Source organism: Canis lupus, chromosome 25, assembly GCF_011100685.1.
Source record: "Canis lupus familiaris isolate Mischka breed German Shepherd chromosome 25, alternate assembly UU_Cfam_GSD_1.0, whole genome shotgun sequence".
Classification (NCBI taxonomy): domain Eukaryota; kingdom Metazoa; phylum Chordata; class Mammalia; order Carnivora; family Canidae; genus Canis; species Canis lupus.
In genome coordinates, this window is record NC_049246.1 from 46,313,958 (window position 1) to 46,455,033 (window position 141,076).

The 141,076-nt window shown below is 52.9% G+C and overlaps 2 protein-coding genes across 4 annotated transcripts; one reads left to right on the top strand and one right to left on the bottom strand.

Moving 5' to 3' along the window:
- Positions 1 to 16,381: 16,381 nt before the first annotated feature.
- SH3BP4 (SH3 domain binding protein 4) lies at positions 16,382 to 100,159 on the top strand. Of its 3 annotated transcripts, XM_038574266.1 has the most exons (7): positions 16,382 to 16,529; positions 52,979 to 53,054; positions 73,556 to 73,658; positions 85,476 to 85,721; positions 90,045 to 92,401; positions 96,762 to 96,950; positions 97,990 to 100,159. In XM_038574266.1, the coding sequence occupies exons 4-7, from the start codon at positions 85,604 to 85,606 to the stop codon at positions 98,212 to 98,214; spliced, it is 2,889 nt and encodes a 962-aa protein (XP_038430194.1). In that variant the 5' UTR covers positions 16,382 to 16,529; positions 52,979 to 53,054; positions 73,556 to 73,658; positions 85,476 to 85,603; the 3' UTR covers positions 98,215 to 100,159. The 3 variants fall into 3 exon arrangements, with proteins under 3 accessions (XP_038430194.1, XP_038430192.1, XP_038430193.1); XM_038574264.1 differs by lacking the exon at positions 73,556 to 73,658; XM_038574265.1 differs by lacking the exons at positions 16,382 to 16,529; positions 73,556 to 73,658 and adding an exon at positions 27,827 to 28,003.
- On the bottom strand, positions 58,966 to 77,727 carry LOC119877515. The gene is made up of 8 exons (XM_038573033.1): positions 77,376 to 77,727; positions 76,421 to 76,661; positions 74,572 to 74,791; positions 66,328 to 66,474; positions 65,164 to 65,265; positions 64,668 to 64,788; positions 59,056 to 59,268; positions 58,966 to 58,981 (listed from the first exon to the last, which is right to left on the bottom strand). Exons 1-8 carry the CDS (start codon positions 77,534 to 77,536, stop codon positions 58,966 to 58,968), a joined length of 1,221 nt encoding a protein of 406 aa, XP_038428961.1. The 5' UTR covers positions 77,537 to 77,727.
- Positions 100,160 to 141,076: the final 40,917 nt, after the last annotated feature.

The window sequence follows — 141,076 nt, forward strand, 5'->3', positions numbered from 1 at the left end:
GTATCTCTTTTCTGAAACAACCTCATCCCTCATCCACAATCAATACGCATGTCCCTACGACCAAACAAGTCTTAATAAATACAGAAGGGTTAAAATCATACGGTTTGCTTTATTTTTTAATGTGCAAAATATTTGAATAGGCTCTTCACAGAGGAAGATATGTGCACGAACAAAATAATCAGGAAACATCCATTAATCATTATTCCATGGGAAAATGGAAATTAAAACCATCATGAAGTACCAATTACACTCACTGAAATACTTAAAAATTAAAAAGACCAACAGCTGAGTGAAGTAAGTCAGTCGGTGAAGGACAAACATATGTTCTCATTCATTTGGGGAATATAAATAATAGTGAAAGGGAATATAAGGGAAGGGAGAAGAAATGTGTGGGAAATATCAGAAAGGGAGACAGAACGTAAAGACTGCTAACTCTGGGAAACAAACTAGGGGTGGTGGAAGGGGAGAAGGGCGGGGGGTGGGAGTGAATGGGTGACGGGCACTGGGGGTTATTCTGTATGTTAGTAAATTGAACACCAATAAAAAATAAATTAAAAATAAATAAATAAAAAAATAAAAAGACCAACAATACCACATGCTGGAGAGATGGTGGGGCACTGGCATAGGGTCAGCTCTGCACCCTCTTTGGAAAACCAACCAGCAGTTTCTTGAGAAGTGAGACATACACCACACTACACCCTGCAGTTCCACAGCTGGGATTTGTCCAAAATCAAGAAAAGCATTCTTTGACAAAATGTGTGCAAGAGTGTTCATAGCCCCTTTCTTCACAGTTGCCAAACTGTGAACTACAAAACTCAAGTACCCATTAACAGGAGAACCGAAAAAGAGAACACTGTGGTGTATTTATACACTGACTCCTACTTAGAGACAATGTACTGATTCACAGAATATGGACAAGTCTGACAAGCACGTGAACCCAGATAAGCATTGTATGGCTTATTTGCATAAAGCTGGAGAACCGGCAAATAATCCACAGTTTCTAGGAATTGGCTCCATTAGTGCCTCCATTAGGCAGAGCATTGACCAAAAGGTGGCAAGAGGAAAGCTTCCAGCTTGATTGAAAAGTTATATATTTTGACTGGAATGTTCATTTTGCAACTGTCAAGCTCATGAAACCCAACACTTAGGATCTGAGCACTACATTCCACGTAAATTTTTCCAGAAGATACTAAGCTATATTTTTAGGGATGCACAAGTCAAAACAGAGAAGAGTTCATCACAGAATGAGGGTAGCCCATGTGCTAGAGGGGAGGTAAAGAGCTGTGCTGGGCAAGACACATATTTGGGGGGCAGCTGGGTGGCTCAGTCGGTAAAGCATCTGCCTTTAGGTCCGGTTGTGATCTCAGGGTCCTGGGATCGAGCCCTGTATTGGGCTCCCTGTTCAGCGGGGAGTCAGTTTTTCCCTCTATCCCTCCCCTTTGCTCTGCTGTTCCTCCCTCTCTCAAATGAGTAAATAAAATCTTAAAAAACAAACCACAAAAGACACATTTGGGGGCCTTGGAATCCTGGAGCATCCTCCATTCCCCACCTTGGACAGGATTTTTGGTTTCATCATCATTTTAAAACATATATTCACATTTTATGCTGTTTTCTATATGTAGGTTACGTTTGATAATTTTAGACAATTTTTAAAAACTATAGTGGCTAACGCTCCAGTTCTTAGAGGTCCTGCATCTACTTCCACAACTCACACACTTCAGCAACACTGCCATCCCCTCTTACTGCTTACTCACTTCCTTGTACATTTTAACAGGAAGCCGATTAGCCACTAGCTTTTTGTTTCTTGTACTTTACCCTGCAACACCCTCAGGGTTTTAGATTTTCATCAAGTAGTTTATCACAGTATTTTCTTAAAGAGTTCCCTAAGAAAATCTAGGCGTTAGGTTAATACAATTGACACATTCCCTCACATATGAACACCAGTAGACAGGTAGATGGTGGGGGGGGGGAGTAGATGGAGACAAATATAGACATTCCTTAAGGATACTGCATTTTCAGGATTCCAGGATAATACAATCCTAATTATTTCACTCTGTTAACTCCCAGTTTCTATGGCGATGTACTACCCCCAGCCATAACTGCCTTTTCCTGAGATCCCTTATAATTGGACTATGACATTTGGTATCAAATCCGTGATACACTGCTGACTGAATAGTACGTCATCTTGACAATGGCTTTTATGGCGAAGTGCAAATGGCTATGCATTCAGATTGTACATCACACACACTTGTAGGGTGTTAAATACTCAGAAAATGGACGTGCTTGTTAGCACTCTCCGGAGCTCAGAGCTGTCCTCGGGAGAACAGAGATGGGTATAAGCAGCCTCCATCTCCAAGTCCAGTTTAGAGGCAGATTCCTGGAAGTACCAGGGGACCATAATTAAAACTTGCTTCCCGGCATAACCCAAAATCATAGTTTGTTACTAGTACATCAAGATTCGAAAACACGATGTTACGTTCAGCCTATTTTAGGACACAAAGTATGAGGAATCATGAGCATATCTACATGTTCCTGATTTCTTTCCATCTCTCTAGAAATTGCATTCATCTATATGTTTTTGATCCCTGAGGAATTAAACAAGAAAACAAGAAAAAGCACAAAGCATAGGTCTCCGCATCTGAAAGCAACCTCGGGACTTGTCAAAGCTAGTCCCCTGGGACTGAGCTGGGCACACGGAGGACTGGGTTCCGGAGGGTCAGGCCAGATTTGGGAGGCCGTTCTAGCACAACACAATCTGCCATTCTCTGCAGAAATACCTTTGAGGTCCAGGTGGGAAGAGAGCCCCAGCACGGTTGACTTAAGAAAGCAGCCCTTGTTTCATTCAGCATTCACGGGCCAGGTCGGCCCCGTCTGCCTGGCCTTCCGTATCAAGGCCTAGAGGCACAGGCAAGCGAAGAGCCCATCATCCCAATGGTGCATCTTACAGTGAAACCCCATGGCTCCCTGTTGTTTAGAGACAAACCAAGAAAGACAGAGAACAGAGCTGCTTGGGGTGAGCCAATAAGGAGCCATTGAGTAGAGGAGGGCGGTGTGGAGGGCCCAGTCCCCCCACTGCCCTGTGAACCATGAACACAACATCATCCCAGTGGGCCAGGCTTCAAACAACAAAAGCAACAACACATCTCCACCATCCTGGCCCTGTCCTATGGTCCATTCTCTGAGCACGAGGGCATGCTCTCGGCACCCCAGCTCCGGGCATGAGTCCTGTCTGTATAAAGAGTAGTGATGGTACTGACCTTTGCCTGAAATGTTTTCAGCACCCCAGGTGTGACTCCACACTCTCGATTATGACATTTGTGAGGGGCTGAAGTGTATCCCGTCAAAATGCAGACATTGAATCCTGAGTACCACAGAACAGGAGGATGAACCCCCACCCACCCCACCCCCCGCTGAGAGCTCTATGAATATAGGATCTTAAAATCTGTTCTATCGCTCTGAGAGCAGCACATTGAATCAAAATTTACCAGAACTCTACTCCGGGTAGGCACAGTTTTTGGCCCACGAGAGGGGTACACTTCGTAAAAGACGTAGTCCTTATAATTGAAAAGATGAAGAACAATGATGCAAAAAATTGAATAATTAAATTTCTGAGTAACAGCTAAAGGTAGCAGCCGGGTAGACAGTATCCAAGTTTGCAGTTCAAGAACAATCTCCAGGTGACTTGAAAGAGAAAATTGCTATGGGAAGAATATCAAGTTTTAGAACAACTCCCCCAGACCTCGAAGAAACCTATTTTTCAGAGAATGAATAATTAGGACCAAAAGGTTAGGTGATCAGTTTCACAAAATTTTGGTGACACCAAGCCATTATTGGGAATTTGGTAAATTATGACATTTCTGTACCTGGACACAGCGTTGGTTTCTATGTTTTTAACCAACGCTCAACTCAGAGAATAGAGATGACCCAATTTGTGGATTTCTATTATAAATAGTAGGTTCCGGTTTTTCTTCTATGGCCACGTTGGGACTGTTCCCTGTGACTAGCTAGGGCTGGCTCAGCCCAAGAGGAATGAGCACTCAGCGTTAATGCCCACCTAAGAAAATACAACTGGGTGAGACAATTGGTTAGAGACACACGGAGACACACCCCAACGCTAAGAGTAAAGGCCATTAAGTTTCGTGCCCCTTTTGCATTATCCTTTCATTACCTCCCCCATCAGCACAAATGTCTTAGATTTATAAAGTACACCAAAACTACTATGCAAGCATGAGTCTTACAATAAACTATCTCCTTAGCTCTGCTGAGAGGTTTCCATATCCCAATCCGACATCAAGTGCTTTTCCCAGAACTGCCTCTTTCACTTCAGGGAGAAAGGAATGAGCTGGAAGCATTGTTGGAAAACAAGTGACATAATGCAAGCCTTCTCGAGCTTGACTCCCCGGGTTACACTTGACCAGATGATGCTCACAGGCGTGACACAGCCCGGGGGCTTTGCAGGGGCAAAGGAGCAAGCCACTGCTTGCTGGTTGTCACTTCAATTCTTCTCTTTTTTCCAATCAAGCAGAACAGACGCCAGTGAGCGAGGATGCCGTCCTGGAGGAAGCAGCTCGAATTTATTTTGAAGTAAATCATTAACCAACTTCGGTCCTTTACGTATTGGTAGTCACAAATTACTTGGGGTACATCAAAGGTGTACGAACTCCCAGTGGGTTGCAACACCCCCAGTGGAAAGAGCCAACGTAGAGCATGGAATAAAACAACCCCCATCATGTGAAGTAACACACTCCAAAGAGAAGACAGGAGTGGCATCTGTTTTGCGAACAACCGCATCCTCAAAACTTCAGTGCAAAGCCTCGGAGAGTTGGAGGTAGGCATGCTTTAAGAGGACCCATTCTCTGTTATGAATAAAGTGCTGACGGCACCAGTTACGGAGGGTTGCAGTTTTCACACCAAAAATCAGAATACACCTGCTACACGCAGCCAGCAAACAAAGTATTAAAATTACAAACGGTCCTATAAGGTCTTAGAGAGGTCATGAAGCCAGACAAAGGAAGGGACAGGTTGTTTGGCCCATATGGGGACGAGAGGCAGCGAGGCCCTGAGGAACTGCCCTCGCCGTGTGAGCATGTGGAGTGTGCGCTGTGTGTCCTGGTGTCCAGCGCGGCCACTTTGGGTTGTGCGCACAGGCCGCAGCTGTGATCCAAGAATAGGAATCTCCGTCTGTGATTTCCAGGTGCTTCTCTGTGGGACTCCGAGGAGGGCCCCTCCTGCAGATGTTTGCACGCATCTATTCTTGGGTCAGCATTTCTCAACATAAGAACCACCGCACAACCCATGACAGAACCGGATCTCCTCATAAAATAGCCGGGATGCCGATGTGCCAAACAAACTTTCATCACCCTCGTGAAAACCGTTCCAGGCCTGTGAAGTGATGCGGCCCTCATTTTCTCCTGGCAATTTTCTAAACTGAACTATGCAAGAGAGTTCCTGAAAAGTAAATATTTAGGAGGCACGTTCGGTGATAAAAATACTCCATTAATAAATATTTAGGGGAGTGGAAGTGTTTCTGTAAATGGTACCAAGACGAGGAATTTTTACAGCAAGAGGAAACAGGTCTTCGGTTAGTAATGAGTGGTGATGAGCCTATTTTCATTCTTTTTTTTGGGGGGGGGAGGGAATCCAAAGTTATTCGACAAGGTTGAAGAAACTCCAAAATTTAGGAAACTGAAATGTATGCAAAGGTAAACCTCTGGGAGGCAAAACAAAGGGAGACGGACAAACTGAAAGGCAGTGGGAGGGTTTTGAGGAGTGGAGGTGTTCCAGTATGATCTCTGGAGAAGATGGCCAAATGGCACACACACACACACACACACACACACACACACACACAGTTGTTTCATCATTTCATACTAGTTTTCAAAATATATTTAAAGGAGCAAATTTTTGGAAGCTGCCTTGCATTATCTGGTGCTGTTAAACGACACAAGAAGGTTCCTGATGATTATGCCACCACCCGCATGTTCTTTCATTCAACCAGGAGTGATGAATGTGAGACAGCGTGGGAGGAGGTGTGATACAGACCACGCGAGTGCAGGCTTTGCCCTCCTGGGCGTGGAGACAGAGGGAACACACCCGGGCCTGGAGTTACAATCTGAGCCTCGCGGGGGAAGTAGCAGGGTATCTCCCTTCTCCGGGACAGAGGGACCCTGGCAGACCACCCCTCCTGGTGTGCCCGGGACAGTCCAGTCCCAGCCTCGAACCAGAAGTCCCCGGGGCTGACCTCCAGTCCCCTGGAGATGCGTTTCACCTCCAACGATGATGCTAACACACCCCGCCTCCCTTTCCAGCTGTCTCCTAGCTGGAGGTGCACATTTATTTGCCTCCACTTGTCCCTTGTTCACGTTTTAGGCCTGCCCTTTGGGAGGAGTATATCACTGGATTTTAGGGGTTTTTAAATCCAATTTCTTTTCCTTTTACTTAGAAAATGAACCCATTAGTACTCGTCGTCATCATTTCTTTCTATTGGGTGTTGTTTCTGCATCTTGTTTTATGTTCTCTGATCGTTTGTTTTCTGATCGTTTGCCTTCTATTCTATTTTGCTTGGGTAGGGGTGTTCCTCCCTTTTTTCTGTTGCTGTACAGAAGACTTGTTCGTGATTTATAGGGCAAATAGCCTTTTAATTCCGTGAATTGTTCCATCCTGGAGCTTAAAAATGCATTCTTAACCTTAAGGGAAACTGGCCCTCGAATTCAGCAAGAAAGCAGGCGTTGTAATGTCCTCAGGGGGAGACAGTGGGTTTGTTTTAAAAATGGCCTCGCTTTATCTCAATATGTTTAACTCTGCTCACTGCCTGCTCTTCCCAGCCACGATTTCCTCAGCTTTGAGGGCTCCTCGAGGGCGATTTGTATTTGAATGCCCTATTTTTTTCATTATTGGCTTTGGTCCATGTCCAGTCTGGACTCTTGTCTCGGAAATGCCATGGTCCATAATCCCAAGAGCCGTCCCCCACAGGGTTGTTTTTCTCTTCCTTCCAGTCAGCTCGGCTGCGACCACAAACACCACAGACATGACTTCTCACAGTTCCGGGGAGCTGGGAGTCCTCAATGGCCTGGCTGGGTCCCCTCTAGTGAGAGCCTTCATCTGGGTTTGCAGCCTGCCCCTGTCCTCTGTGTCTTCATGTGGTGGGGAGCAGAGAGGCAAGGGAGCTCCCCCAGGGCTTCCCACTTAGCCACTAATCCCACCAGGAGAGCTCCACCCTCATGACCTAACTACCGCCCAAAGGCCCCACCTCCAAACACTGTCACGCGGCAGTGAGGGGTTATGATTTCAACATACAAATTTTGGGAAGACACAAACATATACTTACGTCCTCCTCTATCAGACAATGGGCTGTGGTCCTATTTGCTTCTATCAGCACTCTCCCTGGCAGAAAACAGATATTTACTGAAGCCAATTTTCTCAGGATACCACTTAATGGGAACCAGGAGCAGTGGAAGTGATGAGGCAAGAGGAGAATCTCTTCCAGACTTGACCTCAGACAGATGAATGGCTAAAGACTGAAGAAAGAGAGAGAGGTAGAGCCACTGTGGTATCTCCCATCACCCCACCTTTATGGCCACACCGTGCATCCAGCTCTGAAATGGTACTCTCCAGACTGCCATCCAGGCTGCGCCCTCTCATTTATCTGAATGCACCCCAAACCAGCATACAGCAAGTTGGAAAAAAAAAAAAAAAAGAAGTGGTCACCCTCTAGCTATCATCCTCTTTGTCTTCACACATTCATCGCCAAGTTCTTGAGAAAGTCTTGAATGCTGGTCATCCATTGTCACCTCCCACACCCTGCCCAGGCCCCTGCAGTGTGCCCACTGCCCCACTGCCCCTCCGCCAAGGCTATTGCTAAAGTGATCCATTTTCCTACTGCCAATCCAGTGGACGCTTTCCTGAGTTTATCTTTTTAGCCATGTTGACCCCTTTACCTATGCATTTACTTTCTCAAGCAGCTGCAGAAACAGTTAGACAAAGAGACAAAGAGTTAGTCCTGGAGACAGATGGGAGAGCTGTCTCCATCACCTTAGAATCTGGAACATGCTTCCCAGGGTACAAGGGCTAGGATGGTCTTTCACCGCACAGTATAGTGTTATACATTTTTAGTACGCTTCAGTTCTGGATCCATATTTTGAGAACAGTGCTTTTGCTCCTGTCAAAAAGAACCCCTCACATTTTACAATCCAGAAACAGAAGGCTCCTCTCCCTCAGGCGAGAAGAGTTCAGATTCTGATGCTCAGACAGGAAAACAAGGTGGCCCCATTGATCCTCTTGCCAAGTGGATCCTCTCTGAACATGCTCAGTTAGCTGGAGGCGGAGCAGGGTTATCTCTGCAGGCTAACTGCCACCTGTCCTATGACCTTCTCGAACCCTAACGGGGTCTCGGGGTCTCGGGGCCTCATCCCGGGAGACCAGCTGGAGCCCCTCAGGCTGATAGAATGACTAATCAGTTTAAAGGGAGAACACTGGAGAGAGGTCACCCCAAGGCCAAACCCAGAGCGGCCACCTCCTGACATTGTCCCCTCCTCCTGTGTAATGGCTGCAGTGGATGCTTGACACTCTGCTGACCAGAGCAGAAGGCCTGCCTGACAGCTTCTGGATTCATCTCTAGGACTGAGCTGTCAGCTTGCAGATAAGCAGTGAGGTCTGTTAGCAGCCAGGGAAGAATGAATCATGAGGGAAAGACCCAGACTGTCTTAGAGTCACACCAAACATGACCTCCCCTTGATGCCAAGTGGACTAGAGAAACAAGTCTCCGGGCACTGAACAGAGGCTGGAAATTCAGATTCTGGATTGTGGCCCACCTACAGCCGGGTTCTACCTCTGTTCTAGCTGTGGTCTTATCTGAGTCATTCAAATTCTCTGAGCCTTCTTTCTGTATTAACCACGTCTTTTATTTTCTGCATTCTGATGCTTTGACATTTCTATCCTCAAGATAGTGAACAACTTGCCTGCAAGCACATTTTCCAATCAACCCAGAGCTCATACTCATCAACATCCTTTACCAGGCTATCCAGTGGCCCTGATCACCTCACAGCCAGGGACCAGACGGCTGGGGACAGCCCTTCACCCCAGAGCCTGCTGCAGTTATTCAAAATAGCTGATCCCAAGCCTGCTTGTCCTGTCTTGCCCCTTCCTTCCTGCTGTTTGCCCACATCTCCCCACTTCCTCTGCCTCCCAACCCTGGTGCTTCCCCACATGGCCCTGTGTGCCATGCCTCTTGTCTCTAGGGAACCGTATGATAAACTGCTTCCTTCGTGACAGTCCCTTCCATGTCCGTGTGTCTTACTATGCCTGATAGAAACAAATCCTGGGCATTTTTAAAAACAGTTCCCATAACTTTGAAGTGGGGATGCTGAGGATTATGCCCACTTCAGAGAGTGTCTACAGAGATTGCGTATAGTTATGCACCTAAGGTACTTGGCACAAGGTCCCTGCCAGGACCCAATAAATGGTGATGATGATTATCATCATTATCACCTGGAAATTTCTATATCTCAGGGGGAGGGGGGAAAGGGGAACAGGAGGCGGAGGAGGGAAGGGGAGAAGGGAAAGAGGAAGAGGGAGAGGAGGAAGGGAGAAGGAGAAGAGGGAAGAGGGAAGAAAGGAAGGGGGAAAAGGGAAAGGAGGAAGGAGGGAAGGGGAGGAGGGAGGGGGAAGAGGGAGGAGGAGGGGAGGGTATGGGGGAGGAGGGAAGGGGAGGAGGGAGAGAGAGAGAGAGAGAGAGAGAGACAAAGGGAGAAGAATCTCCTTCCTAACATCTTATACATAGAAAAACCCGCTCCACCAGTAGACATAACAGCAAAACAGAAGAAAAGCTTGGAGGCCTTGCTAAGGAATCTCTGTCCACATCACCGCTCTGTCATTAGGAAGAGATTCAAATGCCACCTATGGCCATCTGTCTTCTATATAAATTTAAAAATTTATGTTGGTAGTTAGATTTTATATATATTCGCCCTCTCTTACAAGTCATTGCAATAAATGATTTGTAAATAATGATTTCTTCCTGTAAGGCTGTAGATACCTAGGAGTCTAAGGGTCCCCCAGACTCTCCTTCCCACAGCATGGACTCACCTGCAAACCTCCTAGGAGTCTCTCCTAACTGGCTCTGAACAGGAGGGTTAAGCCTTGTGCTTCGTGGTGAGGGCACTGCAAAAAGGAATTGGCAGTCCCTACCCAGCATTTTGATGGCTTTCGCAGGTTCTGGAAATTCTAACCCCAATTTAAACCCAGATTTAAGTACAATTTAAACCTATGTTGCCATGACTAGCAGTAACTGATTTTTTTTTTTTTTTTTTTTGTAAAGAAATAAAGCTACTCACCACAGGCCATGTAGAAAAGCCATGTGCACACTGGAGAATAGGTCCAGGTAAATATCAGACCTCAGGGCAGATTTTTTTTGCTGTTCATGCTCTTTCCTTCCCACAAAATTGGCCATGGGTTGCAAAACTGTCATCGCTCCCGTCTATTCCCAAACTGACTGAGCACTTTTATTAAATTCTCACAGTTTGACATTGAAATTCTCCCCGTGGGGAGGCCTGGCCTTGAGCACTTGGGGTTCCAGGCCCCGCAGGACTCCCCACAGGGTTGGAGCTGACCCGCAGGTAGGGCCCACAGACACATCCTGCCCATGCCACACGCGGCAAGGTGCACCCTCCCTGCCCACAGCCCCCGAGGCCTCCAAGCTTGGCACCGGAGACCCGCCTGGGATGCCGCCCCTCCTCCTGTTTCTATGCCTGAAACAATAACACTCAGCCTTTGCCATCTAGCCATGAGGATGCCCACCCCACCTGCACCTAGGCTAGGTCAGGTGGCAGTCCTGGCACTTACTTGACTACTAAACACTCTATAGCCCGATTGCTTCTTCCCCAGCTGGGTGCTTAGAAGGATCGAGAATGGACTCATTTTTTTTTATCCCCAGCGTCTAGCATACCACCTGATAGACAGGAAGCATTCCAGACATAATTGTTAAATGAGTAACTGAATAAAGGACTGAGAAAATGAATATTCATTTAGAAGTATTTCTAGAAGTTTCCTGAAAGTCACAAAATTCCCTATTTTGTCTGCATCCCTCCTGGATGCTATGTGAGAGAATCGTGTGCTCCCGTGATGCTCTAGTTATGCCCCCCGCCTATATGGATTAATTAAGGACAACCAGCAAGATGGAATGCTTGGTGTCTCAGCCTCTCAGGGTTGCAAGGATGGAGGCTTCCCAGAACTGCAAACGGGTCACCCAACATTTTCTGACAACAGACACTCTCTCTTGTAAAGCTAATGCCTTATAGAATTCTTGGCAAAGCAACTTTGTCCGAGCTGCTCCGGGATCTGCAGAGGATGGAGCAGCATCTGAACACCCCACATTCCTACATAGGCAATGGGCTTTGCAGGCCCAGCCCCCAGGATCTGTCCATCCTCAGTGGTCCCTGTTCTTTACTTCACTTCCTCACCCCATGGAGGGGGTACATTTCAGTTTCCTGAAATTTTTCTGACCTCGGAGTCTTCACATATGCTGTTCCTGCTGCCTGGCTGCCGTACATAAGGCAGGCATCTCCTTGCTCAGACCCTGGTGCTTGCCCTTTGAGCATGTACCACCAGCAGGCTGGCCCCCCTCCTGCCTCAAATCACCGCCGCACTCTGGGCCCCAAGACAGTGGAGGCGATTCCATCTCTCCCGGTCTCATAGTGTCAGGGCCTGGCACACAGTAGCGGTCAATAAATACCTCTCAAATGCACAAATCTCATTCCTTAGGCTTATGTATCATGCAAGGCCCACCTCCTCCCTCAACTTACATCCACAGAAGGCATTTATCCAGGCTACGGTTTTTATATTCTGAGTCACAGACGACAAATAATGAAATTTCATCCAGGCACATTGATGATTCAGTGTGTTTGATGGAGCCCACTGAAAAGCTACCCTATGCTCTATGCTCTCCTTTTCTCCCGTAGCTGTGTCTTGTACCTTTTTATTCTATCTTGCTCTCATCATGGGCATTTGGGTCATTACTAATGTCGCACTTCACCAAAAGAACGGTATTCTTTTTATCTCCTCGTTGAGAATGCTCTGGTCCACAGACAGATACTCTCATGATGGGTCTACATGTGATTTCAGAGTCGTTGCACCCTCCTGGGAAGGGTGTTTTACAGGTGGTCACAATGCCATCACACGAGCAGGCTTTGGCAGAGTTCAGGACAGCAAGGAGCTTTCTCGTTTGAGCTGCTATCTCTGGGCCCGCTGTGTCTATTTTGAAAAGTCCGTGGCATGACTCTTTGGTGGTGGCAGCTGGGATGCATCCAGCTTAACCTATTGCTTGTCGAAATAACAGAGGTGCGGGGCACCTGGGCGGCTCATGGGTTGAACGTCTGCTTTGGCTCAGGTCCTGATCCTGTGAGTATCAGGCTCCCTGCATGGAGCCTGCTTCTCCCTCTGCCTGTGTCTCTGCCTCTTTCTCTGCGTCTCTTACGAATAAATAATAAAACCATTAAAAAAAAAAAAAAGAAAAGAAAAGCAGAGGTGCATGCTTCAGTCCAAACCCATCCCACTCCCTTCCTCTAACCTACCTGCCTATTTTACCTTCCTACGTATGAGAGACCTAACATGGCATTTTTCCTGCACACGGAGTGCACGCCCTTATAAAGGAGCCCACACTCAGAGAGAAACCTGGCAGGTGACCCTCCTTTTGTAAAGTTTGAAGTTCACATTCTGGGACGGTCCCTTCAACCCTTTCCCCTTGGAGCAACGTGGTTGCCCCCTCCATAACTACAGTGGCTTGAAAAAAAGGTATTTCTGCGTACAGCTGATGCAAAACTAGGATAATTCTTTCATGTTCTATGTGAATCACAGAACAAGTTGTAAGTCTGTATAGGCAATAATGACAATGGCGTATGTATCTAGATGATTTTTGCAGCACACCGAGCAATCTGCACGCATTGTCTCACTTAGTTCTTGCTAGCAGGCATTGCCGTCACTGTCAGAGAGGACACACCCAGCCATGGGGTAGACATGGCGTTGGACCACAGGCAGCCTTCGTTCAGCGCCCATTACAGCCAGTCTGTCTCTCTCAATGCGTGTGAGCATGTGTCCCCACGTATGGGAGTGTATGTATACAGACATACATGTGAGATAGACACTTGTTCAAACACATAAGAGATGCGTAAGATAGATACACGTACACACAGATAAGATAGATTCATGTAAAAACAGGCTGACACACCTGTAAATGCTTAGGAAAAGTGTCTGAATGGACACATGATAACACGCCATTTGCCGTGGAGTCTCGGGAGAGGGTATAAAATTGGGGATTGATGCCCCTGGTTCCACCACACACCTCTCTAATTATTTGTAACCTTTGAAACAAACATGCATTAGTTCTGTACCTAAAAAAAACAAGTTATTGATTTTGCTGTGCGTGTTCCCACTAGAAATGCTTACCGAGTAATTGAATGTTATGAATATCTTACGGTTTTTTTCTTCTCTTTTTGTGTTTGGAAAGGCAAGTAATAAAAACTGGTGGAATGAGAAAGCATACATTCAACAGGAAGCAGCGCCTTGAGACCTCCTTGCCCTCCAGAACATGCAAGACGAACGATCCGCACACAACCTCCACCGAAACGTGTAATGTTGACACCCAGCAACAAGGCTCGAGGGCAATCCAAGCTATTGCAGTGACAGCATGGGTAGCATGTTCACGCCTTTGCTGCCACTGCCTTCAGACATTCGGACCTCTGGGAATTCCTCTCCTAGGATGTGGAGTGGTCTAAAGATGCTGATAGCACCATGAAAGCAAGTACCTTGGCACAGGTATGGACACCATCAGGCAGGCTCTCTGTAGGCCCCCAGGCAAAATGCCCAGGTATTTGGTTGTTTTTTTTTTTTTTTTTTCACACACTGTCTCTTGCATGTCTGCAGCACTTTGTTCTTTGTGATTTTATTGTCTTTTTCTTAACCGCTCAATGAACTCAGCTTCTCCCAGACTGAACTCTGGCTTTCGTATTTTATTATTTTTGTGTGTTGCTCTTGCTCCCCGTACTAGCAACAGAGCTTTTCATGCTTTGGACCATTTGTGGCTTCTCTGGGCATTGTCTTTTCACACCTTTTGCTTATTTTCCAATTTTCTACTGCTCTGTCTTTTCCAATGCATTACAGACATTTTTTTACACAGTAAGGATGTCATTTGAAATAGCGGTAATAACAGTAGCTACAATTTATTGAATGCTAATCTGCACTAATCTGCTGAATGCTTCACACACAGCATTGAATTTTCATACTCACTTAGGAAACTGAGTCACAGAGGTAAACTAACTCACCAGAGTTTGAAGCCTAGCAGGCTGGCTCCTGGGTCAGTGCTCCTCACATGTCCCTCTACCATTGAGAGCCCCCATCATGCCCCCTAGACGTCCTCTTCCTCTCTGAGGCTTCTCTACGTGTCCTTTCAGGGTGACTGCCTCCTTTCAAAGCCTGCAGCATACCTTCTAGGGCTAAATGTATTCCATTTGCAGGAATTCAATTGCCTACACCTAAATCAGAACACGGATTCCACCCTTCTTGAACCATGTCTATCTTCCTTTGTCTCCTGAAAATAGAACACGGACTGCAAATCAGAAAAACCAAATTCCTTAGATAAAGGGAGCTCTCCAAGACAGAGGGAGCAGCAAAGGCTTGGGATTCCGAACACTCATGGGAATTTAGATTCACATGCCCCGTGAGATCATAATACAACCCATAAGGCCTAAAGTCACCTATAAAATGAGAAGAATGATGATATCTGCCTTGCTAGGTAATGGTGAGAAACGACTCCAGGGATGTCCAGCTCTGGACCTGGATCAATGAATGAGAGCTCTTGTCCCAGGAAAGACCCCCGTGGCTTGCTCCAGGTTCCTGGACTGTAGGGGGCCTTCAGTCCTTCAGGGGGAACCCCCACCCCCACCCGCTGGCAGTCAGGCAGCTGGCAGTCCCCCCAGGTGGTTAGAGCCCAACCTCCAGAGTGGCCTCAGGTCAAATTCTGGTTCTACTACTTTCTTGCTGTCAAATCAGCCCTCAGTCCATTCATGTGTGAAATGCACTAAAAGAGTAGCCGAGTTCGGGATTTTTTGAGGATTAAGTGTATCATTCCGTGGAAAGTGCTTGCCTCCCAGTAAATGGTTGTTCAATTTACTGAGCATTTATTGAGCATCTACTGAGGGCTGACGAGGTGCCTGGCATGGGGACACAAGCCAGACTGCGCGTAAATGGTTATGATGCTATGCAGGCCGCTTGCACCCCGCTCAGCAGGAAGTTCTCCTTCTTTGCCATGTTGCATGTGACCGCCTTTCTTCTCGCCTTACTGTCCAACTTTGCGCCGGCCCCCGCGGCCCCGCACCTGCCCTCCTTCCACCGTCCTTGACAAGAGTGTTAGAAGCAGGAGTGCCACACCGCCCTCCGCGACCTGGCCGGCGCTCCCGGGGCCGCACCTCACCCCGGGGTTCCCGTTCGGAGTTCCCAGAGAAGAGGTGCGAGGAGCACAGGAGCGCGACCCAAAGGTAACGATGAAGCTGCCGCATCTCGATCTGCGTGGTTCCGGGGACCACGACCCCGGGGGCGCCTGGCGGCCGGGACCCCATCCCCCTGGCTGGCGTCGGGAGGAGGAAAAGGAGGAGGCACCGAGGCGGGGTCCCAGCCCCGGGCTCCTGCAGACGCGGCGCCACCCCCTGCCTGCGCGCTCGCTCCCGGGCCCGGCCTCGCCCCTGCGCGCTCGCCCCGCCCCGGCCTCTGGGTGGTCCCAGCTCGGCCACGCCCCCTGCGCGCTCGCCCCGCCCCTGAAGCCCCGCCCCCTGCGCGCTCGCCCCGCCCCCTGTAAGCCACACCCCGCTCCAGCCTCTGGGTGGTCCCGGCTCGGCCACGCCCCCTGCCTGCTCGCCCCGCCCCCAGCCTCCGGGCAACAACGGTCCGGCCCCGCCCCCTAATTGTCCACATTCCCACCCCCGGCCCCGCCCCCCCGTCGGCGGCCTCAGCGAAGCCCCGCCCCCCGCGGCGCTAGCCCCGCCCCCTACTTATTTCCACGCCGTCTCAGCCTATCAGGCGCCTTGGCTCCTCCCCGCCCCCTCCGGCCGCGGCATCTGCCTCCGCCCCCGCCTCTGGGCCGGCCCGGCTCGGCCACGCCCCCTTCCGCGCTTGCCCCGCCCCCGAGGCTCCGCTCGGTGCCCCCTCCCGGTCCCGGCCTCCCCCGCCCCCGGTCTCCAGAGCGGCCTCGGCCCAGGCTCCGCCCGGCCCCCGAGCTCCACCCCGGCGCGGAGACCCACCCCGGTCCTCCGCCCGGGCCCCGCCCCCGCCCCCGCCCCCGCGCGCCCCGCCCCGGCGCGGGGACCACCCTCCGCCCGCGGAGGCGCGGGCTGAGCGCTCGGGGCACTCTCGGCGGTCCCGGCCGCTCGCCGCCGCCGCACGGAGGTTCGCGCGGAGATTCCCGCGGAGCCGCGCGCGCCCCCGGCCGGGCGGAGCTCCCAGACCGCGAGCAGAGCCGCAGGAGCCCGCGGGGACGCGATGCGAGCCAGGTAGGCAGGCGGCGGTCCCTCGTGCGCGCCGAGCGTTCCCCGCCGCCCGACTTCGCGGCCCCGGGTGCCCGAGCACGGCCGCCGCCCCGGGGGGCGGGGGGAGCGCCCAGGTCACGCCCGGGGCGGGCCGGGGATCCCGGAGCCCCCTCCCCCGGGTGCAGGCCCTGCGGGTGCACGCGACCCCGGGGCGCCCCCTCGCGCGGTTCCGGGGGGCACCGAGGGGCGCGCGGTCCCGGCTTAAACTTGTTGGTGACAATGCATATTTCAACTTCGGAGGTCCCGGGCTTTCGGGTGGAAATGCAGCCCCCGGGGGCCGTCCGGGCCGTCCGGAGAGCGAGCAGCGGCGGGGTGCCCGCGCGGGCCGCCGGCGGGCGGAGAGGCTCGCTGTCCTCCGGGGGAGGGTTCCCGGGAAGCCCGCTCGGCGCTGCGGATTGGTGGCGGCTCCTGGCCCGGGGCCGCTCCTGCAGCGCTGGCCCTTCCCGGGCGCCGGGCGGCGCGGGAGCCGCGGGCCCTCCGGGGCGCTCAGGCCGGCGGAGCCTCCCCATCCGCGAGCAGTGGGAAGGGACGCTGGGCTGGATCCTATGCATGCTCCTTCTTGGCAAGTTAGTGCAGCAGATTTGCACCGCGCCCTTTATCAGCCATAAGTTCCAATAACTTTTGATCACAAAAGCAGTGTATGCTTTGGGTAGAAAGCGTGGTAACAGAGCGCGAGAGAGAAGCAGCAAAGCAGAAACCGTGCATGACCCCCCCCCCCCTTACCAACCGACCTTTAATATTTACATTCTTGGGGTCACAGTCTCGCAGATTGAATGAGTAGGTCACAACTGCAGCCTCTCTTGCGGAAGAAATCAAAGCAATCCCTTTGTGCGACTCTCCCCTCCCCGCCCTTCCAAGCGTGGTGGTCTCTGGACACCGGAGTTTTTGGCTTTATTGGCCTGGCTCCCTTGTCAGCGGGCCACCGGTCGGTCCCCTTTCTGTGGGGCTGAGATGCCCAGAGAAGGGAGCAGTCCGCCCAGAACATGGGGTGAGACTGCACTGGCCTGGTGCCTCTCCACCTTCCCCTGTGGTTTTCGTTCCTTGCCTCGTAAAAATGAAGGTAATGATTCTCAATCTGCTTCTCGGGCCGCCATAAACATTAATGGGTGGTTTGTGAAGCGTTTTGACATTCTCGGATGGACAGCGACTGTACTTTAAGGGGCTTGGGGAGCATTTTGCTGTTCCACGTTGTTGTCGTCATCATATTAAACAGTCTACCTCCTACCTGGCCGTCCTGACCAGGAAACAGACTCCAGGAATGTCCAGCGAAGCCTGAGGAACGTTCCTGGTTCCCTGCTCTGTGCGTTCCGTCCAGTAAACAGGGCGGCGGGAGGGGTGGGGGGAGGCCTGGAGGGACAGACCACAGCCCCCCATGGGCCTCCCCCTCTGCTCTCTGCCTGCAGGCGGTCGTGGAGAGGGGAAGGGGACTCTGACGTGAGGGCAGGTCCCACTGTTGCCCAGGCCCGATGCTGGTCCATCTGCGGAATGCCAAGGCCATGCCGATCCTCGAGGGAACAGTTAGTTCTGGGAGGACTCAGAAAGTGAACAAACCTGGCTTCCGAGGGATTTGTCTTAGGGCTCACTTGTTTACTAAATGAACAATGAGCAGCTCAGATCTGCGGTGCCTGAGAAGCTTCTGTGCGCTTTATTTTTTTTCCTGTTGTTCTAGAACTCGGGCACCACACTCTGCGGCCTTTAAAAACAATTACTAGGGACTCACACTATTTATTGACCTCAGGTATGCACGGCGGCCGTGGGGAGAGGCGCACACGGTGCCTTTTGTTCCCCTGGTGAAGAAACCCTGGTGGAAGAGTCTCCCGGTAGCAGGTCTGCAGGGCTCCAGTTTGTCATTTGATAGTTTCATTTTTTTTTATCGTTGCTCTCACCAGCACTTTGATCTGCCCAAGGTCTAGTGGCTGATCACAGCTCAGAACACAGGGGGATTTCCAGAAGGACCCAGAAAGGGGGCTGGACAAGTTGCTGCTAAGTGTCCTTAACTGGGCTCTCTGCCAGTTAGCATTATGCTCTTAATTTTCTCGGTGGAGGGAGGAAGAGGGAGTCTTCCTGGATTTTCTCCTTTGCTGTTGTTTGCTAACTTGACTTCTGGTTACCCGGCAGCCTGGAAGTACTTTCCTGCGGTTGCATGAATAGACTTTTCTCTTTATTCTAATGGTTTCTCTTCTGATGATAAGGAATGCAAATGTGAATGGGGTTTATACCCTTGGGTCCTGGGAGGCCACGCCCGCATTTAAATCTTCCAATCCCAGCCCGTTGCTTGTGGGAGGAGGCCACCTGGCTTCCCTCAGCTCCTTGGCCCAAAACAAGGTTAAGAGCCGCGAAGTTCGACCCCTGCTGACCTCATCCCTGGCTCCAGGCAGACCTCTATGCTCCCTGGTGGAGGTATCAGCCTTGTTTTGTCAGAGTAGAAGCTGCTATTTTAGCTAGTGGGCCTTGGGCCAGCCATGTGGGTTTTCCTTCGCTTTGTTATTTTCAAATTCAGCACCTGAATTGGACCGTGTTGAGATTTCTCTTCTGAGAATTGGAGGCAGGCCTCTGGGATATTTTCGAAGGCTCTGGAGATGGGCACTAGGACTTCTTTGTCCTGAGGCCTTTGCCTGACGCCCTGGAACTGGGAAGGGTCACCAAACAGCTTACGCAGACTTCACCCAGAGTGCGCGGGCCAGCTTTGCTCCTGGCCAGGAGGGGAGCCCAGGGCCATCCATCCACTGTTTACACTCAGCCCCGTGCTCCGGGCCGCCTGCCTTCCCAGCTGTTGGCACAATGGAGGCCCCACATTCCGCTGTTCCCCCTCTGGAGGAGTGACAGAAAAATAATTCACAAGTCCCCAAACACCCAGGGAACAATCCTGTTCCTTATTCAGGATCTCTCAGGAAGCCTGAGCCTGCTTTTCAGTGGGCCCTGGGGGCATCCGTGTGTTACATAACAGCACCTGATGCCATCTGGCCAAGCGTCTTAAGGGAAAGGATGTCAGTATTCAGCCCTCCGAAGGCCGGAGAATGCAGAAGGTATTTTAGAAATAAAGGGGTGGGCGGTGTGTCTCAAGGTCTCAAGGAGGGAGGGCTGACTCCATGGAGTGCACCAGCCCCCGCCCTGTCCGCCAGGTGACCTGTGCCTGCCCAGACCGAACCATCAGTAAGCCAGTAGGACTTCAGGAAGTAGAGTGGTGTACCGAGTTCACCTAATTTGAGTTGAGATTTTGGGGTGTCTTTGGGGTAGAAAGGGGTATCATTTGCTGAGGGCTTCCAAAGCAGCAGGCCTGGCGTGCACGCTTGAAGATCCTCACAAACACCACGAGGGGGGCCTTTATCCAGGGAAGCTATGGGAAGGTGAGTAGTCCCCCAGCACAGCGGCCCAGGCAGCGCTAGAGCGGGGAATCGAACCTGCACCTGCCTGAGCCCAGAGCTCCTGCTCGCATCGCCCAGTGTGCTCTAGCTGGAGGCGCTGCTGCTTTTGGGTGGCATGAAGACGGGTGCACGAGAGGAGCAGCTGCCTGCCTCCCTTCCGTGGTTTCAGAACTGGTACTCCGAAGGCCACGAAGTCTTGAAAGCCCGGGTAAGGTCTGCACCTTCACTCCCCGGGGGGTCTGTGTCCTCGCCCTGTCTGCCGGGTGAAGGTTGGTACCTTGGGAAGCCTTGAGGTTTTGCAGTTGGGCTCAGTCCTGCAGGAGCTGCTGGGAAGTCTGTCCGGGCAGCTGAGGTCACCAGAATAAGAGAAAGATTACGGGAAGCCTCTCAAGTAAGCGTAAGATAAGGATTCCAACCTTCCACTTCACAGTCAAATAAATGACACACTCATGAGATTATTCTTATCTGCTCATTAAAAGCTCAGTCTCGGGAGAAACTTCCCGTTGGTTCCTGTTAGCCTCACTCTTCTGAGCAAATTGAAAAGAATACTTCCTGTGGAAGGACTTTTGTGGTTCCAGATTCTTGTGATTCATCATCTCCTCTCTCCCTCTCCCTCCTTCCCCGGTCTGTGGGACTGAGGGAAACCCTGCCCCATCCGTGGGAACACGGAAGCCTGGTCTGGCCCCAGGCCTGGAGGGAATACAGGGTCCTTCCCTGGCTTCTCAGCGTAGGGGCCCCCTGCACCTGTGATCTGCTGGTAAACCCGCTCGGAGGGAACGAACACGGACCTTAACCGTGGCACCTGCTGGTTTCGGAGGTCCCGCGTAAACCTCCCCACTGAGGCCTACTTGAAGCTCCCAGGGCTGGTGCGGGCAGCAGCACTGAGTGTTGAACCACCGATGAGCGGGGAGAGCTGCCTGCAGGTCACCTTTCGTGGCCCTGAGGCCACCAGCCGGCCTCCTTACGGAATAGGCCAGTCGGTCGCCCGGCGTCTGTGGGTACCGTGTCTGCCCGGCAGCTGGGTGGGGAGAGGGTCGGGTGTCATTGGGTGCCCTGATTTGGCCACCTTCGGCACATACTACATGTTGAAATCACCTGGGGAGATTTTTTTTTTTTAAATCCACCTTTGCCAGCGTGATCCTCAGTGGAGTGCAAATCTCTGAGGCTGGGGCCCAGACATGGACACTTTCTAAAAACTCCCCTTGAGAATCCGCGTTCTAAGATGTATCCGGGGTTGCTCGACGCGGAGGTGAGGAATCTGTAGGCAGGAAACGGGAGATGTGGTTTGGGACTAGACACGGTCAGCCCTATGAGTTTCAACTTTCCCCTGAGGAGCCAGGGAAGGTTTTTAGGGCTAGGTTGTTGGGAAGGCAGGCAGACGCCCAGATCTTGCCAGTTGCCAGTTGGAGACCTTGCTCCATTGGCCTTTCTGTCCAGGCGTGGTGTGCAGCACACTTGTACTGCCTCAGTTGCCCTTGCTGGTCTAGAACAGAGAAGGGTCTTGGTGGAAGAAGGGGTTCAGGATGAAGCCTGGAGCTCTGTCCTTGGAGAGATTGCTCCTTGCGTGGGTTTGATGAGCTGATCTCCGAGGTTGAAGCACAGAGCCAGGGTCTAGAGGAGCTCCCCGGGACCACCCAAGTGAAGGAAGGAGAAACATGCTGGTTAAGGGCTTTGTAAGTCTGAGCTCGCTTGCACACATAATCTGATTATTTTCTGTTACAATTAGCAGGAAAATTATTTTAAAATGTGAGAGCTCCTTGGGAGGCAGCAAGCATGTGGCCAGGGGGGCAGGGAGTGTCCTTCAATGTCTGAGCCAGCCTCCTTAGCAGGTCTGACACTAGGAAGACGGATGCCAGGCCCCTGGGGTGCAGAATTTAAGGAGGCGTCCCTGGGGTCGTTCATAGGCAGGATCCGGGTGTCCCTGGGGTTGTTCACACGCAGGATCCCCCTTGCTGATCAGAGGAGGATCGAGAACCCTTTCAGTGGGCCGATTTGGGCCTCCTTTCCTTAGGGTTGAGCCCATGGGTGTGGAAGAGCTGTCTGGAGACCTGGGCGTGAACCGGGGGCCCTGGGAGCACGCTTCTGGCTCACCTCATGAAGTTGGAGCGGGAAGGCCAGGCCAAAGAGGAGGAGTGAAGAAGCAGCCGGAGGAGGGAAAATTTGGGGTGCTTCTCCTGAAGCAGGCAGGAGAAGGTAGGGGTGTAGAGGAAGGGGGTTGGGAGCCCCACGCAGACAGGACAGTTGTGGGGTTGATCAAAGAAGCAACGGCGGGAAGACACGGGTGGCCCACTGGGCATGGCTTGTCAGAACCGTGTGATTGGGGTGGTTGGAAGCTTCTAGAAAAAAAGAGACCATGGAGATGGACCACTGAGAAAAACGTTAGTGGTGAAAGAAATAGGGTTGTCATTTGATGGTGTTGAGACAGGAGGGACCCGGGGCGGGGTCGGAGGGCCCGGGATGCGGGGGGCCAGCCCACAGCGGGGCAGGGCAGTGAGTGCGTGAGTGGCCCCAGTTCCTGTGAGGGAAGGGGACGGATGTGGGTGGTCGTCATGGGGAAGAACAGGTTAAAAGACTTGCCCAAATGCCTTTTCAGGCTCTGTGGCTGGGGGGACAACTTGGTCCCTAAGACCCAGTTCAGGCCCCTTCTTCCGAAACCTTTCCTGCGCCCCCTGAGGCCGGGAGCTGACCGCTGCTTCCTGCATGTCCGCTGTCCCCCGAGGCCGGGCGCTGCTGGGCGCTGCTGGGCGCTGCTGGGCGCCGGTTACTTTCTACTGATGGCCACATCCTCCGTGCCAGACAGCACGTCCCATGGATGAGCGAATGGACAGGTGGCGACCGGGGCTGCCCAAGGTGAGCGTGTCGTGTGACCATTCGGAGACAGCATGAACAGTCTCTTCTTAGACGTCTTAACAGTTCAAGACGCACAATATGTGACAAGTAATTTCTGGCTTTTAAGAATTCTGGCCTGTGAATAGTAATCAGCTTACTCACAAATGCTGTCAAGTGGCACTCCCCGTCACTCTGACATTTAACGTTTCATTCAGCTAGGCTCACCCCACCTGTTTACCCTTTTTACGCCGCTGCGCGCTTTGAAAGGATTTGAATTTTTAACGGGTTCTGGATACAAAAGTAGTAAGCGGAACGTTTTTAAAAGATGCACCAACTTTCAGATATTTTTTGTTGCCCCCAGAATCGTAGCCTTGAGGAGTATCAGATATTTGCGTGTGTCCTTTGTGTGTGAATGGAACTTACTGGCACCGTGTTGAAATTTCGCTGGAAATAACTATTGGAAAAAAAAAAAAAAACTATTGGAGCTGATATAACACATATAAATAATTCACATAGAGGGCCGGGCCCAGGGCCTAAGACCAGAATCACTCAGGCAACGGTGGTGAGGCTGGTGGTAGTTGTAAACAGGGTTGTCTCCTCTGGGCTGGTCTCACTCTTTCTCCCCCGTCCCAGATACCCCTGGTGGAAATTGGGATTTTTTTTTTTCCCCTTTACAATTTCGGAAATCAGTGTTCAGGACGTGTACAGGAGGAAAGCCCTATTCCTGAGTCCTGGTTTTGTGCTGGTAGGCAGCTGGGGGAATGTTTTACCTCCGTGGTGCTGGACGAGGAGCCCAGAATTTCCCACGTTGCTCACATCTCAGGCCTTTGTCAGAGGACGCCAACTCTGGGTGATGTCACAGGAGACGGGACACCGGCCCTACGTCAAAAATGAGCTCCTTGGAGCTTTTGTAGTGCACGTATTTAGCTTATTAGAACCCCCTGTGATTTGAGGGAGAGTGTCTGTTGGTCACAGAGACAGATGTGCGAGGAATGGTCTCTGTTCTGGGGTGCTGGTGACCCCAACAGCAGCATGTGGCACAGCCAGTCCTGGGGAAGGAGGGGAGGGGCCGCCAGGAGTCCGTTTTCTCTGGGAGGGAGCCTAGTCAGTTCCTTCACTTGGCATTGTTATTTATTTATCTTATTTCATTTTATTTTTAAATATTTTATTATTTATTTATTCACGAGAGACACAGAGACGGGCAGAGACACAGGCAGAGGGAGAAGCAGGCTCCCTGCAGAGAGTCCGATGTGGGACTCGATCCCGGGACCCCGGGATCACGCCCTGAGCCAAAGGCAGATGCTCAACCATTGAGGCACCCAGGCACCCCTCAGTGTTTTATTTATAAATAGTTTAAGAGCTTGAGAAATTGAGTTTCAGGTCATTTGGACACTGAGATGCTAATCTGTCAGGTGCTATTTGGGGACGTGTGCACGCAGACCCTTGAGATGCTCATACCCAGCTTTTCACATGGAGATTTTTCTGTGGTTTGATGCATCTATTGGGCTTTCCCGCGGTGTCAGGCATGTGCGGGAGCCTTCTGTAAATGGCCCTTTCAATCAGTCAATGATGAAATTGTCCGATTTGCACCACCAGAGGCCCTATGTGCTTCGAGGAGAATCCTTAATAAGAATTAAGTGGCTAACCCTGGATCTTGGCCTTCTAGCATCGTTCTTGGTACCCAGGCCACACTGCTGGGGAACAGAAATAGGTGAAATCTAAGTTTCCAGAGATGGAGATCCTAGAAGTTCCTTTCTGCAGTGATGTCCTCAGTGGCCCCGGGGGACATCTGGGGCTTCTCAATCCCACACACCTGTCTGTGTTTGAATCTTGGGCTTCTGGTTACCTTCAGTTTTGACATGGGACCACTTTTTGGACTCCTTTGAGACCCGGCTTTGTGGTGGTGCTTCCTGCTGGGGAGCAGGGAGATGTCAACGTGGAGATGTGGATTTTACTGCATCATCCTCCTGTGTTGGGCTTTTGGTCCCCCCACCAATCCTGGGAAGTTGTGACTGTGGCCTCTTGAATCTTGTGTGCACCGCAGATTTTTCTTAAATACTGAGTAAACAGGTTTTCTGAGATGTTTCACCATCTGAATTAAACAGGAGTGCAGGGCTTTGATATTTTTAGCTGTTCAGTCTGACCTTTGAAACGTGTACAGGTGCACACTAGTGACATAAAGTATTGGTAAATGTCTAAATAAGGATTAGCTCCCCCATTCCTTAAATTTCTGGAAGCAGGAGGAAATGCAAGGGTTAGTGTCAACCGATTGTGACCCAGCCTCACACCTGAGCCGGAGTGTGGTTCTGGCCGGAAGTGTGCACGGACCAGGGGACCAGCAGCCAGTCGCCAGGGGCCACTGAACCTGGGCGTTCCAAGGCCTGACCGTGAGCTGGGGATGAGAAGCATGTCGTGTTCAATACAAGTACTTTCTGGATTAAAGGTGCCAGTGTTGTCACACCTAAGTCTAGAAACTTCCAAGCAAAACCAGGATCATAGAGTGGGGACTTGTTATGTGCACCACGCATAGCAGTTCTTTAAATACATATATTTCAAACGGATGCCATGCTTTTTTTTTTTTTTTTTTTTTTTTCGGATGCCATGCTTTTTAAACACTGCTTTTTATCTAAAATTGTTGTTGACATATTTTCACGTCAGTAAACACAGATTTGGATCCTCAAATGACTGTCAGATGGTTCGGGGATGCACCCTATTTAACAAGTCCTTATTCTCAGACAGCTGAAATTATAAATAGCACTGCAGTGGACATCTTGAAGTTTTTCCTTTGAATGGATTTTTTTTTTTTTTAAATCGCCATGGTGCTTAGAATCTGCGAAGAACTTCTAATCAGATTAATAGTTGAATGAATGTGTAATCGCTACTCAGAAAAGTGTCTCCAGACACAGTGACCTTGGGAAGAGTTTTTGCATCTGTTGAGTACAACTGGGCGAACTTGGAGACCAGTCTTGGGCTTGCCCATACCCTGTTTGTGGGACTTGATTCCTGACCGTCCAAATCTTCATGTTCAGCAGCACGAGCTTTTGGGGTAGGGTTGGAAGAGCGCAGCTCAGTTTTAGGATGTACACTTAGACACTGGCTTCAGAAACATTCACATCGGGGTTGGGGGTGGGGGGGATGTGTGTGCCTTAGAACACGGGAGGTGCTTCTGTCGGGAGGTCCTCAGGGCCCCCTCCCTCCTAGAAGCGAATGGCTGATGACTTCCCTGCGGTCAGCGTCTCGAGCTGTCATTGTAAAGCACCCCCGGGGTCGCGTCATTCTGGGTGTCAGCGGTGCTCTGTGGGGCGACCTCTCTCATCCGCTCCGGCGAGGTGGACTGCAGTTGTTGGATCCAGCTCAGGGCAGCGCCCCCGACTTGGTTTACACCTGCCAGGTTCATTAAGAGGAGAAAGTGGACCAGGGAGGCCATCATTTTGATTTCTGACTGCGGTCTGGTGTCACAGGACTTCATCCTGGCAGGAGAGGAGAGCTAACTGGTGGGTGGAATATATTTTGGCCCGTCTCCTGAGCGTGGCTTTGCAAAGGGGCCTGGCGGCCTCCTCTGGTCTTGGCACTCAGCGCCGCGCCCATGAGTCACCGCTCACCTGTTGTAACATGAGGCAGCACTTTGGGGGCTGCCGGGAAGGCCGGAGGAGGGCTCGTTCACTCCGGTTGTTGGTTTCGGGTGCCAGGTCCACGTCACGGAGTTCGGGGGGCACAGGGAGCCCCTAGATTGGGCCTGAGAGCTGAGCCTTTTGTAACTCTCTGGGATGCTGTTCCCTGGCCCTCTTCTCCTGGTGATGAGCTGCTGTTGGACTCATTCACTTACACTGAGCCCGCTGTATTCCAGGTGGGGTAGGGGGGGGTGGGGTGGGGGTGGAGAAACCACTGGGCAAGGCCTCTGTCTAGGCCAGCGGCCACCAGTACACAGGAGGAGAGGTCAGGCTGGGGGGGTCGGCTCCTACAGGAGCCCCACTGAGTGACAGATGAAAGAATTGGGCAGGCTCCCGCAGGGGGCGGGGGGCAGCAGGTGGTTGGGTGAGTGCCAGGTACCAAAGGAGGTGACTGCTCTCTGGGAGCACCTGGCCGGGGATGCGAGGGGCAGGTGGCCGGATGGAACAGTCCTTCTGGGCTTCATTCAGCTTTGAACTTTCAGACACTGGAAAAACTCAATTAGACGTGTAGGCATAGGGGCGCCTGGGTGGCTCAGTGGTTGAGCATCTGCCTTTGGCTTAGGTTGTGATCCCGGGGTCCTGGGATCGAGTCCCATATCGGGCACAGGAGCCTGCTTCTCTCTGCCTGTGTCTCTGCCTCTCTCTCAATCTGTGTCTTTCATGAATAAATAAATAACATCTTTAAAAAAAAAAAAAAGTGTAGGCATGACTTGAAAGGGGCCAGGGAGGTGCCCTGACACCCGCCCCTCATCCTGGACACCTCCTCACACCCTTCATCTCCCTCACCGCCACCCCCCCACACACACAGGCTCCCGTGACCCTGTGACCCACAGGGCTGCCTCTCCCTCCAGACTTAGTAGGAGAGTCTCGTAAAACCATCTGATTGAATGACCACTCTGCACCGTGTCAGAGTTACCTTTGTTTAACAGAATGACACCAGAAACCAAGCCAACTGTCAGATTATTAAGAGAGCCACAGCAGTCCTTTCCAGAAAGGAAAAGGTATTACAAAGGGGAGGTTTTCCAGTGAAAGCAACATTAGAGGGACCCCGGATAGATGGGAGCACCTCTTGGGCGTGGGTTTCCCCGACCTGTGCACCCAGGCCACGGCAGGATGGTCCCTGGCTCTCCTGGTCAGGTCCTGAAGCCCACCCTTCCCGTCCCGACAGCCCCTTTCTCGGGCTGCAGGAGCCGTGGGGACCGGGCGGCTTTGCGGGCCATCCACGGGATTTCTGCGTTTAACCCACATTGACCCGGCTAATCCCGGTTCCACCTGGGGAGGAACTGCAGGGCAGCCCTCGGCCCCGGGAGGACATCCAGCTGCCCTCCGCGTGCTCGGACTAAAACCATGACTTTTTTTCAAGGTTAAAAGAACATATCTAAGAGCTGGAACATGATGTCATAAACGCCGCTTTTTTTGTCATTAGCGGAATTGTCAAGAAATTGGCCGCGTGCTAAATTGGGAGCCTGATTATTTTTCTGGGAAGAAGCCGGCTTATTTTGATGAGCAGGAGCACGGAGAGAAAGGCAGCGATCCCCGAGGGCAGAGCGGCGTTGGCGGCCGGGAGTAACAGGTGAACGAGGCGTGCGGGGCAAAAAGTGCCGATTTCTGGCTTCGCAGAGGACTGTAAATTAGGCACTATGGGAAGACGCTGGGCGAGTGTGACTTTGAATGTGTCAGGTTGTTTGCGGTTGTCCTTTGCCTTCAGAGTTTACTGCCGGGAATTGCAAATAGGCAGCTCTGGGGAGCCCTGCAGACAGGCCCGGGAGGGGGTGCCCAGAAATCAGAGCTGTTTGGATGTGAAAATCGGAGGGCGGGGATGGGAGGTGTCGCCACCCGTCCGCCCCCAGCCCCCTCCATCGTCTTCGGCCAAACCAAGTCATCTGTACATTTAAAATGGGGAGAGAAGGGGAGAACCAGAGGCTAGTGCTGTAAGCATCTGCAGGCAGCCACTGCGCTGGGGCCTCTTGCCTGGTTGAGCCTCGTGGAAACCCAGAGGGCCAGTGGCATCGTTCCCATCTTACCCATGAGGACACCGAAGCCACGAGGCTCATGAATGTGTCCCCAGACCCAGGGAGTCCAGAGTTCTATGGGGTGCTGATGCCTGGGTGCTAACCGATGGGTTTCCCCGAACACTCCAGCGCAAACGCGGGCCTTCCACTTGGCAGCTGTGGATACGTAGCCCTTCGGAGCGGAAGGGCTGAGATCATTGAAAATGACTCCACCCCGGACGTGTCAGCAAAGGGCATTTGCTCGTGAGCACGTCTCGGGTCAGCACCGCCACGGGCTTGACTCAGTTTGACCACCTGCCACATGCCGGGCGCTTCTCTCCCAGGCAGTGCCTGTGTTGGACACCGGCATCTCATTTGCCCTCTTAGGGCCAACTGGGCCGCGTCCCAACTGGGCCGCGTCTGCATCTTTGACTCCTGTGTCTTGCTTTGAACCGTAAGGATGCTCAGAGACGTCAGAAACGAAGTTATTTTCATCGACGGCAAATAGTCCTGGTGTGGAACTAATGTGAACATCGATTGCCTGGCAGAGAAAGGAGGAGCACTCTCTTTAATTAAATTAGCGTTATACCGGAGAACAGAAGGATTAAAAAACTGTGGAATGGGGGCGCCTGGGTGGGTCAGCGGTTGAGCGTCTGCCTTTGGCTCAGGGCGTGATCCTGGAGTCCTGGGATCGAGTCCTACATCAGGGTCCCTGCAGGGAGCCTGCTTCTCCCTCTGCCTGTGTCTCCGCCTCTCTCTCTGTGTCGCTCATGAATAAATAAATAAAATCTTAAAAAAATCCCCAAAACTATGGAATGCCCCTTTGCTAATAAATCGTGTTTATGTAGTCCCTCTCTTCTTCAGATTTTTCCTGGGCGTTCTTGTTTAACACAGACGTGTTATGCTTATAATAGTAGTAATTAGTTAATAGTAGTAGTTAAGACATCCCTAACATCTGCTCTGTGCCGTCCCATGGCTTCAGCCCTTGCCTTGTAAACTCTTTGCCCTTACAACCCCGTGCGGGGAGGGACTCTCACCATCTTCCTGGAACAGGGGACAGCTAAGTCACCAGGTAGGTGGGTAGGGGACTTGTCTGAGCTGTGTGTGCAGAAGCCAGGTTGGAGTCCAGGCTATCAAGGGCTACACTGCTGTGCCCCATGCTGGGCGCCCAGTCTTCCCCGGGGTAGGGAAACCCCCCAGGTGCTAACCAGAAAAGCAGACCAGGGAGCCGTGTGGGGGGTATGCTATGGGCAGGCAGGCAAGGTGGGGTCTCTGGTGAGATGGGAATGGGCAGATGACAGCCACGTGGGTCGTCCGGATGATTCCAGTCCACCAGCAGGAGCCAAGGCTTGAGGATGGGGGTGAGGAGGAGACCCTAATGCCAGGAGGGTGGGCCCCTTGTTTCCATTGAAGCTGTCATTTGTCGTGATGTACACCACATCGGGCACCGTATGGCCCTCTTGTTTGAGATAATCTGGAATCATGGATCCTGACGACTCTGAGTGGTAGATGTTCAGAGATACGTCTTTATACCCAAGAAGTTTGCCCTCAAATATTTCCCATTTTGTGGTGCCTTCCTGATTAGCCTCTATGAATTGAACTAAGAATTAATATAATATGAGAACCCCCCTCCCCAAATCCCCCCCCCCCCCAGATCAGTGAAGGTGCCTCCGCTTTTCCTGCCACCCATGGAGAAGCCCCACTGGGCCTTCCCTCCATGGGGTGGGGGCAACCACACCCAGGGCCACCTAGTCCTTCGTAACGGGGCCACAGCTGATGGAATGAATGGTGGGCAGGATCACCCCCCACCCCGCCCCCAGGTCTGTGGTCTCCCAGAAGGTCTGGATCTCAGGTTCGCATTATGGTGAAGGTGATGACTGATGGAAAGTTCCAGAATATTTGAACCCAGAGGGAATAAACAGAAATGGCAGCATCAGTAGAACGGAGATGGGGATGCGTGGTTACAGTTGTGTTTTCATGGGGGGGCGCCCCCAGAAATCATCACGTGGTGACTGCCTAGAGCCAGCAGTTAGGAAGGACCCTGAGCTCTTCTCGCTCTTTCCGAGGAGGAGTCTTTAGCTCTTACTTTAATATCCTCTTTAACCCAGGAGTTTTTCAAGAATTTAGTTTTTCTCCTTTTCCATTTTTCCCTCTTTCTTCCTCCTCGTTTCCTAGTTAACTTCTGGTATGACCGCCTTAGGGCTCAGATAAGGCTTCAGGAATGCTTCCAGCGGTTTCGAGTGGTTTCGAGTATTCCTTGGATACTTGCACGGCAATTGCATTTTCTCCAGGACTGGAAGTTTGATGTAGGTCGATTAAATTAAGCTCATCGACAATGTTGTGTTTTATGTTGGGTGCCATATGGTCCATCCGTGGGACTATCGGATTTCGGGAGCTGGGCTCACGTTCCCCCAGATGACTGTGGGGAGCATCCTTCTCTCCGGCTTACCGCTAACCGTTTCTTCCGCATGATCATCAGATCTGTTTGTCACTTTACAGTTTTTATCCTCTTTTGTGTGTGTTCAGCATTTCCGGCCCCCCTTTTTCTGATACTCCGCTGTCCCCCTTCCTGGGTCGTCTTAGTTTTTTAGATGGATGTCATGCCGTGGGTGAGCAATTCTTTTCACTGGGTTGAACGCCTCCTTTCTGGAATGTTCGCCTTTGGGATAATGGCGTTCCCGTTGGTTTTGTCACCACCTGATCTGAAGAGTCTGCTTCTCAGCCCTCTTGGTGAGCTCCTTCTTGATTTGGGAGCCAGTAAAGGAGAACATTGCCACTGGAGTCACCTGATGAGTGTTAAGGGTGTGCATGGGGTTGGTTCTCATGGACACACTTGGCCAGGCTCCTGCCCCCCATCCCTCGCCTTCTGGGGCCCACGGCCTGGTTTTCGCTGAGAAGTTTGACTTGTGTGTTTCTGTGTCTGCTGTACCCAATTTTTGTTGCATGGGGATATCTAATTAGTTGAGTTTTGCAGTCTTGTGTGCCTATGGTTTTGATTGTGTATGTTTAATGCTTTCATCGGGGGATGATCCGCCCCAGGGCTCAACCCCCCCCCCCCCCCCACTTCTCTGCACTGGGGATGTTATGTGATGCATGTGCTGGTGGGTTTCTGTGGGACTCCACAGTCATGTCACGTCCCACGTGTGCGGACGTCAGCTGTGAGCAGTGTGGCTCTGTGACCCTGGCCGCCTCCTCCTTCTTCCCATCCATTCACTCATTGATTCCTTCACGTGCATCGGTGGCTTCAGCCTGCTGGACACGGTTCTCCTGCGGCCTTTGATCTTTCCCAAGAACCAAAACCACGATGTGGCCTGCAGACTTCTGAGGCTGTCCTGGCTTCGCAGAGTGAGCCTGGACTTCTCTGTGTGGCGTGCGTACAGGGCCTGGCAGGCTGGCCTCTGAGCAGTTGTCTTCAGCTTGCTCTGCCCTGCATCCTCCAGGCCAGTCCCTAGGAGTCCACAGTGGTCCCCTAAGGGGTGTGTGTTTGTACACAACCCTGATCCTTGCTTTTGCTGCCTTCTACCCTGTGGGATCTCCTTCTGAGGCCTTAAGGCTAAATGTTTCCCCTCCCCCACCCCTGTCTGTCTGTCTCTCTGTCTCACACACACACACAGTAACCCTCGGCGTCCTGGTGTCTCAGTTCCAGCTGCTCTGGGCAGACTTCCTGGGCCACTGGCGTTAGCCCTGAGGCCTGATGCAGGCAGGATCCTTACTTTTCTTGTGACCATAAGGGAGGTCTTGGTGGATCTCTAAACCTCAGCAGGTTTAGAATACCACCTGTGAGGGTTAAAACTATTGCACAGGTCCCTCCCCTAGAGGGTCATTTGGACTGGAGCTGGGGTTTCTGCATCTCTAATTTTTTTTAAAACAATTTTATTTAATCATTTGAGAGAGAGAGAGAGAGAGAGCACGAGCAGGGGAGGCTGCCGAGGGAGAGGACCCTGAGATCATGACCTGAGCCAAAGTCAGACACCCACCCATCTGAGCCACCTGGGTGCCCCTGCATCTCTAAATTCAAAAGCAACTTGAAGTGGCTCTCTGCCCAGCTGAGATGGAAAATCACCAGGTTAGAATGACCTTCCCCCCCACCCCCACCCCCTGCAATACATGTCTTGGTTATCATTCCCAAGATGATGTTTTTTCTAAGCATTTGGTGTGCCTGAATCCGTATTAGAAGAGTAACACGTGCTTTTGTGCTTTTGTAACAGTTTCAAGTATTACAGACACATAGAGGGTGAAAAGTGAGTCTCTCTTCTCCCGCTGGAGGCTGGAGTGGGCCCATCTCTCAGGGGCTAGAGCACTTTCCTCGGTCAAGTGACCTTGACTGACCTTGACTTCTGGGGCTGATTCCATTGGCCTGCCGTGGATTCTGCTGACCTGTACCTCTCATTTTCTGTGTTCCCAAGTGGCATTTAGGCACAGTTGTCTTTTTTGTATATTAGCTTTGGGGGACTGGGGACACTTTTTGCCACATAAAACAATTGGAGTAGAGATTTTTTTTTTTTTTTTAACAGCTTCAGACCTGTCTTGGGTACCAGGCCCAAATCGAAAGGAGTTTGGTGTGTGTTGCTGTAGGATGTTGACAAACATTTGTTCAGAAACAACCCGAGCAAAGTAGGCTACTGAGACACCTCCCTCTTTCTCTTTTTAAAGACTTTATTTATTTATTTGAGAGAGAGAGAGAGACAGAGCGCAGAGTGGAGGGAGGGGCAGAGGGAGAGGGAGAAACAGACTACATGGTGAGTGCAGAGCCTGATGCAGGGCTTCATCCCAAGATCCTGAGATCATGACCTGAGCCGAAGACAGACGCTTAACCAACTGAGCCACCCAGGCGCCTCTATCATCTCCTCTTTAAAAATCTTATTTTTAATGATAAAAAAAAAACATATAAAATTCACCATCTTAATGGCTTTTAAGTGTAACGGCTCAATAGTATATAGTATGTGCACGTTATTGCACAACATCCCACACCCCTTTTCATCTTGCAAAACCAAAAGACGGTTCCTACCTTCCCCCAGAGCCGGGTAACTGTCTTTCTACTTTCCAGCTCTATTATGGACTTGACTGCTGTAGCTCCCTCCTATGGGTGGAGTCACACAGCATTTGTCATCTTGTGACTGGCTTATTTCACTTGGCGTAAAGTCCTCAAGGCTCTCGTCCGTGTTAGGGCATGTGACAGGATCCCCTTCCTTTCGAGGCAAAATAATATTCCATTTTCTTTATGCGTTCATCTACCCACAGACATTTAAGTTGCACTTCCTGGCTATTGTGAATAATGCTGCTATGAACGTGAGTATGCAAATATCTACTGAGACCTTCAATTATTTTGCATGTATACCCAGAGGTGAGATCGCCGGATCATATTGGTGGTTCAGTTTTTAATTTTTCGAGGCACTGCCGGACCGTTTGCGCAATGATTGCTCCTTTTTACATTCCCAGCAATGGGGCACCAGGGTTCTGGTTTCTCCACAGGGTCCCCAACACCTGCTGTTTCCTGTTGGTTTGATAGTAGCCACCCTAATGCAGGCGACGTGATGCCTCCTTGATTTGCATTTGGTGATTGTTGCAGTGTCTTTTCATGCTTGTTGACTCCTCCGCTCCTTCTAAGTGGCATTTACTTAGGTTTTTCCATAGAGAGTTTCCGTGACAAGGCTTTTTCTTTACTAGATGGGTACAGACGCTGCTTAGGGTAAAAAATGAAGACTCCATTGAATTGTTCTGGATGTCTGGGGTTTTCTCCCATCACACAGTTGCTGGGGGGGAGGGGCTTATTTCTGAATAGACCATGTAGAAGGAGGAGTTTCTTTGTGAAAAGAGGGAACAAGCCCTCCCCAGACATCACTCCCAGAAAGCCACCTTCCCTCTTGCAGATTGCTTAAGGAACCCATCTAAGGGAAGTCCACTGTGACACATAACATCTCAAACACCCACATCGCCCTGGGGACCTGGAACCTGAGAGTCGTAGCTGCCCGGTGCCTGTGAAGGCCGGCCGGTCGCTGTCGGAGCTGTTTGTTTATGAGCGATCCGTGCTTACCAGAGACTTCAAAAAACGCAGCCTGCAGAAGAAATTAAGTCATCTGACTTGCCTATTGCTCCATCACCGTGAGATAAATCACTCGGACATTATTTCAGAAATGGGGTCATTTGCGCTCAGTTCTGCAAACCTGCTTTTTCACTCAGCGGTGGTGGGAACAGCGCTGGCCACATGGGCGTCACCTGTACGTCCTTGGGTGACGTGGCCATCGTGGCGTGAGGTGGGATGCTGTCTCCCGGGGATGTTGTGGGAGGAACCTCTTCACGGCCCCCGTGTTTACTGGAAGCAGGAGCAGCTCACGCCCACCCCCCGCACCCCCCGAGGGTCCCCCTTGCTCTGGGCGAGCATCCCCAGCCAGACCGCAGCCTCGTGTGGCAGAAGCTGTCGGTGCTCTCTGTTCTGCGGACAGGGCGGCGAGGCCACCTTCGTGCGCCAGGCCCCAGCCTAGCAGCCATCCCAGCTTTGGGGGAACAAATACACACTTTGGGCCCACGGGAGCGGACTGGATGCTTTGTGTCACTTCCCCCAGCCTTGCTTTTCTCCAGCCTGGGTTTGGGGGGCACTGCGGGTGGCACTGCCCACGTGGAATGTGAGCCCTTGCAAAGGGTTTTTCTGGGTCTGGCTTGACAGGTGTGCTTGGGAAGCTTCTCCTGAACCTGAGAAGGAACGTTTTCCCTTATTGTGGGTCAGCTCCTCGCCAGCCGTGGGAACCCGCCTTGGGAGAGCCGTGAGAGGAGTGAACCTGACTCCACGTGCCCCCCGTAGGACACGGCGCCCGGCGGAGTGGGTGGGGTGGCTCGCCCTGGGACACAGGGCCCTTGGCTAATGGTGATCCTGAGTTACAGCTTTGAGGAGTCAGGATCCCGCAGCTTCAGCCCGACTCAGCCCTGATGCCCCTGCTGTAGTGACAGGCTTGTCTTGCATGCTCAGGGTGACCCTCGGGGCTCAGGGAAACCCGGGGTTGGGGGGGTGCCTACCCTTGTCCCCATGGATGAGCTTTCCCAGCTCAGGAGAAACAAGGGGTTCATTGCTGGGCACAGGTTCCCCGGCTCCTTGCTATGTCCCCCCTCCCCGTGGCACCCCGTGTGTTCACCGGGTGGTGTTGGGGTGCTTTTTGGCCGTCAAGTGGGAGGAGGGAGAGAATGAGGTGGATCGGAGCCAGTCCGTGCGCCCACACCAGAGGGGGATACAGTTCATCGTTAACCACGGCGGCCTTGCCTGGCTGGGACACGTGGCGATTTGTAATGGGGATAATCATAAAACTTCGCCCGATTACGGCGCGTGTGACATGCGCCTGGCACGCATCTTGGCCTCGCCTCTGGGAGCGGGCCGCGCGTGGTCCTGCCAGCAGCTGCCTCGCACTCTGCAGAGTTCGGGGCCTGAAGTGAAGGCTGGGGTTTGCGGTGCAGGAATTCAACTGTCATAGCCACGAGGAGCCTCTGGAGACCAGACTGAGTGTCTCATGGTGTCCTGGATGGGATCCTGGGACCGAACAAGGGCATCAGGGGAAGAAACCTAGGAAGTCTGGATAGAGCATGGACTTCAGTTCATTATAACTGGGTTCATCCTTGGGACAAATGAGGCACCCTGTGTAGGAGGCTAGTAGGAGGGAAACTGGGTGTCGGGAGGTATGTGGCAACTCCCTGCGCTATCTTCTTCGCAGCTTTTTTATGACTCTAAATCTATTCTAAAGAAAGCTTATCTTTAAGGATGGACAAAAGAGAGACACCTGGGTGGCTCAGAGGTTTAGGGTCTGCCTTCGACCCAGGGTGTGACCCTGGGGTCCCGGATTCGAGTCCCACATCGGGCTCCCTGCATGGAGCCTGCTTCTCCCTCTGCCTGTGTCTCTGCTTCCCCCTCTCTCTCTCTCTTTCTGTGTGCCTGTCATGAATAAATAAATAAAATCTTAAAAAAAAAAAAGCATTGACAAAAGAGTGGCAGGCAAGTGAGTGGGCAGCAGACCCTCTGCATGAGTGTTTGCGTCACGAGGCTGCACCACGGCTGGTGTCAGGGTGCGGGTGGACTGCCAGGGCCACCAGTGGTACCAGGCACCCCCTGCCAGGAGGAGCCCGGGGCCCCCAGGCCCTGGCCAGAAACAGCCCTTCTCTGCAAAGCCCAGTGCTGTGGGCCCGGTCCACCCCGGTTCAGGCCGTGGCCCATCTCTTTGCATCAGCCCGTTCTTTGTTTGCTCCTGGACCAGACATTGGGAGGTGAGCCGCTCTCCCGGCCAATGAGGGGAGCCGGCTTCTGAACACAGACGCGGATCATCTTTTTGCCAGGTGAACTCGAGAAAGGGAGCAGGGCAGCGGAGACAATGGGCCCATTTATAAGCTGCTCCAACATTCAGAGTCGGGAACATTGGGCTTCAGAGCGGAGCAGCAGGTGTTGGGGTGGGAGCCCAGGGCCCCGCTCATCCTGTTAGCAACTCGAGGTGGACGCATGGACGACAGGATGGGATCGTCTCCTCCGAAGATGCCCGATTAAAACACGTTCAGAATACACGCGGCTGCTTCCAGGCATCTGTTCCTTTACATGCTTTCGGTTTTTGAATCTGGGCACAGGGAGCAAGCCCTGCTAACACGCCTGGCACTGAGGAAGCCACCAAGCACGTTTGCACGCGTGCACATTTGGATGCACTGGCTCCCAGGCAGGGGTTTCAGAATCTCAGGCAAGAAGTCTTACGGGACCCGACTTGAGGGGAGCTTGGGGACCAATGCTGGTCTCCGGCTGCACCTGCCGTCCCCCAGCCCAGCGCGTCTCAGATCTCAGGTGCTCGGGAATCACCCGGGATCTTGTTAAAATGCAGGTTCTGGCACAGTCGGTGAGGAGTAGCTGCGTTTCTGACCGGAGACTGCACTTGAGTGGCTGGGCCCCCGCGATGGGCAGAGTGCTGGGCGGGGCTGGCAGGGGTGTGCCCAGCGGGGGAGAGGGCTCGGGCTTCACAACTTGTCAGAAATATGGTCAGAAGGATGAATTGGGGCATAAGCCTGAGCGTGAGTAGAGGGAGGAGACTGAGCCTGGAAGAGTCGAGGAGGTGGCGGCTGGGGGGAGCAGGAGACACGTGTGTGCACGTGGGGTCGGTCCTGTGAGCACCGAGGTGGCTCTGACGGTGGAACTGGCTCTGTTCTAAGGGCCTCCCACAACAGCCCTGTGCGGTGGACCCCGTTTTTACCCCTTTTCAGAGATGAGGGCGATTCTCCTGCTTGCTCAAGGCCCTGCAGGCCAGTGAGGGTGGGAGCTGGGTCCTGAACCCTGGGCCGCCCCGAGTCTGTGCAGAAGCTCTCGGGTGGGACAGGTGCCATTGCCTGGCCCACCTGTTGGCACTCAGGTACATCGAACCAGAGCGTAGGGGTCCCACACTGGGTGAGCCCCAGCGACCTGTGTGCTTTGGAGGGTCCCCCGTCTCAGAGGTGATCACTGGGGTCCTCAGGGTTCCTGTGAGGTGACACAGCCAGGATGGCCCCGTTAGGGTCCTGACTGCACCGGGGACCCCCTCATGGCTGGCCAGGCCCTCCAGAAGGTCCTCCCCGTGCCCCCCCTTCGCTCTCACGCCCAGTGGGTGTCTCTTCATCCCCAACCGAGACTCCCTGCACCTTTCAGGGAGAAGCTTCAACATTCCCTGTACGGTCATGGAAGAAACGCTTCTAGGTTCCTTACATGCTTAGTGTATGTTAGAGAAAACACATTTTCTGGGTCCTTCTCCAGTAGGAACAGGCTGTGCGATGGGTAGAGGATTTTCCCAAGGAAGGCCAGGCTTCAAGGGGGGTGGACTGCAGAGTTCGTTATTCCTTTGTGTCCCTTCCTCCCTTCCAAGATGTTGCCTGGCTGTGGGACAGGAGTCCGGAGAGCAGGGTGGCCGCCACCGCCGCCGTGGGCCTCCCGGGGTGGGGGGAGGTTTTGCTCTGCTCCCAGCAACCATTTGGTCCTCAGCTACTCCAGTGAGAGCTTGCATTTCCTCACGCTTCGCTCACTCATTCCCTCCACTACTACCTAAGAGCCTGCTGTGGGGGGGCCAGGGCGTGGAGAGCCAGGCAAGAGGCAAGGTCCCAGGCACTGCCTCCCCTTGTGGCCCCTGGGCCCGGGGACCAGGTGCTCGGGCCCTGCACCCCCCGTAAGCCTCGGAGGCCGAGCTGGCGTCCGCTGACCGGTGCTGACCAGTGCTGACCAGTGCGGGGACGCTGGCTGGGCTGCTTCCCTGCCTCAGACATCACGTCCCTCTTCTGTAAGCCTGCGTAGCAAGTCCTTTTGTTTGCCAATATTGGCACGATTGAATCAATGCTGCAGCCAAACAGGATGTGGTCTGGGTGACTCCCAGCTCCCAGCCATCGATGGTTCTTGTTTTCAGTTGTCTCAAGAGGTAACACCCGCCACCACCACCAAGCACGGGGCACTTTGAGGCCCCGGACGGAGCCCCTGGCCTGGTGAAGGGGGCCTGAGCTCTGAAGGGCCACCGATCCCACCTTCAACTGCTGGGAAGGGAGTCGGGGAGGAGGTAGAGAGAACTCTGAGTCATACTCCAGTCCTTCCAGGTAAAGCTTGGAGGCCTTTGAACTTGGCTCGCTAGCTGGGGAGGGAAGGGTTTCCAGGAGGGCCCTGCTTCTGGCTCGAGGCTGGTCTATTTTGTTGCAGGGCAGGACGAAGGGGAGGCGGCTGTGGCGTGCAGGACACTTGCCCTTGCTCCTCCACGAGGGGCCGGAAGGCCAGCCTTGTGGTCCCTAAACCTTGAGGAAATATAAAGAACATTGGAGGGGGGAGGGGGATGAACAGAACATCACAAAAACGACAAACACCTGTATAGACTTGCGTAGCCACCAGCCGTGCCAAGAAGTGGAACTTCACGTTTGAAGCCCTGAGGCCCTCCCCAACGCCAGGGTCCTCTCACCCCGCCCCCGATGTTTTTTTTTTTTCCAATCTAGTGTAAGCATTTAAGTAGCCCCTAACCTGAACTCTGTGGTTTTCCCCCTGCTATTTATAGTTTTTCCATGTAGCCAATAAACACTGGGTCCTTAAGCATTGTCCATTGTTTTCCACGTTTGTAACGTACACATACGTGGAAGCGTGTATTTCTGCCTGTGGCTGGCCAGCCCCCATATGGCCCCCGGTGGTCCCCACCCTTGTGTCGTCCCTCCGCCTGCTGTGGCCGGCCTGGCAAGCCAGCCCTGATAGAGTTCGTCCAGGGATGGACGTCCCTTCATGGTTAGGTTACGTCGGAGATTAACTTCCCTCTGGATGACAGACTTTGTCTCCTGCCTGCCTTGACTGACCACGATGCCACGCAGGCAGTCCAACTTGGCAAGGACCTGCGGTCCAGTAGCCAGCCGGTGGCAGCTGAGCCTTCAGATGAGGCCCAGCGCTGGCCGAGGTCTTGACCGTGGCCGGAAGGAGAGGACCCAGCTGAGCCACATCTGGATCCCCCACCTGCAGAAACCGTGACGCAGGTGTGTTGCGTGTGGTCATTTGTGACGCGGGGCCGGGAGAGCGACGCGTAGCCCTCCCAGGGTTCCTGCACATCCTGTTCCTGCAGTTCACCGGTGTTGATGGGTAGAGCCGCAGGGTTTCCACTGTGCGCTAACACCTCCATTTACTGCCCCCGCCTCCTCTCGAGGACCAGAGCTGGTTTCCGACCCTTGCTGTTAGGGCCCGCCAGCACGCAGATGCCTCTCGGGGAGCCCTCTAGGAGGGGGCCGGTGGGTGTCCAGCATCACTTCCCACAGGCAGCGTTCCGGATCATTCCGGTTACTCTGCATCCCCACCACCGCTCCCTGTCGTCGGACTTTTCACTTTGGGAGGAGGCCCGATGGAAGGGAAAAGGCTGTCTGATTTGTTTTAGTGTATGCTTTCTTCTCCTTCTTTTATTAAGATTTTATTTATTTATTTATTTATTTATTTATTTATTTATTTATTTATTTAGAGAGATTGAGAAGCAGACTCCCCACTGAGCAGCCAGCCAGCCAGCCCCGGGGCTCGATCTCAGAACCTGGAGATCATGACCCGAGCCGAAGCCAGATGCTTCCCGATGGAAGGGAAAAGGCTATCTGATTTGTTTTAGTGTATGCTTTCTTCTTCTTTTATTAAGATTTTATTTATTTTTTTTTTTGAGAGAGAGAAAGAGAGAGAGATTGGAAGCAGACTCCCCACTGAGCAGCCAGCCAGCCAGCCCCAGGGCTCGATCTCAGGACCAGAGCCGAAGCCAGATGCTTAACCACCTGAGCCACCCAGGCGCCCCTATGCTTTCCTCTTGACTGATGGCCATAAACCCATGTTTATCAACACTCTCCATTCTTCCAAGGTGAAGGTCCTTTGTTCATGGCTTTTAACTCCTTTTCCTTATTGAACTGCAGGACTTCTTTGAATTTTATGGAAAAATGAGCCCTCCATGGCAGGCTGTCACTTGGCCACGCAGCCTTTCACGGCCCCCGAAAGTCCCATTCTGCATCCGTCCCAGGCAGATTACTTTGGAGGGTTCCAGGTGTGGCCTTGTGGTCAAGTCTTTGGGTTGCGGCTGTCCCTGTGAAATTAGGCCCACATTCACCTTAATCATTTGACCAGTCTGCCCCCCCGGGTCTCCTTCTGTGGGGCACCCCCTGGCCTGGGATTACTTTCCTGTTCTAGGAGCCAGAGAGAGAGAGAGAGAGTCAGCCCTGGGCCTGGGGCTCGAGTCCCGCCAGCAGCTCTCAACCTGCATTTTGCCCCGCGCCCTCGAGGTGATTGCTACTGCTGGAATGTGGGTCCGGGGAGACTGTGCCCTGCCTGTTTAGAACAAGTGCATTTCTAGAGAATGTTAAAATTAGAAAAAGCGGCTCCATTTCCTGCCATTCAGTGGCAGTTGGCTTGTGTTTGTTTGCACAAGGATTTTTCTGGTAACAATCTGTAGTCGGTTTCTGGTGGAATGTGAGGTGAAGTCATGATTTTCGGGATGGAGGTGATCTGTTTCCATGGCGATCTTTGTGGTTGGAGAGTGACTGCTTTGTTTGTGAGTTCTTGCGGATTATGCGGCAATGGAAAAAATATTACTGAAACAACCTTTTTCTCTAGGCAGCAAGACTCGTTTTTGATTTTTATTTTTTTTAAAGTTCTTTAGTGGGAAGTTACTATCTTTGTTAGTGAGGTCCGGAAGGAGTGGACCACAGTGGGCTTGGCTGCTGATCGCCCCTCCTCCTCCCTGGGAGGGCACCCCCCACCTCCCTGGAGGTGCACAGCCTGGGGTGACCACCCCTGTAGATCCTTCCACCCCCTCACAGTGCTAGGTTTAGCAAACAAAAATGCACGGCATCCAGGTGTATTTGACTGGGACACATTTATACAAATTAAAGTATTCGTCATGGTTCAAAATTCAAATTTAACTGGGCGTCCTGTATTTTCTTTGGCAACATCCCCCCAGCCTCCCCAGCCCCCCCCCAGCCCTCTATCCTTTGCAGCCTCAGTCTGAGTTTCTCTCGGTGCCTGGCCGTCTCTCCCAGGTGAGGAGGGGGCATCGCCTGCTCTTGGCTGCCTGACTTGTGGCACCTGGGGACACACCTGTGGCTTCCCCAGTTTTGTTCCGTTCTGTGCGTGGACACCCCCGGGGGCCGGCCCCAGGCTGGCTCCTGGCAGCACCGAGGTGGGGCTCACAGCCCGCCCTGCGGCAGGTACGGCAGGTAACTGCTGAGTGGGGGCTTGGTTTATTGGTCTGTCCAAGGGAAGGCCCAGGAGCAGGACACTGGAGAGATGTAGCATCATCTTCTCTGGAGAGCCTAAGTGCCCATCAGAGACTCACCCCCCGGAACTGGAAGGAGCTCACCTGTGCTTAAATGGCCTGGAAGTGCCAGCCTCTAAGTAGGGGCGGCGGGGGGGGGGGGGGGGTTGTTGCCAAGAGCCCAAGTCACAGGCTTTGTGAGAGGGGTGGGTAGGAGCTGGACCTTGAGTCCTTTTTGCAGGGGCAGGCGGGTACCAAGGAGGCATTCCCTATAGGGGGAAGCAGGTGTGTGTGCAGGAGTTTTAGGGTCCAGGTGGCTGACGGGTTGGTGAAGGGAATTGGCAGTGGGTACTAAGGAGGGAGAGCCTTGAAATGCTTGAAATGGCTCGGGGAAGCCAGGCCCCAGATGGGCAGGTGGCAGGGCAAGCAGGGCACCTTGTGTTCATGAGCCAGGGGAAGCAGGTGAGTCAAGGGAAGCGGGGGACCCAGGGGAAGTAGGGGAGGCAGTGGGAGGGTAGGTTTGATGGAAGAACAGGGCAGCTGGGACCCCCTGGGAGTTGACACTTTGCTCCAAAATAAAACTGCAGGTCTCAGGTACCCTGGGGGACTTTCTTTTACGTTCAGGGGACAGGTACTAGTTAGTAATGGAGCATCTTACTCTGGGCTAGGTGCAGGCCTGGGGCTGGGGACAGCGAGACTGGCGGGTCCCTGCCCCCCAGCACGAGCAGGTCAACCTGTTACAGTGTCGTCTGAGCACCTGCTGTGTTCCAGGTGAACAGGATGGAGTCCCTGCCTTCACGGAGCATTTCTTTCTAGTAGAAGGGAAAGGAAATTAAACCATCCTCGGAGAATGTGAGGAGTGAGAAGTGAGGTCAGCTGAGGGATTGGGGGGTGAAAAGCTGGTTTGGATGCAGTATGTGCTAATCTGAATAATCCCAGATATTCCCACCCTAATCCTAGAACCTATGCATGTTACTTTATACGGAAAAAGGACTTTGCAGATATGATTAGTTTAAGGAGAGATTACCCTGGATTATTCTACATATAATGTAATGACAAGTGTCATTTTAAGAGAGAGGCAAAGGTGCCCTGACCTCAGGGAAGGCCTTGTGATGAGGGAGATGGATCAGGATGGAGGAGGGGCCACAGGCCGGGGCCACTAAAAGCCAAAAACGGGGAAATGGATTCTCTCGCTAGAGCCTCCAGATGGAACCAGACCTCCTGGTACCTGGACTCTAGGACTGGCTGCCAGACTGAAAGAGAATGAGTTGGTGTTTTGGGCCACCAAGGTCTCTTGAAGGGTCGAGGAAGTGACATTTGAGCAGAGGCCCGAGTGCAGGGGACTGGAGGTCGTAGCTCCTGGTGCTTTCACAGGCGGGGGTGGGCGTCCCTGCTGACACGTGGCCTGGGACCTGAGCCGGGTTCCAGGCCCGACCTGGGCTCAGGAACTCCGTGGGAGTCACGAGCTCTCACGGCTTTGGTCTTCAGTCTGGACGTGAGCCTCAACGAATGTATTTATTTTTAACGTGAAATGTCAGTTGGAGTGTGAATACCATTTGCTATTCTCCAGTTTAGCGGAGTGTAAATGTATCTGATTATTTTTGAGAGAGAGAGAGTGCGTGCGAGTGAGCAGGGGGCCGGAGAGGGAGAGAGAGGATCTTAAGCAGGCTCCACGCCAAGGGCGAAGCCAGACACGGGCTCCATCTCCCAACCCTGAGGTCATGACCTGAGCCGAAATCAAGGGTGGGATGCTCAACCAACTGAGCCACCCAGACATCCAGTGTATCTTATTAATGGAACAGAATATTTCCTTGGCTTTCTAAATTGGGAATATCTAACACTATAGAATAGCCATCTGTTCTGGTTTGGCCCTGAATGCAGAGCCTGAGGTAAGGATTTGGGGACTGGTATTGAGAGGTGGGGGAGTGAGGGTTGGTCCTTGGAAGCAGGAGCAGGGTGGGGGCGAGGGCAGGAGATGAGGAGGAAGAAGGCAAATGCATGGTGACTTTCTGAGCTCAGGACCACTGTGGTCCTGGGAGCCATGTGGATATGCTGTGGTCGTCCCTCTGGAGGACGGGAGGCTGGGGCCCTGACCCCAGGGCCGCCCTGGGGAGTGTGTTCCGACAGGCAGAGTGAGGATGGGGGCCTGCACCTGCCCATTTGGAGAGCAGCTTGATGGCCCAGCGAGGGGACAATTGAGTCAATGCGGTGCTGCCTTCGTGAAGGCCAGGCTCGGTGACTGGTCCCGGGGAATGAGGACGGCCACTGTGTCAGCCCATCCAGCAGGAGCTGAGACAGCCGGCAGGGTCTGGCTTTAATGACTGTCGGCCACCAGTGTGGCAGGTGAGCGTTCGGGCACATGTGGCACTCAAGGCGCACGGACACCCCGGGCCGCTCACCCGCCGAGGGCCTCCTGTCCCGTGCAGACCTCGAGACCTGCGGGGTGGCGCCTGCCCCACCAAGAGTCCTGGCACCGCGAGCATTTTCCCTCTTGGCGCCTGCTTTCTCCTCCTTCCAGTTCCAGAAGGCAGGAGCCCAGTGTCTTGCCGCCTTGCTGTCCCTCTGTGCTTTACGGGGAGCAGAGGCCCGGTGGGGAGGCCGCAGCCTGGCTCTCGCTGACCTCCTGTCGCCTGAACCCAACGAGCAGCGGCCACGGAAGCTGTGCTGAGAGGCCTGTTCACCTCTCATGCTTCGTTTTTGGTGGTTGATGACCAAAGGGAGCCTGAGTCGATATCCAGATCCAGAGCAGCCCCTCGGAGGGACGGATCGTGCCGAGCGTGCCGCTGCACGTGCTTGGCTGGAGACGAGAGACGCAGACGGAACCTGCCTTTGCGGCCCCGATAGTGCCCCCTGCACCGCTCTGTTCCGCCCAGGACCCGGCGCCACACGTTCGCCCCGCAGCGGGGACCCAAAGGGACGTGACCCCCTTGACCCCGTGCCCTTGGCCGGCCTTGCTGGCGGTGGGGGGGCGGTCACCCAACGCTGTGGCCGTCCCGGGAACCTTTCCCCAGGTGCGCACCGCTCTGAGAGTGGCTTTCTCGAACCCGCAGGGGTTTGGTGACTTTTATTCACTTTTTGCAAGATTGCATTTTTTTTTTAAAAAAGCCTCGTTTAAAAAGTAGGATATTCCCTGAGGTTGGGGACTCCTTCGAATTTCCGGATAACATTGTGCTTATCTCAACAAAGAGATTTAGAAACTGCAGATTCATTTTGGATGAAGAGTTTAAAAAAATACAGAATGGTCCCCTTTTTTTACTTTATTCAGGTCTTGGGCTTCAGAAAGTGTTTGTTCCAGCGATTCCATCCCTGACCCAGTTTCTGTATGTGCTTTGTGGGTCTGGCTCGTTCTGGGAGGCTGGGGGGGGGGGGCGGTGACGCAGGGGGGGGAGTGGTCAGCGATGCGAAGTCAGATTAACACATCAGGAATCATTTCATGCTCTTAGAACGTTCTGTATCCTCCCTTTGCTCTACTGCTGGGTTTTCTTTTTAAAGATTTTATTTATTCATGAGAGACACAGAGAGAGAGGCAGACAGAGGCAGAGGGAGAAGCAGGCTCTCTGCGGGGAGAGCCCGACGCGGGACTCGATCCCAGGTCTCCAGGATCACGCCCTGGGCCGAAGGCGGTGCTAAACCGCGGGGCCACCGGGGCTGCCCTGACAGCTGGGTTTTCTAAACCTCAAATGTCACCACCTTCCAGCAGGGAGGCTGGCGGGGGGCGGGGAGGGGCACCCCCCACATACCCCCTTTACAAAGCTGACTAGGGAGGGGGCTTTCGAGGGCTGGAGTTTGGGATCAGTTGGAAAAGCCCACTGGGGGTTGGGGGGTGCAGGGTCTTCCAGCCACATTTCTCCCTCTCTTGCCTTTTAAACTGTTGCCCAGGTGACAGGCTGCCAGGGTGAAGATTTGACCCCAGGTAGGAGAACCCAAGAGTTCACACGGCTGGTGGCCCTGCCAGTGGGGAGGGCAGAGGTGGCCGTGGGGCTCTGGGCAAAGGCCCCCCAGCACTCAGGCCCAGGCCCTGTGGTCCCCCCTCCGTGACCCCAATGAGGAAAGAGGGCAAGACTTCGCGGTGGGCCCAGCTGTCACACAGAGCCGGGACTCGAGTCCCCGTCCTAACCGGCTCTGAGCCTTCAACACACCACGTCGTCCTAAACATCTTCAGGCTTGTCGGCATTTGTGGGGTGGCTCTTGACTCTGCACCCTCTCCCCAGGACTCGCACCAGGGCAGGGTGACTTCCTCCTGCTTTAAAAGCCTTTGAAACCCTGAGGAGGTTTTATAATTTATGTCTCGGAGGAAGGAAAGAAGGAAGAAGGGTGATGTTGGAGCCCAGTGTGGCGTCTTAGGGGCTCACTCCGGGACATCTGGTCTTGCTGCAGCCTGCTGTGGGGTCTCTGTTCACCTTGCATCGGTCACTGGTGCTGGGCCGCCACCATGCCCGGCGACCCCCGGCTCTCCACTTCCTGACCTCAGGCCGGTGGCCGAGAGGGTCCGGTCTCAGTTGTCTCCTCAATACGTTCTTGACCATCACGCATCGTACAGTGGTTCTCAGAGTGTGTGGGCCAGGGACCAGCAGCATCGCCGTCACCCGGGAGCCAGCGAGAGGATCAGGGTTTTAGTAGGAGAACCACCCCCTGATGCCCATGCTAGCAGTTAGGTTCTCAACCTTTTATTCATTCCCTGAGTGTTTTGTGTTTTCTACTTGAAACCAAGGCCCAGATTCAATTTGGGTCACTCAGCCAAGGCCGTCGAGCTTGCAAAGGGCAGAGTGACCTGTGCACCCGCCGAAGTCCTCCATTTACCTGGCTGCCTCCTGCCGTGCAGCTCGCTCCCACACGCAGCTTCCTGACTGGGGTCATCTCCTGTTTATTCGGGAGATGTTATAGGATCAAAATAAAAGGGTTATAGGGTCAGAATCAAAGCCCCAGGTGCCGCCCGTGGGCAGCTCTCTCCTTCACTGTCTGGACGCTGGACTTGAACTTCCAGCCCCACTGGGGAGGCCCAGGATTAGAGCCGGGTCAGATGGCCCACATCCTTAAGTGACCACCTGCTAGTTGGAAAAGTTAGTCAAAGCCTGGAAAAATAATGTTCCTGTGTTTTGCTTAGTTTTTTAAGATTTTATTTACTTAATAATTTTAGAAAGAGAGAGTGTGGGAATGGGGGGAGCAGAGGGAGAGGGAGAAGCAGACTCCGCGCCGAGCGTGGAGCCTGACCCGGGGCTCGATCCGATGACCCTGAGATCATGAGCCGAGCTGAAATCAAGAGTCAGATGATCAACCGACTGAGACACCCAGAGGCCCTAAAACTTTGCTTTAAAAAAAAAAAAAATGCCAAAACCCATGTCTGTGACTCTTTGGTTGGGTGGAAGTCTTTTCTGAGTGTTTGAGAGCAGCGTCTGGCTTGAACCACAGCACGTCCTTCTGATTTCTACCTTAAAGTCAAGTAACAGCACAAAGATGCTGATGAGGCCGTCCGTGTTCAGGGTCTTAAAAAATCTCCCGCAATAGTGCGATGTTGTCCAGTGTGGCGGCCCATTTTTAAGCGATTCTCCTCAATCGAGACTCTGCAAAACCCCCCCGGTTGGTGGCTGGGGAAGCCGCTCTTGCCTCCTATGTGACCACTTGTTCCTGTGCTAATTAAATACATAAAGAGTTCCGTATACGTAAATACCTAGATACATAAAAAAGAGTTCTGGAACAGGGCCCACTGGCTGCGACCAAAGGGGTCAGAAACCCAGAGGAGGAGCAGCCGCGTCTGGCCGCAGGTGTGGGAGGGAGTCCGCGTGCCCAAGACAGGCAGGTGGCACCGAGTCCCTCTGTCACACACACAGGCGAACAGAAGCCTCCCCCCGGGCTAAGGGCAGCCAGGAAGGCCGGCCAGCCGCACGCAGTGAGTAAAATCACCGGCTTATTCTGCATCAGGCACCCCACGGAACCCACAGACGGGGAGGGCACGTATATAAACCACCGTGGGTGTCCGCGTGTCCGTCTCAATAAACCCTTTTCCCCTTGAGCTTCATTATCAACAAAGGTGTGATACAGGAGAGGGGAAAGGATATTCCTGACCGCATACGTAGTCTGTAAAATTCAAGATGTTGCGTAATTCTGGAGAAGGTAAGCGCACCAGCTCTGCGTGTGTCCGGGGTGAGAAAATGTCGCCACCTCAATCAGGTGTGATTTCAGACACTTTCCCTGAAATCTGTAATCGTCCACCACCTGCCGAAATAGGTTTGCAATTAACAGTGTTGTGTGTGTGGATTTTTGATGAACACTCCAGGTGAAGGCGATGGCCAGTCTACCAAAATATTAATTTCTTTTTTTTTTTTTTTTTTAGTTTTATTAATTGGTTCTCTTAGAGTGGATTGATTTTTCTCTCGGAACAATGAAAAATGCGGGGTGAAGTCTGGGCATGAGATCCCATGAGATCAAGACTAATTAATGGTGCTCAGCTGCTCTTGGGGGTGGGGAGGGGGGCACTGCTGCCTGGGCGAGGCCAGGAGTGCGCCTCCCTTCCTGAGGGGTAGCATCTCTAGACAGCCATTGTGGGTTGACAGGCCTTGCCTCCCTGCCACCTGTCATCCTACCTGCCGTCTTGGCCGGCACGTCTGGCATTTACCCAGGCACCTGTGGCTACGTGCCCACTTCCCCGTGCCCCGACCCTACCATGCCTGGCCCTTTGCCCCATTGCATTAAGTGGGCTGGTATAGAAATAGGGTCAGCAAACTCTGCAAAACATCGGACTGCGTATTTCCGGCCTCGTGTGCTACTCTGTACTGGACACACGTCCTATAGACAAGACGGAAACAGGTGGGCTTGGCTCTTTTCAACACAACTTGACTTACGGACACTGTGATTTGAATTTCGTATAATACTCATGCCACAAAATATTTTTAGCCCCCTGCCCCCCCGACTCTTTAAAAATATCAAAACATTCTTCGTTCATGGGCGCCGTGCAAAGACAGATGGCGCACCAGGTTTGGCCCTGGTAGAGACAAGAATTTACTACTTGTTCTACTTTCTACTCTTGTCCTACCCTTTTGGTGGCTTTTGGGGCAGGGGCGGGGCTGAGGGAGCCCCCTTGATCCTGCCACGGGGAGACTCTACAGATTGGCAGACACAGCGTAGGAGGGATCCTTTGGCTGATGGATCGATCCGTGCATGTCCATCGTGGTGGCTTGGATTGATTATTGAAAATTGATCTGTCATTCCCACAGCAGCCCCTGAGATGGGCAGGATCATGAAAATTCCTTTTCCCGTTTTGCAGAGAGAGTGTAATAGTTTCCTAGGGCTGCCCTAGCGGAGTGCACGCTGGGTGGCTTAAGTACCAGAGGTGTGTAGTCTCACAGGTTTGGAGGCTGGAAGTCAAAGATCGAGCGTCGGTGGGGCTGGTTCTCTCTGAGGCTCTGGGGAGCATCTGCTCCGTGTGTATCTCCTGCTCCTTGCTGGCGATCCCTGAGCCCCAATCTCTGCCTGCATCTTCACACGACATCCTTCCCCACGTGTATGTGTGCGCCTCCAGATTTCCCCCTTTTTTTTTTAAATTTTTTTTTTTTTAGATTTCCCCCTTTGTAAAGACACCAGTCCAATAGGATCGGGGCCCACCCTAAGGACCTCATTTTAATTCCATTACCTCAGGAAAGACCCCACTTCCTCACGTTCTGGGGTCCTGGGGGCTAGGGCAGGACTCTGACACTTTGTAACTGGGGATCTGGAAAGCCCGGCTGAGTGTCTTGTTGGTCGCTGTCCTGGAGCAGGAAAGTAGGACAAAGCTGTCACCGCTGTCTTCGTATGAATATAGTTACCTGTCTAAATGTCGGGAGCCTCTCCTTAGGATTTATGCACCCAGACTTCCAGGCCTCCTCAAGTAGGGTAAACCCTCCAGAGCTGTGCCTTCAGCTGAGACTATAAGCTGTTAAAACAGCTGGTGACAGATGCGCAGGGGACACTGGGCTGCAGGCAGAGACCTTTGTGTTCCGAGACTCCCAGAGACCACAGCATCGTGCCTTCTCCTAATTGCTCGTTGACAGCTTGGTGGTTCTTGAAGATTTCCCTTAATTTTGTCCAATGACACCACTGATGTTTCTTGAGACAAAATCAGGGAGTTAGGCATCTTCCAGACTTTGGGACTTGATGCCAACCTTAATGTAATGAGCCTACATTAAGTCCTGTGGTTTCTTCTGGGGGCCTTGGGGACTGGGGAGCCCACACCGGTGTATGGCCGCTCGCTGGGGACGACAGTGCTTGGCCAAAAGAACACATCTGCTCTCTTCTCAGGGAAGCTGGTCTTTGTACAGTTTTTGGAGATGTGGACCATGGAACTAGGATGTTGGAGAGGGGCCAGCGGGTTCTGTCCACCTAATCCACCCACCCTGGACCTCACCGGTGGGACCATTCACAGCCAGACCCCCTGTCCTCCCTGTACTTGCAACACTGAATTACCAAAGGGTTCGGGCTGTGCATGCATGTGTGTGTGTGTGTACGTACCTGCCCAAAGTCCAGCATGGCCATGTCTAAGCTTGTTGGGCAACATTGGGTCATCCCATATTAGGTATGAGGTAGGAGTTGACCCAGTCACCCTCCCCACCCCAATCTGGGGAACCTGCCAGAGATTCACGTCATGAAATAAAAACTCCACCTAAATGATCCTCTGGAAGGAGCGAGTGACAAGCCCCAGAGAGCTTGCAAGGCCCTTTGCAAAAAATGCCAAGTTGACTCAGCCCTAAAGCAACAGTGATACGAGTGTTGTGCTAAGCTCTCCATAAAGGAAACCTGGCAACTTTTTGGAGTTAGGACGAGGTAGTGGTCTGCGCTTTCTCAGCAAACATCTATTTCATGCCCCGGGACATGGGTTTGGGGAGCCTGGGGTGGGGTGAGCAGCAGCAAGGGTGTAGGAGGTGCTCTTCTAGGGAACTCTGACGTCTCCAGCTCCCCCACCACCTGGCCCGGCGTGAGGGGCCCACACGGACCAGAGCAAGGGGGAGCACGCCCAGCAGAGGAGAGAGTCCCACCACCCCAGCCGACATTCGGGTGGGGGTGGGACGGGGGAAGGAGGCACCCTAGTTTCACAGAGGCTGGTGTTGTGACTTGGGAAGAGTGACTTTTTACAATCAAAAAACCAAAAAAAAAGAAGTGCGGGCCACACTCCCCGCAGAACAGATTAGAAAGAGTAGGGAGATGATCCAGAGAGGCAGCAGCCCCCGCCAGCCCGCTTCTGAGGGGCCACGTCTGCAACACTGTCACCGCCTCCTGCCCCTTTGCAGCCCATTTCCCCCTCTGTACCCGTGATGAGGGCCCTAGGCGACAGCAGCCTCCGGATCACCGGGAGCACCCCAACGGCTGTCCCGGAGTCCCCGAGTCCCCGAGAGACGCGCCCACGATCGCGCGCCCGTGGACCGCGGCCTCTTGTTTCCTGCGCCTCGAACATCCGGTCTCCGGCCCGCATTTTTCTGTCTCCTTTGGGATCTGAGTCTTTTGTCGTGTTTGCGTCTATCTTGTCACGCTGTTGCCTTGTTCCTGCCTTGTTCCTGCTCGGTTGACTTCGATGCAGCTTTTGGCCTCTGCCGGTTGGCGCCGTGCGCGTCTCGGAGCCGCTTCCGGGCCGCGTTTTCTCTTTGCTTCGGGATGATGGCCATCCCGACCTCATGCCTTTCTGTGCATCTGGAGTTCGTTTTACTGTTGAGACCCCAGGTGGGGGCTGCGGGGTGGGGTGCAGGGGGGGTCAGTGTCCTGAAAACCAGCCAGCGGCCCTGGCGTCCCAGGGACTGATGCTTCACGGTGCTCCTTCCCATCGCATGTGAAGTATTCACGCGGAGGAGGGTCTGTGGTCTGTACGGGGCTGTGTGTCCCCTGGGAGGGGAGAGGGGCAGGGGGCGGGAGTGTCGCAGGCCAGCTGGCCTTGCCCTCGGGAGGGCATCCAGAGGCAGTTTCAGCCACACATTTCACGATGTGAAGGGTCCAGGATGCCCGGAAAGCCCCAGAGCCGCAGATCCTCCTGTCCACACCGGGGGCCGGGATCCAGTGGCCGAGGGGGCGGCCCGCAGTGGTGACCTTCGGTCCCCTTCCTCTCTGGTGCCATACAGACTCCTTCAGGGGTGTGGCCTCTGTAGTGTCACGTTCCTTAAGTGGGACCTGAACCCCCTCCTGAGTCATGGCGTGTGGTGTGCGAGGAGGAAGCCCCACTGCTGGCGGGAGACTGGAATGTGTGTCTGGGGGTTTAGCTGATAAGATTGTTCTGTTGAACTAAGACTGCTGGTCTCTGCAGCAGAGGTAACAGCAAGTGAGGGAAGACAGACTTGGGGGAAAAATTAGTAAAAAAAAAAGCTTTAGGGGCAGGCTGGGCTGCCCAGGGAGCTGACTGTGACACTGGTCTTTGCGTGAGACGCTTATTGGGGTGCGTGCTTGGGGCCAGCGCCCCTGGAACGCCTGGGCAGGCCTCTGAGACCCGCAGGAGCTCCGGATCTAACCCTAACCCCGAAGGCCCATGGCTCTGAAGGCCCATGGCTCTGCACGTTATCAGCGGGGGTGGGGTGGGGTGGGGAGGGTGGCCTGCCTGGGGAGGGAGTGGGGGAAGGGTTTGGGGAAGGGAGAGACGAGCTGGGGACTGACATCCAGACGGGTCTCCAGGGGGCGGTCTCCAGGGGGCGGTTGCAGAACCGGGCCCTTCTGCAGGCCTCGCTCCAGCAGCTGGGATGGGAGGCGCATCTGGGGCCGCATCACAGCACCCAGGTCCCCACCTTACTGTGACAACGCGGCTCGGGGCGCGGTTCACTCTAGACGTGGGAGCGGGGAGGCACCCACGTGAGGTGTTGCTGACCGAGGCTCTGAAGCCTATGTTCCCCTTTCTTCTTGCAGCCTCTGCCTTCTGTGGACGGGAGGCCGGGTCCTGGGACTTGCGCTCTGACGTCAGGAAGCCGGTGGCCTGTCATAGGTAAGCCAGGCGGGCTGGGTGTTGGCTTGAGTAGCTGCCCTCAGCCTGCTGCATGGGGACCGCTGTGTCGTGGCCGATGTGCACAGACCCGAGTGGGGAGATGGACCCCGTGTGCCTGCACAGTGGCTCAGAAGGGAGGAGTCCCTTCCAGAAGCTTCTTGGCCTCTTAGTGCACTGCAAACCTCTCCCTCATGGCTCTGTCTTCATATCCTCATCAGCTCTCAAATGTCCCCAACTTGGAAAGGTCAGATGGCACCAGTGACTTCCCTTTCTGGTGCCACCAATGGAACACTCTGGCTCTACCCAGAAACCAGACGGGCAGCTTGTTCTGAGCCCCAACCGCCATGGGGCAGAGCCCAGGTTGGCTGTCCCTTTTGTGTTTGCACAAAGGAGTTATTCTTACAACCCAAGGGGTTACGAGCTCCCGAACAATGGCCACCAGTGACGAGGTGCAGGTTGACCGAGCTCCCTGCCGCTGCGGCCACGGCTCACCCACCCCGGGCCCCTGGGAGGACTTCCGTCCCGTCTGTCCCGGGAACACAGCAGCAGAACAGGCTTTCTGCAGCGGCCCCGAAGAGTGAATGGTGTCCTTATAGGATGTTCTCGCGGATTTTCTTGGATGTTCCCCACCCCCCTTTTATGATTGAAGGGCAGTTGACATACGTTCCGTTGGTTTCGGGTGTTCAACCTAGTGACGGAACAAGTCTGTACGTGGCCCCGTGGCCCGGACTTCCCCCACAGGTGAGATCGTAGCAGCTCTTGATTCTTATTCTGACCCCCTTGGTCAGCAATAGAACCCTCACCTCAGTGGGGTCGTCTACACAGCCTTCCTGGGTTGAAAAGCCACGCACATGCATCCTCACTGGGTGAAAGGATCAGATAAAATTAAATGGATCCTCTGCACACACTGGGTAGAGGAGGGGCAGTTCACGGGGAACAGCTCAGTTACCCCTTCCTTCCCCATCATGTGTGAGTAATAACAGCCCTTCAAATAAAGTGAGCAGGGCTTGGATTGTTCCAGGCTTCTCTTTAAGTCTCCTGCATCCTCTGTTCCCCTTGACAGATGACTGGGATCCTTCTTCTTCCCCTCCCCACCTTTTCTAGCAGTCTCATTGTTTTCTGGGATCTGCATGTGCTTTAGGACGGAATGTTTGGGATGCCTGCGCCTCTGGCCCTGGGGGCTTTCCATATAGTGATGTGAGGAATTCAGGAGCTCTCTGGTCCCGGGTCACTCCTCCCTGCCCTGCACTGAGGTCTCAGGACTTAAAATACTTCTGTCCTTGCCTTATAAGTACAGCCCCTTGCCCTGAAGGCAAACCCAGCCGAAAGGCATCCAAATTCCTCGCATTCTTTTGGCCTGGCACCGGCAGGAGTGCCAGGGTTTCTGAGATCCACCAGCAGATCGGCGCCTTGGTTCCTTTTCTCCAGATAAACTTGATCAACACCAGGGGGTTGTACAACATGACTCGCTGCCCGACCCCCATGTGGTCTCCCCACTGGGTCTGGATTTAGGGCACAGCTTGGCAATGCAGGCCACCCCGTCCCGAGTCAGGCCTGGAGGAGGTTGATGGGGGCGTCAGCCTGGGACGCATCGCCTGCTCCAGCAGTAACCTGAGCGGTATTTATGTGGCTGGTTTTTTCTGGCACTGAACCAGGGTTCCCGGGGTGGCAAGATGCCTGGAAAGAGGAAGAGGTTGGTGGGACAGGGCCTCCTCTCTGGAGATGAGCCCGAGTCGTGCCCATTGTCTCCATCCCCATGTAAAGGGCTCCCAGGAGCCGGGCAGGGGCGGGGTCCACCCTTTCTTGTTTGGGGGTAGCAGATGTGCCGTCAGGCTGAAATCTTAGGGACATAGACATGTGTCCTCCAGTGCTTAAAGAAATCGTCCACTGACTGTGGCAGAAAAAGAGATCTCGTCTCGACACATGTGACATGTGGCCAGTTTTTGTGCCCCCCGCCCCCCGCCCCGGCCCGACCAAGAACATAAATGCACTTTTCTCTGTGCATCCTTAATAGTCAAGATCTGATTTATCTCAAGTTCACTGTGAAGTGGGTGAGGCTTCCCAGGGTTTCAACGTGTGCGTCCCGAGTTGTGCTCATGCCTGATTTTGTGATTTGCATGTACTTCCAGCAAATTCTGGGTTAGAGCATCCACGTTAGTGACCTCCTTGTTACCACCACCAGAAATAGTTTATTAAAACACCTGAAAATAAGTAAATAATAAAAAAATAAAAGAACACCGGCTTTAAGGCCACTGCTAAAAAAATTAAAAACAGACCACGTGAGGCAGCTGGAAGGAGCCCTGAGTCTTCCTCTTGGCTTGAAGACCAGTGCAAGTGACTGGGTGAGCGGCAAATACCAGCGCTCGGGCCTGCAGCTCCTCGGGGGGTGTGCCAGCCAAGGCCACAGCCCGGGTCCTCCTCCCTAGGGGAGGCCGAGGCTCCTTCCCACAGTTTTGCCACCGCCGGGGGAGGAAGCTTCTGTCCTGCCCATTTCACAGAGAAGAGGTGAGGCTCCAGGGAGCACCTCATTCAAGTTCAGGGCGTTATTTCTAAGTAGAGTCATTGGGAAGTAGAGACTCCCCGTCCTGGAGCCCACTTGGATGCCCAAAGCCACCACCTCTGCTGGTTTCCCACTTTTCAGCACCCCAGAAGGATACCCTGTACCCGTGAAGCAATTATTCCCATGGCCCCTGCGCCCATCCCCCAGGCAACTACGAAGCGGTGACTTTTGAGGATGGAACTGGACCCCGGGCTGTACGAGGGGAGATCCTGCTTGCGGATGTCCTCGATGCAGGGCAGCTCAGTCCAGCATACCTCACGGCTTGACCCCCAGGCCTGCTTGCACCGTCACTGGCCAGGTGACCCAGAGGTTCCGAGTCTGCACCTGCTGAGGCCTGCGTGGACGCCCCCGGGGGCAAGGTCTGACCTCACATCGTCCCAGGGTCACCCAGTAGCCGGCAGAGGGCAGCCCCCCAGCCAGGCGTCGAACCTGAGACGTTGCTCGGCCTCTTTCAAAACCTCTGCCTGAAAATATCTGCCATCAGCGCCACCTCATTAAGCGGCGAGTGCAGTTGACTGTGAGCGAGGTCACGGGGCAGCTACGTGGAGCCTGGGGAACGCGGACAGGTGACAAGGCCCGGCTCGCCCGGGCGCTGAGCTGCCCTGGCCACGGGGGCTGCGTTCTCGGAGGCCCCGTGTGTCAGCCTCATCCCCTGTCCCCCCCATCCCCCCCATGTGTTAGCCTCATCCCCCTTGTCCCCCTCCCCCGTCCTGCCCACCCCCCCACCCCCCTGCCTGCCCTCCTCAGACGCAAGCAGGGAGGGCTTGGGGACAGATGAGAAATTTTTGACATACTTGAGGGTTTGGAGATAAAAGTGTGAGTGAAGGGAGCCTCCACCATTGTTTATTTCAAGCGCCTCCCAGCCTCTTGCTGAAACCGGCTCCGTCTACAAAGAGCTCCCGGGGTCTAATCAGAAAACCCCAATTTGCCTATCTCTCCGGCTGGATCTTTCCCGGTTATTTCATTATTTAACGCCGATGGGGCGTTGGGAAGGGCAGAGCGATTGTATTTTATTCTTGGGTCAGAAAAGTGTGCAAAGAGCTTAGCCCTTTGGTCTTTTCTAAGTGTGGACGAATTTTGAGTCCATGGGCGTATTTTGCATAAATTAATTTCCCTGGGCCTCAGTTTCCTTGTCTGTAAAAACGGCACCCGTGTCTAGAAAGTTCTTAAAGATCCATAGGAATTAAATAGGCTCTCGGATCTCGCTCAAGAGAAAGAGAAGTGATTGGAAGGATCCAGACTGAGCACAGCAGGTCCCAGAGGACCTGAGAGCCAGGTTTTTATTTTATTCTATTTATTTTTTATTTTTTTTTAAAGATTTCATTCATGAGAGACACTGAAAGAGAGGCAGAGACACAGGCAGAGGGAGAAGCAGGCTCCCTGGGGGAGCCTGATGCGGGACTCCATCCTGGGACCCCGGGGTCACACCCTGAACCGAAGGCAGACGCTCAACCGCTGAGCCACCCAGGCGTCCAGAGAACCAGGATTTGAGCAGTGCAGCTGCTTTTCAAGAATTGCATGTCCCTGTCTCCTCCTCCACCCCCCCCACACACACACCTATGCACCTGGCCCAGGAATGGCTGCAGTCCTTTGTGGGACTTGCCCCCCCTCACCCCCTCACCCCCTCACCCCTGCCACAGCTGAAAGTTCACTTTTGCATTTCCTGGGCTTCCAGCACTCAGAGGCGGCTGGGGCCAGGTAACCCTTTTGAGCCCCATCCTCTGGGGTTGGGTCAGCAGGTGGGCTGTGGATTGGCTCCCCTGGAGGGGTGTCCATTGCTGATCTAGGGCTGCGGGGGTGTCCTGGAGCCAGGCCGTGACAGCTGATGGTACTGCCTGGTACTCCGGGGCACCAAGCTGGTGACCTGCATTCATCCTCACCTGGGCTTGTGTGCAGCTTCCTTCCCTCCCCTCCTCCCTCCGCCCCTCCTTCCTTGGGAATTTGGTACCTCCCCATCATTTTGGGCAGGCCATTTAGCATCTCTGGAAATTCCTTCTCTTGTGTCTTGATCGAGGGCCCCCTGAGCATCAGCATCAGTCCTCTGAACATGTGGGTGATGTGGTCAGGGGGACGGCCCTCCACTGACGTTTCGGTTCGTGCCATATGCCAAGCACCCTGCCTTCCCCACCTCACGCCGTCCTGGGGGGTCCCAAAGGTCAGAAGACGGATTAACAGGCCCCGCTGGCCAGAGTGAATAACTTGGGGCCCCTCTTTCCAAGAGGTGAGCAGCTGCCTGCGAGATGGCTGCGTGGAGGGACCAGCCTGCGTCTTCCCGGCGCACTCCGGCCGTGTTTTGTAGGCTGCCAGGCTGAGAAGCTCCCACTTGTGATGCACCCAGAACCCCATTTCCATTCTATCAAGAGGCAAAGCTTTGCACTGGGCAGAAGGAGAAGCCGAGACTTAAAAAGCCAGCATGTGTCCAAGCTCAGCGTCTTCCCAAGGTCACAGCATCTTCCCAAGGTCACAGCGTTTTTCCAAGGTCACAGCGTCTTCCCATCACAACCTGGCCATCATCTGTCCCTGAAGGTCAGGGGGCTGCCCCCTCGGCTGTCCACCCCGGTGAGGGCCTGCCGTGCTCCTCACCTTTGTGGTGTGCTTGTCGCCCTGGCTGCTTGTGAACAGGGAGCCCGCACCCCCACCCCCATCCACCTCTGGGCCACCCTGGACTCTGCTCGGTAAACACAACTTGATCCTTTTTCCTTTTGTCCTTGTCGTCCCCATAAATACTATTTACCGTCCCTCTTCCCCGTAGGAGCTGGAATGTGCAGCCCTCTCTCTGCCTTCGGTTGTCGGCGAAATTAATGGTCATTGATTGATGCCTTAGGTTGGCCGGGGTGTCCTCGGGTCGTGTCCACCCTCTGTGTGGTGCCTTGTCCTGCCGAATGTCATTTTTTTTTTTTTTTTTTTTTTTTTGTCAAGAACGAGCAGGTGTAGTTACCCAGGAGCCCGGGGCCTCCTAGCAAGGTCCTCTTGGAGGGTCCCAGCAGAACGTCACAGGTGCAGGTGGTTTTCTGCAAAGAAAATGTAGCTCTTACTGCATCTCTCAGAGTATCTGCACCCTCCCAGGAGGCCGTAGCTCCTGACTGGGAAGAAGGCCCGAGACAGGCTTGCAGATAAGTGGGCGGTAAGAGCAGCGGGGTAGGGCCCAGCGGGGGCACCGAATGTCCCCCGGGGGTGCAGTGCTCAGCTGAAACCCACGTAGAACTGGACAGGAACCAGTTAAATCTCTTCTTTCCATGTCCTTCTCATAGATTCTTTGGCTTTTTGTGAAACCCAGAGGTCGTTTGCCCATTGACAGAATGAGGGAGCCTTGGCTTCTGGAAACTTTTTAGATATTAGTTGAGCTTGGGCTTACTCGGAACAACACCTGCACGCCCAAGGCGCTCCATGGGTGGTCAGTGGGAACCCAACACCCAGGCCAAGGCCCGGCGTCCACGTTACCTAACAGGCCGTCCCCGGGGCCTCCCGAGTTGTTCAGGCCACACGGTGTTGAGGTCTCGAAGCCTCGAAGCGGCGTAGTTCATGAAGCCGCTTTCAAAGGAGGCTGGCTTTTTAACGGAGGGTGCCTGAGGTTCTGGGGCCCGGGTCAGATCCCGGAGAGAAATGTCCTCGCGCAGCGTTTGAAGAGCTCCTCTCCGTAGCTTCGTGTTCTGTCTAAATTTGGCGCAGCGCTTTACAGTTTGCAAGCGCTCTCGGGAGATTTGTCCTTGATCTTTTCGGGGAGAGGTGGGGCAAGCCTGCCTTTCGTCGCTAACTTCATGGCTCAGGGGAGGGAGCTTGGGGCCTCGGAGAAGCCGAAGAGTGATCAAAGCCAGGTCAGACAAAGTTCTGACCCCAGCACCCCCACGTAGGGGCCCCCAGCAGGCCATCTGGGGTCGGATGGTGCCGGGTTGAACAGGGTTCTAGAATCATCCATCAGTAAAAGTGACCCAAGCGTAGCAGAGTCCACTGGCGCCTGGTTGGACCTGACAGAGATGTTGCTCACCAGGCTCCACCTGCCTTGGATCCTTTGACCTCAGAGGGATTCGCCAACCCACGTACTCGTCGCGGGCAGGTGTGGGTAGAGGTCACCAGGAATCCGTCCGCCCAGTTGGGATGCCAGGTTATGGTGGAAACTCCTCTGGGTACCACACGTGAGCAGGTGTCAGGGTGAATGTGAACGAGCGTGGGGGTGGCCCAGCCCGTGGCGGGCAGCAGGAGCCAGCAGCACCCCGACTTGGCAGCTCCCCGGTGAGCCCAGGCCAGCGGGACCCCGACAGTGTCTCCCGGCCCAGGCCTGGCCCGCAGGTGCTGGCTCAGGCCGGGCTGAGATCCTACAGACCCAGATTCTGGCTGCCTGCCGGGAGGCACACAGTGATCGGTGAGCGCACCCCGGGGGTGCACACGGGGGTGGGCGGGGGGATGCAGCAGCTGGGTGTCGCTTTAGAGGGTTGGACAAGGACCCTCTTGGGGGAGAACCTGTCAGAGTGCCTCACAGCCGTGCGGCCCCCACCAGCCGGCCCTAGGTGGTGCCTCAGTTTGTTCCTCCGTAAAATGGGAACGAGAAGCTGCAGTTGCATGCAGGTGGCGCCTTCACGGTTATGCTTGTGCTCACACGCTGTGCACAAGTGCGCCGGTGGCTCGGGCCCAACCCGCAGGGACGGTGACCCGGGCTGGAGCCGGAAGGCGTTGAGCGTCTGCATCCAGGGGTCTCCAGGGCTGGTGCACCCTGTCCTCCCTCGGCTTGCCTGGGGTAGCGCCCAGTCTGTTCTGGTTTTGCTTAGGGAGCTGGAGTTGGGTCTTTAGAGCCCTAAAAAGTGCCCACGGTGGTCCCACCCTGACCCTCCCCTGGGTGCCCTGCTGCAGCAGGAGCGCCTGCCCGGGGCTCTCGGTCCCTGCCTCTGACCAGTACTGCCTCCTTCCTCCTCACCCATCCCTCCCTCCCCCTCCCCCTTCCTCCCTCCTCCCTCCCCCTCCCCCTTCCTCCCTCCTCCCTCCCCCTCCCCCTTCCTCCCTCCTCCTCCTCGCCCATCCCTCCCTCCTCCTCGCCCATCCCTCCCTCCTCCTCACCCATCCCTCCTGCTCACAGCTTCTTCCATCAGCTTCTTCCATCGCCCCCTCTTCCTCTGACTCCTCCTCTCCTTTCCCTGACTGCACATAGGTCCCTTTGGTCCTCTAGGGGTTCACTCCTGCTTGTACCTGAAGTACAGCGTGTACCAGCTCTTTAGTGAAGGTGTCTCTTCCGACTGCTCAGTGTGCCCCGTAACACAGCGCGTTAGCCCAGCCGGGATTCCGATGGGCACAATTTAAAGTGTCCCCGAGTCCGTGATATTTAGCAGATTCACGACGTTGTGCAACCACCACCACCTCTATCTGGTTCCAGAACATTTTATCCAAAAAAATGAGACCTGTGGGCAGTCCCTCGATGCCCCTCCGTGCCCCCGGCCGCCGTGACCCCTGCGCTGCCCTCCGGGGTGGCCCGTCCTGGAACCCTGCCTTGTGTGGCTTCTGTGACGGTCGTCTCCCACTTACCGTGATGTTCTCAGGGGTCACATGTGGCGTGGGTCAGAATCTCCTCCTCCCTATGGAGAGGACGACTCCGTTGTGTGGCTAGACCACGTGGCGCTGGCCGCTCCTCCGTTCCCGGACGCTGGACCGTGTCTGCCTCTTGGCGACAACCCACCGGATGTTGCTGTTCTAACTAAATTCTACGAGCCGTCTTCTCTGGTCTCCCGGTTCTCGGGGGGCCCCCTGGCTTTGGGCTCCAGCTCCCCCCAGCCCCCCGGCCAGTCCCCAGTATTTATTAAACCTCCAAGAGCCAGGATGGACCCAGTTGCGTCTTTATTAACGTTCCCTCAGATGATGCTGATCGGAGCCCACCGGCCCCTCTGGCTGGACTCTTGAGTGACAGCTCAGCCTGTCCCCACCCAGTGAGACGCCAGGGCCGGCCCAGAACCCTGCGCTCCGCAGACCCTACTGCCCGACCTGGCCGTCCGCTGCCGTTGTCGGCTGCCTGTGTCCACGCGTGTCCTGACTCCACCTCTTGGAGGACCAGAGAGAAGCAGCAGGTGTGGACCGAACCCTTGCTGACAACCAGGTTTTGCAGGTTTAACACAATCTCACTGGCCCAACAGGAAGGGAGAAGGGGGAACCAGGGCCTGTTGGCTTTCGGAACGGGTCCCCGAGCGTCTGAGCACTTAGCTTCCGGTGAGCAGCCGCACTCGGCATCCTAGGGGTGCATCCCGGTGTCTGGGGGCTTTGCCCCCTGGGTGGGCGGGGAGCAGGCAAGGCCCCTGCAGCCGTCCAGCTCTCCCCAGCCTGGCTCCAGGCACCGATCCCATCCCGGCTGGCCCGAGCGGGGAGGCGAGAATGCTGCCCGCCCTGGACTGGGCGGCGCTGGGCAGGTGACGGAGGTACAGACGGAAACGGGACAGCAGGTAGCCCACGTGGCCCTGGACTTGGCCTCCTTTGTCTTGTCCTGCTTCGTGCCAGCAGCGATTTTTCCTCCTCTTCTCTTTCCTCTCTTCTTCTCTCCCCTCCCCTCCCCTCCTCTCCCCTCCTCTCTTCTCCTCTCCTCCCCCCTCCCCTCTGCTCCCCTCCCCTCCCCTCCTCTCCCCTCTTCTCCCCCCTCTCCCCTTCTTCTCCCCTCCTCTCCCCTCCCCTCCCCCCTCCCTTCCCTCCCCTCCTCTCCCCTCCTCTCCTCCCCCCTCCCCTCTGCTCCCCTCCCCTCCCCTCCCCTCCCCTCCTCTCCCCTCTTCTCCCCCCTCTCCCCTTCTTCTCCCCTCTGCTCCCCTCCTCTCCCCTCCCCTCCCCTCCCCCCTCCCCTCCCCTCCTTTCCCCTCCTCTCCTCCCCCTCCCCTCTGCTCCCCTCCCCTCCCCTCCTCTCCCCTCTTCTCCCCCCTCTCCCCTTCTTCTCCCCTCTGCTCCCCTCCTCTCCCCTCCCCTCCCCCTCCCCTCCCCTCCTCTCCCCTCCTCTCCTCCCCCTCCCCTCTGCTCCCCTCCTCTCCCCTCCTCTCCTCCCCCTCCCCTCTGCTCCCCTCCCCTCTTCTCCCCTCCCCTCCCCCTCCCCCTCTCCCCTCCTCTCTTCTCCTCTCCTCCCCCCTCCCTTCCTCTCCCCTCCTCTCCCCCCCTTCTCCCCTCCTCTCCCCTCCTCTCCCCTCCTCTCTCCTCCTCTCCCCTCCTCTCCCCCCTCTTCTCCCCTCCTCTCCCCTCCTCTCTCCTCCTCTCTCCTCCCCTCCCCCCTCCCCCATCCCCTCCCCTGCCGTCCCATCCTCTCCTCTCCTCTCCTCCTTTGGAGATGCTGTGTCCACAGAAATCTCGGAAGGGCTCCTTGCTGCTCTAGGCAGTATCCTGACATTCTCAGGTTTGGGTAAAGAATAGATCAATCAGAAATCTGCGGAGCAGCATTTCTATGGGAAATGACGTGTATTCCTTTTCATTTTTAATGGATTTTTAAGTGTGATACAGAAAGGAACCTGTGGGATGAAGGCAGCCAGTCCTGTAGGATCCTCAGGACCAGTGGTCTCTGTTTCCGAGCTCACCTCACTCTGCTTTGCCCCCTGGGGCTGTCAGCCTGGATTCCTGCTCAGCCAGTGCACAGACCTCCGAGGATGGGTGGGCCGGTCTGTGCTGCCCCAGGCGTCCAGGGCCACCTCTCCATCCTGCGCCTGTGCCCAGGGGCCCAGAGAAAGGGCAGAGACGGAAGTAGTGGGGGAGGGCTCTGGGCAGGTGCAGTGTCGGCGGCAAGTGGCCTGTGTGCTATCAAGGTGAAGGCGAAGGCTCGGGGTACCACGCACACCTGCGTGACCTGGGACGAGTTCCTTGTCCGAATCAGTTTCATCATCTCTACTCATCGAACCTGCTGTGGAAATTTAAATTAGTTGTTAAAGCACTGGGCACAGGGCCTGACCGGAGATACAGCCCTCCTAGTTAGAGCTGACGTGAGCTCTGCTTTTCTGGGCAACGGGGTGAAGCCATACCTAAGAAATCAGGTTGGGGCGGCCAGGCGAGGGTGGAGGTCCAGCTGAGACGTGGGGATGCCTGAAGGAAGGCCAGAGGCAGGGCAAGGAGGGGGAGCTGGCCGGGGAGCAGGTGCAGTCCAGAGCAGCAGCCAGTGAAGTATGGCCCTGGGACGGGGTACACCAAACCCTGCGTGCACCCTGGTATCGTAAAGGTTTGGGGACCCAGCCGTGCCCACTTGCTCAGTGTCTGTGCTGTCTTGGCCTTTCAAGGCGCAGCTGAGCCCACCAAGCTTGGAAACCTCACCACCCGGCCCTTGCTGGCGGTGCTGGCACGAGGACGCGCGGCAGGGCCCGGAGACATGACCGGTGGTCGCAGCTGGGCTCGGGGCTGCTGTGGGCATCCAGGGGCAGAGGCCGCGATGCTGCCAGCCGGCCCACGATCCGCGGAGCAGCCTCGCCGCAAAAATGGCCAGGCCCCAAGTGGCCGTGGTGCCGAGCTTGAGAAACCCTGCTTTCCAGAAACAGTTTTCTGTTCCAACTAGGGAATCGGCTGGTTTGGAGGGAGGAGGAGTCTAGGATGGGTGATTTCTGGGCGGTGCCCATTGCCAGGATGGGGATGCGGGGGTGCGGGGCGGGCCCACTGGGTGGGGGGAGGTGAGGCCAGCCTGTTGCCTTGAAGGAGGGGGCTGTGGGCCGTCCTGAGTGGGCCCGGGAGGCAGCTGTCCGTGAGGGTGGCCCTGCACACATAAGGGCTGCCAGAGAGACACGAGTCTGGGCACCTGCAGAGACCAGGCAGCCCGTACCCCACGGCCTGGAGGTGGCCTGGCTGTGGCTAGCCCCCTACGGGGAATACCCCAAGCGACAAGAGCAGAAGGACAGGGGTGGACAGTGAGGACATCGGACACTCTGGGCAGGGGAGGAGGAGGTATCTGTGAAGGAAGGTGGGAGGACCAGCGATGGGGAGGCTGGGAGGCACCTGCAGGATGCACCCGAAGGGCAGCCCGGAGAGAAAGGAGAGTGGTCACGGCGTGGGGCGCAGATGGAAAGCTGCCGGGAGAGACACACGGGAAAGCACCCGTCGGGCCTGGGCTCCGCGTGGCCTTCCCTGCCAACCCCAGCGAGAACGGTGTCCGGGCCTGCAGCGGGGAGCCCGTCCCAGCCCAGCGCAGGGTGAGGGCTGCACCCCGATACAGCGCCGGCCAGTGCAGAGCCCTGTATGGTGGGGCCAGCAGTCCTGTAGGGGAGGAGGCCCCTGGGCGCTCGGGGTCGTGTCACCGTTGACAGCACAGCCTCCCTGCAGAGGGCAGAGAGGGCCGGGGAGGAGATGCCACAAGCAGCAGCTGGATGTCCTGGCATGAGCCACGATAAGCAAAGCAGAGGACAGAGACTTCCAGACGGTGCCCTTTCTACTCAGGAGTGGTTTCTTTCTGCACCCGATCCTCTTTCTTAGCCTCTGCATTGAGTAAACCTCCTCAGGTACTTCTTATTTATAGACGGAGGCCAAAGAAGAGCTGCCCCCAGCTGCCGTTGGCACAGGTCACGTGCTCCCCGTGCAAGGCCCCTCCTTGTGTCCCCATTGGAACTGCTGGGAGAACCAGCCGTGAATTACCGAGAGGCGTGGGCCTGGCTTCCAGAGCCTCCGGTGAACTCCTCTCCCCATAGGAAGCTGTCAGGTCAGTGGAAGTGCCTGGCACGGGCTTGTACAGCGGCTCTGCGGACAGACGGAGAAGGAGTCACACGAGGTTTGCTAATTTGTGCTCGGATTAAACAAGATACATAGAAAAGGAAAAACATTTTTTAAAAAAGAAATGAGAATAAAGGGGCACCTGGGTGGCTCAGCGGTTTAGTGCCGCCTTCGGCCCAGGGCGTGATCCTGGGGTCCTGGGATCGAGTCCCCCATCGGGCTCCCTGCAGGGAGTCTGCTTCTCCCTCTGCCTGTCTCTCTCTCTGTGTCTCTCAGAAATAAATAAGTAAAATCTTTAAGAAAAAAATGAGAATAAAAAAATAGGAGCAGCGACCTGAGCATCCTGTTAGCTGTGCCACAGCAGCACAGTGTTGGGGATCCCGTTCTGGTCTCCAGGGGCTGGGCTGCTGTTTGCCCAGTGGGACAGGTGGAGAGGCAGCTCGTGTTCTTGGAATTGTCTAGAAATGAGCTGATCCCTCTGGTCCTTGTGCTCAGCTCACACCGGCCTCGGGAGGAGGGCATGTGGGCTCCCGCCGTGGGCCCTGGAACCCCCGGCGCTGCCTCTCGGGAGCTGGACCAGTTGCTTAGCTTCTCTGAACCTCAGTTTCTCGACTGTACAGTGGAGACAGTAGTCGTCTGTCTGAGGAACGCGTACACGGAAAGCCCCTAGGAGAGTGCCTGACACACGCGCAGGGTCCGACGTGTGTGTGCCGCTTCCCAGGGCCGTGGAACGGTGACCAAGGACTGCACGGCCTAAAACAACAGAAATCAACTCTCCCAGCCTGGAAGCTGCGGGGCCGCCGTCCCAGGGAAGAACCCATCCTTGCCTCGTCCACGTTTTTCCCCCCAGTCTTCCCGATCGGCGGCCGGGGGCTGTGTCTCTTCATTTGGCTTCCCTGTGTGTGTCCGGGTCTCTACATCCAGATTTCCCTCCTGGGCTTGGATCTAGGGCCCACCCTAATCCAGAAAAACCTCATTTTAACTTGCCGACATCTGCCAAGAGCCTGTTTCCACATGTCAAGTTCACGGACATTGGGAGTCCAGCCGGATTTAGTGCATCTTTCCGGGGGAGACCGCCCGGCTGCTGACGGTGGCTGTGGGTGTGCTGTCGCCTGCTTCTGCTGTAGCTCACGTCCTTGACCTCAGCATTTCTGTGAGCTGGCTCGGAGCAGGAAGGGTCTGGCCTCTCGCTGTGCATTTGCAGCTGCTGCCCTGGAACGTGGCAGGTCTCCGTACCTACACGGTTGACTTAGGGAAGACTCCCCCTCCCAGAACCTCCGTTGTTTCCAGAACAACAGTCTGTGCCGGACAGACCTCAGGCAGGCTGTGAACATAAGTCTGGCTTTGAAAGGGCGAACACGGCATTTACGTCAACGTGGGTGGAACTGGAGGGTATTGCACGCCGAGCGAAATGAGTCCGAGAAGGACCGTTATGAGGGGAAGCTCCATGGGAAGTCATCAGAGAGGGAGACAAACCATGAGAGACTCTTAGCTCTAGAAAGAAACGGAGGGTCACTCGAGGGGAGGTGGGTGGGAGACGGGGTCACTGGGAGGGTGGGCATTAGGGAGACAGGGATGTGATGAGCACCGGGGGTTATAGGCAACTGATGGATTAGGAACACTGATGATGTTCTATGTGTTGGCTGATTGAATTTAAAGAAAAAAAAAAGGTGTCTTATTTTGGAGAGGCAGCCCCGTTCCGCTGGTTCCCGTATCTACCGAGGGATGGTTTCCGTGAGCCGGGCACTGCAGGGGCTGCCGAAGGACACCGTCCTTGCCGGCCCAGGGTGACAGCCTGGCGGGAGAGACACGCAATTAAATATAGTCACAGTCCAGGGATTAGGTCCTATTGTAGGGGAGCCCTGGGCGCCAGGGCTGGTGACCGCAGAGGAGGCGGTGACTCAGAGCGACGCCTCCTGGCTTAAGGAGCTGGGCCAGCCCCTGGCAGCTGCTCGGAGCCCCCCGAGGGACGGCCGGCCGAAGGAGACAGCAAGGACGGTGACCGGGACGGGAGCATTCCCCGGCCTCTGCAGACGGGTCCCGCACTGTCCCCTGCATCGCAGCACATGCCCCGCGGTGGGTGACCCAGTTAGGTCATCAGAAGGGGCTCCCGTTTGCACCGGTTGAGAAGGGTGCCAGTTAGGAGCGGGCTCCCCAAAGTCTTCCTGCGGGAGCTGCAGGAGAAACCAGAGCTCCCTGTCAGGTCTCACCTGCTGTATTCTCACCTAAATGCTCCAGGAGGGTGACCCTGCTCCTCCAGGAACGTGGGCTCTTGCTTTGACCCCGCTGTGGGCGCGAGGCCGGGCCTGCTGGACCCAGGAGCCCACGCGGCTGCTCGGACAGGAGCCAACCTGAGGCCTCCCCCTACCTGCATGGACAAGGGGCACTAGGGTCCTTCAGAAGTCACGTCCACCAAGAACCTCGAAACGTGAACTTAGTTGGAAGCAGGGTCTCCGTTCAGTTACGCCGAGGGCCTGTGGGAGTGGAGGAGGCCCCGACCCCATGAGTGGTGGGTGTCCTTCGAAGGCAGCCGTGTGAAGTCGGGAAGAAGGCCGTGTGGAGCACAAGCACCCACAAGCCGCGGAGAGACAGGGATTGCCTGTGACCCCACAAGCCGAGAGGGGGGCCTGGAAAGAATCTTCCCTAGAGCTTTTGGGGGGACGTGGCCCCGTGACGCCTTGCCTTCAGACTGCCAGCGTCCAGGCCTGGGAGAGGGCAGCGCCTTCGTTTAAAGCCACCCTGTTTGTGGTGATTGTTCTAGACGCACCCACCGTGTCCCAGCCTCCCGAGCCCAGGGTGGTGCCGCCCACGGGACAGCGTGGGCCGTGTGGGGTGTGGGATGCTAACCGTGCTGGCCAGGTAAGCCCCTGTCTGTGGTTAGGGAGCCTTCACCCCTCAACCTTGACCGCTGCCCTTGATGGATGTGGCAAGTCGGGCCGGGCTCGGGCCATCAGCCGCAGGTGATTCTAGGTGATACCGGAGGACCCTGTCGACTGCAGGGGAACTCTCCTGGCCTGGGAGGTGCCATGCTGGGGCTTAGCTCCCTCTGAAGGAGCCCCAGGCTGGGCCCCGGAGCCCCACGTCCTCAGCCCAGCTCTGCGTGTGATTAGTTAGTGACTTTGGGCAAAGCTCCGTGTTTCTGCTCTGGTTGCTTCCTCATATGCTGGTCTTGTACCCACACGTGTGGGTAGGTCCTAGGCACGTGAGCTTGGGCACACGCTTCCACCTGCGTGATACGCTCCCATCAAGCTGCATTCTCGTCCCCGGGGAACCTTCTCCACCCCCCCTCCCCCACCACCACCACCAATCCCACCTTCCCCCCTCAACCGCTCTTCTGGTCTCTGGAGGTCCATTTCACCTGCTCTTGCACGTCATGTGACGTGTGTCCTCTCTTGTGCTCGGCTTCTGTCCCCCCACGATGCCTGTGGGGTTCCTCTGTGCTGTCGCATGGATGAGCGTTTCCTGTCAGTGGTGCCGTGAGATGTACCACCGTTCGTGCATCCTCCTGTTGGTGGACACAAGGGTCATTCCCAATTTGGGGCTATTATGAATAAAACCAGCGCAGACACCCTTGTACGCACCTCCCTATGGACAGACCCATCCTTTCTCTTGGGCGTGTGTGCCAGGGGGTGGAACTGCCCCACGTGGTGCACGTGAAGTGTTCCAAAGGGGTGGCTCTGCCTCATGCTTCCAGTCGGTGGATCTTTTTTTTTTTTTTTTTTTCTTCATGAGAGACAGAGGCAGAGACACAGGCAGAGGGAGAAGCAGGCTCCTTCCGGGGACCCCATTGCAGGACTCGATCCCAGGATCCCAGGATCGCACCCTGAGCCCAAGGCAGATGTCCAACCACTGAGCCACCCAGGTGCCCCCAGTCAGGTGGCTCTTAAGTGGTTCCTTCCTCCGTGGTGGGAGTGGGAGGCACTGGGCAGGTGGGCGAGTGGGTGGGACCCGACTCCTCCTGCAGGCCCCTCCGTGTGCCCCCTTCCCACCTTCAAGGAGATCTGAATTTCTTCATATTTACCTCGCCTTTGCTCTGGGTTTCTGCAAAGCCCTGAAGAGCGGGTTCAACTTCTCAAAATGAAAGGCTGTGTGCTGCTGGGCCCTCCGGGCCCCGTGATACACAGTTTTCCCAACTACTTGATTGTGTTTCTACAGTGTAGGTCGGCTCACACTCACACCCCGGGAAGTGTGGCTCGTGCTGTTCTGCAGGCGGATGGCAGGCTCATCTGAGCACCGCAGTCACCACCCCAGGAGAGGGGCCCGGGGTTCCCGAGGCCACCTGGGCTGCTCCGTGAGGCCCCGCTGTGTCCCTTAGCTCTAAGGACACACGCTGATCTTTTCAAGACAGGGTCACAGAGCTCACGTCACCTGGGTGGTCGGGGTCTGCGGCCCCTGCGTGTCTTGTGCAAAACTGCAAAAGAAGTCCCCCTCCAAGAGTTGAGGGTGGCGGGTGTGTAGACTCAGGGCCAGTGTCTAACACCGGGAAGGTGCTGCTGCTTTTGGGTGCCTTTGTGACGGGGCGGGGGGCTGGGGTGGGGGTTGGTCAGTGACAGCAGAGCAGCTTAGGAGGTATTGCTTGAAGGGTTTGGCCAGCAGAGGCAGGGGAGAGAGCCTTCCAGGCAAGGGAAGCAGCACGCCCCACGGAGGACCAGAGGGTAGACTGAGGCAGGCAGGGCCAGTCATGAAGACTGTCACACTTGGGGGATGGTAGGGATGAGGATGGTATCTTGGGGTTGAACTAGTGAGGATTTTTCCCAGTAATGAGGTGCAGGTGGTGACGGGGTTAGAGGGTGCTGGAGAGGAGCCGGGTTCTTACAGGTCAAGTTTGGGCCTCGGGGAGGCCAGGCGGGGACCCCGCAGCCCGCCGTTTGCAGTCAAAGGGAAGAGAATGGGATCGGGGCTCTACGTGGAGGGACTGCAGGCGGTTCTTTGGCGGGTGGCAGCGGGCCCGGGCTGTGCGGTGATCCTGTCCTATCCATGCATCAGGGTTTTGTGAGAGCCCTGACCCGTCTCTGGATTGGGACATATTGTCTCAACGCCTCCAGAGGTGCCTGTCATCAGCATCAGGGTGGAGAAGCTGCTGTGGGGAGCCCTTGGGGGCACAGGTGCATGGGTGTGGCGCGACGCCCCTGGCTCCTAGTGGGGAGATGCCAGGGATGCATCCTCCAGGGCACGCGACAAGGATGATCGCGTCCAGGGGTTAACGTGCCAGGAGGGGGACCCCGACCCGGGTGCAGAGGTGGGTAGCTTTATCCCCGTTTTATAGAAAGGAGCTGGAGGCAGGGGCACCGCTGATTAAACGGGAGGTCATCCAAGGTGAGGGAGTGGTGAGTAAATGACGTTTCCGAGTGGAAATGCAGAGAGTTTGTGGTTTGTGGTTTGCGGGAGACCATGAATCGAGTCCCCGGTTCAGAGCGGTTGGGGGGACCCAACCCACATGTCTGCACTCTGCAGGGAAGACGGTGAGGGACGGTGGTCATTGAGCACCTGCCGTGTGCTCATCTGGCAGGGCAGGGGACAGAGGCTCCGAGAGGTTAAGTAACTGGGCCCGGAGCGCACAGCGAGAGCTGGCCTTTACACTCAGGTCGACCCCAGGGCCCCGTGCCGTGGCCCCAGTGCAGTCCCCACCGTGGTCCAAGGGGGGAGGAGGAAGACACGAGTGATCACCTAATGGTGCAGCTGCAGCACGTGTGCAAGAGCGAGCAAGGGCCCTGTGGGCTGGTGCATGGTGGGGTTGGAGGCAGGTTGCTGAGCGTGCAGACGGCAGCCTTGCTCCGAGAGAGGGGAGGGAGGCCCCGCTGGCGTGCCAGGCCGCAGAGAGGGGCCTCCGGGGGGAGGCGAGGGCCCATCCCCTCACCAGAACAGCAGATGTTCCCGGAGAGCCCTTTCTTCCCTGGTCTTTTTCCAGAATCACTGTCTCTTGATGCATCAGTGAAGGCGAGCTCCAGTTTGGGCCAGAAGACGTTGAAGCCCTAAATGCCGAGTCGAGGGGGCTTCGGCTCCCAGCAGCTGCTGGAAGTTTCTGTCTGGGCTTTTGCCTGTGCGTTTGACCTCAGCCGCCGTGAGCCGCTGGGGTGTTGATTTGTATTCCTGAATGTTGTGTCAGGTGGTGTGGACGGCTCCAGCCTGCTCAGGCCCACCTGGAGGCACCTGACGCTGGCCGCCAGCTCCAGAGGTGGTGCCCTGGGTGACGAGAGGAGCCTCCCCTTCCCCGGCCTTGCCCGTGGACGAGGGGCCACCATTCTATCCGCCCTCCCATTTCTGCCCTCGCCTCCTATTTTCAAAGGGTCCCAGCATGTTCTCCATTAACCCCAATGCCCAGGCACCTCCAGCGTCCTAGTGAGAGCAGCTCATTGCAAAGCCCCAGTTACTTGGACGCCACTAGGAAAAGCCTTTGCAAGGGCCCTGAGGTGACTTGGCAAGAATTTTATAGGAACGCTTAGGATGTACAAGTCCAGTTACCCATGCGTCACCTGCCAGCATCAGACTCCTTCAGGAGTGTGAGATGAGCGGCCATCAGTGCTGGCCTGGTGGTTCGGGAGCCTAGGATGGAATGTTCTAGAAGTGTGGAAACAAGGTCACACTTTTCAGTAGCGGCCGTGGCTCTCTGTGTTGGGAGCCTGACTTTTGTTTTATGTCTTGGCGTTCCAGTCTTAATGAGATGTGACGGATCGAGAGACACACGTGTGTATTTTCCTGGGGCCGCCGTAACAAAGTATTACAACCCGAGCGGCCAAAAAGAATAGAAATTCGCTCTCAGGGTTCCGGATGCCGCAAGTCCGAGATCTTGGTTGTCTACAGGCTGGTTCCCTCTGGGGCTGTGAGGGGGAAGCTGTTGCAGGCCTCTCTCCTTGGCGTGTGGACGGACGGCCACCTCCTCTTGTGTCCTTATGTGATCTCCCTCTGTGTCCAAACTTGCCCTTTTTATAAGGACACCAGTCATAGTGGACGAGCCCCACCCACCCACCACCCACCACCCACCCAATCACTTCATCCGACCTCGATCTTCCACGAAGATCCTATTTCCAAATAAGGTCATATTTGCAGGTAGGAGAGGTGGGTCCATCTCAAGGGGGCCCGTGCTCAGTGCAACCTCTTTACAGGGGGTATTAGAAAAATGGGGACATATCGATAAGGCTTCTCGGTGTCATCCCCCCGCTGGCCTGGTGGCATTTAGGTTTTCGCCAAAAGATGCGTGTTGCTGTGCACGACTGGCAGTGTCCTCCCCAAACCTGAACTCCCTGCTGGGCCTCCGGTAGCTCCAGCCGTGGAAGTAAAGTGCATGGAGTACTGTCAAACCCTCAATCTGCGGAACCCGGGGTTAGAGCAGCGGAGGTAGACCTCAGGAAGCGATTAGTGGCTGATAGACAAAGGATCCCGGCTCCTTTAATAAAGCACCTGTGAACCCAACTGGATGCAATTCTTTGCTGCAGCAAAATCTCAGCGTTCCGGACCACAGTGGTGCAGTTGGGAAGCAGCGAGGCCGTGTTAAAAAAAAAGAAAAAAAAAAAAAAAGATGTGTTTTGCACAAACTCAGAGCACTTGCTGTGCAAACACGGGGCTTGTGTGGGCACTGGGTCATGGTAACAGCATCGCTTCTTGCCTCTGTGGACCGTTTCCTGTGCCCCAAGGCCCTGTGCACAGTGTGTGTGGGCATCATCTGTTGTGCAAGCCCTCAATACTCTTGTCCCTTCCTCTTGTGGGTGGAGACAGTCAGGCACAGAGAAATCTGGCTGAGTGTGGCCGCGGTGGTGAGCGAGCGGTTAGCTGGGGCCTTCCCGAAGCACTGAGCAAGACCAGAGTGGCAAAAGCTGTCAGCAAAGTGAAGTTTGCGGGGACAGAGCTTGCCGGCCAGCGGGAACTGCCAGTGCCAAGGTCCTGGGGCAGAAATGAGTTACACGTGGAAAATGAATATACTCAGAAGGAAAGGAGGTCATGGAGGGCTGGGCTGGGCCAGATCGGTCAGTCCAGGGCGGGAGGCTAGATTTAACGGACTCCCAATTGGCCGGATAGATTTATTCTAAGCGCAGGGAGATGGGGAGATGCCGCAGGAGAGACTTAACTTGTTAAGAGGCCCCCCAGCTGTTCGAAGGAGAGGGCTTAGCCGTGTGTGTTTGGGGCTGGGGGGTGAGGGGAATGGGAGCTGGGAGACCAGGGGAGAGAGCAGGTGCTCAGCTAGAGGCCGACAATAGAGAGAGGGGGTCAGATGAGCTCACTCTGGAGGCAGGATTGCCTGGACTTGAGGGCGGAATGGAGTCCTCGTGACAAGAGAATGTGTGGCTCCCCAAAGTCCAACTTCTTCTCTGTTCCTTTACAGAAAGAGTTTGCCGGTCTTTGCTCTACACCCACCGCCCTGGGGCGCGTTTTTAAATAGATGAGACCTACCATGTTTCTGGAAGAAAAGAATAAAGTATATAACGGTGGGTGTCCCTTCTCACCAGGGCCCGGCCAACGGGGTTGCTTGCCTCTGGGGGCGGGGGGAAGACGTTTTATCCAATTACTTTAATTTTCAGTTATTTTAAAGGTCATGTAGAAGGGGGAAAAAAATAGGTGAAAATAGCTGATAAGAGACTTTGAGATAAAGGTGCTAGTCCTACCAGGGAAGCAGATGTGGTCAAACCACCACGGGAACTGGGGCCCATGTGGTTCTCAGAGCATGCAGACCAGTGACACAGAAGAGGCCCGATTCAAACCCGCACGGCTGCCCACGTCCCGCGTGCAGAAGGCATCGGGGCGACGTCCCCGCAGTCGGGCCCCTGCTTTGCCCCGAGGTAAGGAACTTCGTGAAGTTCCTCGCTGAGCAGCGAAATAAGTTCTGTACGTTCATGTCGGCATGCAGACCCCCCCCCCTTTTTTTTAGATAAAGGAAAATAGATGTGAATGTTTATCCGATTTTTCACGGAGGTGGGCCTCTCTGTGTCTCGAGGCAAAATCACGAAGGAAAGATTCACGGGGCTGCGTAACGGAGACTTGATCGAGTTAGCAGATGGATCTCTGTGTGCGGGCAGCGGAGTGGGGCAGGTGTTTGCAGCAGGGACCGTGAAATTGTAGACTCGTAATGGAGCAAAGGATACGAAATCATGGTCCTAAAACAGGAAATAAGAAGGAGTAGGGGGACGCCTGGGTGGGCTCAGCGGCTGAGCATCTGCCTTTGACTCAGGGTGTGACCCCAGGGTCCTGGGATCGAGTCCCGCATCGGGCTCCCTGCATGGAGCCTGCTTCTCCCTCTGCCTGTGTCTCTGCCTCTCTCTCTCTCTCTCTCTCATGAATAAATAAATAAGATCTTTGAAAAAATAAAATAATGATTTTCATTAAAAAGAAAAAAAATGTAGCAGTAGGTGTCTGAGAAATTTCTGAGTGTCACGGCCAGAGGATAGGACTTGGAACTTCGGGATTCTGTTCCCCGCTGGTCCCGTGAGCAGGGCTTTTCTGGAACTGCCGGTGACCCCGTGACGGAGCAGGGGCCAGGCACCCACGGCTGCCGAGAGTCCGTATTGCTGGAACTTTCCAGGAACACGTTTGGCAACGCTCCGTCCTCTACTAGAAAGCCGTCCTAAGAGGATAATCCAGAACGCCGAGGAAGTCGGGTTAGGAGGATGGTCTCTAGCACCGGCCCTGTGTTTATAGCAGCCGCGATCTGGCTCCCGCGGGGAGCGGGGTCAGGGCGCTCTCGGGGCGAGCCCGGTCACGAGGCTGGGCTGGCTTTCCCTTCTCACGCTCCCCCCCGTCAGGCAGCCTGCATTTCTGGGTTACTTGGAGCATAAAGGCCAGCGGGGCGGCGGGGGGCGGGGCACTGGCTCTGTCCACTCCCGGATACATGGGTCTGAGCCTCAGACACATGGCACGCGTGTGTGTCATCAACGAGAGCGGTCGGGGGCGGCGGGCGGCGGAGAACCCTGGAAGCTGCGCCCCGTCCCCTCCTTGTCTCAGTCTGGCCTTTGAATCTGAGTCTTAGAAACAGACCTCAGGGGAACACCCCTCTCGCTAAAACCAGACAAGCCTCAGTTTACTCATCTGTGACATGGGTGGCACCAGCCAAGCGTTGGCTTCCCAGAGTGCTACCTAAGAGGACCTCTTTTTAAAATTATTTTATTTATTTGAGAAAGAGCATGAGAGGACGGGGAGGGAGAAGAGGGAGAAGCTGAGCAGGGAGCCGGACGCGGGGCTCCATCCCGGGACCCCGAGATCACGACCCGAGCCGAAGGCAGACAGACGCTCAACCGGCTGAGCCACCCAGGCGTCCCTAACGTGAACTTTTAAAAGGCATTTTTTAAGTTAACATATACTCGAAAAGGTCTCCGCGTGTCTAAGGAAGGTTTTTCTTATAGACCGACTTCCTCTTTAAAGCAATAGAAAGCTGCTTCATTTATTTTTTTTTTTTTTTTTAATTTTTTATTTATTTTATGATAGTCACAGAGAGAGAAGGAGAGGCAGAGACACAGGCAGAGGGAGAAGCAGGCTCCATGCACCGGGAGCCCGATGTGGGAATCGATCCTGGGTCTCCAGGATCGCGCCCTAGGCCAAAGGCAGGCGCCAAACCGCTGCGCCACCCAGGGATCCCAAAGCTGCTTCATTTAAAAGAACTTCCTTAAATAAACTTCAGTTATAAAAAAAAAAATGTGTTGATCTAAAGAGAAGTATCTATTTGGGTTGAGTTTAGGTTTTTTTTTTTTTTGGAAGACAGTAAATCGATGACTAACATCTACAAATCACAGCTGCTTTTTAGTGCGGGTGTTTCGCCGTTTCGTTGAGGGTGTGGGAGGGGAGTCCCCCCCCGCCCCCCCGGAGCAGCAGCCCCGGTCCAGCGACTGGACCTCCCTTCTCGTTGCCGTTAGACCATTTCGGAGATAATGACCCTCGGTCTTTCCCGAGGTCACTGGCGGGGGACCAGGGCTGGTAAGCCTTTCTCGCCGGGCTGATCACAAGGCCCACCTCACAGCCTGTCTGCCGCCAGCCCGGTCACACGGGGGGTGCTGGCCTTCCCGTGTGACTCAGTGGGGCAGACCACAAACCGCCCGGCCTCCCGAACCCCATGCCGGAGGCGTGACCTCCCCGCTGCCTTCAGCCGCGGGTAATGGGACAGATGAAGAGCAGCCGTCGGAGCACACACGGTATGACGGGCGGAGCGAGGTGTCCGCGGGCTCCCGTCTCGTCGCGCCAGGGACCCACGAGGGGGACCCACCTCGTTCTCCTCGCCGTGGCAGGGTCCTGTACGCGCCCGACACCGCACGGCAAGCAAGAGAGGGAAGGGACGAGCTCCTCCATCCGCTTGCACCATTGGTGGTCCCCGGTGACCCGCGGTGCCAAATAATTGCTCGGGTGAGACGTTTGTCCGTTCAGCAGGTGGCGCCGGACAGCGTGGGCCAAGTGCTGGGCCGCGAGAGAAGCCGCGTATCCAGCTCTCCAGGAAGTGAGTGTAGCACCTGTTAGGGACCCAAGAAACCGCGTGCGTCGTGACAGCTGTGGTGCTGGGGATCAGAGCCAGAGGTGCCCAGAGGTGCCCAGAGGAGACGGTGGGTGGATCCCCGCGGGGCTCGGAACAGAGATGGGGTTCCGTTGGCAAAGGCGCCGTGGGACGGGGTCCTTTGCAGATGTGCAGGTTTTAATGGGTGAGAAAGTAGGAGCCCTGTTAGGTCTTTGAGATAGGGTCGGGGTGGGGGGTGGCAGGGTTCAGGAGGTGGCTGGGAGGGACACCAAGGGCAAGCAGCCGGGTTTGGCCAGAGTCCGGGAAAGACGAAGGGACGTGGGATGCGGTGTGCACGGGGGTGCGTGTGCGGAGCATCTGGAAGTGGGAGCCGGGGGGTCTGGATGGTCCTCTGCGGCCTAGAGAGAGGAGCCGAGACTGTGGGGCTGGACCCGGCTGGCCGGGAGGGGGCCGGGCCCTGGGACGGCCCGCACCCAGAGGGTCCTCCGATGTCCCTGGCCCGTGAAACCTCCCGCGGTGTTGCTGGCTCCCCCAGCCTTCGCCCCTCGGGGGGTGGAAACAGCGAGTCAGAAGTGCTGACCCGTGTGGGCACGCCGCGCCCACGGGACCCCCGCCGCCCCCAGGGCCCTGGGTGGTGGTTCTTGAGCTTTGGATGAGCAGATTAGGACTTGAGTGCGTGCATGTCCCCAGCCCAGTGTCCGGCGCACGGAACCTTCTCTCTCCTCCAAGCTTTAGGCTCCGCGTTGCCTCGGGCCTGGCCTCCCTGGACGCATCTGCTGCTTCCTTCTGCTGAGCGCAGAGCCTTGCTCCTGGACGCTGGGCTCCGAGGGTCTTCACGGAGACGACGGGGCCCCCTGCCTGGGGGATGCCCATGTTCTTCGGATGGACTCGGGACTGGGGTGCATGATCCTCACAGCCGGCCTGCTGGGGGCTCTGAATGGCAGCAGGCCGCCGCCCAAAACTAAAACTCCGTCGTCAGACTTGAAGCTCACTCCAGACCCTGGTGAATGAAGCGGATTCCTCGGGGCCCCCTCCAGGGGAGCCATGCCCTTTGCACCCCCAGAAGGAGGCAGCCCTCCTTGGAGGCCGCAGGGCAGCGTTTCCGTCTCGGGCTACAGGGGCGCCCAGCAGGTTCTAGAGAGGAGACTCCCGAGGTAGGAAGCCTCCTGCCACGGTGGGTGGTGGGAAGGTTCGGGTTTCTCTGGGCCCGGCTGGGGCTGGTCCTCGTAACGGGAGCCAGGGCCGTCCCTGCCAACAGGGGGTGGGCCTGGAAAGGGGACACCAGTCACGTGCTGGCTGTCCTTTTGGGGTATTGCCCAGACCGGTCCGGGGCAAGGGTCAGGATGCAGAGAGCTGGGAGTTTGCAGGCTGAGGAATCGGCCTCCAGGGCCGTTTGGCTCCGAGGGAAGGGATGTTGGAGACGTTGGCAGCACACAGAGGCGCCCTCTGGCCTGGCCGGGTCGCAGCCGGCTCCCCCTGAGGGGTCCTCCGTGTGATTGCTGAGAGCTGGGAGCCCCCACGGGCCTGCAGGCTGGCGGGCATGTGGCCGGTTTCTCTGCGGCTGGCCCCGGGGGTCCGGGCCCGGGGTCGGTGGGCTCCCGGCCGCTGCTTACGGGGTGCAGGCGGGGGGACAGGCCAGCCGGGGAGGGCGTCTTTGAATTATTTTGATTCTCTGAGCTCGCTGCTGTTTGGGGAGCGAGCCAGGTGAGCAGACGGGATGGAGTTTCTGTCGACAGTCTGGTGATTGGAATCACCCAGAGCGGGTTGAAACCCATGCTCGCTTTTGAACCCGGAGGAAATCTGATGCAATCAACACGACACTCTTACTCCAGAAATTAAAATCAAATGCGGAGATGAGTCATCTCCAATGAGGCATGGACAGACCTCGCCGGGGAGGAGCCCGGAGCGGTCTGCGGGCCCCGTGCTTCCTGCACGCGGGGCCCAGACCCAGCAGCTTTCCCCCCCGCCCCCCGCTCGGGGGCCCCCGGGGAACCTGGCACCCCACAGACGCTCAGGTTCTTTGGTTTCTTCCTTGGTGCCTTTGTCTTTGGAAACGTTCTCGGGTGGAACGTCGGCAGAGCCACCCGAGTCCGAGGCGAGGGGCGGGCGGGCCCAGGTGGCCCAGGGGCTGTGTAGCGGCTCCCGAGTTGGCCACCGGAGTCCGTGAACAATTCTGTGCGTGTCCAGCGATGTTGTGTGTGCGGAGGCCAGCCTCTGGTTCCCGGGGAGGAGCTAGGAGCGGGCTCTTCTCCGCGCATGAATCAGCCTTTATACTAAGGAAAAGAAAAACTCATTAGTTGTGAGTCAGGCACAAGCAAGCTTTAATGCCCCTTCCTGTCTTCCCAGACCTGACTGCTAGAGAAGGGGTGGAGGGGGGCTTCCCGCGGGCAGGCGTGGCCTGGGGAGGATGGGGGGGCGTGCAGGGGCTGCCCCCGCCCTTCGGAGAGCAGCAGCGCACGACCCTAGTGGAGGGCAGGGCGGCTGGACTTGTAGCCCCCCACCCCCCCACCCCGGGGAACCCATCAGCCGTTAGGAACGTGTAACTTAGATTCCCACCAGAGGCTAGGGTTCCGGAATTCATCCTGCTTTGTATAATCAAGTCATGAGGCCATCTGGGGGGCACTAGACATTCACTGGGGATTTTGGCTCTTTAGAGGAGAGTATCGCAGCGATACCTGTTAAAATACCTCCGAAGCTCTTATCTTTATTACTTTTTTTAATATTTTATTTCTTGGGAGAGACAGAGACAGAGAGAGAATCTCAACCAGACTCCACGATGAGCGTGGACCCCGATGCGAGGCTTGATCCCACGGCCCTGAGGTCATGACCTGAGCCAAAATCAAGAGTCACAGGCTTAACTGACTGCACCACCCAGGCGCCCCACCTTTGTCTTTTTTTTTTTTTTTTAAGATTTTATTTATTTATTTGTGGGATTACAGGCAGAGGGAGAAGCAGGCTCCCCGCAAGGAGCCCAATGCGGAACTCAATCCCAGGACCCTGGGATCGCGCCCTGAGCCAAAAGCAGACGCTCAACCGCTGAGCCACTCGGGTGCCCCCCCCCCCCGCCTTTGTCTTTATTAAAATAGAATTCTTAGGGTGCGGGGGTGGTTCAATCTGTTAAGCTTCTGCCTTCAGCTCAGGTCGTGATCTCAGGGTCCTGGGATCGAGTCCCACGTCGGGCTCCCTGATCAGCGGGGAACCTGCTTCTCCTCCCCACTGCTCATGTGCACTCGCTTGTGCACACTCTCTCTCTCTCAAATAAGTATGTAAATAAACAAATAAATATTTAAATATTTTAAAAATAGACTTCAGTCCTTCATGGTCCATGTAGGTCTCACAGCAGAGGAGGAACGGAAGCAGAGTGAGTCCTATGGCTCTCAGAGCTTACACTCTCTTGGAGAAATCGGGCTGGTGACAGGAAAGCACGTGATCTGTCGTGTTGATAAGGGAAGTAGGGAAAGAGGGTGGAATCAGGGATGTCAGTGGAGGAGACATTTGACATTTGTCCCTGCCGATTAGGTGACATTTGAGCAGGCCCTGGATAGAGATGGGGCATCGCGTCTGGGAAATATGTAGGCATGGGCCTCCCAGGTGTGGGAATAGCAGGTGCAAAGGCCCTGAGGAAGCACTTCAGAAGGGTCCACAGAGCCAGCAGGACCCACAGTGTGGGGCCTTGAGGTCACTGTAAGCTCACTAAGCACTAAGCAGCTTTCAGAGGGTTTTGAACTGTTGGGACTTGTAGAAACATTCTGAGTGCTGAGGGGTGGGCTCCCGGAGGGCAGAGTCAGGTACGGTGGACTTGCGGGGAGGAGCTGATGCCTGCCACCGTGGGGGTGCCGAGGTCGGGCGGAGGTCAGGTCCTGACCGGGGTGTGTGTGGTGGGGTGGGGTCGGGGGGTGCTTTTGCCTGGTTGCATGTGCCATTCAGCCATGACTGAGTTGGTGAAGCCTGGCAGGGGCTCGAGCTGGGTTTGGACCCAGGACGTTCAGGACGGACGCCTGTCAGCCCTGCAGGGCCCCTCGGTGACCTGGGTCTGGAGTCCGGGGGTCACTTGTCAACTGAGCAAGAACCGGGCCGCGTCTCCTTGTGCTGCTCGAGCGTGCAACCCTGTGGCTCCTTAGAGCTTCCCTAGTCAGAGGGAGACGCCTGCACGTCATTCCTGATCCATGTCTGGGAAGGCAGGTGACAGATGTTCCTTGATATTACTCTCCTAGTGTCTCTTTGATTGCAGGCGTTTTTGAACCATGTACATAATTAGGAGAAGAGTAAAAATAAAGTAGTAAATAATCTAAAAATATTAAAATAGGGTAAAGGGCAGAAAATGCAGAGGGAAGGCAGCCTGACGTGCAGCAAATGTAGTAACAGGGAGCTGTCGAATCAGGCACCACCAGATACAGTCTCGAACCTTCACACACTCATTGTAAAGCAAGTCGGAGCGTCGCTGTCACTTACCCCACCGTGGCTTTTCGCACACGGCAGGGACCCATTCAAGGGGCCGTGCTCCTCGAGCTCTGGCGACTCGAATTTGGAGCTCGAGGACGCGGACTGCAGATGTGGGCCCAGCACATGAGTCACCCGGGAGGCGTGCAGGCCAGTGGGGAGGCGGGTGGGGCGGGAAGGGTGGAGGGAGAGGACCGTTTCCCTGGAGGCGCGGGTGGGGGGGCGTGTGTTCAGGGTGCAGACGCCCAGCCGCCCCGGGCACGCTCGAGAGGCAGCAGGCCCGTGTGCGGTCACCGACTCGCGTGGGTGTGGAGGTGAGTGACAAGCCTGGAAGGGCAGGTGGGAACCGAGTCGCACGGGGACTCCGAAGGCCGGGGCAGGGAAATCGAACCTCACTGATTTGAAAGCTGTGAGCAAGGGGCGCCCGGGGTGGGGTCAGGGGTTGAGGTCGGGTTCGGCTCTGGCCGTGATCTGGGGTCCTGGGTTCGAGTTCCTCGTCGGGCTCCCTGCAGGGAGCCTGCTTCTCTCTCTGCCTGTGTCTCTGCCTCTTTCTCTGTGTCTCTCATGAATAACTAAATAAAATCTAAAAAAAAAAAAAAAGCAGTGAGCGACCCTGCCGAGTTTGGAGCTGGGCAGTGACCTGACCTGGAAGGGCAGCTTTGAGAGGAGAGGGCCCCATGGACGGGGCGACGGGAGGAATCAGGCCTGCTGCACTCCGGCTTTGGAAAGAAGCGCCTAGCAGGGTGCTCGAGCACGGAGCGTGGTGTTGGCCGCCGCCTCCCGGGCGAGTTAACCTCCCGAGATCTCTCGGCGCCTGGTTCTGGGGTGGGTGGAGGTGCCCAGCTGCTCTGTGAGCCGTCCTCCTGATGGTATCTCCTCAGGGAAGCTTCCAGGTTCCAGGAGGAGAGTCTGCCCTCTTTGCTGTAAAATAGCATCCCCAAGGGGCAGTGGTGAGTGTCAGGACTTGTCTGAGGACCGTCCCCCGCTGTCCCAGAAGAAAGATTGCCATTCTGGGCTTCACACAGGGCATTGAGCACCAGGGACAAACGCCCCCCGTCCCGCGGAAGAGGCTGCATGAATGAGCGTGTTGATGCTCGGCGGCCACCCGGTGTTGATGCTCGGCTTCGGTCTGGCTGATGATAACGTGAGGCTGTCAGAACCGTACAGTTGGTGGCTTATCTGCTCCTTGAACGGCACCCCCTGGGGGGGGGGTATCTGTGCTTCTAAAAGGACTGCAGATCTCTTTGTGGAACTGCTAACACGCCTTTTGGCTCTGCCCTGGCTCGGGGTAAAAACTACGTCCCCATCAACAGTAAACAACGTTTAAACAGTGATCCAGATGCAGAGGATGCCTTCTCCTTGCCCTCCCCTGAGGCCCTGGTTCACCCCAAGCTACCTTCTTGGTCGTGGCAGGGAATGCAAGAATCACATCGCTCTGAGCGTGTTTATCTGCTGGTCTATCTGCCAGCCTCCAGATTCTTGCAGGTGCTCGTTGGAGAGCCCTGGCGTGTTCTGTAGGTGTCTCAGGTGCACAACTGGCTCCCACTGTCCACCCCTCCTCCCCCATCCCCGGATCACATCAGCCTCATCCGACCTCACCAACCTACCCTACAGGACGTTGAGGGAGTTGGGGCTCGCCCAGGGGCCTCTTGCCCATCGCCACCTGCACCTGCATCCCGCGCCCTCCCCGCACCGGCCCCCACGGCCTCTCCTGCCCAGTCAGTACCAGCACAGCTGCTCCTCTTTCCCTCTGGCAGGCAGTAGCCAGGCTCTCCAGCCCCTCCGTGTTGCAGCACGGGGCTCCCCGAGCCGGCCTCGGGGTCCCCGGGGCCCCACCAGCGTGGGAGTGAAGCCACCTCTGGCAGTATGCTATGCCTCATGATGATGCCCATCTCGGCTTTTCTCTTAAACCCTCCGTGAAATCATTTCTTCCTGCTGTGAGTGGGAAATCAGGTAACATGCATTGAAGAGGAGGTGGGATGGCAGGTGCTGCCCCTCCTTTTTTGTTCTGGGTCATTCTTGAAGCTTGGGCAGAATGGTTTCTCCCGGGAAACTCCTGGACCCCTTTTCCCAAAGCACACGTGTGCTGGGGTCCGTGTGTCCTTAACCGGGACACCAGCCCAAGGCGTGCACGTGGGTGGAGGGCTGTGGGGTGGATTCGGTAGGAAGAGCATCCTTTGGCCTGAGCACGACCCGGAGTCCTCGGCCTCGTGCTCAGAGTCCTCGGAGCAGCTCTGCACTAGGTGGGGAGCCTCTCATGGGATGGGCAGGGGGTGCCAGCCAGTTTTCACAGCACCCTCCCCACCCCTGTGCCCCCCATTTCTTTGGCTGTGTCTGTCTGCTGCTTCCCCGGGAGGCACAGTCCGACCTAGAATCTGGGGTAAGGAATCATCATTAAATTTGAAAGTCCACTCTGCAGACACAGGTTATGGGCTCAGGACCATCCTAAAGGCCCCCTCCCCGCGGCCTGTCCTCCCCGCCCCCCGCTCCCCATCTACGAGTCCCATTTTCTCTGTGTTGGTTCTCTCCAGAAAGTGGGACTCGTCTTTCAATTTTTTTTTTAAATTTTTATTTATGATAGGCACACAGTGAGAGAGAGAGGCAGAGACACAGGCAGAGGGAGAAGCAGGCTCCATGCACCGGGAGCCTGACGTGGGATTCGATCCCGGATCTCCAGGATCGCGCCCTGGGCCAAAGGCAGGCGCTAAACTGCTGCTCCACCCAGGGATCCCGGGACTCGTCTTTCAGATCCAAAGGGTTTTCTCATTCTCTCATCTCAGCGACGGAGCTTAATATCACGGCTCCTTTTTGAAGCCGGGCTGTCCGGCAGGTGGGCTTGGGTTGCATCCTGGTGCCCGCAGGCTCCCACCCTGGGCCACAGGCTTGCCTGGCTCTGCGTCCAGCTCCACGCCCCCTTCTCTCCAAGAGCATCCCAGTGAGGATGTGGTGGTGTGTGGCAGAGAAGGAAAGAAATCTGGGGATCCCTGGGTGGCGCAGCGGTTTGGCGCCTGCCTTTGGCCCAGGGCGCGGTCCTGGAGACCCGGGATCGAGTCCCACGTCGGGCTCCCGGTGCATGGAGCCTGCTTCTCCCTCTGCCTGTGTCTCTGCCTCTCTCTCTCTCTGTGACTATCATAAATAAATAAAAATTTAAAAAAAAAAAAAAAGAAATCTGCCTGGAGCCATTGCCAGTGGGTCGCTCGGAGCCAGGACCGGGGCTGCTTGGCGGGCTCTGGCTGGGGTGGCCAAGGTGCAGGGGTCCACAGTTGTCGATCTTACATCGACGTACGTCTTACATGAATCATCCTATTGATTCACACACATCGATCAGGACAGGGCTGTCCTTGCCACTGGGAGGTGCCTCTGAGGAGTGAAGGCGGCGCAGCTGGGCCAGCACGTTCCAGCTGTCTCTGCAGAGCACAGCGAAGGAAGACGCGAGGGACCTGAGCCCGGGTTCTATGAGCCGCGATGAGGGGGGGAGTGAGGGTCGCCTGGCCTCGGGCTGCTCTCTGCCCCTGCCGGCCGGGGTGTGTCTCCCCGTTTCCCTCGAAGAGCGTGGAGGACTCACTGCTTTGAGTCCTGGCTCCTGGCTGCTCCTTTTCCTGCCCACAGCCAGTCATGTCTCAATCTCCAGAACCCCCCAAATGCCTCCGGAAAGAAACAGGCCTTGGCGTCATGATTCTTGTGCTCTGTCCCCGGGACCTTCTTGCGCCGGCTTGGTAACACCGGGTGCATATATCACAGCTTCATCTGCGCACGGGACGCAGGGATGACTTAGAGGCAGAAAGCAGCCTGTGTATTTTATCCAGGATGGTCGTTTGTTGGGGAGCCAGGGAGGATTTCAGGGGAGCATGGGCATGGAGCGCTCCCCTCTCACCCCACCGAGGCGGGGTTCCAAGGGGCGCGCGCTGAGCGCCGCTCTCCCGGGTGTCGCAGCCGCAGCTGGGGCCGTGCCTGTAAGGGACCAGCCGTTGCCTGGGCAGACAGATTCATTTCTCCTTTCCTGAACCCCAAAACTGGCTACGTGGGCTGTGCAGATCCTGTTGGTCCTCCTCGTTCACTGTAATGAACAGGCTGGCCAGGTGTTAGAACAAATTTCACAAATTTCACAAACCCCATCGTGCCCCAGGACAAAGGGGTGGAGACACCAGGCCCTGCGCAGCAGCAGAACAGGAGGAGATAGGCTGTCGGAGCACAGAGGCTCCAGGGGGTGAGCCCTACTCTGTTCTCCTGGGCCAGGAAAGGTCACGTGGGTCTGTCTTTATTGGCGCGGCCTCTGGGAGAAAGAGGATTCCCACTTCCCCTAAAATCACTCTTCAGCCCATGTTTCACTTGCTCAAGGGAGATTCTCGTGTTTTCTTCCCCCCGCCTGCAGGAAGAAGCACATTGCCGAGTCGACCCCATCGGGCAGCATGGTTGCCTGAGAAGAGCTTCAGCCAGCGCTGGGACACCCAGAGGAGGAGATGAAACCTTAGCCGTCCTCCCAGGAAGAGCGTTTTCGAGATGGCAGCTCAACGGATCCGAGCTGCCAACTCCAGCGGCCTCCCTCGGTGCAAGTCCGAGGGGACCCTGATTGACCTGAGCGAGGGGTTTTCAGAAGCGAGCTTTAATGATGTCAAAGGTGAGCTCACGGGGCGCCTGGGTGGCTCAGCTGGTTCAGCGTCTGCCTTCAGCTCAGGCGGTGATCTCAGGGTCCTGGGATCGAGCCTTGCATCGGGCTCCCTGCTCAGCGGGGAGCCTGCTTCTCCCTCTCCCGCTGCCCCTCCCCCAGCTCGTGCTCCCCCCCCCCAATAAATAAATAAAATCTTAGGAAAAAAAAAAAAGAAGAAGGGTGAGCTCATGGGGACACAACCATGGCTGGGCGCAGGAGGCACAGATTTGCAAGTGCTCTGAGACCCAAGGACTCCTCCGCCTTAAAGGCTGCCAAGTTCCCATCCAGATAATTCAAGTTTAGCTCTCTAAACTTCGTCAAAGGTGAATCCAATCCTAAAGCAATAACCACTTGTTTTGGGGGTTTTGGGGAGAGGGGATTTGGTGTATTGGGAGGTTTTGAATGTTCCCCTTGGTAATGCAACTTTTTCATACAGGATGTGTTTATGTTTCCTCTTTTTGAGAGTTTTGGTGACATTGAGGTAGGGTGCTGGGGGGCGAGGAGAGAGAGTGGTCAGCCGAGGAAATAGTGAGAACTGCTAGAGAGGAAAAGGTGGTCTGGGGTCAGGGTCAGCAAGCTTCTCCTGTAAGGGGTCACACAGGAAATATTTTAACCCTTGCAGGCCCTAAGGGTCCCATCACAGCTATTATGTGCTGTTGCAGCTCGAGGAGGGAGAAGACAGTAAGCGACGGGCATGGCTGTGTTCCAATAAAGCTTTATTAAAACAACAATAAAGGGGCCGTTGTTTGCTGGCCCCTGCTTTAGAGGTGAACCTGGGGTTAATCGCCCTGAGCCTCGGAGTCAGTGAGAATGGGTACTAGTGGGTCATTTTCTTCTTAGAAGTCTACTCTGACCGTGGTAGGTGCTTCCTGGTGCCACGCGATACAGCATCGTCGTCATTAGGCGCCTTCCCTACGACATTTACCCCAAGGGGTCACGGTTCCCCGCTGGGCCATCCCGGGTACACTGAGCAGTGGGAGCTGATCTTGACCTTTATGTTTTTATCCCCGGCACAATGTCAGTGCTAAATAAATAGTTCTTGAACCAAACCGCAGTCTCCCAGGTGATGATGTGACCCTCTTCCCCGATGTCCTAAAAACCACACGTACCACGTTTCTCTCTCTTCCTAATCTCTTCTCCCTTCACTTTATCCTCAACCTCTCCCTTCCCGTCTGTGCTGTATGCTCGGAGCCCTGAGCATCGCTCTAAATGTTCTTCACACGAACAGATCGGAGAAGGAAGTTGTGAAATTTTATTAATAAGAGAGGCGGCGTTACCAGGTATTGCTGTAAATGGTGGGACCATTCATTTCTCACTGTTCAGTCGTGGGCATTGTCCTCTTACTTTATAGGCGAGCTAATTATGGGGAAAGCTGGGACACGTGAGCATCATTTGTGGGATTTGGGCTGGGCTCTTGAATTGAGAGAGCTGAATTTTTTAAATAATCACGATGACCCGAGAGGTGTTAGGGTCCTAACAGAACACCCTAGTTGTGGGGGGAAGACAAACGGGACAATCCGGGATGCGAGCTGGGGCTGGTGAGCCGAGAGGCCTCGATGCCCACGGAGACCCTGGACCCACTTCCCCAGGCAGCACTGCAGCCGGGCGTCAAGGTGGTGATTTATTCCAGCCAAAACATCTGCTGCAAAGTTCTCTGCCCCTTGATTAACCAGAACTGAGGCAAAGGGGTAAAAATTAGATTATTCAGTGCACTGAACTCCCTGACATGCAGGGATTTTTTTATTTTTTTTATTTTTATTTATTTTTTTGGTATTAAAATCAAGGATAGCTGTGAATCTTGGGCAGTGCTCCCCAGAATTCATTAAGATGGGATTTGATAAGGATTCTCCTGCCTTTGAGGGGGTGGACGCCCCTCCGGGGGTCCCCAGGTGCTCTGTGACAGTGACTGATGGAGGGACCCATCTGGCAGGAGCTCACACCAGAGCCCACTTCCCCGGGCGGCCCGGCAGGGAGCAGCGCCGTTTCCCATCGCAGGAGCCTGATGCTCGGGGTGCAGTACGTTACCGCTTCTCTGCTGAGGAGAGTGCCTGGAATTTTAAGTGAAACCATTTTTATTCCTCAGTCTGGTGAAACTAAAGCGATAATTTGCATTGATACATTTTCTTAGGCTATCTACAAAGCCCGCTTAATAGCTTTTGGTTTTTAATTTTAAAAATATCACTCTAAGGGGATTGTTCTGGGGAACATAATAGGGATATAACTTCTGAGGGATTCTAACAAGATTTTAATAGCTGGCAAGCTCTCTGACTTTCATTTGGTTTTAATTTTTATGTGACATTTTCATTAGAGGTGCCAAAGAGACAAAAAGGGGGCTTATATTTCTGGAGCCCATGGCTCAAAAACAAAGGGAGAGAGATCTTTTGTTGTCCCCTGACCCCAGCCTGACCCATCCTCCTCCCCACCCCTCGCTCAAAAGGCATTCCCTGTGACTTGGCTGTTTTTATTCACTCCCCTACCTTCACTGTTGAGAGATTTCTCTTTGGGGTAATTGTATAGCACGGTACAGCCAAGGAAAACACCCTGACCCCATTACACAGATATGGCCTCTCTGTCGTGTGCATGGGAGATGAGCATTCATTCTCCGAGTATTGGCTGAACACCTGCCATGTGACAGGCTGTCTTCCCGGATTACCGCTGTGAGCAAAACAGACCCTAAGGGAGCTTCCACCCTAATGGGGGTGACACAGCCCCCTCCCAACAAATAAATAAGTAAACCTATCATTTATATATATATGTGATATATTGATTAATGATAAGTGCCACGGGGAAAATAACATCAGGAGGACGGGGGGTGGAGATGTCCACTTTAGCATCACCCTTTGTGAGTCCTTATTACCTTGGGCTGAGTAAGCATCATTATGCTAAGGACATGATCAGAGAACCTCATCTTCACCAGAGCCCGTTGGGGAAAGAGTCTCAGGCTCCGGAAGCCACACGTCTTCCAAAGGCCCGGATTGGGTCCCAGGCCCAGTGACCCCAAGCCACATTCCCTCCCCCCAACACCCCGCATGGAGGGTGGGGCCTTCAGCGCCCCGGTGAGCTTCCTACCAAGCATCACTCTCTAACCTAGTTCGTGGAAATAAAATAGACACGTCCTGCTTTCTTCTCCAAGACTTTGCAAAGGAAATCCAGTTCAGTTTTCGTTATTTCTCTTCAAAGGAAGAGGACGCTGGCAGACGGTGTGTTTGGAGGACCAGTGTCATAGGCTAGAATGTGTATTGCCTTAATCCCACAGCAGAGAAGATGTGGGTGTAGTTCCACTCAAAACACGGTCCTTTCTTCCAGGCGTTGGTTACAGGAAGCCAGAGGATCCGCAAACTCCGTGAGACAAGGCGCAGTTAGGGTCCGGGCTTATTTAGTCCTTTCCGAAGGAACTTTCTTCGTCCCCTGGATGTACGTTGTCGTGTATGGGAGGGAGAGAAAACACTTAGGTATTTAATTACCCGTTACTTTTCAAAACACACACACACACACCCCTTAATTCGCCGCTCCGTGTACTGTCTACGCCGGCAACGTACGTAGTTCAACGCCACGGACCATACATTAGTTTGAGTCCCTGTTTAAAGTGTTGGGGTTTCTCAGACTTCAACATTTGCTCGGAAACAACGTGAACGACACCAGACATAAGCCTCTGCTCTTCGAGGTACGCGGGAGAGGGCGCTCCTGGGTCGTCCTGAGTGAGCCTTTAGAGGAGGCTGGAAGAGATTGGCCTCAAAAGTCTGATTTTGATGAAGAACGGGTTCGGCTTGTCTAGGGAACCCTCCCCACCCCGTCCTCGTGTTCTGTGTTGAAGGCCAGAGCATGGCACCGGCTCACCAACACGGGGAGCTGCTTTGAGGCTCTCGTTTCCCCGTCCCCGGCTGCAGGCAGTGGGTCACTCTGCTCAGGACGTTGCTGTTTCTAAATCCGCCCACCTCCAGCTTCTCTCCCTACCCAGGGGCCGCTCCGGTAAGCTAGGCACGTGAGAGAACCCGGGTCAGAATGAGATGGTATCTGGGGCACCCGGCGGGCTCGGTCTGCGGAGCGTGAGACTCGATCTCAGGGTTGTGAGTTCGAGCCCCACGTTGGGTGTAGCGATTACTTAAAAATCAAATCTTTAAAGATTAAAAGACATTTTAAAAGTGGGACGGCAGTTTAGTGATCCCGGGGAGACAGGGTCGGGCCAGCTGCCCCCGCGGCGCCGAGCGAGCTAGAGTCCACGCCGGCGTTGGCCTTGGCTGGCTTCTGCTAACTGCCTCGCGCTCACCACCCGTTTCTTTGTGTTTTGTGCAGTGCCTTCTCCCAGTGCCTTGCTAGTAGACAATCCCACGCCCTTTGGAAATGCAAAGGAAGTGATCGCAATCAAGGACTACTGCCCAACCAACTTCACCACCCTGAAGTTCTCCAAGGGGGACCACCTGTACGTCCTGGACACGTCGGGCGGGGAGTGGTGGTACGCGCACAACACCACGGAGATGGGCTACATCCCCTCGTCCTACGTGCAGCCCCTGAACTACCGGAACTCCACTCTGAGCGACAGCGGGGTGATTGACAACCTTCCCGACAGCCCGGATGAGGTGGCCAAGGAGCTGGACCTGCTCGGGGTGGGGATGGATGACAAGGGACCGAGCAAAACCTACAGTAACAACCCTTTCTGGAACGGGGCCCAGACGAACCCGTTTCTGAATGGGAACGTGACGGCGATGCCCAGCGTGGATGAGCTGATGCCCAAAAGTACCGTGGACCTGCTCCTCTTTGACACGGGCACGTCGTCGTTCACGGAATCCAGCTCCGCGACCACGAACAGCACGGGCAACATCTTTGACGAGCTGCAGGCCACCAACCGGCTCCAGGCGGAGGCGCCGGGCAAGCGGGACAACCCGTTCTTCAGGAGCAAGCGCTCCTACAGTCTGTCCGAGCTGTCCGTGCTCCAGGCCAAGTCCGACGCCCCCGACTCATCGGGGTTCTTCACGGGCCTCAAGTCGCCGGCCCCGGAGCAGTTCCAGAGCCGGGAGGACTTCCGCGCCGCCTGGCTGAGCCACCGGAAGCTGGCGCGCTCGTGCCACGATCTGGACTTGCTGGGCCAGAGCCCCGGCTGGGGCCAGACCCAGGCGGTGGAGACGAGCATCGCGTGCAAGCTGGACAGTTCTGGGGGCGCCGTGCAGCTGCCCGACACCAACATCAGCATCCACGTGCCCGAGGGCCACGTGGCCCCCGGCGAGACGCAGCAAATCTCCATGAAAGCCCTGCTGGACCCCCCGCTGGAGCTCAACAGTGACAGGTGTAGCAGCGTCAGCCCGGTGCTGGAGGTGAAGCTGAGCACCCTGGAGGTGAAGACCTACATCATCTTGGAGATGAAAGTTTCGGCCGAGGTGAAAAACGACATTTTTAGCAAAAGCACGGTGGGTCTCCAGTGCCTGAGGAGCGACTTGAAGGAAGGGCCCTATGTCCCCATCCCACTGACCTACAGCTACGGGGACACGGTCCAGGTGCAGCTAGACAACCTGGAGCCCTGCATGTACCTGGCCATCGTTGCCCACGGCCCGAACATTCTCTACCCTTCCACGGTGTGGGACTTCATCAATAAAAAGATCACGGTGGGGCTCTATGGCCCCAAACACATCCACCCCTCCTTCAAGACAGTGGTGACCATCTTTGGGCATGATTGTGCCCCAAAGACGCTCCTGGTCAGCGAGGTCACCCGCCAGGCGCCCAGCCCTGCCCCCGTGGCCCTGCAGCTCTGGGGTAAGCACCAGTTCGTCTTGTCCAGGCCCCAGGATCTCCACGTCTGCATGTTCTCCAACATGACCAATTACGAGGTCAAAGCCAGCGAGCAGGCCAAGGTGGTGAGGGGGTTCCAGATGAAGCTGGGCAAAGTGAGCCGCCTCATCTTCCCCATCGCCTGTCAGAACCCCGGCGAGCTGTCCGACTTCACCCTGAGGGTTCAGGTGAAAGGCGACCAGGAGGCCATCCTGACCCAGTTTTGCGTCCAGACTCCCCAGCCACCCCCTAAAAGTGCCATCAAGCCTTCCGGGCAGAGACGGTTCCTCAAGAAGAACGAGGTCGGGAAGATCATCTTGTCCCCGTTTGCTGCCACCACCAAGTACCCGACTTTTCAGGACCGCCCCGTGTCCAGCCTCAAGTTTGGCAAACTGCTCAAGACCGTGGTGCGGCAGAGCAAGAACCACTACCTGCTGGAGTACAAGAAGGGCGATGCCATCGCTCTGCTCAGCGAGGAGAAGATCCGCCTGAAGGGGCAGCTGTGGACCAAGGAGTGGTACATCGGCTACCACCAGGGCAGGGTCGGCCTCGTGCACGCCAAGAACGTGCTGGTGGTGGGCAAGGCCAGGCCCAGCCTCCTCGCGGGGCCCGAGCTGAGCACCTCGGTGCTGCTCGAGCAGATCCTGCGACCGTGTAAGTTCCTCACCTACATCTACGCCTCCGTCAGGACTCTGCTCATGGAGAACATTAGCAGCTGGCGCTCCTTCGCCGACGCCCTGGGCTACGGGAACCTGCCGCTCACCTTCTTCTGCCGGGCGGAGCTGGACAGTGAGCCCGAGCGGGTGGCGTCCGTTCTGGAAAAGCTGAAGGAGGATTGCAACAACACGGAGAACAAAGACCGAAAGTCCTTCCAGAAGGAGCTCATGATGGTAAGTGCTCCCCAGGGTTCCGGGGCCCGGCTGGCGAGTCACTGGGCCGGCGTCTGGGCGCGTCCTCGCTCCCCGAAATACTCAGGCAGGGTTTCGGTGTGCACTTGCGCCTGGAGGTGGGCGTTTGTGGGGGGCCCCTGGGGGGACCCCGAGGCAGGTCAGGATGCAGCATGGAGGGCGCCCACCGTTCAGGTGGCTTCTGGCTGGATTTGCAAGCTCCTGGGGGGTCTCCGGTGGATCCCTGGGCACAGCGACACTCATGCTCCAGCTGCCTCTGTTTTGATCTCTTGGGAGAAGATCCCTGGTCCATCAGATTCCCGACAGGATCTGCGACTCTGAAGTGTTCAGAGCTGCTGGCCCAAAGTCTAGCTTTATTTTGATGAGCGTTTTTCTCTCCCTGAGACTCCCTCGTTTCTCCTCTGCCTCCTTTTTTTGCACATGTGATTAGGGATTGAGGGCGGCCTCTGTTTCTCCGGCATGACTGGGAATCGCGATCGTGAGAGGTGGAACGGGGGACGTCGGTGTCACACTACAGGGCACACCCGGGCCTCTAGCCAACGGGGAAAGCATTGGTGGCCCCCGCACGGCCTCCCGCGACCCGGGCTCTCCACCCTCTCAGCTGCCCACCTGCCTCCGCTGGCCTGTCCTGGCCGGTTGGCTCCGAGAAGCCCCATAACGTCCTCTTGGCGTCCCGCCTCGCGTCTGGGGCCAGGGCTCAGAGCTGGCGCTGGTGCTGGAGCCGCCAGGGTGACGCCACCGGGCTTGACGACCAGGGGTCACCGGTGGCGGCTGTGGCCAGGGTCGTTGGGGTCCGGGGCCGGGCTCTTTGGAGAAGGTTCTCTGAGAAAGAGTTACTCTAGGATACGAATCAGGGGAAGGGCGGCTGTTTTCGGGAGTGAAGCAGGAGGGGAATAAACCCCTGGAGCCTTGGAAGGTGATAGAAAGAGGGGCGAACTGGGAGATTCGGGGAGGGGATGTGGGGGCTGGAGAGGGTGGTGTGGAGGGATTCTCAGGGTCGGGAGAAAAGCCTCCGCACCCCGCAGAGAGGGGCATTAGTTGCCGTTGAGGTGGCTCCTGGGGTTCCTGCCGGGTGGCCCCGGAGCGGGAGGCTCTGCTGCCCTCGCCCATGTGGGGGGCGGCCCTCGGGACGTCTGCACACCTTGGGAATAGAAGCACAGGTGGGATTCACAGCAAAACTGGAATTGTACCTCCCCGGCTTTTCACGAGAACATCTCCTGCAACAGGGCTTGGCAGACTGGCTCCTGGGCCGCCTGCTTTTGGCAGTGACGTTGGGCCGGACCGAGCCGTGCCCGTGGGTTCAAACACCATCTACGCTGCCTTCAGTCCACACCGGTGGACTGGGGGGGGGGGGGGGGTGCAGAGACCGCGTGGCCCGCAGAGCCAAGACCTCTTCCCTGCCTGGCCCTTGGTCGAGAGCAGGTTTGGTCACCTGGCTCCAACTCCGGTCCACTGGGCGAGCGAGCTCGCTGCTGGAATCAGCATCGTCTCAAACGGGATTTTTTAGGATTACCCTTGTGTGTGTGTGTGTGTGTGTGTGTGCGCGCGCTTGCACACGCACGGGGAAGTTACCGAGGAAGCTACGGGGAAAGGAGCCAGAGCCAGAGCCTCCTGCTAGGAAGCTTTCTACTGCCAGGACCCGGTGGCACCCAGGCTACGTCCTTTAAAAAAAAAAAAAAAAAAGCGCGTAAACTGCCCTTTGGTGGCGGTCCCTTCAGCAGACCTGAAGTTAGCAGGGAACCGCGCGCCTCCATCCCTGCGTTCACCCCGCGCCGCGCGCGCCCCGCGATCCCTGGCCCTTGCCCGGTGCTCCTGGGGACAGAGCCGCCCTCGTCGCTCCTGCCGGGGCAACCCAAGTCAGAAGCGTGATTCTGGGACGTTCTGTTGCCTAGAAAACGAGGCTGCCCCCGGAGCCGGGCCAGTGCTGAGCACACGGACGCACGTTGGCCTGTGTGCGCTGGGAAGCCGCGGGCCAGTGCTGAGCGGGGACACGGAGGGACCGACCGTCCCCACCCTGTGGCGACCACGTGCCTCCCCGGGACGGCAGGTGGCGGGGGGAGCACCACTACACAGAACTTAAATCCGGAATTCTACCGATTTATCCCGACGTCCCCCTGTGTTCTGTCTTCTGAAACATAGATCTATTACGTATTTATTCCTTAAACAGTTTCACCGGAGCGCATCAAAATTCAAGCAAGAACAGACGTTTTATGAAATAACGTAAATAGCTGACGCGTCAGCCTAACCCAGATCCCTGTTTTATTTGAGTCCGTTCCTGACGCCGGGCAGTGAGTGCCCTCGGAACTGCAGAGCCCCCCCCCCCCCCACCGCAGCTGCGGACCCCGGATGGGCCACCTGTGCCGCAGCCTCTCCGTCACTCTGCAAAATGGGGGAGCTCAGCACCTGCCTGCTGGGGCTTGTGAGCAGTGCGCGAGCCCAGGCCCGGCTCCCCGTATCTCCCCACCTGCAGTAGCTTCTTTCAGACCACACAGACCAAACCAGAGAAGGACCACGAGGTCACCCTCCGGCTCCCTTCCGGCTGCCCGTCCCCGGGCCCGCGGCAGCACCACCGTGACCCGTCATCACCCCTGTTCTGAATTGCAGAGAGTGCCCCGCTGGGGCGTCCAGCTGTGCAGTCGGCACATTGCTGGAAGAGCCCCCATTGCTCCCTCCCGTCAAGCTCCCCCGGTGTAAACGGGACGCGGAGGTGAGGATACTCGGGCTGAATGAGCGGCGCCCTTTCAAGCAGGCGACGCAGCAGACCTCAGCTGCTCAGCCCGGGCCACCCGCTGTCCTCGCAGAACAGCAGGCTCGGTTCTCATGGGGGCTACGTGCTCGGCTCAGTCGGGAAGGGGCTGCGGGGGGCCGGGGGGGCGTTGCTTTTAGCCTGTGCTCTTCGGAGTCTTGGCGCGACAACAGCAGGTGCTCAGATGGAGCCTAGAAGGACGGAAAGAACACCAGGTGACGTTTCCTGCTTCTGGCCTCTCCGGGCTTATGCCCCCGATCTGAGGGCCTGAGGAACCGTCTCCGGGCTGCCTCTGGGGCCCACTTTTCCTGCTGTTGGGGTATCGTCTGCATCTGCGCTGGGCGGCAGAGGCCTGGGCACGGTGTGAGGCCCACGTGCGGCCGGCGACCATCGCAGGACTTGGGTGACAAGCCTTTTGCATCTCACGGCAAGCAGACCCGTGGGCTGCTGGTTTGCACAGGCTGATTTGATTTCTGTGTCCTCAAGCCCCCAGCGCGAGGTCACACGGGACACGTTGGAGCGTTGAGCCCGGTGTTGGAAGCCTGCCTGGTCCGGCCCCTTCCTAGAGGGGGGAGCAGGTCCCAAGGTGGCCGCCTGCGGGTACAGGCCCGGCGGGGACATGGGCCAGGCTCGGTCCCCTTGCCTCCTTCCTTCGAAGGGTGGTGGGCATTCTTTTCCCTTCTGAGTCTCCGCAGTTGGTGGGTGACTCCTGTGCTGAAGACACACTAGAAAGTTCTCTGAGCTTGGCAAAGGAGGAGTCCTACCGATTCCAGAAACTGTTCAGATGGTGCTCCCGGGCTCAGCCTTGGGCCTGTCCGTTCTCATCCTCCACAGGGGCTTCCCTTTGCCCCCCCAAACCTGAGAGCCCAGGGGTCGGTGTGCACCCCAGGCCCAGGTCTGAGCCCTCTAGCCCGTGGCACTCCTGGTCCGGTCCTCTGAGCCCTGGGCGTGTGGCCCGTCTCCGTGAAGCATCACCGTCTCCAGCTGCTCCCACGGGAGTCAGGACAGGGCAGAGGGTAGCGTCCACCCTCGCCCCATCAGTCAGCATCCCCAGGCTGCCGAGGCGACGCGCCCCGGACTGGGTGGCCCAGCACAGCAGAGGCGTGTTCGCGGGCCTGCTTCCTCCTCTGGAAGGCACGGTCTGGGCCAGGCCTTGCCTCTGGCTCCTGGTTCCTCCGACAGTCCCTGACGCTACTTGTCTTGGGGCCTCCTCACCTCCACCTCTGCCCCTGTCCTTGTGTGGACTTCTTCCCTCTGTCTCTGTCTCCCTCCTTATAAAGACCACCAGGCACGGGATGAGGTGCTGCCCTAACCCACCAGGACAGGTGGCTTTAACTAAGGACACCTGCAAACACCCTATTTCCAAATACAGTCGTTCTGACTTTGCAGGTGGACGTGAATTTGGGGAGAGAGCGCAGTCGAACCCAGTCCACCCTGCAAAAATCATTGCTCTCCCTCCATCCTGTGGGCCTCGGCCATGCTGGGGCCCAAGGGGCACATTTCTAGGCCTCTGAACTTTGGAGGTAAAGCGTGTGTGGCCTCTGAAAGCAGAGCCTGCCCTCTGACCTGCCTCGTGCTCTGCTCCTTCCTCCCCAGGCCTTACTGAAGATGGACTGCCAGGGCCTGGTGGTCAGACTCATCCAGGACTTTGTGCTCCTGACCACGGCGGTGGAGGTGGCGCAGCGCTGGCGGGAGCTGGCCGAGAAGCTCGCCAAGGTGTCCAAGCAGCAGATGGACGCCTACGAGTCTCCGCACCGGGACAGGAACGGGGTCGTGGACAGTGAGGTGAGCCTGGGCTGTGGAATTCAGTCACGACTGTGTCTGCTTTCCAGCGTGTCGACGGGGGTGAGGTTGAGAAAGTGTGCATCCAGCACGTGGTGGGCTCCCCCGGGTGGGGCGCGGCTCCTCCTCCTCAAGGCCACTGGCTGGGAGTCCGGCCCTGCCGCTGACAAGGCCGCTGGGCATGAGGTGTCCGCAGAACCGCCCACCCCTGATTGTCCCGTTCTTAAGTGACCATCCGTCAGACAGAGCAGAGTGCCAAGGGAGCCCTTGGTGGCCACTCCTGCTCGGTCACTGGCCAGGTCTGTGTTGGTGACATTCCAGGGCTCTGTTGGGTAACGTTGGCTGGAGCCGGTTGGGTTCCTCCTCAGAGATTCTTTGTCTTCTCTCTTGTTGGCGAGGGTGGCCGGAAGCTTCTGGAAAGCTGGGTTTGGCCTGAGATTCCTAGGAAGGAGGATGTCCCAGAATAAGGGCGTCCTTTATTAGCACAGTGAATTTCTAAAGAAATGGCCCGCCTAGAAAATGCAGCAGGGATTATTAGGTATTTTCCTTTTTTTTTCATGATATTATTTATTATATATTTATATATATTTAAATATATATTTCATGATATATTTATTTATTAATGAGAGGCAGAGACATAGGCAGAGGGAGGAGCGGATTCCCTGTGGGGATCCTGATGTAGGATTTGATCCCAGGACCCCGGGATCATGACCTGAGCTGAAGGCAGACGCTCAACCACTGAGCCACCCAGGCAGCCCGCAGCAGGGATTGTAAGGAGAGAAGCCCTTCGTGTTTGCTCAGACACTCTCTCCTGCCTTCCTGCGCTCGCACAAAACACGTTCTTCCCTCAGAAACGTGCTGGCTCTGGACAGAGTCGGTTCCACCTGTTTCTCTGGGTTTGTTCCACTCTCCAATGAGAAACATAAATAATGAGCAAAGGGATTGGAGTTAATAGGATCGAATAATAGGATCACATCTCTTACTGTTCCCTCATCTTTTCTTCCCCCTCCCTCCTTTTCTTTGGGATGACTCCACCATCCAGGCCATGTGGAAACCCGCCTATGACTTTTTGTTAACCTGGAGCCACCAGATCGGGGACAGCTACCGGGACGTCATCCAGGAGCTACACATAGGCCTGGACAAGATGAAGAACCCCATCACCAAGCGCTGGAAACACCTCACTGGGACTCTGATCCTTGTGAACTCGCTGGACATTCTGAGAGCAGCTGCCTTCAGCCCAGTGGACCACGACGACTTTGTGATTTGAGCGGGTACATGCCCACCCGCTGCTGCTCCGGGGCACCCGCCCTCCGCCTGTCCTGGAGGCCCGTGTGGTCACCTGGCGCATGGTCACCTGGAGCTGGGGAGGGAGGAAGGGCCGGCTGCTCTGACACATCTGGGCTTCCTCGAGGCTGGACCCACACCCAAGGACCAAGCACACACAATGCTCCACGGTCCTCCTCCATCACGGGGGGGCCTGAAGGGAATTTCTACTGCAGGTTGTTGCCAATCAGATAGCTTTCTATTTGTTAGGTATAAATTTAAATTTAAAAGTCACTTTTTTTAAAGTATGAGGGGAGGCATATGAGAAGGGTGGTATCTAATTTTTTTAATGGACCATAAAGGTTAAAAAAAAAAAAAAAAGAAACCCACCTTAATAGGGGCGGATGCTGTTGAGGTTTTTATGTTATATAAAGACCTTTTTAAATTATGTTACAGATGTATATATGTATTTAAAGGTCACTGGGGGCATTTGTGATTCCCAGCCACCCTTTGCATTTCAACACTTAGCACGGAGAGACGCTTGTTCAAGTGTTGGACCTCTTTTGCTCTCTACTTGTATAAAGGGTAAATCAAATAGGAACATGGTTTTTCAGTAGATGAGTCCAGCTCTTGTCCATCCTTTCTGAGAATGTCCCAGGTCCTGCTGTCCCTTTTCACCTGCATTCTTTTCTGTACCTCCGCCTCATGTTACAGTAACCGGTCAGCGAGAGCACATGCAAGCCTTCTCTGAGCTTTATTTGGCAAAGTAAAATCCTACACGAGCAAGCAGGTGCCCTTGAGATGAAAAGACAGCTGGGAGCTGGCATTCTTGGTGGCCCCCACCAGCATGCAGGTTGTTCAAGAAAACTGTGCCATTTGCAGTGTGGTAGTCCCTGCAGGCTTCAGCCACCGCCGGTCCTGTTTCTTCGTGGGGGCACAGGAGAAGAGAGCTCAGGGCTCTCCTCCCTGTGGCCACTAGGGAGACTTCACCACGAGGGGTGCCCTGCGCTAATGTGTGTGCAGCAGTGCCTGCCGCCACTGGCCAACTCTCCACTTCATTCTATATGAAATCCACCTCTCTCCCTTTCTGGTCATACCCACGTGTCCTAGGAAATAATAGCAGAGGGGACTCCATCTTTTTTAATGTACAATATAAAGGTTTTCTGAGCAGGATGGACGTTTTCTAAAATAACGTTCCCCAACCTAAAGCCAGGGATTTGCCAGAGCATTGCATTGATGACCTCTATGGTTGTAGATCGGCTTGGCTGTGTGTGGGCACGCAGTGTTGGCTTCCACGATCGCACTGTGGTTGCGGCAGCTCCGAGGGGAGGAAGGGGCAGGATTGAAGAATAATTATTTGGCAAATCAAGAGTTGATTCCCGGGAATGTGCCGGGACATGCAGTGGGCTTGTGCGAAGTGATTTGTGGGCCATTGGGATTCGCGGACCTCATGCTCGAAATCTGCTGTCTTGAAACATGTTATGTTAATTACTTACTGTAATCAATGTATGATCCCTGTTGGGCTGGAACATTCTTATATATCTATTGATTCAGATCCTGAAGACCAACCAGCTAGGGAAAAAAAAAAAATCAACAGAGAAAAACACTACTTTTTTTTTTTTTTATGCTGCAAGAACCAGGACACGCAATTCCCCAATCATCACACGAAATAACCTTAAATTCTGCTTCTCGTTTCCACCTTCATTCTTTCCAGAGATCATCTCTCACCTTCTCCCCAAAGAAGAAACAAAACCAGTTGCACCTTAAACCATGGATATTTTTCCTCAGGGGCTTTAAATAGTTTCCTATGCAACATGTCTTGTAGCACAAATTAAATTCTACAAAAGTTGCAGTAAATTTTATTTGGATATTTTAACCTATTAAGTGTGCGTGTGTTTTTCTGTACCCAACGAAACTTTAAATAAAACAAATAAAACCTAGTTTAAGTATCTGTGCATAGAATAATGGATGGCTCCCTCCCCTAAAGAGCCACCCCTAGATGACAAGGTGACCATTGGTTTAGCAGATGACTTTTATATTTTTACTGAATATTCCATAGGCCGGGGTCCAAGAAGCTCAATTAAAATCTCTACTTATTGGAGCACCTGGGTGACTCAATGGGTTAAGCATCTAACTCTTGATCTCAGTTCAGGTCTTGATCTCAGAGTGGTGAGTTCAGGCCCAGCATTGAATCTCCAGTTCCTTATTGATGTTAATTTTGACATTTGAAACAATAGTAATTTGCATATAAAGTTATGGTATTCGCAGGTGTTTTTGAGGACCAAATATTCAAAAAAAGATTCAGTTGAGAAAAAAAAGTTTCCCAAGAAGACAATTTTGTCCATAATAAATTCCTGCCTTGGTTCTCATTTGACCGTCATATATCCATGTCACATGGGGCATGTGCCAAATTGCTTGTGATCACCAAGCCCCCACGCCCTGTGTCACCTGACACCGCAGCCAAGCCCAGACTTGGCCCCAGGACCTTCCCCACAGTTGGTCACCAGATCCAGCACCCTGGTATCTCCCAACCGTGGCTGGACCTTTGCCTTCTCTCCCTGTGCTCTCCTTACTACTCACTACTCAACATCCTCCCACCTGGGCCACCGGCCACTCTCCCCTCCTGCTTCCCGCTGTATGGTCACATCCGGACTCATGCTCCCCCTTGGCTGCACCTCCCATGCACATCAGCTGCAGAGCTCCCTTGCTCACCCTCCACACTCATACCTTTGAGCTCTTCCCCCACACTGAAAGCCCCACCTGGAGCCCCACCTGGAGCCCCACCTGGAGCTCCTTGAGGTCATCAAGTCTAAACTCATCACTGAATCCCCAGAGCCTGGTGCCACGAATGTATCACGGGAGGGACTCGACCATGACTCTGAGAGAGAAATGCATCCCTGAATGCCTATAGCTTGGCTATGGAAGGGGTAAATAGAACGGGCTTCGTCCTGGGTTTGCAATCAATGTAAAACATGTGGCCAGCAGGGAGGGCATCAGAGCCAGCTCAGTGTTTGGAGTGTTTGAAGGGTAAAACATGGCAGAGATGGAACTCAAGTGTACACACACCAAAGCAATTTTCCCATTTCTGGGCACGAGGGAAACCCTGTCAGTTGGGTCCATGATTTGTGCTGTAATAAAATTCAACTTCATGTAAAATGGATTGAAATGGCATCACCCTAAACAGTAACCTGGATTTGGGGGGGAAAGAATGCAGCCAAGTGTCCAGGCTTTGCTTCACACCTGTGGTCTATGAAAGATTTGCTCCAATTAATGATGACCTTGGTTTCAGTTTCAAAGATGAGGAAAGCAGCTGGGGGTGGAGGTGGGGGCAGGCAGTAAACAGGCCCGGCCGATGCAGTGGCCAGTGAGCTCTGTGCACCCCCGGCTGTGCCCTCCTGCTGCATCAGAAGCAGAGAGAAACCTGACAACACACAGGCCATTGCCTGAGAAGCCAGGAGCCAGGGGTGCCACTGAGGGTGGGCACTGGGGAGGAGGCTGGGTACGGCGAGCAAGCCGGGTTGTCTCTCACAGACCTCTGCTGGAAGGTGTGTGCGCGGTAGGTAAACCTTACTATTTCGTGTCCATTTCCCTAAAACCTTAAGTATTTAAAATATTTGCACTTAGCCCCAATTTTTCTTTGTTAAAAAAAATTCCAGTTTTATGGAGGTAGACTTGACATATAAATAGAAGTCTTCTACTTTTAAGACCCAGTCATTTTCATCAAAGAGCTCATCTTAGGTGGGTTGCACAATAACATAAATGTGCCTCACTACTGAACTGTATTGAACCACTTAAAAATGGCTAAGCTGATAGGCTTTGTTGTGTGTTTTTTGCCACAATTTTTTTGTAAGTGAAGAAAGAGCCTCTGTTGCCTGCAAGCCTGTCATCCTGTTACGGAAACCAGGGAGTGGGCTGGGGCTGTGTGATGCAAGGCTTTAACCCCTTCTGTGCCATACCCCTGTGGCAGTCGGATAAAGCCGTAGATAGAGTCCTCGCAATTAGGTAAATGCATAAAATAAAGAAACCCGGTGCTCACAAATGAAAGCAGCTATGTTTACATACAGTTAGCAAAAGGCTTTTTAAATTGTCATGGGAATAATGATGCTATTTTATGCCCTAAATACCAACCTAGTAGCAGGGCCTCATCCACCATAAACTCACAGAATAGTGATGAGCATTTCATGTGTCTGAGATTGAGAAATTGTTGGCAAAATCACAGGGATTTCTGATAGAGGTCCCTTGCCTGCATGCATGCCCGAAGGAAATGCTAATGCTCAGTTAGAGGTTAATGAAAATGAAGATGTAATCTTTCTTCCTTATTTAAAAAAGCAGGGAGCTCCTCCTAAGGTAACTGAAATCAGATTTGCTCTACCAGTTGTCCCCAATGGCTTGTATGACAGTTTCTGCTCCAGGTTGGCCAGAAGAGTATTTTTTAAAGCTTTGCCCCCCGAGCCGATGTTCCACCTACTGAGGGAGAAGAGAACCTTGAGGACGTGAACTGGTCATGTCTGTGACTTTTTAAATATCTGAAGCCGTTTTTCTTAATTTCCCAGTTCAGTTGGTTTGCTTTTGAGAAGAATATCTGTATAGGCATGTCCTGTGCATACAGCACAACTTTCTTTGGGGTCTTCACGTCGGGGCTCAGCAGAAGACCACCGGAACAGAGGTGTGTGCAGCATAAGCCTCGTGTGGGGTGGGCAGCGTGGCTGGAGGGCCGGTGGGCTGCTCGCCTGCTGTGTGTCTCCTGGAAGCCAGTCTTGGGCACATGGAGCATCAGGATCCTGGCCCTTCAGCCTCTGTATTCCAGTAAGGAAGATACAGACCTTTAAAATGGAAGCATTATTATCAGAGCAGACCAAGAAAGGATGTGAGAAGCCACACACCCGCTCCTGTCAAAGTGATTGTTAATGAGGCTTTTCTTTTTTTAAAGGTTTTATTTATTTATTCATGAGAGACACACAGAGAGAGGCAGAGACACAGGCAGAAGGAGAAGCGGGACCCTGGGATCACACCTTGTGCTGAAGACAGATGCTCAACCATTGAGCCACCCAGGTGCCCCTTAAGGAAGGCTTCTGATTCGACCCTTTCCATTTCTCTCCGGGGGCTTCTCCTCCCATCCTGGCCACCGTCTCTCCCCATGACCCACAACTCCAGGCTGGTCCCCCAAGTCATCCTCCACGTGGCCACCAGGATGGTCCTTCTAAAATAGAAGCCATGCCCCTTTCTGCTTAACCCCCACCTGCAGCGGCCCCGTGTTTAAAGCAGATGAATGGGAAGGGGGGCTCCCACACGCCTACCCATGGGTCACCGTTGGCCCTGATGAGCTTCCACCTGTCCACACAAAATGAGAGAAATAAGCACAGTGCACTGAGGATTTCCTTCCAGCCAAATGTATGCGAATCCAACCGTCACCATTCCTTTTTGGTGTTAAAATATCCTTTAGTTTGGCAACTGATCACGACAGTAAATTGTAGGAGTTGTGGTTCTAATACCTTTCTTGGCAAAGCAAAATGTTGGCCAATGACAAATACCCATGCTTTTTTTTTTTTTTTTTTTAAGACTTGAATTTTTGCACAAAGAAGGGAGAAGCAACACGAAACAGTCTATTTCCGTGGCCCTTTGCCCTGGTGGCTGTTTCTCCTAGGCCACCCTCCTCACTGCCGTAATGGCTTTATCACGTTTTTTGGGTGCTCGGCCTCTGTGGAACACTTTTGCTATATTTGGAACCACAGACTCGCAGCTTCTCTTGCAGCTAAATGCAGGCGTGTGACTATTGGATCTCTGACTCAGAGACCAGCAACTTGCAGAAGGAGGCAAGGGTGGTGGTGGGGCCTCCAGGGCAGGGGTGGCGGCAGGGCAAGGGCCCTGCCCAGCCATGTCATAGGTGGCAGTTTCCGTGGTTGGTGTGCCCGATGCAGGGGCACATTCCTCATCAAGCCAGTTCTGGACGTCAGCGTAGAGTGTGGCTCCTCCCCCAACCCTCTAGCGAATGACCCAATTATCTTTTAATAATCTCCTTTCCGGAAGAATCGGCCGGTGCCAATTTCCGTTGCTTGCACACAAGCACCTGGGCTTCTGACGAGTTTTAGTCCTTCAGGGTTCTGCTCTTATGATAATCAGACTCCCCTGGGAAGTCATCTTGGATGCACCAAGAAAAGCCCTTCCTCTGTTTCCCTGCAGCCCTCTGCCCTTAGCACAAATATAATCCGAATCTTTCCATGTCAGAGCCATGCATTTGCATGATGTGACCCACAGACCATAAATTGGGCAAGGAAGATGCCACAGTGCCCGGCTCACACTCGGTATGTTCAAGCTCACGCTCAGGAAATTCTCGGATGCGTGGCTGACCAAATGAAGAGCTCCCCAGGGACCACTGCAGACCGGTTCGTCCAGGGAGATGGAGGCTACGCATTAGTGCCTGAGGAGCTTAGTGTGTAATTGCAGGGGTTTCTTTTTATCAAACAAATATAAGTTTTATGGGGAGTCTATTCTGGATTATTTTTCCAGGAATTTTTGTCTCCATTCGTTTTAGTTCACTGGTCTTCCCACTATAATATCACATGTGTTCAGCTCCACAGAAGCTCACACTTGGAATAACAAGTGTTTGCTTTATTGTTCGCACATCCACGTCTTTTTCTGCATTCCAAATACAAAGTCATTTCACACCCGAGGTGTGGATGATCACACCTGGGTGAGAATAGCAGACGTGGATACACTTGGTGAACATCTCTAGCCCCAGGGAGCGGACTTGTCAGGCCTCCCTGGACACCTGAGCAAGCAGGAGGCTGGAGGACGATGGGCAGGCAGGGCGGTTGCCTGGCAACTCCAGCAGTCCCAGGGCCATCCGACTTGGGAAGAGAAGGATCTGGAGAAGTGACGCACATTCATTTTTGACTCTGAGCCTGGTTAGAACCAAAGTCTACAGAATGAAGACTTCATAGTAAGATCCAAGCTGACAAGTCAGCTTCATGGCAGGACACCCTGAAAAATACAAATACAATCCCACGCGTGGACAGACGTGCCGGGTGCGGGCGCATTCTTTGTACAACTAGTAAATTCAAAAGGATACATTGATGTGTTAAAAAAATAAAAATAAAATCTCTTTGGAAAATCAGATTCCAGTTCTCCAAGTCATTTTGCAGAACACCTTTACGTATACCTAATTATCACGTTTTCCATGTGAGAGATGAGTTGAGAAATTAAAGACGGAAAAGGTAATGGATAGGAGAGAGGGACGCGGGCACTTGACCCAGTTAGAAATAATTTATACAGACCTTGGAGATTTACGTATTTCTCCCAGGCCCTGGGAGATAGCTCTCATTTTTCAAATATTAGATTTGTGCAAAATACATAGAGAGGTACCGATGGCCGGTGTTACGATGCCATGCACAGGATATCCGGAGCTATCAAAACAAAATTAAATCTGTTTTGCATTCAGAAGTTCATACCCGAGTAAAAGGAACTCCATTTTCTGTTTGCGATGTGTAATATATTCCAAAATTATGCTTACAATATTACTGGGTATCTTTGACGCCGTCAGGCAGCACTTCTTCCTGAATGAAAGAGCCTTGCATGGCACCCACACTGCACTTCCAACAAAGCAGATGATTAGCATCATTGTTTTGGGAATGTCTTCAAAACATAAAACTTTACTTTGTGTTATTCAAGTGTTTTTAATATTCACGCCTATTTCAGTGTATTTTGCAAGTCAATCAGATTACAGCAAAGATCTAGTTAAAATATGGTAAGTGTCTTGGATTCCCATATATCTTCCTCCCAGAGCTCTGGGAGGAGGTGAAGTGGGTACCAGCCTAGAGATCTTGAGAAAGAATTCATCTATTTAAGATCATTTTTTAAACCATAGTTGCCAGGAAGCCTGGGTGGCTCAGCGGTTTAGCACTGCCTTTGGCCCAGGGCCTGATCCTGGAGACCCAGGATCGAGTCCCACATTGGGCTCCCTGCATGGAGCCTGCTTCTGCCTCTGCCTGTGTCTATTTATAAAAAAATAATAATAATAAAATCTTAAAAAAGAAAGAACTGTAATTGCCATGACCACTCTACTGATTTTTTTTAAGTGACCACCTAAAGGAGACTTATTGGGAGGAAGCATATTTTTAAATGCAGATTCCAAGGCCTTCCAAGACCTTTAGAATCAGGTGCTTGTGGGGGCCCAGGAATCTGCATTTTACCAGGCTTTCCATCAGAGTCTAAGGTGTGCTGACGTGTGAGGACAGGCTCGATTTTTAATTTCATGTTCGGTGATTTCTGTTTCTGGATAGGAGGGGGTGGGCGCAGATTCCGTTTTGTGATTTCCACATATTTCTGCAGCCACAGCTCTGGACTCCTGAGCCACCTGGACTCCACACACTGTCCCACTTTCATCGGCCTCCTGCTGAACTTTAATTAAAATCCAGGCAATTGTTTTCAGGGAGTCTTCTCGGATACGAACCGTGTCACAGGCCCTTGTTGGCCTGTCCCCACCGAGAGGTATAAAGCGGCCGCCTGCTGGTACTGAGCAAGCAGGCCCTCCCTGCCCTGTGCCTTCTCAGGCTTCCTGTTTGGAAGCCTGCTGGGCTGTCCCCTGCTGGGGACTGTGCTGCACAACCCAGGCCGAGGTTGGGGCCTCACTCAGAGCTCGGCTGGACGTGGGGATTTATAGCTGCCTCCCACCTCCACGAGAAGCCCCATGTGGGCAGAAGCAAGTCCTCTCATTTGGTTAATGCTGGTCCTTCGGCAAGGAGTCTGGAGAAGCCCCACCTGCTGGCCAGTGCAGGATCAATGGGCTCAGATGTACCTGGGAGGTGTGTGTGGTGGGGGCGAGGCTCTTATATGTGTGCACCTGTGCATGAGTGCGTGAGCGTGTGTGTTGCATCTGCATAGATGTCTGGAAGGACTCCGAGGCCAGCCTCCTGGCATTGCTTGCCTGCCTGCCATCACCTCTACAGAACAACTGGCCCTTCCGCTTTACACCAAGGCCACCTAGGCCGCAGCTGACACTTAGCCCTTGCTTTGTGCCTGTCATCGTCCTTAAGAGCTTTAGAGATTTTTTTTTAAGATTTTATTTATTTATTCATGAGAGACACACAGAGAGAGGCAGAGACACAGGCAGAGGGAGAAGCAGGCTCCCTGATGCAGGACTGGATCCCAGGACCCCGGGATCACAACCTGAGCCAAAGGCAGATGCTCAACCACTGAGCTACCCGGGTGCCCCAGAACTTTAGAGATTTTAACTCATTTGATCCTCACCACATCCCTGTGAGATGGGTACAATTATTAGCCACAGTTTACGGATGAAAAAGCGAGGCACGGAGAGGCTAAGTAACTTCCCCAAGGTCACATCGCCCCGAAGTGTGGAGCTGAGATTCAAAACCGAGGCAGTTTGGCCACCAAGGTCCTTCTGTCTGTCCCTCATTCCTGCCATACCCAGGGGATGTTCTTCGGAGAGCCAAAAACCCGAGCCAGAGACCGAAACTGTACATAACTGAAAGTGGTAAATAGCAAAAATTGTATTTCTGACTTCAGAATATTTTACGTGGAGATGGTAAGAGGTAGAGAGCGTTTGCAATAGGCTCTATGTTTTTAATTTCCTTTGGTCAAGCAGACATAATTAGTTTGCATTCTGTCCGCGTACATCCGTGGCTGGCATGAGGACAGCTCAGAGGCTGGATGAAGGAAGAGTGACTTTAAAATTTGCTGCAATATCAATGTCCATCAATAATGGGGCAGTTGGATGAATTGCGATACATTTTACACCATGGAATACTGTTCAACCATTAAAAGGAAGAGGCAAATCTATAATTACTGGTGTGAAAGGGTCTCCAAGATACAGTAAGTGAAACAGAAATCTCTCATTTATGTTAAAAGTAACACATAGGGCCGCATGCAAAGCCCTCCTAGAATGACACCCAAGAGGTACGGCGGGAGGGGCAGGGGCCGGGGGAGGCTGGAGAACTGCATTTGGGGGCAGAATTTTCTGTTGCGTATCTTTTTTTGTGCCTTTTGATTCCTTACTCTGTAATGGTGATTTTTTCATAATTCCATACATTTTTTTTGCCACAGATATTAATGTATGAAATGAGAGTAATTTCGAATTGGCTCTGGGGATAGAACGGATACCTCAATTTGCAAAATTAAAAGTCAAACAAGTACCTCATTTGCATACCGTTCATCAGCAAAGTTGGGTATAGATAGGCAGATAATCAAGATTGATTTATATGCCGAGAACTGGATGTTTTCAGGCAGGATACCTGGCTGGGTTTCGGGGTGTCTGGGAGACCCTCAAATGGGGTGCTGATCTTGTGTTCATTTTGCTCTGTGCCTCCTCTGAGGAGGGTATCTGGAGTGTTTAATAGATTGTCCTACAGGTTGGTTCCGCCAAAGTGTAACAAGCGCGAGCCTATGAGCCGTGGAAAAAGACCATGTCCATGTAAAAGACCTTGTTATTTAGAGTTTTAATGAGTATCCCAGAGGGATCCAGCAGCGTAGAGCTAAGGAAAGGGAAGTGGGGAGAGACCAGCACACCATGTGGCCCTGGTCACCCAGCTGGCCTGCGCCCAGGGCACACCCCCACCCCCCGGCCCAAGGCCCTCAGCCACCACACGTCATGCACATCACATGCATCATTCTCCCAAGCTGCCAGACTGCAGACTGCTTTTGGCTGCATGCCACAGGGCCCTTAGAGCGGCTGTGTCGAGGAAGGACTTCGTTTCCCTGTCCTGACAAGAGGTCCGGGATAGGCAAGTGGCTGGGGGCCGATGCACTTGCTCCAGGAGCCAGCTTCCTTCTCCCCCCTGCCACCCTGCATAGCCATGCTTCTTGGGCCTTTGTCCCCTGCTCAAGTCTGCTCTCGAATCTCTAGGCGCCAGGTCCATTTTCCAGGCAGATGTAAGGGGAGAGGGCCAAGGGCACGGGGTCATCGGCTAAGCGTGCCTGTGCGGGTGATGGACCGGTTTTCTGCCGTGAGCTGGTGAGCATGGAGTGAGTCAGTCGGTCCTAAAACCTGGCCTAATAGACACATTGTGAAGGTGCCTCCAGGGGTGATAACTTAGGGACCTGCATGTACTACTGCCATTGGAGTCAAAGACGAATATTACGTGATTTTTAACTAGTCAGTGTAATTTCTGTAAAAGTGAATCGCCCAGCAGGAGCACCATAAAGGATTCCTGATGAAAGCAAAATGTTCTTTTTTTTTTTAAGTTTTAATTGAGATGCAATTGGCACACAGCACTGTCCACATCAAAGGCTCATGAGTTCAATGAGTTAAGTTTTTAAATTTAAAGCAAAACACATTTTAATAAAACCAACATGCAATGAAACACCCGACAGCAGGGTTTGGGTCACTTGGTGTCACAACCAGAGCTCAGATTGGGAGTAGACTTAGGGCACCTGTTAGCAACCAAACATTCTAGGAGCCTGGCCCCTTTGCAGACTCGGCTCGCGTTCTTCACCGTGAAGAAAAGCAAGGATGCCTGTGTCTGGGCTCTTTTCCTGGACGACACCACCAGACACAGAGCTCTTCCTAACTGAGGACAGGAGGCCTGGGGGTGGGGTTGCAGCGAGGACCGAGCCTATGAACAGGGAGGTGCTTTGGCAGGAGAAAGCAGAAGCCGGAACTGATGGGATGTAGAGTCTTGAACCAAATGACCTAATAGGTCCTCAAAGGTACAGGGGCACCTGGGTGACTCAGTCCGTGAAGCATCTGCCTTTGGCTCAGGTCATGATCTCAGGGTCCAGGGATAGAGCCCTGCGTGGGGTTCTCCACTCAGCGGGGAATCTGCCTCTCGCTCTCCCTCTGCCGCCCCCCTGCTTGTGCACTCTCTCTCTCTGTCAAATAAAAATAAATAAAAATTCTTTAAAAAAAAAAAAAAAAGGTACAGACAGTGACTGTCCACAGAAGCAGTAGCTCAGTGTTCACACAGAATTGGAGTCTACTGAAGTGGCACTGACTTATCATCACCGTGATGTGGGCCTGAGTTCTAACTAGAAGCATCCTCCTTGTGGACTAGCAGCCGGCCTCCTGGGAGCACACCTCCCACTCCCATCCCTCTCCCGACCCCAGACACCCACAGTCCAGGCTGCACCGGCAAACAGTCGGAGAACTTCTCAGCTGAGCTGCCTGTTGGGGGATGTTTTGCTAAGAAATATTTGCCCCGTGGTATTTCTCCAGTGGCCAAGAACCCACTGATGAGCACTAACATCTCACCAGAAACTAAGTATGACTCTACACTTGAAGTCCTCCTCCCCCTTGGAAACCTTCCATCTTCTTTACAGTAACTGAAGCTTGCAGTTGAAAACCTTGTATTTTTTAAAGAGATGCGACTCAGAACGGAAGCAAAGTCTTCAAATTTTCCCTCCCGTCCGCTACAATATAATATTTGTGCTAAATGTGAAGGGTTTGCCTGGATCTGGATTTAATACGCGAGGAAAAATCGTTTGGGTCTCTCTTGGCCAAAATACCTACAGTTTAGGGGAAAGAGTAAGATTTTTATTCTCAAAAAAAAAAAAAAAATGCTCTCAAACGCATGGCATTTGCTCCGCCTTTTAGAGAAATGATTGGAGAATGAGTTCAGATAGAGCTTCTCTTTCACGGTTACACATGATGGTATTTTTAAAAATCATACAAAGCACCTTTGATTTATGTTTTCCACACACCCAAAGGAATAACAGTGAGGTGATTCAAAAGCTGTAATTTGGGGGGAATATCAGGTCTTTCCTTTAGTTTCGTTTAGTTTCAGCTTCTGGAGATAAATTTAAATCTGTGTTTCTCTAGCATAAATATTCCTTGTTTATCACAGCTCTAAAATATTTTAAAGAGGTAGATTTCATGTAGTCTGATTCTTTAGAGTATTTTGAAACATTCTCTGACAGCTTGTGAATCTTTAAAATGTCCCTGTGGGAGCTGCATAAAAAATTAAAGAGAGAACCAATAAAAAAAAAATGTAGGGAGCTGTAAGTGTTCTTGTCGGGGCCGCCCACAAACATTCACGGGGTGTCTGCACAACCCCTCCTCACGGGCTCCGATGGCTCTGAGAAGAGGTGGCCGGATCTCTTCTCCAGATAGACATGGGGAGGACCGAAATGGCATCTTGTTGACCCCAGGGAAGACTCAACCCTAGCAGAGACCACCCTCCCTCCAAACAAGAGGGATAGGAGCTGCTCTCAGTTCTCCGACCCCTCCTAGGCACAAGCAGGGGTCCCCTTTTTGGAGTTGGCTCTCTCCCTTGTGCCCCGCCCCGGGCCCTCCCCTCTGGGAGGCTCCCCCTCCAGCCTGCCCAGGCTCTCCCTCCAATCCCCAGCCTCGGCCAAGTTCCTTCATGAACCCTTCGTAGATCCATGCCCCTTTCCTCCCGAGACCTCACCCCACTTTGTAATCTCCACATCTTTAATGTGACCACTTCCTTGACATCTGTCTCTCCTACGGAATCTGGGCAGGTGCCTTGTCTGGCTCTGCTCCCCATTGCACCCCCCGTGGCCAGTGTTAAGCAGCATAATAAATACTGGCCGTAGGAAGGGGAGGGTTGGGGACCAGAGGGTCTCACTGTTGGGTGGCTCAAATTCTCTACAGAGCCTGAAACTGAAGCTGAGCACAGTATTTCCTTGGCTGGTTACTTTGATTATATCCACACACAAACGGTGAGACTCTCCTTCATTTGAGGAACTCAGCCAACCTCCTTGCTGCTCATTCACTTTTTAGCGGCATCCTCTGTTGTGCTTAAAGGAACAAAACTGCCATCATATTTCATAAAGCCATTCCGTACCCAGAGATCTGAATGTACGGCAGGTTCCCGAAAGCTGCCTGCAGGCGTCTGGTTCATTACCTGTGGCTTTATAGCTCAGCTTTGTCAAAATGAAGGGCTGCCATCCACAAACGGGAGCTCGGGAGAAGTTCCTTTTAAGTCTCCTGGGAAAACTTATGGCCTTTAGCGGTGCTTAACCACCTTTGGCTCTGCAGCATTCATTTCCCACTGCTGCTTTTGCTTCCCGAGTTACCCATACATTACCCAGAGTTAAATGAAGAAAGACAACATAATGTCTAACCTCTGCAAAGTCAACCTAAACCTCACACCGAGGGAAATATGATCTTTTGTGTTGCAAGGCCAGCTCCAAATGCTGGAGACACAGCTCCATCGGTGAACGTGAGTGGCTGTCGCTGGCTCGCATCCTGCCTGCCCGCCCTGCAGTCCAGGATGCCCCCTTGCACAGAAGAAGGTGCCCCCTTGCACCGAGGAAGGTGCCACCTTGCACCAAAGTCAGATGTGTCTTCAACCAGGCCACCCATTCCACCAGCCCACGGAGAAGCCTCCCTCCTCTGCCCTGGACCTGAGGGCCTGAGAGAGCAGGGGTGGTGGGCAATTCTGAAGAGAAAATGTGTGGGGATTCTACTCCCCCTCCTCTCCATCCTTGTTCTTGAACAGGCTCATTTGTTTTGAATTCACACTCATAATAAAAGTGGATTATACCAACATCTGTCCACTCGGTTAATGGAAATTCGAAGCTTTCTGCATGCCACTGAGACCAGGGCATGTTTATAACGTGTTGGATCCAGACACTATCATAAGTGGGTAGTACATGTGTCCTGTGGGGGAGGAGGGAGGCCTCTGGGTATTTGTAGGTTAGCTTGTTCATTATTTATTCTAATGATCAGGTTTCCTTAAAAGTCTTTGAGGCCCCTAGGAACTGGTTCCCTTTTCTATTCTGGATTATGGTTGTTTTGTTTTTCTATTTGTCCTTCCCCCCCACCCCCTTTCTGCAAAGATAACAAATGCAATATAAGAATAAGACAATATAACAAGTCATGGTCACTGCTCCGTTTAGGTATATACACATACTGGCCATAAAACAGTAATCATATTTTATTTAGACCTCATCTCTGCCTTAGTTCATTTAGCAGAAGAAGTTTCTAGACTGGCTAAATGTTTTGTTTTGTTTTAAATGGCATAGTGAGACTCTTGCTTCTAGCCATGAGTATAACCAGTATGGAACTTGCCCACCTACCATAAACCAAACAACTATAAAACTGGGCAAAATGTAGGAGACAACAGTATTCAGACATTGGACCAAAGCCAGTTCTTCTTTCAGAGAAGAAAAACAACAAGAGTCAATAAGATCAATTTGATGCAAAAATAATTTAACTGCCTGCCAACAAACAAACAAACAACCCCTGCAATACTATTTAAAGGAAAACAACAAAATACTATTTAAAGGAAAAAAACAAAAACAATGCTATTTAAAGGAAAACAACAAAATCATTATTGATGCTCAATAATGTAATATTCACACTGTCCAATACCCACACAAAACTTACTAGCCATGTGAAGATGTGAGAACATGTGACACATGATCAGGATAAAATCAGGCGTAGAGACAGAGCCAGAAATGCTACAGAGAGATGATGGACTTAGCAGAGAGGGACTTTAAGACATTATAAATATGCCCCAACATCTTAAGGAAAGTAAGAATTTAATGAGGACAGAAGTAGAATATACAACCATAGGAAACCATTAGGCTGGATAATACAATATCTGAAATAAAAAATTCTCTACACCTTTGCTAATCCAGGGGAATATTTTTTTTTTTATCTTTTAATGTGAAAACATTTCAAACACTCAAAAATAGGGAAAATACAGTGGACTTCCAGCACCCATCACCTATGTCAACAATCACCCACACTCTGTTCTTTGTGTTTTTCTGTCTTCCCAAAACCTTTTTTTTTTTTTTTCTGGAGCAATTAAAAATAAATCCCAGGTATCATATCATTTCACTCATAGATACTCCATCATTTATGTCTAACAAATAAATGATCGAAGCTTAAATGTACGTACAATACCGTTACCCTACTGAAAAGATTACCAGTAATTTGTTAATCTCTCTTTAACTTTCCCGATTGTCTTAGGAAATTGGAATTGGCCTTTATGGTTCATTTGCTCTATTTATTGCTTTCAGCTGATGTGTCTCTTAATTCTCTTGTAATCTTAATAATTTCACCTCCTCCTCTGGTTTTTCCATGCCAGTTATTTGTTGGAAACAAGCTGATCATTTTCCAGGTCATTTGCCCGACAGAATGTCTCACTTCCTGATTTGGCTGGCTGAATCATTGGAGCACCATTTAAATTTATTCTAAACCTCATATTTTCTGTGAATGGGTAGATGTAGAGGCTTGATTAGGTTCAAGTTCAATTTATGGATAATATTGCACAGGTGGTGCTGCAAACTTCTTATTGCAGAGCTTTGAGAGGCACAGGACGTCTGGCTGTCTCTCCTTTGGTGACATTAAGATAGACGAGAGGGAGCAGCTGTTGCCAGCCTGATCCATCCATTATAAAGTTCCCTGTTGACTCTGGTTTTAGATCTTTCTTGGAATTACAATTTTAAAATATCTTTGACATTTTGATAGCTGAGAAATTGGACCTGTTCTAGTTGCTCATTGTTGATTCATTGCCTGTTTTTTTGACTCAGAGAACTCCTCCTAGATTCAGCTCCCCACTCCCTGGCCCAGCCCTCTCACCGGGTCTTCATCATCTCCGGGCCACTCTTTTTCTTGTCCATCTCATCAGGCCCTCTGGACTGCTTGATGCTCAAATCATTCTGGGCTCAGCTTCTAAGAATTATTTCCACATTCCAGGCCACAGGTAGGTATGAGATGACAGGCCCTGATTCCAGTTGTGCACGTGGAGGTCAGTGATGTCTTAGAAGCCAGTGGTGCTGCAAGAGAACCATTGAGGTCACCATGAAATGTCCATGGGCTGGCTGCCAAGCCACCGACCACACACCCTTTCCCCACCATGGCCAATACTGCAGAGTAGGGGAAGTTTAGTGAAGCAGCAAGTCTGTTCATTCCTATCCACTTTTTAATTTCCAGATCCTCTTCCTGAGATACCACTATGACTCTGCATAGGCTGGGCCACTGATCAGTTTGTGGGACAGACCCTGTCCTGAACCAGAATGGGTCGCCTCTTCCCAGTTGGGTCATTGGCTTTGGGCCATTCTGTGTTCTTCGACTCTCCTTTGTCTTAAGATGAGTTATTTCCAAGTATATCCTCGGTGGGCTCACCCCAGAGGCCATATACACAGGCCACGGAGACATGCCAAGCTCTAACAGAATCCTAGGATGACGGGGCCCCTCAGGGCTCAGTGGTTGAGCATCTGCCTTTGGCTCAGGGTGTGATCCTGGGACCCTGGGTTCGAGTCCCATATCGGGCTCCCCGCAGGGAGCCTGCTTCTCCCTCTGCCTGTGTCTCTGCCTCTCTCTGTGTCTCTCATGAATAAAATAAATTAAATCTTGAAAAAGAAAGAAAGGAAAGAAAGAAAGAAAGAAAGAAAGAAAGAAAGAAAGAAAGAACAAGAAGAAAGAAGAAAGCAGAAAGTCCCCCTCCCTCCCCCCCCTCCTCCCCTCCTCCCCCCCGCCAGACCCGCCTCCCCGCCGCCCGCCAGAAAGAGAAAGAACGAAAGAAGAAAGAAAGAAAGAAAGAAAAAGAACCCTAGGATGAGCACAGGTTAGGCCGGCCTCTGGGAACCCTACTTTTGCCTCCACAGTAACAGGAAGCAATGAGGCCACTACTCACAGAGATGCAATGTGCTGCCAAAAGAATGCTTTTCCAAAAGGTGTTTGGTTTTTGTTTGTTTGTTTGTTTTTTAAGGAAAACAATGTAAAAAATCTTTTTTAGTAATTGAGGCATCTTTGTGAAAAATGTTGAAAAGCTCCCCTAGGAATTCCTCTGAATCTCCCCAGGAAGCCTGCAAGACTTGAGGAGCTCTCCTCTCTGGGACCAGGCGGGACCTGCACAAGGCAGTGCTTCTCTTCCCCGTGGGAAACTCAGGCTTCAGGTCCTGATCAAAGACATACTGCGAGTTTGGTGTAATTTTGACCCATTTGTGTCATCCGCTGCTTTGCAGGAATTCCAATGCAGAGTCCCTGCTGGAATGGTGAGGGGCGCCGGGATGGACCTAAGGTCGCTTGCTGCCTCGTGATCATGGTCACAATGACATTTAAGCATTCGCAGAGCTCACCGGGAGCTAGTGGCCAGTTCAGCACGCCCTTCAGCCAGAATTTTGTCCCCAGCCCAGCCTTGGGTCATGGACACGTCTCTCAAAAAGGAATGGGATGCCAGGCCCTGATTCCAGCCACGTTGCTCCAAGGGGGAGATGTTCACACCTTGGAAACCCCTAAAATGAAGAATATGGGACTCTCTTACTAGTCATTCACGTAACCTTTTGTTTTCTCTTTGGAATAGTAGAGACATTCCTTTCCATTTCAGCAACAAAGCGACCATCAGTTCCACAGTGTATCTGGCCCCACGGCTTCATCAAGACCACCGGACACCCCGTTCTTAGTCTGACTTACCTGCTGCCAGGACCCCGGCTACTTTCTTTCTCCAACTAAAATGCCAACAGATCCCAAACACTATTTCACTATATCTGGCAAAGAGTCTCCTCTTCCTCATTAGCATGCATTTATTCCAGTTGAATCTCAGCTCATTTTATCTCAGGAAAGAGCTGCCAAGCCCGAATGACAGTTGGTAAGGACATCTGAGGAGTGTGAGCCCTGGACCGCCGAGCAGTTTTGTGTCTGGACGGTCGGCCCTCCGCCACTTGTGGCTGGATCGGGGCGCTAGGCAGCTCCCCAGCTCTCATCTCCCGGGACAGCGTGACCACGGGTGCCAAGTCTTCAAGTTCCCCGGGGTCGGGCTACCGTCACCCACCCCCATCCCACTGCGGCTGTCCCCTGGGACTCCCAGGAGGCCCGTGCACCCCGCCTTCCACGTTGTTTCCTCCCCTTCCTTGCTCTCTGCGGTTTGTAACGTGGTGCTCGCCGCTGCTCCCGTGCAGAAGTGCATCCTCTGCACCTGCCCCTGGAGCTGGAAGGGCCATGACTGCTTCGACCGGGAGGCCATGGCAAAAGCGAGGCTGCATGGCGTCTGAAACCTCCCCACCAGGACGAGAGACCACATGGTTTCTGGAACATTCGTTCTTGAAGTTCTGACTGCCGTGTAAACACTCCTATGATTCTGAGGCCCTCATGCTCTGAGTGGGCCCACGTCACTGGGAGGCCACGCGGAAGGGCTCTGGTCAACCGTCCCAGCTCAGCCCAGCCTGCGGGTCACCCCACCCAGGCACCAGACAGGTGAGAGAACACTCCAGAAGGTCCCAGCCACTCGAGCTTTTCTCATTGCAGAACAGGGACAAGCCATCCTGACTGCACCCCGCATCAATTCCTGACCCACAAAATCCGTGAACATCATAACAGTGGCTGTTGTTTTCCACCTCGACGATTTGGGAGTTTCGCTCTTCGGCACCCAATACCTAGAGCACCGCTTGACGGCCCTGCTCCTTGGCCGCCACACACGTGGGGACAGTCGTTGCCTTTATCTTCTCCTCCTGTGTCTTCCGTCTCTTTCACCCAGCATCCATTACGTCTGGAGAAATCCTGAAATCTTCCAGTCCCTTCTAGAAAACCCAAAGGAGCACATCTCAGTTGTTTAACAATAAGCAGTCAATCTTTTACAAATCTACAGAAATAAGCCAAAGAGAGCACACGGGGGCTCATGTGGTTGAGACGGAGGGAGGGTCCGCGTGTGGCCATTTGCTTCACTGACCCTAGTTTTCAATTATCAGAGACAATATAGAAGAAAAGAAGAAATGGATCTGAATACGAAGGGGGTTATGCCATCGAGATGCTTGTGGTGGGTTTATCCGCAGCCCCCCCAGTCGGGCATAAAGGCAGCTGTCAGGGAAATGGCTTCATCCATGCAACGGTGTTTGCAACCCCTTAAGATGATGGACTGGGGACAGCAGGGGCTATGACGATGTGCCACAGTGTGCACTTCCTGAGCAAAACAGCCACGTGGGTGTTGAAAAGCGTTCTAAGAACAATTTTAAGAGAAGAGACAAACCTGGGACCTAGAGGTGACATAACATGAGAAACCGGGACAAGAATGTTCACTGCAGCCCTGGGGGCCTCAGCAGAGCCAGGAAAAGAACGCAGGGCCAGCCCCGGGAAGAGTGGGCAAGGGGCCTCTATTAGCCCGCGCGGCACCGTGGAAACACGCAGAAAGCAAAGCAGGGTTCGGGTGCTGATAGGCCTCCGGTGGACGAAGGCCGCGGGATGTGAAGGGAAGCAAACCACAGGCCACATGTGGGTCATTGCTAACTCGCCAGCCCTTGTTTTGGGTGATGAGCTCTCAGGTGCTAACAAATACCTAAATCGGGGACGCCCGGGTGGCTCAGTGGTTGAGCATCTGCCTTTGGCTCAGGGTGTGATCCCCGGGTCCTGGGATCAAGTCCCACATTGGACTCGCCTCTCTCTGTGTCTCTCATGAATAAATAAATAAAATATTTAAAAACGAAACAAAACCAAATACCTAAATAAGTGAATAAACGAGGGCGAGCCACCCAAGGGCCCAGGTGAGTGTGTCACAGAGCAAGGACTGGACTTTATGCACCTCTGCGTGCGTGAGGCCCCGCACAGCAGCGAGAGAGCACGAACGTGGCAGGAGGGCAGCTGGCAAGCAGGTCGAGACAACTCTTTCTGAGCCGTGAAGGGGGCAATAAAACCATCACGTGGTGGTTCTGCGTGTGTCCGTTTCCAGTTTGCTGGAATAATCGAGGAGCTGGAAAAATGGATGGTGCAGGAGAGGGGGAGGCTCTAGACACACATCCTTGAGGAGGTGAGAGGGACTGTGACCTGGCGCCAGGTGAGAGTGTCCCTCCCTGGAGCAAATTCTTTCCCTTTCCAATGCACCTGCCTCAGAGGCTCCTCCCCACCTGGCAGGAGGGGTGTCACCTGAGACTCTTGTGCCCACGCAGCAGCTCGGCTTACAACCTGTTCTCACAGGAGGCACTTTCTCCTTTGCACGGATCTGAAGAACCACAGACCCAAATGATCCCCCTCCACCTGCCTGCCTTTCCTCAAGATCCTGCCTTTGTCCGCATTCTCCTGGGACAAGGAAGATATGCCACCTTTCCCAGGGGAGCACACTCAGTAGCCATTCAGCCACCACCGGGTTCGTGGGCTCCCCGATCTGGTCCTGGAGGGGCACCCAGGCTCCCTGCACCTGCGCGGACCCACCTGTCACTCCCCCCCACCCCCCTCACAAACCCTGAGCCCCGGACAGCTGGGCCCCCAACGATCTCCACCTTGCTGCTCCTGGACGGTCTTTCTTCCTTCTCATTTGTAAGAAGCGGTACCTGCCATTTCAGGCCTAGTTGAGAACTGCCTCCCCCCCGAAGCGGCCCCAGCCTCCCCGCCCGGCCGCTCTGCCTCTCCCCTGCTGCCCGTGGCTGTGTCGGGCCAGCAGCCAGACCCCAAGGCCCTCTTCGGCCCTCCCAAGAAGCGGGGGGCCCTGATGCTCCCGCTCACAGAGAGGCTGGGGGAGCCGGGAATCAGGCCTGACCCCGAGTCAAAGTCATCACTCAGAGTTAAGCCTGAGTGACACACAGTTCTACTTCCCTGAAAATCTCCGTCCTTTAAAAAGTGGGCTTCTCTGTTTGTGAGGCGGTTCCTAACCCGAAGCTGGAAACAGATACCTCCCACTCCTTCTGGAACATTCCTCCAAGGCTCATCCTGGGAACGCCCTCCTCAGCACCTGCTCCCGCCGCCTCCCCCATGGAGCCTCCTGCCAATGGAGGCTGGACTCCTCGACTTCAGGCCTCCCCCAGCCCTGGCCCAGCACCCAATTGCACCCATGCCTGGATGCCAGGTGGGTGTCCCCACAGTTCCCTGCACTTCTTCCCTGTCCACCCCTCCCTGTGAGAGGTGCCCCCCACCCAGCCCAGCAGCCTCCCCACACATGCCCAGACCAGGGTGAAGGCTGACTCCGGCACTCGGCTCCCTTCTGCTCCCGGGGAGCTGGCTGGAAGGGATAGGAGAAGCTCTAATTGATTTTTCCCCTCTCCAGGCCAGCTTCCAGTTCTTCCCTGCGACGTTAACCACCCCTTGCCTCCCACCCCAGACCCTCTCCCACAACCAGGAAGGCGGGCTGCAGCAGCAGGAGAAGGTGGGACCTGGTTTTGCATGCTTGCTTTCCACTAATGATCTGGAGAGCGGCAAGACACCCAGCAGAGGGACCGACTACACCCCACACTGCCTGTACGTTTCCCCAAAGTTTGCATCTCCAGCTCTTGCAGGTGGAGTTGAGGAAGCAGGGCCGGGGCCTTCAGACTGGAGGTCTCTCCCAGTGTTCCCAGCCTGGGGAACGTGCGTGGGCGCCCCCGTGGGAGGTCAGGGGACCACATCTAGTGGGCGGAGGGTGGAAACATCTGAGGGCCCTCGTTCTCAGGGCTGGTCCTCCTTTCAGGAATCTTCAGATACCGTTCTGCTCCCAGCACAGGAATCTCCCTTCTTTCCACTCCTGAGCCAAAAGAAGAGGTGGGTTTCCTCAGCAACCGAGGAAACATCTCAAGAGAGCGGTTAGGTTGTTTTGAAGTGTTTTGAAATCTTATCAATGGTTTCCAGGGCAACCCAGGATGAGGAATTGAGGCTTTGCTTAGTTAGGTAAGTTTAAGACGAGGCGCAGGCAAACGTGTCTGAACCCACGGTATGCAAGAACTCGGCTGTTTATTAAGGCCAAAAACTATAGATCTCGCTCACATCTGACATTTTACTTGTATTGCCAGTTCGGGCTTATGGGAAGTAACTCCCTGGGGAGGTTAGCATCATCTGGACCACGATTTAAGAAATTATGCAAAGTTTAAAAGTTATGAAATTTCTGAGTCACGTGAGACTTGGAATTATGATTAATGGCACTTTGGGGAAGTAAAAATCGAAAGTTAGCAATTCAGCTGCCAAATTTGGGCAAAAGACTCTTTAAATCAAATGGTGCAATGACAAATTAGCTCAGTGCAAAACGACCACCACGCTCGATGTTTCCTACCAGCCCGTCCTGGCCGTGACTCTGTCTCACCAGTCCCCCCTACCCTACTCACCAGGCAAAACCATGTCTGGCAAGTCTGGCTCCCTCATGGACGCTGAGTTTTAATGCATTTTTGGTCTCGGTTTTGCATCCAGTGAGATCACCGGATGCTTTTGCATTTTTTGCAGGAAGGAACATCCCTCCCTTGGTCCATGATCATCTCTCATATCATCCGACACCCACATCTCAAATTCACCTTTGCCCTCATTTACCCTGTGGACATTAAGGAAGTCTCCCTTGCTCTCTGAAGGCTGCTCAAAGGAACAGCAAAACACCAACAGGCTCTAAGTCTGGGCAACGTCATAGCTCCACCTCTCTTGGGGAATTATCTTCTGTTTAATTAAAATTAAAATTTATATTTTAATTGCTTAAGTAGCATCTTTCATTGTCATGGCGCTATGTACAGTCTTTATATAAAGCGACCTTCTTCTATCTTCTCTGGCTTTTCTTATTGAAGCCAAAGTCAACGACTATGAGAAGAAATGGATGAATCTAACTATATATCAAATTGATATCATAACCATGTAGACAAATAACAATTCAAGTAATTTTTGAAAAATTTACTCTGGCTATCCACCCTCCAGTGGGATATATTTTGAGGACAAAAGAGCTGCAAAGAAATCTTAAAATTTACTTAATAGGTTTGTTTTCAGTACTAATAGGGGTGTAGTAATTACAAAATACTATTTCATGTGTATTCTAGGATTGGGCAAATGAGTCAGTATGCAAAATGTTGGAAACAGTGAATCTTGCTGTGAGAGGGGATAGACTAATAGGAGTTGTGGGGATGTGAGCGAGAACCTCTGATGTTGGGCTAGAGGGAAAGGCATCATCGGCACAAACTCATAATTTCAAAAAATATATATTTTGAATCTCTCCCCACTGACAAGATCTGGAAACAATAGCACTCGGCTGCAATGAGCACTCAACGCCCAGAACTTGGCTTCTAAATTCCTTTCTCAACCAACGGGAAAGATGACTGACTCTAGGCCTGGAGCAAGGAAACTATAAAGTCAACCTGAAATATCTTACAGGGTCAGAAAGAAGGAGGTGCCCAAAGATTGATGTGGGTGTGAAAAAACAGCTTTCTTGAGGGGCCTCCCTCTGTTCACATTTGGGATGATTTGAGTTTTTAAAAAAATGCGCTAATAAATAGAGAAGAAACATAAATTAGAAAGGTCACAGATTTAATTATTCAGGGAAAGATCACACTTGATGTTTAAACATCAAAAAAAAATGTGATTGTAACACAGTGAATGTTTTAGAAAGGTATTCATGAACTCAAAATAAAGCTTTATTTTTTAAAAATGATTTCATTTATTTATTCATGAGAGACACCGAGGGAGAGAGAGAGAGGTTGAGAGAGAGAGAGAGAAGCTGAGGCAAAAGCAGACTCCAAGCAGGGAGCCTGATGCGGGACTCGATGCCAGGACTCTGGGATCCCGCCCTGACCGAAGGTAAGTGTCCTAATGGGCCAGTTCCTCCAAGGCTGGAAGAAGGTCCATTGAAGCTAATACACAAGTGCAAGGGCCCGAGGTTGAGCCAAGGCCAAGACGAAGATGAACACACTCTCTTTCACCTTTATTTCCACCTTTTCCCTTAACACACTGGCTCTCTCTGTGCCTAGGTCTACACACCATGTAGAGAATGGCTGTCGCCGGCACCCAAGTTCATGTGTGCTAATTCCAGCCTGTGGGACAAACTGACCTCTTGCTATTGGCCTTGCTCCCAATCCTCGGGGGAGAAAGCTCTGAGTGGGTCTCGTGGGGCCGGATGCCATCGCCACCGTGGCCAGTGCCCACAGCGAGGGGGCCACCGGGAGCCGGGCGGGCGTCTCGAAATGTATGGGTCACAAAAGTCCTTAGAGCGCCTTATGATCTGTCCAATGACCTTATTAGAGCCATAGAATTAACCACGTTTTCTTTTTCTCTGTTTTCCAATATTACATTTTAGAAACACTTTCAGCAACGGGAGCTGAAGCAAGCGTTTAGATTGGCTTTTATGTAACCAGAAAATTAAATGAACCCTAGCAGCCAATCCCCACGTCTTCTGAGAAGCAGAGTATTATTTTATTAAGAAATCCTGATCTAGACAAATAAAAGTCATTCTTTCATGGATTTACAGCGATTGCTCCCTTCCAATCCCTTAAACTCGCTACAGAGCATTACTTACTATTCTGACCAAGTTTATCTGGCAATAGCTTGCGGTAGGGGAGCCTTCCAGTGCCAGGCCTGTTTTCTTTAGTGGAAAAACGTGGCTTCCTTGAGGGGATGGACACAGACGTGAGGGGCCGGTGGCGATCCTCGGGAAGTGTGCTGGGACAGGCTGGGTGGGCAGCCTGCAGGTCACGGGGCACCAGCACCTGGGGCTGGGGACAGGTGCTCAGCATCAAAGGGACGCCTACGAAGCCGGGGCAGGGAAGTCGGCTTGTCTTTCCTTCTCTTGTTTGAAAGAACAAGCAGACCTTCTGGGAGAAGGATTTCCCCTCCTTATGGAGCCGAGTCCCAAACACCACACATCTGAATAAATAAATAGGTCGGCTTCCTACATTTGGGATTTGTTGGTTTAATCCCAGAGTTCGGCCTCCTGGTGATGCTTCATTAATTACACGCTCTAGGAACAAAAGAACTTTGTATTCTTTAATCACGGAATTTCCAAAACATCAAAGTGGACCAAGAAGTTTGCAGCAGCTCTCGGGTTCCACCCACCTTCCTCCCCTTCCGGGTGTCCACCCGTGAGGGGGGCTGAAGGTCAACCCCAGGCATTGGGGGGGCTCCCCGCGAGCAGGGAGGACTCTCTAGAGCTTTCGGGAATGGTGGCTCAGGCAAATGTGATTAAAAGGAGTTTTTTTTATTTTTTACTTTTATTATTTTTTAAAGATTTTATTTATTTATTCATAAGAGACACACAGAGAGAGAGAATGAGAAAGAGACACAGGCAGAGGGACAAGTTGGCTCCCTGCTGGGCGCCCGATGGGGGACTCGATCCCGGGACTCCAGGATCACACCCTGGGTTGAAGGCAGACCTGCAACCTCTGAGCCACCAAGGCACCGAAAGGGTTGGTTTTTTTTGGTTTTTTGTTGTTTTTTTTTTTAAATAGGGCTCTGAGCAGCCCTGAGAGCTGTCTCTGCCCGGGCTGGCAGCTGGGGCCCTGGAGGATATAAAACGAAATCACATTCCAAACATGCCGTTTCTGATGGGGAGTGAATACGGGCAGTAAAACCGGGTTCAGAGAAGGGTCTGCAGAGTATCTGCATGAAATATCGCTAGAGAGCAGGGGACGCTCTTGACGGCGATTTGGAGGGCTTTGCACATACGCCAGCAGAAGCTTCTCTCCGAATTCATGTAAGAATCGAACGAAAAAGAATCACAGTGAAACGCAGCGAAGAGTGGGTAGGACAGGTGTGTGGGAGCAGAATTCCAAGGTGCTCCCCGCGACTGCAGCTTCCCTCCTCCCCCGGGGTGGGTGCCGGGTGTGGCCCCCTCCTGGGAACCCTGGTGCCTGGGAAGAGCAGGGGCTACTGGCCCTCAGGATGAGGACCAGGCCATGGCATCACCACTCCTGCGAGTATGTGACCCTATCCAGGACTGTCACGCTGAGTGGCCTTGGAGAAGCAGAGAGCTGTGGGCTGAGCTGCCATGTGTCTTAAGACGGCCACATGGAGGCTAAGAGGGACCCCAGCAGGCCGCCAGCAAGAGGATGGGGGCTCCCCGGACTGCAGCCACCTGCTACTGCAGGCTGCCATCAGCCAGGTGAGGTGGGAAGGGGACCCGGAGCCTTTGATGAGAACCACAGGCTTTTCAGCCACAGCTTGGGTTCAGCCTGTGGAGACCCCAGGCAGAGAACCCCCCCTAACCCATCGGGGGACTCCTGACACACAGAAACATGGAGATAAAAGACGTGTTGGGATCCCTGGGTGGCGCAGCAGTTTAGCGCCTGCCTTTGGCCCAGGGCGCGATCCTGGAGACCCAGGATCCAATCCCACGTCGGGCTCCCTGCATGGAGCCTGCTTCTCCCTCTGCTTGTGTCTCTGCCTCTCTCTCTCTCTCTGTGACTATCATAAAAAAAAAAAAAAAAAAAAAAAAAAAAAAGACGTGTGTTGCTTTCAGCTGCTGAGTTTGGGCCAGTTTGTGACACCCGCAGAGAAAACTAATAGAGATCATCTGAGAAAGTCAGTATCGTTTATCTCAGGAAGAGCTTTTAGAAAGGATTTGACCCATCTCTCATCCAAGAGAGGGTTGCTGGCGTTTGGTTAAAAACTTGAGAAACCTCAGCATGTCACTTAAAGCAAAGAGCACCATGTTCAGAGTCAAAAAACGTGATTCTGGCCCCGTCTTTGCCGGCGGGTTAACTGGAACGACGACTTCATTACAGCAGGGGTTCGCTTTGGACCTTGTTAAATGATGCAACGTAGCAAAAGTGCTCCCTAAGTTTTCTTCTGGCTTTAAAACACCAGGCCAGTCATTCCCAGGTTTGTCTCTTTCAATTATTAAAATTATGTAGAGAAGCATTCACTTACCTGCTGAAACCCCAGCACAGCCAACCTCCCTGGTGCTTTTTAAAAATCTACATTATGTAGCCTCATCAATATTTCCAGCTTGTCTTTTGTCCCTCCCTTGCCACCTGACGCTCCATCCAGCTCAGCCGACAGCCTGTGGGGAGGTCCCCCCTCTCATACAGGTGCGCGCACCTGTCCACACCTGTGCATCCACCACCTGGCCCTGGCCAGGGCAAGCTACCTAACCTCTTTGTGTCCCATTTTTATTGTCTATGAAATGCAGGTAATAATACTGTCTTGTCTTCCTTAGAGGTTGTTCATTTATTCAACAATTATTTACTGAGGACTTACACTGTGCCACTCCCTTGTTAGGTGCCAGGGTTACAGCAATGAACAACCCACACAAAACCCCCTGCCCTCTGGAGCTTACAGCCTGTAAAAGGTGGTCCCTGAAGGCCTCTGTGACACGAAGAAACTGGGACAAGTCCTGAATGAAGTGAGGCCACAGCCGTGCAGTTATCTGGGGTGAAGGCATCAGGCAGGGGGAGCCCCGGGGGTGCGGGTTGGAGCAGCAGGAGGCTGGGTGGGGTTGGCAAGAAGCCTCCATGATTTGTGGGAACCACAATGGTTCTGGCAGGCCTGAGCATTGGGGTACCGGCTCCAAGGAAGAGGGCCATCACCCGAAAAGGAAAGAGGTCCATGAGTAGCTCACCCTGCTGGGAGGTGTTGAGAGAGTTTGCTCTTCCATGGGAGTCAGAGAGCTTTGCTGGATCACGGGGTGTGCTTAGGGGATGACAGTCTTCGCCCATCCTTGGTAAGCTGTGGTCGTTGCCACGGGCTTGCTGGGCAACCCTGAGGGAGTCACGGTGCCTCCTTACGTCTCCTTTCTCTCATTCATACAAGGAAAGAGTTGGATTCAGTCAGTGATTTCCAGCCCGGGGACTTAGAGCTCTGAGGGCCACCAACAAAACAGTGCTGAAAAGAGATCCATGTCCTAAAGAACATTCTCTTGAGCAGCAGGGAAAGCAGAGAGACTTCCAGAGTTTCACCTGCGCTTTGTATAATTGAGAGGGGTGAACGGGGTGAGGCCGGCATTGACCCCGGGCACACAGGGAGCTGTCCCGCTCTCCCTGGCTGGTCTGAGGCCAGAGGAAGAGAAGAGGTCGATCGGTCGTACTCCTGCCTGATGACGCGGAGCACTGCCCGTGTGGGGACAGATACTCAGGGTTTCTGCTGCCTTTCGAAAAACATTTCTCTTCCTTGAATGGAAATTTAGACTGTCCTGTCTCTGCTCTTTGAGGTGTGTGTGTGCAAACATATGCACATGTGTGTATATGTGTGTAAGTATTGTATGCACAGATATGGATCTATGCATGTATGTGTACATATGTGTGTGAGTGTGTGCTGCATGTGCATGTAGGTGTATATACTTAGATGCACATGTGTGGGTATCTGTGTGTACTGTATTGTGGTGTGTGTGCATGTATTGTATGCGGTTGTGTGTACGTGTGTGGCATATATGCACGTGTGGTATGTGTACACGTTGTGCACATGTGTGCTATGCATGATTGCATAAATGTGTATAGTGTAGTGTGTGTGCATGTGTTCTGAGTGTGTGTGCATGTGTGTGTATATGCGGGGGCTGTGCAAATGTGTGAGTGTGTGTTCCTACAGTTGCCCACGACCAAACCAGAGGAAGAGGAAAGGGCTTGGTAAAGCTCATAGGAGACAGGTATGGAAAGCCAGGCCCCTGGGAAGGTCTGCAGTGGGCAGATGCCATATTAAAATGTTAAATATCAAATGTTAAAACATCCATACTACTCAAAGCAATCCACAGATTTAATGCAATCCCTATCAAAATACCAACATTTTTCACAGAACTAGAACAAATAAGCCTAACATTTATATGAACTCGTAGAAGGCCCTGGATAGCCAAAACTATTTTGAAAAAGAAAAGCAAAGTTGGCAATATCAGAATTCCAGATTTCAAGTTGTATTCAAAAGTTGTAGTAATTAAAACAATATGGTACTGGCGTAAAAATAGGCCCATAGACCAATGGGATGAAATAGAAAGCCCAGAAATAAACCCACATTTATGTAGTCAATTAATCTTTGACAAAGGAGGCAAGAACATGCGATGGGAAAAAGTCTTTTCAACAAATGGTGCCGGGAAAATTTGGCAGATACATGCAGGAGAATGAAAGTGGACCACTTTCTTACACCACACACAAATATAAATTCAAAATGGACTAAGGACCTAAATGTGAGATCTGAAACTATAAAAATCCTAGAAGAGAGCACAGGCAGTAATTTCTCTGACATTGACCGTAGCAACATTTTTCTAGATATGTCTCCTGAGGCAAGAGAAACAAAAGCAAAAATAAACGACTGGGACCACATCAAAATAAAAAAGCTTCTGCACAGGAGAGGAAACAATCAACAAAACTAAAAGACAAACCTACCGAATGGGAGAAGATATTTGCAAATGACATATCTGATAAAGGGTTAGTATCAAAATATATAAAGAACTTATACAACTTATACAACACCCCCCCCCAAAAAAAATGATCCAATTTAAAAACGGACAGAAGACATGAACAGGTATTTCTCCAAAAAAGAAACATAGATGTTCCAACTCACCCGTGAAAAGGTGCTCACCATCATTCTTCATCAGGGAAATGCAAATCAACACCACATGAGATACACCTCACACCTGTCAGAATGGCTGGAACCAACAACACAAGAAACAGGTGTCAATGAGGACGTGGAGAAAGAAGAACCTTCGTGCACTGTTGGTGGGGATGCAAACTGGGGCAGCCACTCTGGAAAACAGCGTGGAGCTTCCTCAAAAAGTTAAAAATAAAGCTACCCTATGATCCGGCAATTGCGCTATAGGTATTTACCCAAAGGATACAAAGGTATTCATTGGAAGGGGCACACGCACCCCGATGTTTATAGCAGCATTACTTACGGGAGGCAAACTACGGAAGCAGCCCAAGTGTCTGTGAGTTGATGAACAGTTGAGAGATGTGGTATATACACAGTGGGACATCGTTCAGCCATAGAAAAGAATGAAATCTTGCCCTTCGCCACGACGTGGATGGGGCTAGGGAGTGTACTGCTAGGCAAAATCAGTCAGAGAAAGACAAATACCATACAATCTCACTCATACGTGGAATTTAAGAACCAACACAAGCAAAGGAAAAGAGTGAGAGAAAACCAAGAAGCCAACAAACCAAGAAAAAGACCTTAACTCTGGAGAACACACCGATGGTTACTAGTAGGCGTGGGGGTGGCGAACAGGTGATGGGGTTTCAGGAGTGCGCTTGTGAGGAGCACCAGGGGATGCAAGGAGTGTTGAGTCACTACATTGTACCCCTGAAACTAATATAACACTGTGTATTTACTATACTGGAATTAAAATAAACACCTTATTATTATTATTATTTTTTAATAAAAGAGAGTTACCACCAAACAGATGGAAAACCGCTGTCTGGCCTCGTAAATCCTGATTTCTGCACCTAGTGGAGTCTGAGAAGGAAAAAAGGAGGGAAAGTGCTTCTCAGACTCCTCCTCGCTGAGCCTTCCTGTCTCTTCTGATGAGAAGGAGAGGGCGGGTCACCTGGAGAAAAGCCAGCTGTGACCCAGGGAGCTCAACTCCTGCTGCCTGAAAGGGAGGCCGGGGCTCTGAGCAGGGAGCTGCTGGGGTCTCGCCTCTGTCCCCAGAGGCGCAGGGGCCCGAATTCTTGCTCCCCAAGGATGCAGAGGGCTCAGGCCTTGTGCGCCCTCCCGTGATGCTTCATTGGGCAATTTTCAGGCCCTCCTTGCTCTGAACGGGCCCCACACCAGCCTGCTGTCTGGCTTCCTCTTTTCTTTATTTGGTTTTACCCTGGGCTGATAAACAGGAGAAGGAGACCTCATCGGGCTATTTCAAGTTACTTGAAACAGTCACCTAAATATGGGCCAAGCATCACTCACCTGTCTCTCAGGCCCCCAACAATAGGAGATGAGGTTTAGGCCAATTTCCACTGAAGTCTGGGCAAAGGCGAACGTTTTCTAGTTAAGAGACAGGAACATGGTTGATACCGACACACACTGATGGGAAAGGAAAATTGTGTCCCGGGAAAAGTCAGGTCAGAGGGAGCAGCCCATGTGCGTGCCTTCCCAGGGCTGCTGTGGGGAGGCCGGGCCTCAGGGTGCTGGCTCGCCACTGACCCGTTGCCCCTGCCCCTCCAATGGGTCACCCAACACTGCCCCTCTCCTGGGGGCCTCTGCGGAGGAGCCGACCACAGCTCTCAGGATTTGTGTGCATCACCATCAAATGTGGTCACTTTACTTTCTCCCTCTCTTCCCTTCTTTATTTTTTTAAACACTTATTTATCCATGAGAGATACAGAGAGAGAGGCAGACACACAGGCAGAGGATCATGCAGGACTCGATCCTGGGACCCCGAGATCACCGCCTGAGCCAAAGGCAGACCCCCAACCACTGAGCCACCCAGGCATCCCTCTTTCCTTCTTACTAATCGTTTTTCCAAAGGCATCTTTCTTCAATGAACCACCGGCTGATCATTCTACTGCTGGAGCCTGTCCGGGGCACCGGGCCTGGTGCGGCCCCTCTCACAATGCGCTGCTGGGAGTCTCACAGGCCTCTGGGCAGCAGCCTCCGCAGAGATTCACACTAGTTCCCACTGGGACGGTGCCCTCCCTGCACCCCCTCCCTCCAAGAAGCCCGCCCCTCGGTGCCCCTGCCGGCCCCGAAGCCCACTCTTTCCCAGTCTCTGCCTAGGGACCAGAGTACCAAGATGCCACGCTCTGGTTCTCTAGCAAAGTTGCTGATTGATCCTGCCTCTGATGTGGCCGGGGGTGCTGTGTCAGCAGACCCCCAGCTAGAAAGGGCCACAATGATTACACACACCCCGTGCGGCCCAATACACACACTAAAGAACACACAGGCTCCCCTTCTGCTCGGGCACTGGCCCCCGGCTCTGGGACAGCGTGATCCCAAGCCCTGAACATCTCTTCTTGTGAATAACGCCATCCACGTGCCAGAGAAGCGCTTCTCTGTAGGTCTTTGGCATCGAGACCAAAGGTGACTTTACCCCAACGCAGTGAAGGTTTGTAGGTCGTGCAAATGAGTAGTCACGGACGGGGCAAGTGCAGGGAGTCCTGTGAGTGTGGAAGCGAGAAAGCACGAAACCCTCCCCTGTCCCATTCTCCCCTGTAGATAGCAGCATCCACGTGCCTCTTGCATAACCAAGTATCACTTCCAATAGTACCAAGCATCTGTTTTCTTATTTCTCTGTGTTCCTGTTGGTGCTTCTGGAAATATTCCTGGATAAGCAGGTGCTTGGAACACTTGCGTATGGCAGCGGGAGAGCATTTTTCAATATTAAACTATTTGTTTCATGTTTCTCTTGCCCACATAGAGGCCTCGATGGAACACATATGCAGCTAAAATCACTTACTTCTTCATCTTTCCCTGTGAATCTTGATATTGCTTTAAGAGGGAAATAATAAGAGTGGTATGATCATTTATATAATAAGATTAAAACATTTTGCAATCTTTTATGAAGCCCTATTATGATGTTTGAATGAAACACGTGAATTCCAGGTACGTCCCTGGAGTGAAGTGCGGCTTTAAGACTTTTATTGACAATTCCAGTTGCTACAGCGTTAGCAGATGGAAGTTTCCTGAAAATCAAACCAATAAAAAAAGATCTGAGAACCCCAGTGACTCAAGAACATTTGTCTACTCTGTCGTTACTATCAATAAAATGCAGATTATGTGAAAATATTGATTATGATGACATCATTAGTGTTTTGCTGAAATGAAAAGGTAGCAAGGTATGGACGATGCATGATTTACGAATTACGTGTGCTGTTACTTAATTACTTGTTGAAACAGCATGACCCACCTACAGGACATTCAGACATGCACAGTAACAAACTCAGATGTCTGATATTTTGCCAGCTTTCAATCATTTCAGATGACAGCTTTACATAGGTGCTCAGGAGGTCAGGGGAGGCTGGCAAGACATAGCAACGTGGCTAATAACTTCATGAGAAAGGAGGTTCAGTCAGTGGGGAGTCCTGGAGAAGAGGCTCTGTTGGAGGAGTTAAACAGGGGTGGCATGAGCTTTGCCATAGAAGCTTTATCGACTCCAGGAATTCCCAAATCAGCTTCTAGAAAGCTTCCTCCTCTTTTCCTAGTGGAAATGGGGAAACCATAGTTGACACTCACTCTTCACACTCCAAGGCTACAAGAGATGGGGACCTGGTCATCCACGTGAAGGACTCTTAGGGTCTAGCTTTGCAGAGGAACACCCCTTGGTGGGATGGTTTTAGTTCCAAGCCACTTGCTCTAAACAGTATGGCAGGTCCTCAAAAAATTAAAAATGAAATAATCATAGGACCCAGCCATTTCACCTTTAGGACTACACCCAAGAGAACTGAAAGCCAGGGTCTTGAAGAGATATTTGTGCAACCACGTTCATAGCAGCATTATTCACAAGAGCCAAAAGTGGAAGCAACAGAAGTATTCATTAAATGATGAGTGGATAAGCCAAGTGAATACTATCCAGTCTTTAAAAAGAAGGAAATTCTGGGACGCCTGGGTGGCTCAGATGATTTAGCATCTGACTTCAGCTCAGATCATGATCGCCAGGTCCTGGGATGGAGCCCCACGTCAGGCTTCCTGTTCAAGTGAAGAGTCTGCTTCTCCCCCTGCCTCTACCTCTCCCCACTGCTCGGGCTCTCTCTCCTTCTTTCTCTCTCTGTCTCTCAAATGGATAAATAAAATCTTAAAAAAAAAAAAGGGAATTCTAACACCCGCTACGCACAGAACTTTGCAGACATCACACTAAGTGAAATAAGCCAGACACAAAAGAAAAATACTCTCTGATGCCACTCCCATGAGGTGCCTGGCGTAGTCAAATTCATAGATACAGATGACGGTTGCGGGGGCTGGGGCCAATGATACGGAGTTCCAGCTTTGCAAGATGGAAAATTCTGGAGACGGATGATGGTGACGGTTACATAACCACATGAACGTGCTTCACGCCTGTGAATTGCACACGAAAAAATGGTGAAGTCGGGAAGTTTTCCAGAACGTCACACAGTTGCAATCATGTAGCGTGTAGCCTTTTCAGACTGTCTTCTTTCACTCAGCAACACGCATCGAAGTTTCCTCCGCATCTTTTCATGCCTCGGTGCTCCATTTCTTTGGAGGGTTGAGTAACACCCATTGACCTCCTGAAGGCTATCTTGGTGGCTTTCAAGTTTTTGCAGTTGTTTTTTTTTTTTTATTTTTTTTATTTTTTTTATTTTTATTTTTTTATTGGTGTTCAATTTACTAACATACAGAATAACACCCAGTGCCCGTCACCCATTCACTCCCACCCCCCGCCCTCCTCCCCTTCTACCACCCCTAGTTCGTTTCCCAGAGTTAGCAGTCTTTACGTTCTGTCTCCCTTTCTGATATTTCCCACACATTTCTTCTCCCTTCCCTTATTTTCCCTTTCACTATTATTTATATTCCCCAAATGAATGAGAACATATAATGTTTGTCCTACTAAAACTTCAGTGTGCATGCGTCTGTGTAGACATAGATTTTCAACTCCTTTGCATGGACACGAGGAGCGCCGTTGCCGGATCATACGGTAAAAGTATGTGTAGCTTTGTAAGAAACTTTCAAAGTGTCTTCCAACGTGGCCGTGCCATTTTGCTTTCCCACCAACGGTGTAGGAGAGTTCCCCTTGCTCCACACCCTCGGCAGCATTTGATGGTGTCAGTGTCCCAGATTTTGGCCATTTTGAGAGGTACTTTGTTAATAGTTTTATATTTTTCTATCCAGCTTTCCTTCCTATGTCGTGGTCAGTGCACCTGTCAGTGGAGAAGTAAGCATCATCCAGTGAAACGCAGCCTTCCGATTTCTAGGGAAGACTCTAGCAGGAGTGAGACGATGGGCAGGGAAACCCCTGGGCTGGCCAACCGCGTGCTTCTGGGACCCAAAGCCCCACAAACAGGGCTCGGATGCTCTGAAAGTCTCTCTGTTAATAACAGGGCAGCCTTCCTCTCACGGGTCCCATTTCCAGCTTCATAACCGAAAAGTGTCTCACGGCGAAGCATTTCAGCCCAGGCCACCAGCATAGATTTGTGATCTTAATAAAACCAAGACTTGGCCTTTTATTCTCTGGGGGTGACAGAGCTTTATGGTATGGAGGATAAAAATGCAAATGGATCCTTGATATCCTTTTGAACTAGAAATCTGGGAGACCTACCAGCAGGCCATCGCTGGGAGCAGGCTCACCTTAAAATGCCCCCACCCTCCTGGCACTTTCCAAAACGCCTTACTCATGTCCTCCCAGATTGAAAGCTGTGAACATTTGGACAGGAAACATGTGTCTAAATGTCACTAAATTAAAAACTACTTAAAAAGTGATTTGCTTGGTGTGATGGTTGATTCCATGTGTGAACCTGGCTCAGTACTGGTACCCAGATGTTTGGTCAAACACTAATCTAAATGCTGTTCTGAAGGTGCTTTTTTTAAGATGCAATTCATACTTAAATCAGCAGCCTTTTGAGTAAAGCAGATTCCTCTCCAAAATGTGGGTGTGGGTGGGCCTCATCCAATCAGCTGAAGGCCTTACGGTGAAGGAACTTTGCCTCCAGACAGCCTTTGAGCTGAGCTGCAATGTCTACTCCTGCCAGAACTTCCAGCCTGCTAGGTGATCCTGAGAATTATAGACCTGCCGACCCCCACCATTGTGTGAGCCAATCCCTTAAAATAAATATCTGCTAATTTCAATCTCTCTCTCTCGCTCTCTCTCTCCCTTCCTTCACATCAATGTGTATTCTTTCTTCACTGGAAGATGCCTCCCATGCCCAAGCTTTTTCCAAACTCGATCCCTAGCCACCCTCTACTCCACCCCAAAAGGGACCTCCTCTTGGAGGTGACGATGCCTCAGGCAAGGTGGGGGGTCCAGTTTGGCAGTGATGTCAGAGCACGGCAGAGAGTTCACCCTCAAGACTTGTGGCTGGTGACACTGCACATGAGTGACCCCACTGGCCCTTCTCTTGGTCCCTCATGATCTGGGCAGAGCCCACACACCTCCACCCAGCCCCACGTGCTGTGGATCATTATTGGGATCAGATCCCAGATTTCTTCAGGCCTTGCCCGGCACATCGCCTGCATCCACCACCTCCTTTATCCTGTGAAGGCAAAGCCGTCTATGCATTGTTCTTTTGGTGTTCGAATTATGCGAAGTGAAAACAATGGATATAGAAAGGATGGATAAAATCCCACTCTGAGTGACAGTGATCCTCCCCAAATGTAAAAATGTAAAAAAAAAAAAAAAAACTAAAATAAAAATTTAAAAAATAAAATCACTGAGAATCGCACTCTGTAATTCCAAAGCTGGCAAGCAGAGTGAATTCTCACGGGGACTTCTCACAGACTGTTGTCATACGGTAGGGACACGTTAACTGTCAACAATAATCCTACCCATCCTTTTAAAAAATTGTGTAGACCAGATTACTGTTCATTTGCATTTGGGCCTCTGCAAACCATCGGTGTGTTGTGATTTTAATGTTGTTATTTCCTGTTGGAATGCCATCTGAGCTGTTGAGTGGTGACACCAGCACTAAAAGGTACAGGAGAAAATTCATGCCCTTAAAACAGGTCACAGGGATAACGGGCTATGAAGGAAGCTAAAACATTACTGTGCGCCTTGCTACTATTTTAGGAGAGGCCTCTGCAAACTCTCAGGGAGGATGTTGGGAAAATAAAAGTAGTGTTGAGATAGGTGATGCCTTGCATTTAAAATATATAATCCAGGAAGGGCAATGCAAAATGTGAATAGTGCCAACTGCAGATGACATGCTTGCCTTGAGTCTCATCCAAGGTCCCATGGGTTGTGGAGAAGCTGGTGCGGTCACAGAAAGAAGCTACAGGAAAGTATCAAGAGCAAACTGACTTAAGGAGCTGAAGATTGCAGGAGGGAAGAAGAGAAAGGCAAGTGGGGTAGGTGTTTGAGAAGTTTGGGGGTTTATAGAGGAGGAGCAAACAGAAAAGAAGGAAGGAAGTGCTAGAGAATGTGAGATGTACGACCTCACGTGCTCTTTCCCAGACACACTGTGGTTGGCGTCAGTTACTTCATGTTACCTTGGAGGAGACCCTGGGTGGCGGGACTGGGCCACGTGGGCACGCAGCTATACTCGGGTTTCACAAGGCACAGAAAGTCAGCTGAATGTTCGAACATCCATGCATCCGTGACCTGTCCTTTTTTTGAGATTATTTACATGAGGTCTGTTTGACTTGATCAGATGTGAGCGTGAGAAAGTGTTGACTGAGCCTGGCTCTCTGGGTGAGACTCAGAAACATTATGCACAGTCCTGGCCTACCCCCTACTCTAACCCTACTTCTTCCCAGCCACAGCTGGCCACAGCCTTCCTCCTTGGCCTGGCCTTCAAGGTCATCCATAGTTGCGCCCACCCCTCCAGCCCTGCTCCCCACAGTGAAACCGTGGTCCTGCCTGAGGCTCACGCCCTCCCTGCTGACTCACTGCCCCGCAGCTGCTCCCGGGTCTGATTTCCCGGGTGATGGGCCCAAGCTCCAGAGCCTCCGTGAATCTGTCTCCCACATTTGGAGGCTCTTCCCCACTCATCCTTCGGATCCCCTGTAGCACTAACTAGCTCAGTCTTTAACTGTTGCTGCCTTCTGTGCACTGCCTTACAGACCCGTGCTTGGTAAATTCCAAATTGTTGAAATTAACCTGTAAAATACATGATTATTATCATTCAACTCTTGTAGCTGGTCAGTTAGCCCTGGTAAAAGTTGTCATCAATGTTAGTTGAAAAGGATACGTAGAAGAATACTACAATGGTGAGGTTGATAGCTATCTATCATCTATCATCTGTCTATCATCTATCATCTATCATCTATTTATCTATCATCTATCTATCTTTTTTTTTCTTTTTCAAAATCATAGTCATTTTCTGAAGAAGCAGGACACATTTTATCAAATCTCTCTGCAGGAGTTTCCTTAATCTTTATCACGTGGCACGAGAATTAAGCACGAAAGGCCCATCTACTCAGTCTCACAATTACTATTTCCCTACATTCTCTTAGCAAAACCCACAAACACGGTATTCCGAGTCATAGCTCTTTCATGACCCTACTTGGTAAATTATTTTACTTTATCTGCAATGCTACACTTCCCCCTGGTGGAAATAAACCAGCTATAACAACTGGAATCTTCCTTTTCCTGAATCCGTGGGAATAGTATAAAAGGACCAGGGAGGAAAATCTAGCCTGTTTATTTCCAGACTTCTCACCCCCAAACTAATCATTTCATCTCTTTTGGTCCCATTGTGAAATACGCTCTTGTGCTTTATTTTCCTCCCTACTTGCGTTGTTGTATGTGGTCTTGCAATTCATCTCTTAAAATTAATTTATCTTCCTATTGAAGTCGAGTTGACCATACTAATATTCTATTAGCTTCGGGTGATTCCGCTGAACAGTGATTCAACATTTGTATACATTACAAAATGCTCACCCGGGTAAGTCTGGTTACCATCTTTCCCTATGCAACATTATTATATTATGGTTGATGAGATTTCCTCTGCTGTGCTTTACATATCCGTGTATGCTCTTGTAATTCTTTCAAAGTGTTATACAAATGAAATGTATATCTTTTGAAAGATTTTTTTGATCTCCCCAAATCTCATGTATTAATTATGTTTTTATCTCTAAAAGCTTATGCATAATATATATATATATAGCAAACATTAACCAAAAAAAGTTAATTTTTTACATCATTAGGAAGCATAGAACATTTAGGAAAGAAGGATTATTAGAGAAAAACAGGAATATCTCATCCTGACAAAAGATTTTTTGATCTCCCCAATTTTCATGTATTAATTATGTTTTATCTTTAGAAGCTTATGTATACATGGCAAACATTAACCAAAAAAGTCAATTTTTTATATTATTAGGAAGCATAGAACATTTAAGGCAAGAGGGATTATTAGAAAAAAAGAGGAACATTTCATCCTGACGAAAGGGTCCCTTCTCCAGGAAGATACAAGGATTTTAAATGTATAGGCATCTTACTAATAATACAGCCTCAATATAGAAGAAGCAAAATTAGACCACATTAAAAAGAGAAATAAACAAATTCATGTTAATAGAGGTTTTCCCTGCCTCTTTAATAAAAATGTATTAGGAAAGGCAGACTAAAAATTCATTTTATAGATATAGAGGAAGTGAACATTGCAATTAACAAATGACACCTATTTATGCATTAAAATTAATACATCGGGTGTTTGTTAATATGTATATCACTCCAGCCACACTGCCGAATATTCATTTTCTCAAGTGCAAGAGAATATTTATCTGAATGCACCACAAAACATATCTCAACCCATTTTCAGGAATTAGATCAGACAGGTGTATGCTCTGGCTACAGTGGATTTCAGCCAAAAGCTGCAAATGATTACTTTCTTAAATCCCAATTTAAGAAAATTGAACATTCTTTTCCTTTCTTTTCTTTTCTTTTCTTTTCTTTTTTTTTTTTTTTGAGAGAGACTGTTTGTGGGGGGTGGTGGGAAGGAGGTGGAGGGAGGGGCAGAGGGGAAGGGAGAGAGAGTCTCAAGCAGACTCCCAGCTGTAGATCCCACAACACTGAGATCATGACCTGAGTTGAAATCAAGAGTCAGCTGCTCCAACTGAGCCACTCGGGCGCCCCAAGCTTTATTTTTCTATATAACCCATGGGCCAAAGAAGAAGTAGGAAATGGTTTAAACTAGGTGTAAAACCTGTGATTGTTTTTCTGTGACTGTGAACCCTGGAGACCCCTGCTCAGCGAGAATGTCTGATCTCATTGTCTTTCCAGCCCTTTGACTCTTCCCCCGAAGCCCTTCATTAAAATGGTTGAATCCAAAAACAAAAACAACTTGTGGATCGCAAATAAAGCCATGTTTCAAGTGAACTTTATAACCTGAAATACATATATTAGGAAAGAAGAAAGGTAAAAAAAATCAACAGTGTACATTTCTATCTCAATAAGTTAGAAAATAACTTGAAGGCGAGAAATAATATACATAAAACCAGAAGGAAATAAAATTGTGATTAATAAATAAAAAGGCTCAAATGTCAAAAACTGATTTTTTGAAAAAATGAACAAATTTATTAATTGTGAAATATGTAAAATTATATAATTTATAATAGCATCAAAATAAAAAAGACACTGTTAAAAGGAAACCACAGGCCCAAAATGGAGTCACTTGGGCCAAGATGCCAAACCAGGGCTTAATAGCTAACTGCAGTTTCAATCCCCACCCCAGAGATGTAGTCTTAACTGGCCAGTCAGGAATTTTCTGACCAGTTCTAATAAGTCACATGGACCCTCTCCACACCCCAAAGTGATCCACCTAATAAGACTCCCTACCTACCCCGATAAGAGAAGGTGACCTGGTCTGAAGCAATTCTTTCCTTTTTTTTTGTTAATTGTCCCACTTTTTTTCTGCCCATAAAATCCTTCTATTTTACTCATCACTTCCTTCCTACTTGTTAGACAGGATGCTGCCCGATTCATAAATCGCTGGATAAAGCCCATTAGATCTTTAAATTTACTCAGTTGAATTTTGTGTCTTAACACAGCACTCCATCTACCAAAAGATTTGCAAGGTATCTCCACATAAAACAATAAATGTGCTCGTGGATTAGAAGATCCTACGTGTTAAGTGGTCAGTTCTACTGAAGTTTATAGATTCAATGCAATCCCAGGCAACATGTCAGCAGGTCATTTTGTGTACATGGACAAGGTCCCTATATGTTTTATGGAAATGCAAATGGCCAAAATAATTCAGATGATCTCAAAGGGGAGTAATAAAGTTGAAAAATTACTGGTTATTAATACTTACAAAATCACAGGAATTAAGATTATGTAGTATAGGTACAAAATTTGACAACAGACCAAACTGCAACAAACAAAAATAGACCAAACTAACAAAATACAGAGAGCCTAGTAAGGGACCCACACATATCTGGACACTTGACTTATAATAAAGTTGTCATGATACAGCAGTGGATAAATGACACTCCTTTGTCTAATTGGTGCTCAGTCAATTGTGTGTCTATACAACTGGAATAATGCATAGTGACCCCTCCCTTACACTGTACACAAAAAAATCAAACAACTTATCAGTGGATTATAGACCTATATAAAAAAGGTGAAAGATAAGGCTTCCAGAGGAGCACTACCTTGAGAACTTCTGCGGTGATAGAAATATTCAGCATCTAGCTGTCCAATATGGTAGCCACTGGCCACAGGTGAGTAGTAAGCACTTGAAATATGACTAGTGTGATTGAGAAACTGGATTTTTATCCTATTTAAGTTCAATTTGGGTTAGTTTTTGATTTAGAGAAGGAGTTAAAGAGAAGGGGAAGGATTTCCCCTTGTATGAGTCAGTTGTTTTACATCTACACTCATTTTTCTATTGGGCTTTTGTCTTCTTGTTTACTCACAGAATAAACAAGATTGTAATTTTATGCTGTTCCTGTAGCAATTATACATGTTGCAAATATCTATAGCCAATATCTCGTCTGCCTGTTGACATTATCTACGTGGTATGCTAGTGAACATAAATCTTTAATTTTGGTAGAATCAAATCATGATTTTTTCTCTGATATTTGCACTATTTTGGTTTTCCTTGCCTATGTCCAGACTCCCTCTTGTCTCTTTGTCTTTTTAAATATATCTATGGAAGTATAATTGATGTATAATAAACTGTACATATTTAAAATGTACAATTTGATAAATTTAGCAATATATATACACCTATTAAATAATCACAATGAAGATAATGAACCTATCTACCACTCCCCTAAATTTTCTTACAACCCTTTGTAATCCACCCTTTGTCTCCCATTCCTATCCTTAGAAATCATGGATTTGTTTTGTGTCATCACAGATTATTTTGAATTTTCTAGAATTTTCTATGAATGGAAGCATAAGTATGCACTTTTTTTAGGTCTGGCTTCTTTCATTCAGCATAATTATGTTGAGATTCACTCATATTGTCATAGGTCAGTTTCTTCTTTCTCTTTGAATTACAGAGTGGTATTCCATCATCCATTCCACGATCTATTTATCCTAATCACTTCGCTTTGGACATTTTTGTATTGTTTCAAGTTGTTGGATTACTGTAGAAAATAATCTATAATATTTTATAACTTTAAATTCATATTATTATAAATAATAATGCTTGACTCTGTTTATGAATCTTCTAAGTTTGTGTGTGGATGCATTTCTATCCTTCTTGGGTAAATACCTATGAGTGGTGTAGCTCAGAAGCGTCGCCCCATCTGCTTACTTTCAGAAGATTGGGGACTCATCCTAAATCTTACCATGTCCAGGCAATAGGCTGGCATCCATGGGGTTACCCCATCTGTTTCC

Bases quoted from the DNA above. Each gene is read 5' to 3' on its own strand.
- LOC119877515 (XM_038573033.1), bottom strand. From the start codon at position 77,536: ATGGGCATCCCCCAGGCAGGGGGCCCCGTCGTCTCCGTGAAGACCCTC. The intron at 66,475-74,571 runs GCTACATTTTTT...TCAACCGTGTAG, and splicing joins AAATTTCTCAGACACCTACT to GTACGGAGACCTGCCACGTT. The intron at 64,789-65,163 runs GTAATTCACGGC...CCTCCCCTACAG, and splicing joins AGCCAGGCCCACGCCTCTCG to GACTGCTGGCCCCACCATAC.
- SH3BP4 (XM_038574266.1), top strand. From the start codon at position 85,604: ATGGCAGCTCAACGGATCCGAGCTGCCAACTCCAGCGGCCTCCCTCGG. The intron at 92,402-96,761 runs GTAAGTGCTCCC...CTTCCTCCCCAG, and splicing joins TCCAGAAGGAGCTCATGATG to GCCTTACTGAAGATGGACTG. The intron at 96,951-97,989 runs GTGAGCCTGGGC...TCCACCATCCAG, and splicing joins ACGGGGTCGTGGACAGTGAG to GCCATGTGGAAACCCGCCTA.